This window comes from Molossus molossus, unplaced genomic scaffold, assembly GCF_014108415.1.
Source record: "Molossus molossus isolate mMolMol1 unplaced genomic scaffold, mMolMol1.p scaffold_m16_p_3, whole genome shotgun sequence".
Taxonomy (NCBI): domain Eukaryota; kingdom Metazoa; phylum Chordata; class Mammalia; order Chiroptera; family Molossidae; genus Molossus; species Molossus molossus.
In genome coordinates, this window is record NW_023425366.1 from 82,994,660 (window position 1) to 83,134,391 (window position 139,732).

The 139,732-nt window shown below is 38.4% G+C and overlaps 2 protein-coding genes across 8 annotated transcripts; both read right to left on the reverse strand.

The window, feature by feature from the left end:
* Nucleotides 1-4,231: 4,231 nt before the first annotated feature.
* On the reverse strand, nucleotides 4,232-63,482 carry PGGT1B (protein geranylgeranyltransferase type I subunit beta). Of its 7 annotated transcripts, none has more exons than XR_004961733.1 (11): nucleotides 63,343-63,482; nucleotides 51,855-51,973; nucleotides 37,639-37,706; nucleotides 36,352-36,503; nucleotides 35,451-35,583; nucleotides 28,978-29,023; nucleotides 21,098-21,282; nucleotides 16,760-16,868; nucleotides 11,999-12,543; nucleotides 9,676-9,762; nucleotides 4,287-4,328 (listed from the first exon to the last, which is right to left on the reverse strand). XR_004961733.1 is itself a non-coding variant. In XM_036280395.1 (10 exons), the coding sequence occupies exons 1-10, from the start codon at nucleotides 57,029-57,031 to the stop codon at nucleotides 4,317-4,319; spliced, it is 933 nt and encodes a 310-aa protein (XP_036136288.1). In that variant the 5' UTR covers nucleotides 57,032-57,042; the 3' UTR covers nucleotides 4,253-4,316. The 7 variants fall into 7 exon arrangements, 2 of the variants coding, with proteins under 2 accessions (XP_036136288.1, XP_036136287.1); XR_004961737.1 differs by lacking the exon at nucleotides 63,343-63,482 and adding an exon at nucleotides 57,006-57,067 and having other exon boundaries at nucleotides 4,288-4,328; XR_004961735.1 differs by lacking the exon at nucleotides 63,343-63,482 and adding an exon at nucleotides 57,006-57,042 and having other exon boundaries at nucleotides 4,296-4,328; nucleotides 12,461-12,543.
* A 3,553-nt stretch (nucleotides 63,483-67,035) lies between these two features.
* On the reverse strand, nucleotides 67,036-90,603 carry CCDC112 (coiled-coil domain containing 112). The gene is made up of 10 exons (XM_036280235.1): nucleotides 90,487-90,603; nucleotides 83,968-84,089; nucleotides 80,090-80,211; nucleotides 77,224-77,313; nucleotides 74,469-74,544; nucleotides 73,474-73,867; nucleotides 70,142-70,555; nucleotides 68,615-68,710; nucleotides 67,797-67,915; nucleotides 67,036-67,427 (listed from the first exon to the last, which is right to left on the reverse strand). The coding sequence occupies exons 1-10, from the start codon at nucleotides 90,601-90,603 to the stop codon at nucleotides 67,397-67,399; spliced, it is 1,581 nt and encodes a 526-aa protein (XP_036136128.1). The 3' UTR covers nucleotides 67,036-67,396.
* Nucleotides 90,604-139,732: the final 49,129 nt, after the last annotated feature.

A 139,732-nucleotide genomic window follows, 5' to 3' on the forward strand; every position in this document is an offset into this window, starting at 1 on the left:
GGCAGGAAGTTTGAAAAAACTTAAAATCTGTGCTTCCTGAAACTCATTTGTCTACTTACATATTAATAGGCCTTACATTTAGTAATTCATCTATGAATTTTAGGTTTCATCTATGAGGGATGTAGAAATACAATCGATATGTTCTCAATATACAAACTAACATGGAGCCAACCCTCACTTCTTAAATGTTTTCAATAACAAACACCTTTCTTCCCCAGTGTTGGACATAGCCTAGTCCAGCTGGGCCTGACATAGAAGATCAAGAGCTGCTGGAATGCGTGCCTCCCACCCCCCCTTCTTTTCTTTCTCAGATCCTCAGCCTTCCAACTACTGATGAACTTCCCAGGAAAAAAAAATATTTTTGCTAGAAATTTAACTGCCTCCTAAAGACACTGCTTTCAATTACTACTTAAGAGACATACATTAATCAGCCTGAAGTCACCTCAAGATCATGTACTCTCCCTGTAAAAAGGGACCTTTTGAGTTATTTAGTAAAGTGACCCCTAAATCTGGCTTCTTATCAGAAATTTCCATGGAGCTTAAAACAACAACAAAAAGATTCCTGTCCCTACAATAGCCTTCTGGATAAGAAGCTTCAGAGGTGAGTGCCCCTATAATCTTTTTAAAACAAAGCTCTGAATTTGTCAATCTAAATTCTGGATATATTGAGATACGAGAACCATTTTTATACAATACAAACCATTATCACAACAAAATTAAATATAACTATTTAATATCATTTACTATTCTCGTCCATAATCAAATTTCTCTAATCCTCTCAAAAATGTCTTTTTGTTCAAATTAGGACGTCAAAAAAACTCCATGTGTTATGTCTTACATTTCCTGAATCTAAGCAGTCTACCTTCTCCCTCTCCATCCATTTCTTTAAAAAGATTTTTTATTGACTTTTAGAGAGGGAAAGGGAAAGAGAGAAACATCGATGTGAGAGCGAAACATTGATCCTGCACACCCCTTACTGGGGATCGAGGCTGCAACCCTGGGCATGTGGATCAAACTGGCAAGCTTTCAGTGCATGGGACAAAGCCCAACCAACTGAGCCACACCAGCCAGGGCTCCCCCTCCATTCTTTATGCCGTTAACCAGCACTGTCTTGGGAAGGCCTACCCTCTGATATGGTCGATCGCTTCCTTGCAGAGCCATGTTACTTGTTCCCATTTCACCTGTTAGACCTAGAAGTTAGACCTAGCAGTTTGAGAGTACCTCACATGGTGTAGCATCTGGAGGTTTATGATGTCTGACTGTTCCACTTTTAGAGATTATAGGATCAATCAGGTTCATTCAGGTGAGCCTTCCATTGGAAGGTTTTCCATCAGCTTTTCTCCTAATTGTTTCATTATCTACTGATGACTGTTGCCTAAAATCAGGATTATTAGTTTTCTACCCCCATCATTTCTTCTACATTTATGAACTGAGAACTTTTCTGAAAAAGTTCCCCTCATCAACTAGGGTGATCTGTTTACTTTGATAATGCATTTTGTTCAGAAGAGGCAATATAAAATGCTTACATTTTGGAGACCTGGGTTAATGCTCTAAAATAACTGTTTGCCTGTTTAACTGAATGCCATCTGCAAGTGGGTCTGGCTGCACCCTGCAGCTGCGGTCCTCATGCTCCACCCTGCTTTCCCGCTGGGCCCGCCCCTCGGGCAGCAAGGGCTCTCCCGCTCCAGCTCCGCTTCCAAGGCTGCAGTTGTTTCTCACACGGCCATTCGGTTATTCGTTCCATTATTCAACAAATATTATTTGTTGAGACAAGTTTTGAGCAGTGAAGTTACTGGTGGAGCCAGAGTATGACTAAAGAGGGTTATAGGTTAAGATTAACCTGTAATCTCCACCTGCTCTCTAAATCAGTGCTGTCTCCAAAGCAAATGCACAATGAGGAGTACGGTGACACAAACCACCTGCAAGGCAAGTCCTCTAGGCCTCTCCTTCCCACAGATCGGCAATTCTAAGCCCTCCTACACAGAAATTCTGGGCTTGCCACTGAATACAAACCTTCTTCCTTCCACAGAACACATTTGTATATATTTCAACATAAATATGGACCATTTCTCCATGACCCCTTGGAAAGCCTTATCTTCCTACTTCTGACCTTAAACCCACTGTGGTGTGCGACAAAGTACAGAGCACTGTGGTGTCATCACCTCCTTCATTTTAGTTACTCTACTTCTATTAATGTGGCAAGGATACTAACTTTGAAAAATTTTGAAGCATATTTTGCTTTTGCATTTTCTCTTCCACCAGAAACACTTAATTACATTGAGCAGTTCAGCAAGGACAAAGAAAGAGACTATGCAGCTTTAAAGTCTACAGCAAAATAAGAATCATAAAGCCAGGCTTTGTCACTCAACAAAGGATTTCCTACATTTCTTAAACTCCGACTAACATGTCAAGGCAGTGGTAGGGAGAATTCAAGAAATGAAGACAGGAAAGTCCTGGTCACAAACAAGGCTGGAGATCTTATTACTCCCAGCCCTGGGAAAGTGTGGAAAGGATGGAGAGGGGCACAGGACAGGTGGATGGACTGCCTAGCAGCGAAGTCTGGGCAGACATGAAGAAACCTAGGAGCATAGGGGCTGGTGGCCTGCCAGGGCTGCCCTGGGCAAGAGGTTCCTTGTACTCTAGGGGAGCCCATTCTGGTGCTCCCCATAAGATAAGAAACTGGTGGGACCCCTTCTAGACCATGCCCCAGGTACCCAAGATCCTGGCATTCTCACCCGAGCTCGCTTTCAGGGCCTGCATGGGTTCTCCCCTGGCGTGATTTTGGACTGTACTGCCAGGGTGTGTACCCCTAGGTCCAAGGTGTGAAGAAGAAACAGCTGTTTGTGGGAGTGAGAGGTGGAGCTTGTCACAAGCATGAGGGAGTTCCTTAAGGTGTAGGAGGGTACCCAGGGCGGGAAGAAGAGGACTGGCCTTGGACTGGGAACCCTAAGGAGGCCCAGATTTCTAGATCTGAACCTGGCCTTTAAACACCAGGTGTTTTTGAGAAGCTTGAGAGTGGCATTGGTGAGATAGGAGGCTGGGCATGTGTTGTGAGCCAAGATCACCTGACTGAAACTCTGAAATAGAGAGAAACCTTATGAGATGGAGGGGGTGCAGGTGGGTGAAGAGACACCAAGTGGGGATGAAAGAACTACCCCCCCCTCTCCCCTCTCTCCAAGAGAAAGTAGATGTTTATTCTGTGGATATTCCCGATGACTGCAGGGAGCCAGGACTGGCACGCCAGCACACCAGGAAGAGATCTTCCCCCGTTGTCCACTTTGCTCCAGTTCAGCAGTAGTGACTGCCAATTCATGGCCTGGGGTGGAATTTCACAATTATCTGGTATGACCTGCTTTTTTTTTTTTAAGGTTTGAAGTCTTTTTTTTTTTTCCCTTCATTTTTTTTATTTCTCACCTGATATTTTTCCATTTATCATTAGAGTGGGAGGAAGGGGGAGAGAGAGAAAGAGAAACATCGATGTGAGAGAGACACATTGACTGGCTGCCTCCCGCATAACCTGACCAGGGCCTGGGGCGAACCGGTGACTCATTGGTCTGTGGGCCGACGCTCTAACCACAGAGCCAAACCAGCCAGGGCTGACCTGCTATTTTTCAAATCTGTCATTACATTTGTCAACCAATGATGATAGAACTTAGTTTTCTGGTTTGATTTGTAACTTTTTTTTTTTATCCTCGCTTAAGGACATTTTTGCATTTATATTCAGATAGAGTGGGAAGGAGAAAGGGAGGAAGAGAAAGAGAAACATTGCTGTAAGAGAGACACATCGAGTGTTGCCACCCACACAACCCCAGCCTGGCCTGGGGACAAACTGCAACCGAGGTACATGCCCTTAGTGAGAACCGAACCCGGGACTCTCTGGTCCGCGGGTCGACATTCTAACTACTGAGCCAAACCGGCCAGGGCATGATTTGTAACTCTTAAATATATAGACATGTGGCCTGCGAGGTGGCCCTCTGACCTGCTTCTCCAGGCATTGATTAGGTGGGGCTGCTGTCCTGGGAGAGTGTTAGCTGTGTCTACATCCAGGGAGGCTCAGTAGCATTGAAGGGGTACTGAGGGTACCTTGATGTATGAAATGGAGACAGTGCTTTATGCATTATTATCTAGGCGTTTCTGCATATCCAAAGGTGTGTGTGTGTGTAGGGGGCTGAAGGGTGTAGATATAAAGTTACCAGCTTGGTGGAGGCCTGGGATCCACCATAGTGTTGGGATTGTGCAAGCAGAGGCAACCCACCTTGAAAGGCCCCACTAGACCGGGGGCAGACACCTCCATAGGTACCAGTCCAGGAAACAAACTAAGCAGCAACCTGCAACAGAGGCCTCCATCAATACCCAGACAGAAAGGAGAACAAAACAAAATTTTCTAAATCTCTGATTGATCCTCAAATTTGAGTGTGCACCAGAGTCACTTGGAGGGCTTGTTAAAACACAGATAGCTGGTTCCACCTGCAGAGTTTCAGGTGATGCCACTACACCTGTCTGCAGACCACACTTTCTTTTTCTCTAATGATACTTTTATTTTTGTTATAGATGTTTCTCCTTTTCCCCCATTGACACCCTCTTCCCAATCCCACCCCCCCAAAGCATTGTTGTCTATGTCCATGGTTACGCATACATGCATGTAAGTTTTGTGGTTTATCTCTTCCTCCCCCATCCCCCCTTTCTGAGGTTTGTTAGTCTATGTACCCTACTTCTATGTCTCTGGGTCTAGTTTGTTCATCAGCTTGTTTTGTTCATTATATTTCACAAATAAGTGAGATCATGTGCTACTTGTCTTTCTCTGATTGGCTTGTTTAGCTTAGGATAATACTCTCCAGACCATGTTGTGCAGACCACACTTTGAAAACTATTGTTATAAGTCCTATGTTAATAAAAAGACATTATTTTGATTTCACTATCAGACACAGACCAACTAGCATTCATTTATACAACACATATAAAGAATAAACCATGTTCTCTACACGTGTTATCAACCAGGGGATACTTTCCTTTTCACGAAGAATGAAAAAATTTAAGATTGATAACATCCAGTGTTGCAGAGGATATGAGGAAACAGGTACTCTAATACCCTGTTGATGAGTTTATGAAAGGCTATACTGGTTTTGAATGGCAATTTAACAGTTATTGCCAATATTTGTAAAGTATACATTCTTAAATGCAGAAATTTCCTTCTAGGATTGCCACAGGAAAATCTATGGTTCACAGCAACATTTGTGCATTGTAAATAACCTTAAGATGAAAAAATATTAAAATAATTATCAGTCATAAAAGAAAAAAGAGGTATTGACTGAACAATTCTTATATGCATATTTTTATCATTTAACCACTGAATAATTTTCTACAGTACATCCTACAGCAGAAAAGACATTCTGTAGTACAGTATTCTAGCATGGTACTCAGTTGCTGAAATTCAAATGGCAAGGTAAAAATCCATCAACATTCTAGAGCAGGTGCTCAACCTTCCTAATGCCACAGCCCTTTAATACAGTTCCTCATGTTGTGGTGACCCCCAACCATAAAATTATTTTCGTTGCTACTTCATTACTGTAATTTTGCTACTGTTATGTCTTAGGTGACCCCTGTGAAAGGGTCGTTCAACCCCCAAAGGGGTCACGACCCAGGTTGAGAACCGCTGTTCTAGAGCAAGCTACTTATGTACACTTTGCCAAAGTGATATTTTTCTTCACTCCTTAGAGACTTCAAAAAGCTCTACCAAACTCTCCAACTTGCTCATTTTGGATTAAATGAGGGAAAATGGCTTTGAACCTAAGCTCATAGTTCCTCCAGTAAATTGTAAGACTACTTCCTGATTGCATTTAAGATCTCAGTGTCAATAGAGCATGCACCAGTAGAACCTTAGAAAGCAGTATGGTGAAAGCTACATTTTCAAAGATCTTACAGCAATATTTTTGTAATTGTGTAAAATAAGGCACTGATTGATACATTTATGCAATGCAGTACTATGCAACTATTTAAAGCAAAGTATGGATAATGAAAGGCATTCATAATATATTAATGGAAAAAAGTTCTAGTATAGAATATATCATATTGGTACGTATGTATTTGTTATGTGTATATGTAGTATTGGGAGGATTTAGAGTATGTTTTTATGTCTGGTAGGCCTAGTTCCTTCTCACTATTCTTCTTTTTCAGTTTTCACAGTTATTCTTTATGTTCTCGTAAATAGAAACAAATATAATTTTTATTGGGATAGCATTAAATTTATAAATTAAACTAAGGGGGGAAATGTTTTGATGTTGAGTCTCAGCTAAGAATATGATATACTCTTTCATTTGTTCAGGACTTTTCTATCTTTCAAGAGTTTTATTTTATTTTATTTTTAAGCTTCCTTATAGGTTTTGGACATAGCTTAAGTTTACACATAAGTTTCTTGTTTTGTTTCTTTTTTGAAATCATAAAAAGGAAATTCTCTTCAAGTATATTTTAACTAGTTTAGGTTTGTATACAGATAAAGTCTTTTATTCTTCTTAGTAAACATTTCTCTTGAACTGATTATACATACAGAAGTGTACAGATCTTAAGTTTACAGCTTCATATGCATAAAGTGAATGCACCCAGTAACCAGCAGCTAAAACAGAACATTACCAGCACCACAGAGGCATCCTGGTACTCTTCCATCCTTGTTGAGCTGAAGATGACAGTTGAAAATAAAAATGCATACGTTATGACTCCATTTATATAAAGTTCAAAACCAGACAAAACTAATGGATGGCAATTATGTCATGATAGTGCTTACCTTTGGGGAGGAAGGTGGTGACTGAAATGGGACGCTGATTTCTGATCCTATAGATAAGTTTTCCTACTTTGAACTTCATTTAAATGGAATCAGAGTATGCACTCTTTTGTGTCTGGTAAAGGCTACTGATATTTCTGTTAATTGCTATTTTACTAAATTTTCAGTTTTTCAACTAATTTCTTGGTCTAGATATAAAATCATATCTGCAAAATGTTACCTTTTCCTTTCCAACTTATGTCTTTGTTTCCTTTTGTCCAACTTCATGAGCTTAAACACCCAACACAATGTTCAAGTAGTACAGGAGATAGTGGGCCTTGTCCCTGACTTCAGTTGGAAAGCCTCTCTCGTTTCTACATTAAGATGCTGGCCTTTGGGCAGAGGTACAGTGTCAATGAATTACCATCAATTTCTACTTGAGCATATTTCACATGAAGGAGTGTTCAATTCTGTCAAATACCTTTCCTGCAAGGGTGGAGATCATCATGATTTTTCTCCTTAAATCTTTTAATATGATGAATATTAATGGATTGTCTAATATTAAATTTTCCTTGCATTCCTATGATAAACTCAACTTAGTCATGATTTATTACTTTTTGAAAGTGCTATTGGATTGTTTGCTAATATATTGTAAAAAATCTTTGCAATGATATTCATAAGTGGAGAGTGGTCTATAATTTTCTCTTTGGTACAATCTTTGTCAGGTTTTGGAGACTGTTACTATATTCATTTTATAAAATGAATTTGGAAGTCTTTCTCTCTTTTCATTTTATTTTATTTTTTGGCACTTTGAGGTTTAAGATTCTTTTTCTAGCCTCTGGAATTGTTTAAACATCAAAATTACTTAATCTTATAGATTTGGTAGAAACCTCCTTGAAACAACCTGGGCTTGATGCTTTTTTATAAGGAGTCCTTTAACTATTTGTTTCTTCTATTTGGTTTGTTTTAATTTTTATACCTACTAGGGTAAATTTTATTTGCATTTTTCTAATTTATTATATAAAATTATTATATGTAATTATTCCAAATTATATATAATTTTATTATATATAATTATTCGAAGTAGTCTTATAATTTTGAAAATTCTCCTGTTTCATGGTTACTTCTCCCATGTCATTTAAATTGTTTCCTCCCTTTTTTTTCTTGAGGTTGGCTGATGTTTTGTCCATCTTATTCTCTCTTCCCTGTTCCCCAGTTTTTACTAATTCCTTCTGCTTCCTTTTGGTTTGCTTTTTCTTCCAGTTTTTAAGACGTGGTAGTTTAATTTTCAGCCTTTCCCATTTTTACTGATATGGTTCTAAATACTATGGATTTCCTGTCATAACTGCTTTAAAAAAAAAAAGTAGGTTTGCCCTGGCTGGTGTGGCTCAGTTGGCTAAAGCATCTGTCCAGTATGCTGAACGGCAGCAGGTTTGATTCCTGGTCAGGGCACATGCCTAGGTTGTGGGGTTTGATACCCAGGTGAGTCACGTACAGGAGGCAAACAATTGATGTTTCTCTCTTACATTGATGTTTTCCATCTCTCTTAAAATAAATAAATAAATAAATAAATAAATAAATAAACAAATAAATAAATAAATGCATATCCTCGGGTAAGAAATAAAAAAAAAAAAAACAACTTAAAAATAAATAACATAAGAAATATTAGCTGTTCATTAGTCTTGTGGTCAAGTCTTTCTGGTGTGTTTTCATCGTCTATGGTGATGTTGGTCTGTTCATTCTTATTTCTTATAACTTTGAATGGGATTTGACTGTAATCCTTTTCAGTTGCTCATTTTTTAATTTTCCTGTACTTTTAGGAGGTAGGGTGATGACTTTTCTAACACTTCCTGTTCATGTTTACTAAGTGATTTAAGATTATATATGTCTATATTGGCCTTCCTTCCCAATATTTACCTGGACTTTCTCTTCCTTATGTCCTATTGTACTTGTCCTGTCCAATTTGAATTCTAATTTTAGCAGTTTTTCCTCAGTGCCAGGCTTTGTCTCATTACTTTTAAGAGGTGTACAGGACAGGGCCCAGACTACTCTAGCACAATCATCACACCTTATTGTACTGCTGTAACATTCACATGAAAATGGGAACCCGTAGAATCCCTCCGTTTTTCAGCTTCTGTTCTCAGATTGTTCATTGCACTTTCTATTGCGAAACTATGGGCAAGGTTATAGTTCTCCTATTCTCAAGGCTGTCAGAAAACAGCTGCCTTCCACTTACCCCCATACAGATGCTGAGACTATGTCAGGCAGTGATCTGTCTTCACTTACTTGGATATTCACATTCATGGGAAAACTCTGTCATTTAGTTTTATAGAATAGGGGCTGTGGTTACCATAGTTACTCTGTATTATTATGCGGAGATTCAAACACTATACTGATGCCATAATTTCCCCTGAGTTTAAATTCTGTGAAATCTAAACTGTAGAAAAGAGGTTTTAATAACAATAATTTTATGGTGGTTATGACAGAAATTAAAACTGGAAATTTATTGTATTTCAGGCACTATGCTAAGTGCTTTATATGTATTATCTCATTTAATTCTCAAACAACCACGTGAGTTAGTTCCTCCCACCTCATTTTATCACTGGGGAAGTTAGGGTCCAAGATCACACTGCTGCACTGGCAGATCTGGGATTTAAACCCATCATCTGACTCTAGAGGACCTCTTTACTAACCCAACTCTTAAGTATTATCAGATCAACAGTTTTCAAAGTATGTACCACTGTCAGCAAAACTTCTATTTGAATTTAAATATTTAAAAATAACTATTTAAACATGTAATAAAAATGTATGCATATCATAGGTCAGATCTAAAAACAATGTAGATGATAAATAGGTTGAATTGTGTTGTATGTTTTATGAAGATGCTCAAAACAAAGCTTCTACTATCTTCTACAACATACCATATTAGGAGTGAGGGTGCAGCATATGGAATAGAGTTATTTGAGATTTTTGGACTTCACATTTCCCTTCTCATTATATCACCACTGCTAAAAAATAAAGTATGTATGTAAAATATTACTTATAGTTTACCTTACTAATAAACAATTTTCTTATAAATAACTATTTAGAATAAGTTAGAAATAGTTTCTCCACAATTCACACTACCTGGTATTTTTTCAGTCAATATGCTGCTGTGGAATGTGACATTCACTGGTTCATAAAGTTTTACAAGAAGCCCTGGCCGATTTGGCTCAGCGGTTAGAGCATCGGGCTGTGGTCTATAGAGATCCGGGTTCGGTTCCCGCTAAGGAACCGATATGGTTCCTGCAACGTATCTTGGTCGCAGCTTGTCCCCGGCCCTGGTAGGGTTGTGCGGGTGGCAGCCACTCGCTGTGTCCCTTTCACATTGATGGTTCTCTCTCTCTCTCCCTCCCACTCTATCTGAACAAAAAATGAAAAAATGTCCTCGGGTGAGGATAAGAAATAAATAAATATGTTTTACAAGAAGACCTCACAAGTATATCAATTAGAATCATATTATAATTTATAATCTTATGCTATTAAATTATACAAGTTAGAAAATATTTCTTAATAGTTTTATGCAATACTTTTACCTTGGAATTCCCTTTCATTTATGAACACAGTTACTAACTTTCCTACCTTCCAATCACTATTAGTGACTCAGGAAAAACAGTTTGGGTTTTGCCATTACAGACGTAGTTTGAGATGTGGGTGTCTTAATTTGCCTGAATTCAAACAGAAGCAAATCATGGAAGGATGACATCTGTTGTTAAACTTATATTTTCCCCATCATCAGAATATTTATTTTATTTCTAATTTTTAAAAATTCACTATAGAAAACTGAAGTTTAAAACTATCCATGCCAATAATACATGATAATTTCTCCAAGTATATACTAACTCTCCCTTTGCTTGGGAAGGACTATCATTTAAGGTTATTTTTTTCTCCAATTACGGAAATAAATGAAAATAAAATGCTAAGCCCTGGCTGGTTTTGCTCAGTGGTTAGAGCATCGGCCCACGAACCAGAGAGTCTCGGGTTTGATTCCTGCTAAGGGCACGTACCTCGGTTGCAGTTTGTCCCCGGACCCGGTTGGAGTCGTGTGAGTGGCAACCAGTCGATGTGTCTCTCTCACATTGATGTTTCTCTCTTCCTCCCTCTCTCCCTCCTGCTCTATCTGAAGATAAATGCAAAAAAATGTACTCGGGTGAGGATTAAAAAAAAAAAAGCTAAATGTTACTATACGTAAACAATGATGCTAGTAATTTAGTTTTTATACTGATATTTGGAGAACAAATAATTCAACATTTATTATCATCAAGACTTTAACTTAAATCCAGCTCCTTTAGCAAAGCATTTCCCTTCTCCATTTCAGTAATAGTTTCATATCTGTTAATGTCATCAAGCAATAGTGATTGATGTGATTTACTGATGAACTGATTACTAACCAGATGAGTTTTTACACTACCTCCTTTACAATGAGCAAGTTCATAGAGTAAAGAAAACAAAAGCAAAAACCTCAGTCTTTAACCCCTAAATAGTACATTTCCCTCCGACTTACCTGAAAATATAAAAATATAAATGACCATGCATGGAATTAACCATTATATTTACTTGAGTGTTCTTACTTTTTAATAAAATTTTTACTTATTAAATTTGAAAAAAAATAGAAAATTATCAGATAGAAATTAGAAAAGCTAAAACATGGGGCAACAAACTAAGAAAATATCCAAGTGGCTAAAAATAACTCAGTTATAAAAGTATAAGTATAATTTATAATATCATAGTATCTCAGAAAAATAAAAGAAACCACTAAATGTCATTGCTTCCAGATAATACTGTTTTCTCCCCATAAAGAAAAAAAAGGGAACTTAATAATTTTAGATTAAAATAAAACATAACTGTTACTCACACGAGCAACATCTAAATAAATGATCTGCACAGCATAAAATTTTTCCATTCACTATTACATACAGTTAAATTACTTTTCCCACAGTTACATAAGTCTTCTTAAAACAATCTCCCTTTAAAAAATTATTGTATTAGTTAAGCCTATTCATTCTTGCTATGAGGTTAATTTCATTTATATAGGCCATACAAGTTTAATTGGCACACACTTATGTATGAGACAAAATAAGTCATCCTTCTTTTTAAAAATTATGGGATCAATTGTTTTCAAAGAATAATTCCAGATACTTAATTCATTAAAGCAATTTTCTACCATCAGCAATCAAGCTTTTAAAATGATCACAAAGTGCTTACCCAAGATTATCACTGCTATATGAATTGTAAACTTGATTTGAAGATTTCTATTTTATAATTTGTACTGAAGAGTTTTTAAAAAGATAACCTACATACATACAGTTAATTTTCCTCAAAGAACTTCTTAGAAATACAGTATAAACATTTAAGAACCACAATAGAGTCCACAGTGGTTCAAATTTCAAAGATTTTCTTGAAATCCACTACAAATACTGGCTCAAGATCACAGCCCAAAGTGACACCAGCACAAGATTTGATTGTAAGACTCTAACTCTTAAAAAAAGAGCACACTTGGTTATACATGGCTTTTAACCTTGAGCTACAGTTATGCTACAAATCCCCACCCTCCCACTCTAAAGTCAGTCATGTGGAGATCTGTACATTCTCTGAGCACTGTTTAGAGTCCCTGGTTTTCCAGCTCTGATGGAGATCTTGAAGGCGTTCAGAAGTCCGTGTGCTTACATTCAGGGCAGGATGAACTTTACAAATTCCACTTTCCTCCATTAGTGACAGGCCACAAATCCCAAAGTATGCATGCAAAGCATCTGAAAATGAGGCATTTTTGTCACAATAAGCATTCTGATTTGTACATGCTTCACAATACTTTAGCTACATATCTATCAGCCCATCACAACATTAAAAATAAACTTAGAAAAATCCTAAACATAGTTTTTGCAATATTTGCTTTCACAAAGTCTCAAACACCAATTTTTTAAAAAACCAGATGATCAAAATCAGATATTTTATTCAAGACAATAATATTAATAAAGGAAAACAGTATCTAGCTGAAGAAGTGACATTTCCTATATCCTTTGTGATTAAAGGAAAAACAAAAAGAGTACCAGTAATATAAAAGACTTCCCACTTTAGTGGGTTTCCCCCTTTGCTTACCATAGAATATGGAAACAAGGCATTTTAACTCAGATTATCATAACAGGAAAATTTTTTCTTAAAAATGAAAACAGCCCTGGCCGGTTTGGCTCAGCGGTTAGAGCGTTGGGCTGCGGTCCGGAGAGATACAGGTTCAGTTCCCGCTAAGGGCACGTACCTCAGTTGCAGTTTGTCCCCGGCCTTGGTCGGTCGTGCGGGTGGCAGCCACTCGATGTGTCCTTTCACATCGATGTTTCTCTCTCTCTCTCTCTTCCTCTCTCTCCCTCCCACTCTATCTGAACAAAAAATGGAAAAATGTCCTTGGGTGAGGATTAAAAAAAAAAAAGAAAATAAACAAACCTCTGAATCTAGTTAGCAGTACCCTTCCCCTCTGAGTTTTACTTCCAACAGAACCTAAACCATATGCTATCCTAACACTGTGTTAAATGAAAGGTGGCTAAGCAAAATAATCCATTCTGGAATGCTGTACCATATTTCATTTTCCAATTTAGGGTACTGTCAATCATTCTAAAAATATCTGACCTGACAATAAAAGTAAATTTACATTCTCTTTAGCTATAATAATGTGAGTGTTCATACCATAACAATTCTTCTACACTGTCCTCACCAGTTTCCCATCTTTCAGGGGTCAGCAACCCTCTTACATTAAAGTGGCCACTGAAATCACATGGCTGTTGCCTGCCTGAGTGCCTTATATGGACTTGTAAAGAGCCCAGAGCTCTGCAGTTATGGGAACACTACAAAAAACATTCTGTAGCAGTGAACATTTTTTTCTATTTTTGATTTGGGCATCACTTATGACCTCAAGAGCCATTCAAGTTTAAAACATCTTACCAAGTCAAACTTTGTCTAAAGAATTAAAGTAAAAGTTTTACTTAAACAAGTATTATTTACTTTTCAAAACAGAATGACAAATAGTTAATGCTTACTCAATGTTTTTTGTGAAAAAGTTATTTCATTAATGGAGGCCCAAGTTAATCCCCTTCTTTATCTTTTCAGAGAATGCTTAGGTTTCTTCTGGCTCATTTTCCTCTAATTTTCAAACCACAAAAAATAAATTTGATTTCCCCTGTACTATTATATATGTTCCTTGCAGTTATTCTAAAATTATAAAAGACACAAAGTAACATTAAATTTTACTATCTAGAAACGAGGAAACTTTTCCAGAAAAAAAAATGCAATAGAAAGACAAATAAAATACATCCATAATTAACATAAAATAAGGCCTTACACTTTCCAATTAATGTAAAAATAAACTTATTTTTTTCACAAAAGGATTTTTGTAAAATCCAGTGAACAAGCAATTAATTGTTTCAAACCTCAAATAGTTAAAAAAAAACAACACCAAAAAACTCTTTGTCTCTAAGTGGTAATGCATTCAAGCACTTTAGATGATGAATATATATAAAAACATTCTTTTCTTAAGTTTCCTCTATAAATGTATATAACATTTCTTTATGTCAAAATATGTTACTACATTTATTAGAACCAAGAATAAGCTAATTTTAAAGACTTGTTAAAATGATTTTTATAAAGGCTCTAGGAACAGGTCTATCCACAGAAGTTCAATTTAACACACAGACTTTTTATGCTCTGTACTGTACAGGCTTCTGAAGACACTGTAACGTATCTGTAAAAAGTATTACATCCAAGTATTCCCACAAATGTTAAAGTTAGAAACTGATATTGCAAGAAAAAAGGTTCAAAAATTTTCTTTTAAAAACATTACTGTAAAAACTCAAAATGTATTTCAAATATGTTTATACAAGAAATCCTTTCCATGAGATTATTTCCCTATGCCAATTATTTGTTAAAATAGTACCATGCACTGACTGAAAAAAAGGCACCAAGACCAAAATAATTGTTTTCTTGAGTCCCTTTTCTAATATATCTATGGCTATGTGTTACCAATACCAAAAATCTGAAATTTTATTTTGCTTTAGAAATTAAAAGCACTGTACATTTTTTTCTAAAGAAGAATATTTTGCATGAAAATACAAGTATGGATGTGAGGAAATATTCCTGCTCATTTCAGGTACAAAAATATGATTTCATGAGGCCCTGATATATATATATGTGTGTGTGTGTGTGTGTGTGTGTGTGTGTATGTGTATATATATATATATATTTTTTAATTATTTTTTCCTTTATTGATTTTAGAGAGAGAGGAAGTGAGAGGGAGAGAGAGATAGAAACATCAATGAGAGAGAACATCGACTGGCCGCCTCCTGCATGCCCCCCACTGGTGATCAGGCTCACAACCTGGGCATGTGCCCTGACTGGGAATCGAACCGGCAACCTTTTGGTGCATGGGTCAACACTCAACCACTGAGCCACACTGACCAGACCCCTTATGTATATTTTGATTCACGTACATACCCCAACCATAGCAGTTCAATAATAGGAGATGAACTGAAGAGGCTGTAGGCCAATAATAAAAGCATTATTCTATTGCAATGCTACGATAACAATCATTCCTTGAATTTAGTTTCATATATTCATAGCTAATAATTTGTCAACTTGCTTATCAAAAATGTCAGTGTTCTGAATTATTTTTAACAACTCTCAATGTGATTTTTGGGAAGCTATACATAGATTCATTTTGCTGGAGGTAAAAACATAAGAAGGAGGGACCAGCAGCCTGAAGAATGATGCTAGATGTGGAAGAGGAGTGCAATCTCAGGAGGGCCTTGGGTGCCATGCCAAAGAACTGACTATGAGTGCTGAGAAAGTCTTTGAATTTTTAAATTTAATAGAGGAGTTTAGATTAGAGGTTCTCAACCTTTTTGTTTGTTTGTTTGTTTTTTACATCAGAGATCCCTTTGAGAGACTGAAAAAAACTTTGGTTCCTCTCCTCTTTTTTAAGCACATGTACATACACACATACAAAGTGTCAATATGAGGGGGACTAGGCCAGAGGCAGGAAGACTAATGATAAGACTTCTGAAGAATCTAGGCATGAACTTGGGGTCTAGTGCCACTGAAGTTTTGGGGCCAGACAGAACGTGAAGATAATGAGTTCAGTTAGCAGGTGAGGTCTGAAGGGCCTGTAGATGGCATAGGCATAGTTACTGAGCAAGCAGTTTTATATCAGGGTGTGCAGCTTGTAATAAGGTTTGGACAATAGCAGAATTATTCACATGGTTTGAAGAAATATCATTTTTTAATACAGATTTTTCAATATTTCTTAAAAAAACATTTAAAAGTACTTATGAAATACAAGAATCCTTTGCTCTTCACATCTATACCGTTCCTGAGTTTGGAAAGCATGGAATATCATATTGGTTGAATCTGTTGGGTTTCTGAGTTTTTAACAGTGAATGGTGAGAGTTCACATAGCAAAGTATTCATCTAAAAAAAATAACCCTAATCTGCCAAGATTCAGAGAACAAAAGTCTGAAAAGTGAGAGACACCTGTACTCAGGATTTGAGATTTCTGATTTAATAATTTTTTAAAAAAGCAAAAATGGGTTCCCCCTTTTGAATTAAGAACAATTTATTCTATGTAGCTCAAGTGATAGCTAACAATCCTAAAGATTTTGGATGGGTCAAATGATTCTTTAATTTGGACAAGGCTTATTTAGACCATCTGCCTTAATGCCTCAAATGAAATAGAACATTGCTAAATAAAATATTTAGAAAATAATGCAAAGTATACCAATATATCTTGATAATCAAACCCTTCCTTTATACCCAACACCCTAAATCTACTCTAAACTTAAACAATTTGCCTTTAACATACTATTGAATGTAAGTTTACCACCATGCCTAAATTTTCTATAAGCCCTTTCTGACAAAGATGCTTGAAGGTTTTATTAAGAAATAAACAAAAAAAAAAGTTGTTCTGGATTCACACAAAAAATAAATTACCTGGATGACTATCTGGCCACTTGGCAAATCCCCCTACAAGGCGATCTTGAGTTGATAAGATGTAATTTCTATTTTTCTCAAAGTTAGTGTATTGGAAAATTTTCAGAAGCTGAAATGACATGACAAATATAAATTTGCTGACATAAAACTTTTATATCAACCATGGGCTTAAATTTCAGATATATATCATTTAAATATGCCTTTCTCTAGCTAAATCTCTCAGAGAAAAACCTCTGGGGACTTTAGCACTTTAAAAGATAGTCAACCACATTATGTTTTTTATTATCATATCAAGTCTACCCTCCTGATTTCTTGACTCACTGTTTCCTTTTTGAACTATGCCCATTTAACCTCTTTGCATCACATTTAGCTAAGTTCAAGTTCAAGTTCAACTTCTTTAGTCATTTAAAAAAGTGCAATTTTGCCCTGGCTGGTTTGGTTCAGTGGTTAGAGCGTCCACCCTCAGATCAGAGTCCTGGATTCGAGTTCAGCCAAGGGCACGTACCTCGGTTGTGGTTTGGCCCCCGCCCCAGCTGGGGTCGAGTGGGTGGTAACCAATCAATGTGTCTCTCTCACATCGATGTTTCTCTCTCTCTCTCTCTCTTCCTCCCACTCTGTCTGAAGATAAATGTAAAAATATCCTTGGGTGAGAATTAAAAAAAAATAATAATAAAGTACAATTTTGTTTTGTTGGTGTGGCTCAGTTTGTTGAGCATCGTCGCATGGACCAAGAGGTCACCAGTTCGGTTCCAGGTCGAGGCACATGCCCAGGTTGTGGGCTTGTGTGGGTTTTGTGGAGCACATGCCTGGGTAGAGGATGTGCAGGAGGCAACCGAATGATGTTTCTTTCTCATCGATGTTTCTCTCTCTCTCCCTCTCCTTTCCTCTCTCTAAAATCAATAAAAACATATATCTAAAAATAAAAATTAGAAAGTACAATTTTATCTACTCATATTTTAACTCTTATGATAAGCTTCTGAGCTATTAAGTTACAAACTGGTTGAAACTAGAACTAAACATATTTCAATAAAGAGCAACAAATATTATTAACCAGATGTTAGAGACAATTTTGTTTGAGCATAGTAAAAAATTATAGATCTTTAATTAGGAAAGATAAAAGATGAGACAAATATGAGTTTAGCAAAAACATTGTATAGCTTAAAGATTTAGGACATGTATTATTTGTTCTCTCATAAGATCCCATTAAATATAAAAAAATAAAGGATAAATCAAACTGCAAAGAGGAGGTGGTAAACAGTAGGCAGGAGAGTTCAAGAAATTTCTGTAGCCCCAGCAGATGCGGCTCAGTTAGATGAGCATCATCCCATGCACCAAAAGGTTGCCAGTTAAATTCCTGGTCAGGGCACATGCCGAGATTGCGGGCTAGATTCCCAATGGAGGGGCATGCAGTAGGCAGCCGATTGATATTCTCTCCCATCCGTGTTTCTCTCTCTCTCCCTCTTTCCCTTCCTTTCTCTCTAAAAAATCAATTAAACAAATATTTTTTAAAAATTTACCCCAAATGGATCTCAGACCTATACTCAAAAGCTAAAACTATAAAAGTGTTACAAGAAAACATTGGGGTAAATCTGCATGATGTTGGATTTGGCAATGATTTCATGGACATGACAACCAAAACACAGGCAACAAAAGAAAAAAATTGATAAATTAGACTTCATCAAATTAAAAAACTTTTGTGCATCAAAGGACATTATCAACAGAGTGAAAAGGCAACCAAGAAATGGAATAAAATATATGCAAATCATGTATCTTGATAAGGGATCAATATCCAGAATACACGAAGAACTTTTACAACCCAACAACAAGGAAACAAACAACCTGATTTAAAAATATGCAAAAGACTTGAATAGACATTTCTCCAGAGAAGATACACAGATGGCCAATAAGCACATCAAAACCACAAGATATGCCTGGGCCGGTTTGGCTCAGCAGTTAGAGCATTGGCCCATAGACCAGAGAGTCTTGGGTTCGGTTCCCGCTAAGAGCATGTACCTTGGTTTGTCCCTGGCCCCGGTTGGGGTCGTGTGGGTGGCAACCACTTGATGTGTCTCTCTCACATTGATGTTTCTCTTTCTCTCCTCCTCCCTCTCTATCTGAGGATAAATGCAAAAATGTCCTCGGGTGAGGATAAAAAAGTAAAAAACAAAAAACCCATAAGATACAACTTAACACCCATTAGGATGGCTATTATTAAAAACAAAACAAAAAACAGAAAAAACAAGTGTCCATAAAGTTGTAGAGAAAACGGAACCCTAATACACTGCTAGTGAGAATGTAAAATGGTGCAGCTGCTGTGGAAAAGTTTGGTGGTTCATCAAAAAGTTAAACATAACAGTTCCATATGATTCAGAAATTCCACTCCTAGGTAAATATCCAGAAGAAATGAAAGCAGGGACTTGAACAGACATTTGTATCTAAATGTACATAGCCCCCACCCCTTTTTTAAATTTTATTTTTTGATTACAGTTGACATACAATAGTATATTAGTTTCAGATGTATAACATAGTGATTAAACATTTATATCCTTACAAAATGATCATGCTTAAAAGTCTAGTACCCATCTAACACCATACATAGTTATGATACTGACTACATAGCCACCTTTTCACAATAGCTGTAAGGTAGAAAAGACCCAAATATCTATCAACAGATAAACAGATAAACAAAATGTGGTTATATATACACAATATATGTTACTCATCCATAAGAAGGAATGAAATTTTGATATATGATATAACACGGATGGACTCTGAGAACATTATGCTAAGTGAAATAAGCCAGAAAAACACATATCATACTATTCCACTTATATGACACACCTAGAAGAGGCAAATTCTTAGAGACAGAAAGTAGGACATAAGTTATTAGAGGCTGGAGGGAGGTAAAAATGGAGAGAGTTGTTGTTTAATGAGTACAGAGTTTATGTTGAGGATGATGAAAACTTCTGGGTATAGATAGTAGTAATGGTTACACATTGTGAATGTAATTAATGCCAATGAATTGTACACTTACAAATAGTTAAACTGATAATTATTACATCATGTAGATTTTACCACCATACAAAAAAGGAAAAAAGTTAATGGGGAACTTTATAATGGATAAACCAGGTCTGAAAACTCTGGAGCCCTTTGGTTAAAAGGAGAGACAACCAGAAATTATGTGCCTCTTTATGTGATGCAATAGGGAATATACATCATCAATAACTGGCTATTAATAATAATAAAGAATTTTGGCTGATTTTTTAGATGTGATTATACTACAGTTCTGTTTTTAAAAAATGTCATTTTTGTTTAGCAAGTATACTAAAAATTTTCCAGATAATGTAAAAACGGTATCTGGGATTTGCCTTAAAACAATACAGGAAGGGGGAGAGTAGTGGGTAGGAGTATGGATGAAGGCTGGCTGGCTTTTGGGATGAAAACTGCTGAGAATGGTTGATAGATATAGAGGGATTCATTACATACTATTCCCTCTACTTTTGAATATGTTGCCTTCATTTTAAATAATTCCCGTTTTCCAAATTTATTTCAATCATATGTATGAATTTTGTCTAAGAGAAAAAATTAGAAAATTATATAGATGAGCACAGACTTTTGTTAGATTTCAGAATATCAGAACTAGGTGATACTTTTAATTAATTAATTTTTGTTACAGATGTTTCTCCTTTTTCCCCCACTGATTCCCCCCTCCTCTTCCCTCCCTGCCCTGTCCCCAGCTTTGTTGTCCATGTCCACTGTTTATGCACACACGCATATAAGTTCTGTGGTGATACTTTTTAAAAGCAAAAGGCAATTTTAAGAAAGAGAAAGTCTGTAGGTATTTAATGGCTAATAACCTTATAGAATTAGGTATATCAAAATGTAGCAGAGATGGGGGGAAATGTATGAACATATCAATCAATACATTTCAGAACGTTTACACAAATAAATTAACAAAAAATAGAAAACCTTAAATGCTTTTTAAAGAAATGACCCATAGTTTATCTTTTAAGATTAATATGTTCCCATAAAATCTTTACTGCTCTAGATGGACTACTGATCAGTTTCAATAAGATTTTTATGATCTTATTATACCTACTTTCTTACCTATATTCTGGGCCACTTGAATTTTATAAGAATGGAAATTTTCAAGTAGTACAATAGATAACTGAACTCTTGAAAAACCATACAGACAGTAGCTTTGCCAGAGCAACAGGAAAAACTTAGTAGCCTAAATCTAACAATATTTAATGAATAGTACGAAGACCAAACCCTTTAAACACAGCTGATATTAACACAGCGTACAGGTTTCTCTCTCTCTTTTTTTTTTCCTCTTACCTTTAGAGTTGCTCCCACCCAAAAAGAATAACAGGTGTCTACAGGCTTATTCGGTCTTCCATGATAACCATTTTGTTGCCTCATTATACACCACCTCTTTATCCTGTTCAATTCTTTTTCTGAAAAAACTTCTTCTAGTTTACCCATGAGGCACAGCGATGCAATGCCACAAAAAGTTGAACCTCCTGTTAATCAAAAACACACAGTGCTTTATACTTCAAAACAGATGCCTAAGACAATAATATAAAATGGTTGGAGGAAAAAAAAAAGTGGTTAAACAATTCTAGAATATAGTGAAATAAAATTAATTTAAATGTAAAAGACAATTATAATTTTAAATAGCCACTAATCACTGAAGTCTTCAATATTACTTTGATGAAACAGAATTTAATTTAAAGCTATAAGACACATTTTACTTATGAAAACAGTAAGGCGTGGAGAGACTAAGGAACTTGTTCAAAATTATATGTTGATGGCAAAGCTCCCTGTCCAGGACTCTACCACGTGAGTCTGATTTTAATTCCCTTAAAGATAGTATATTACTTGTGAACTGAGGTTCCATCTGCCTAAAGCTACAGGCTAATTTTCACATTTAACAAACAAGCTAGAAGCTGGTATGCAGAAGTGATTCTCGTCAGCTTAAGAAATTTAAAGAAGAAATGTTTGAGTGAGGGGAGAGGGAGTGTGCGGGCAGGGGAGAAGAAAAGAGCAGCTGGAAGTAGATGCACAGGGAGTATCCATGCTATAATAGACTGAATAATGCCCCCGCCCCCCAACATCCAAGTCCTAATCCCTGGAACGTGTGCATGTCACCTTATATGGCAAAAAGGACTTTGAAAATGTGATTAAGTTCAGGATCTTGAGATGGGGCGATTATCCTGGATCACCTGGGTGGGCCCTAAATATAACCACAAGTGTCCTTATAAGGACTGGGAGCAGAGGGAGATTAAAATACAGAAAGAGGAGGCGATGTGACTATGGAAGCAAAGACTGGAGTGATGTGGCAATAAGTCAAGGAATGTTGGCAGCCACCAGAAGTTCGAAGAGGCAAAGGAACAGATTCTCCCCTGGAGTCACCAGAGTAACCGGCCCTGTTGACATCTTGATTTTAGCCCTGTACCATGCAGTTCAGACTTCTGTCCTTCAGAACTGTAAGAATCAATTTGTGTTGTTTTACACGCCCAAGTTTGTAGTAAAATGTTACAGCAGCAGTAGGAAACCAATATGCTCACAAAGGTGATTACTATCCTCAGGAAATGAAAAGTCAGTATTTTTTCATAAAAAAAACAACAACAACACTTTCCATTGGTACTATTTGTTGTCAACTCCAAACGATTTTGAAATACTTGTATTTCCAATTTATTACAACTTCACTTAGTAATTTTTATTTCATCTATTTAAATAGATGACAGTTCCTAATATTTCTCATCCTGTAACTTTCCTTTTGGTGTTACAAATCCTGGATGTTTTCTCTGGAAAAGGAAAAATGAGTAATCCTATAGAAAGCTTAAGGCAGCTATTACATCAAATGCATTAATGTAAGTGAAAACTATTTAATCTTCAGAATTTTTCCCAATTAGCGGGAGATATATGTTAGTCATGAATGAATTAAAACAAAAAGTAAAACAATTATCATAATCTTTTAGAATAATTTCTAGTAAACACCTATCAATATTATTTCCTCTTCAATAACCCACTAGTTTCAATTTTTCTTTCATGAAAACCTGGCCATGACTTCAGATATTATAACATCATTCAATATAAAGCCTCTAATAGTATGTTATCTTTAAAACTAACTACTGAAAAGTAAAATGAAACATTTAATTATTACTATCCAAATTACTTGTTAGGATGCTTTAGGCAGACTGGCACAATTCAAAGTAAAAATACTTTTTACTTTGCCCAAATCACCATATTTTGAAAATATTAACTTCTGGAGTTTGGGCTTTGAGTAGTCAAAAAATAGTAATTACAAATTCTGTACTTTAAGCTAAAATTCATTTACCAAAATTTACCCCTAAGAGGTTCTTGTTTTGCACAAAGTTCTAAAAAAAGAAAGTAGTTCCAAAAACCTGGATTGAAAGCAGTATGGTAGATATAAAAAGATCAAAAAACACAGTGACATCTTGACAATAATTAAGTTAAGAAACATAAAACAGCAGGCATAAGAACTCAAATAGAATATCCTTTGGGGGCTAAATAAGATTAGATCAACAATTCCAACAATCTTCAAAAAAATCCAAAAATATTAGATTATTATATTAAGGTACAATACAAGAATTGCTTCTCATAGTAATTGATCTGAGTTTATCAAGAAAAGGTTAAATTGTGTTCATTATGCCTTGATTGAAGAACGTATGAAAATAACCTTCCTTATTAGAGGCATATAAAGTAAAACTATTAAGGCACATACAAATAAGAGAAAGATTTCCATTTGAAACTGCTAAAAGTTTGCCACCTAAAGTGATATGCTTCAGTTATACAAATAATTAATCTTGCACAATATCTCAGTCATAAAACATCACAGGAAGGGACCACAGTGGTTCCCTTTTAACAACCTTCTTCAATTCTTCCAGGCTGAATGTGTTCCTGACTCCGGTTTTTTATGCTATGCTTTATGTATATTTTAAAAATGTAACACAGTTATAAATTAACTTATTGCTCCCATAATGTTTCACAGCTCAATCTTAAGTGTTCTTAGTATTTATTTGTATATACCAAATTATGTGAAAGAATCCATGTGCTCTGAAATGTATAATTTAAGATGGTCAACTAACATCCTAGAGCTAGAGAAAAAGTAGAAACTAAATAATTAGTTACATAAATACACCATTTTACACTTCAACATCATATGAAAAGGGTAAAGTGAGGTAAATTCAAAGAAGTTGAATGCTTAGATGAAATTAGGCCAGAGAGAGTTTACTACTTCTCTTCTGGATTAAGAGTAGAGATATTTTAAAAGAATCATGGAGTCAAATTTATTTATCTTAACTTTTACTTTTATATTATGCATCCTGAGAGAAAAAATAGTTTTAACCCAAGCAAAGCAGGTAAATACAATTCTTCCAAACCACATGAACTATACTATCATCAGAGAATCATTAGAATAAACAGAATAATCACATGGTCATAGTCTAGATGGGTATAACATGCCTGTTTAGCTTTCATGACAAATGGGCTCCAGGCTAAGCAGTAGTTGAAGAAGGAATAACAGCTGAATTTAAAAAACAAACAAACGAAACACAGTGTATTAAATAACATTCAGAAGTCTGCAGAATTAGAAAGAAAAGCACAAGAAGACATTTGATTATTACCAAGCTTTTTCACCTGTGAGGTGCAGGGTGGAATATAGGATAACCAATTCACTAAATACTTACTGAACAACTAAACATACAAGGGCATATGGAGTAAGGCGTAAATAAGACATGATCAACTTACAATTTAGCAGAGAAAATCAAGTAAACCGAGGTAAGTACCAAGAAATGGTATGAACCAAGTATACAAAAAGGAGAAATTGCTCAGGGCTAGGGGTGGAGGGAACAACAGATGATGAAAGGTTTTCAGAAAATGTGACACTGGAACCAGGCATAGAAAGATGGGTAAAACTCTGAAGGTTAAGAAAAGGAAAACAGGAAAAAGCAGGTGGACAGAGCATTTCAGGCAAAAATAAAATAGAAAAGTTAACAGAGTCCGGGAGTGAAGAGGCATGGAAGAACACTGGAGAATACATTCTCTCTACAACCTATAAGAACTTAAATCCTCTGAGTAAAATGGCAATAATATTGTGGTGGTTTTGTACTATAACTTGGCTATGCTAGAACTTCCTGTATGGCCTGAAGGTAGAGAAATCTGTGTAGGATTGGTAAGGTGAAAGCGAAGCAGCAGCCATTGCCCTGGTAGTTTTTAGGGGTGGTTAGAAACAAAGGCAGAGGTGCTGGTAGATTCCTGCTTGCCCTTATTCTCCCATATACTTGGGAGTTCAAGTTTCTTTACTTCTTGCCCTCATGACACCGGGCCCATGAACGGATGCAGGAGCAATAGGCCTCCAGACTCCTCTACCAGTCCCACTCTGGCAGCTGGATGTGCCTGGCTTTCCAGGTTCCCCTGCAAGGTCTCACTTGCCCACCTGTTCCAGTGCTTCAGGAGGGCTTGTCAGTGACTTTTCCTCAATCCACCAACTACTCACTTCAGACCTTTACTCCTCCTTAATCTTCTTCTACAACAGTGTAAAATCTTATTCCTGTAATAAATCCTTATTCTTTAACATTCACAGTGGTTTTGCTTCTCTGATTGAATCTAATACAAAGATGACTACTTTCAGAGGGCTGATGTGAGGATTAAATGAGACTAAATGAGAGATGGCACAGAGCAGCAGCGTAACAAAACAAAATTACTTTCCTTTTAGTCTGTAGATCAAACATTATAACTGGTGACTTATGGGGGACAACTGGTGTAACTAGCAGACTGCATAACAACAAAACAAAACAAAAAAACAGAACAAGAGATTAAACACCTCATATTCTGGATTTCTGGTTTCTCTCTGGTAGTAGTACTTCCACATTCCTGAATAACAGGTCAGACTTGGGAAGAAGAGGAGAGAAATGGTTTAAACATGTGCAGCTTAGGATGCTGAACAAATAGCAAGGTAGACAAGCCTGGCAGGCAGACAGAAAGGGGGCTATGCAACTTAGAAGCAATAGCACATGTTTGGAAACATAGTTTAGGTGCCATCAACACAAGGATGATTGATAGAGAACCATCTGCTGGTTCATTCAATGGTGTGTCACATGTATGGGGAACACGTGTGGGGAATACAACAGTGAATAAACAGAACAGGCCCAAATATCTATTCTCATGAGGCTTACATTATGTGAGAAGACAGTGAACAAGTAGCCATAATATAAGTAGTGATATGGAGAAAAATAAAGCCAGAAAGGGGGACAGGGAATAGGGTGTGCAAATGTGGTTGGTTTGCAATTTTAAATAGGGGGCTTATCCAAACATATCATATGAACCAAGACTTAAGGGGTGTGAAATAAAGCCAGGTGTATGCTAGGGTTGGGGGTGGAGGATTCTATACAAAAACAGCAAGGACCAGAGCCCTGAGATTTAGAAAGATGAACTACCCAAAGATAAGAAGGAAGTTGGGTTGAGGTAAAAGAGGTCAGAGCAAGAAACAAAAATGATGAAGGAGCCAGAAAAAACTTGTCAGGAAGCAGGATAAGAGGAATGTGCTATTTCAAGAAAGAAGGGAAGAGGTTAATAGCTTCAAATACTTCAATAAAGAGAAGATAAGGAATGAGAAAGAGACACTGGGTTTGAAATAAAGATCACTCCCAACTTTAAAAGAGAAACTTTCTGAGTTGCTGAAGGCTAAATAGTATATTTGGAACACTATTCTAAAAAGATTAACAACAGCAAGAGCCCTCTCAGGAGCACGCTGATGCCCTTCCTTTCCCCGTCCTCTTTCCCCTCGGCACTGTCTTTGCCTTTCCCTCTCCTCAACTCCAAGGGCCCTTCTTTTGCTTCTGTAACTTGTTTCCTGAGCCTACACAGTGCAACCGTCTCACTTCTACTACACCCCTGTACGTTTCTAAATAAATTTATTCTTATAATTAAAAAAAAAAGATTAACAATAGAAAGAAGAAAAAGAGAGTATACAATGCCTTCGCAGGGTGACCAAATTGCAGGATTACTTTTTAGGAAGAGGTTTTACCTACCAGTGTAGATAGTGATAAAATAAGACAGAGAAGAAAGGCTATACCAAGTCCTCTAGAAGAGTACTTCTCAGCCTATCTCACCTCAGAGCACAAAACGAACAATACCTGATATTTGTAGGACAGACTAAGGTGCCCTGAGGACAGTGCTTCTGGCCAGCGGCCACCTTACCAGGGACTCCACAGACACATAGGTCCTGCTTGGATGCCCCAAAGGGCTGGCAGAGCAATAGCTTGGCATACCCAGAACTCACTTGTGGTACATCAATGTACTGCAGCACTCTGATTAGGAAGCCCACCTCTAGGGCTTTAGGCCTCAAAACTACCAAGCCGAATTCAGAGATAAAAGAAGGATGCAAGCTTTTTGGCTGGAATCACTGTCCATCACTGATGATCTTGATGCGTACAATCCTAGGCAAGTCATACTGACTCAAAATCACTACTTGTGTGACTCAGCAAGATTTTTCCCCTGACAGGATCCCTCAGAGTATCACGTTTGAGCAGCCCTCTGTTTCACATCCCACAGAATGTAGTCCCAGTTTCTTGGGAACAAGAGTATCTGTCCCACAGGTCTGCTACACTGGTAAGGTGTTTCCTTAGCCAGAGTGCCCATTAACACCCTTTACAATAGTGAGCACCAGACCCTATCAGAAGTTCCTACAGATGCTAGATTTCCTCTTTGTGCAACTACAAGAACATCCTTCCTTACCAAGCAGTAATGACCAATGACATAACTGCTACTGCCAGCTTACCCCACCACCAATCTCATAGAGATAGACTCAGGCACACACAAGAAGCATGGCATCCTAATTACAGTATGGCCTCAGATGAAAACCCAGGACAGTCTTCTGTACAGCACTTAATGACACACATTACAAACACCTACATCGAAAGAGGGAGTAAAGATGTGAGAGAGTAAAAAGATACCTGATAGAACAAGGTTCCAGGGGAAGTACAAGGATATGGGATCGAGGAATATATGTTAAAAGTATCTTTTTATACAAGTTTTATAGTTTACAATCCACTTTACCCTGCATCTCTTATAATCCTAATAGCAATTTTAAAATACTCTGTTGATGAGGAACCTTCAGAGATACTAAGTGAGGAGCCAAGATCACACAGCTAGTGTCAGGAATGAGGCCTGAAAACAGACCTGTTCTTTCCACTATATCATGCTGGCAGAAGGATGGACACAACAGGTGAGCACAAAAAAAAAAAAAAAAAAATACTGCTGTGATGAAGAGGAAACAAGGAGTTCACTAAGAGAGTCTGCTTGATTTGGCCTCTTTGTTTTTTAAAAAAAGGAGCATGGAAGCTTATTTACTTCTATGTGGAAATATTCAATTTGGAAGAGTTCAGGCTATTGGTGTGCTGACAAACTAAGTGACTATTATCTCCCTATTCTAGTCCTGCCAAATGTGGTAAAAAAATGTGAAAGGAAAGACTGTATCAATGTATATACTGAACATATGTTATGCAGCAAAATGTTTTATGACTATGACAGGATAATTATATTAAGGAAGGTAAATTAAAAAATTTCATTTCTTCACAAATTCACTGATTCATGTTTAATATTCTGCATCTAGCCTTTTAGTGTTATGCCAAAGAAGAAAACTTGCTATTTTCTAACAATATCTTAAGAAATCATCCCAGCCCTGGCCACTCTGGCTGAGCGGTTAGAGCATCAGCCCAAGGACCAAAGAGCCATGGGTTCCATTTCAGTCAAGGGCAAATACCTTAATTGTGGTTCAATTCGGGGTCATGCAGGAGGCAACCAATCGATGTGTCTCTCTCACATCTATGTTTCTCTCTCCCCCTCCCCTCTTCCCTCCCTCCCTAACTGAAAATCAGTGGAGAAATATCCTCGGGTGAGGATTTAAAAAAAACAAAAGAAATCACCCCAAAATATTTTCATGAAGCTAAAACATTTAAGAAGATTACTAGAAAATATTGTATGAAAATTCTGATCTGAATAACTTATAACTGATTACTGACCTAGAAGAGGTTCAAACTAGCACAACAGTGTCAAAAGAGAAGGAGGAAAGAGGATGGTCAGACTGTATCAAGGGCTGACACAAACTTCTGATGTCCTCTATGTTGAAGATACCATGAAGTTAAGGAAACAAAAGAAACCACATGTTCATTTATTTTAAGATGCCTTACCATGAGATTCAAGTCCAGCTCCCTGTGCCAACCCACTGTCATAGGACTGAAAAAGAAAAACATTGTTTGGTTTAATAGGGAAATAATAATAAATAAGTCGTCATTATGCTGATTTTTTATATCTTGATCTAATTTTATTTCTCCTTTATATCTTCTAAAATATGCACTCTTTTCCACAAAGAAGTAGATGCAGACATTTTCAAGTACCTGCTCTTGTCTTATTCACCACACAAAATCACCAAATATATACATTAAGCACATTCTGAAAAGACTATTCAAAGAAGGCACCTACATATTCAATTCCGACCTGATAAAGAGACCCAACTCTTATTTCCCTCCCACTTTCAAGAATATATCAGTTTAAGAAAAATATGAGGATTTTATACTAAAAGAAAACATTATAAACACAAAACAAATCTATTTTGAGGCTTTTAAGTAGCTTAGGACATGGTACCTGCCTACAATATAATCTCCCCATATCCTACAAATCAAAATAATACAACTATATAAAAATTAAATCTCAGCAAAGCTGGAAGACATGCTCAAGCTTCAAATTACCTGTCTATAGAAAAAGAAACATCAAATCTCAGCAAGTCATCTCTCCTACTCCTGACACTTTTGCAGAGAGCAAGGCAATCTGAAAAATAGTGAGGAAGTGAAAGGAGGGGAGCTAGAGGCAGGTCTGAGATTGACCTAAACTCACTACATGAAAAAGATAATGCACCCTAAGTGTGAAATACAGGCAGTCCTTGCTTTGCACACTTCCAATATGCATAAACTCAAGGTGCCATGGCTTAAATAACACAATATGACTCCAATTTCAGTAACCACAGTACATTAATGATGAGCAATTGCATAAAATACAAACTTGCTGCTAGCTCCTCAGCCCACAAATCACTACATAAATAATAGATATGTATCACGACAAGTGAGCAATCACATCATCCTTCTCAAAATCTGTTAGTAATTTGTCATTGCACGTTATTCAATTCATGCAGAGACAGCAAGTGTGTGGCTATTTCTTTGTTTTAGTGATAAACCTGCATGACATCTATAAAAAGGCATAACCAAAAGAGGTTATGACAGTGGTCACCGAAGATGAAAGTGCAGTAAATAAATGAAAAGCATTAACAATGGAAGTGAGACTGAGATCAAACACAGTTATAGAAGAAATAGCTGGTCATGGGAATGCTGACAGTGCAACAGTCAGAAGAACTAAGTAAAGGCAAAATATTTACATGGGGAAAGCAGTGGTGTTGAAAAGAATGAAGACATTCTAGAAAAGCGATGCTGGCAAAAAATTTCACATAAAAGGAATTCTCAGAGATACGCAACACTGAAAATGCAAAGGATAAAGCGTTGGAAGCTGATACAAACTCATAAAGAAGTATGATCACTTAACAAGACAGAACTGATGCTTGCTCCACACTGTAAGCTATACGAGAAGCAGCAAAGTACTGTCCAAACTACACCCGACAAAACACTGTAATTCTAAATCTTGCTAATACTATAAATTACGGTGTACTACAGAAATATTGGTTTTACCATTAAAAAATTCTCTATACATTGCCCTGGCCAGTTTTGCTCAGCGGTTAGAGCGTCGGCTCGCAGACCAAAGAGTCACGGGTTCCATTCCAGTCAAGGGCACGTAAGTTGGTTGTGGTTCATCCCCAGCTCTGGTCGGGATTATGCAGGAGGCAACCAGTCGATGTGTCTCTCTCGCATTGATATTTCTCTCTCTCTTTCTCTTCCTCACACTCTATCGAAAATAAATGGAAAAATATATTCTCGGGGTAAGGATTTAAAAACAAAAAAATTCTCTATACATTTATAACTGAGAGTAAAAGCGTTTTTAAAGTTTTGAAAAAATTGTAAAGGTCAAAGAACAATTGTACTGTTTCCCATTGATGATTAATATCACTTTGTATCATTTCAGTTTGCATGATCATCACAGTCTGGCACTACCATGTAAAGTGAGAACTGCCTGAACTAAAAGAGTTCTGGTAAAACTGAGCACTGACTTTAGGGAAGAGAGTTAAGAGTGTGCACGTCAAAGGGGCAATATGCAAAAGAAAATTCAAAAAAGCAAAATTTAGAGACTGGGAAACAACCAGAAAACATAGACTTCACAACCCGTTCCCTATCACTAAAAAAAAAACAAAAACAAAAGCAAAAAATACCCAACATTCATCTTTTAAAAAATCAAACTTTGTTTCTTTGCATTGAAAAAATGGCAAACTAGGAATTCTTGTAAGAAAAACTAATCCACAAAATTACTAAACAAGAAAAGACAAATCTATGCAAAGTAACTAAGTTGAAAACACAGCAATAGAAATGAAAACATCTTAGTATATGAAAATCTGCCTCTACCTCCCCCAAACAGTGATAAAGTGGGTAAAAAACTCATATAGCATCCCAAATTCAATTACTGTCCTTAAACAAGCATTTGGAAACATGAGAAGAAAATCCTAAATGAAAAACAGAAAAGGACAATCAGTAAAAAGAAATAAAGAGAAAGTTAAATGATTTCAGGAAAGAAAAGTAAAAAGACAAAATAAACTGAGAAATGAAGACTAAATTACCGAATGCCTAAAGAATAATGTCCAGTGTGGCTCAGTGATTGAGCATCAACTCATAGGCCGAGAGGTCGCCTGCCTATTTGATTCCTGGCCAGGGGACCGGCCCAGGTTGTGGGGCCAATCCCCAGTGGGAGGCATGCAGAAGGCAGCCAATTTATGTTCACTCTCATCAGTGCTTCTATCTCTCTCCCTTTCCCAACCTCTCTCTAACATCAATAAAGAAAAATAAATAAATGAATAAATAGTCTCAAGTAAAAAGACAATAAGGGACATTAAAGACAGACTTAAAACAGTCAAGAGAATAAAAATGAGATAAAGAAGTAAAAAAGGTCAAAGACAAAGTGGTTGAAATGAAAGATAAGCAAAGAAAAAAAGAACATACACAAATTTGGAATACCTAATGTAAAAAGCAAAATAATGGACTAGAAGTAGGGGGTCACCAAACCAGTATTGCAGACTAAATCTGGTCTGTGGTCATTTTATATACTTTCAGAGTTAAGAAAATGATCAGTCTTACTCATAATAAAATAAATGCAAATTAAAAATACAATAAGATAGCATTTCTCACTCAGACTGGTAAAAATCAAAGACAACATATTTCACTGGCAAGGCTATATGGAAGTAGTCACTGTCATACACCGATGGCCATACTTTTGGAGAGAAAATTGGCAATATCTAATAATATTACATACGCTTTTATCTTTTAACCAAACAATTCTACTACTAGGGATTTACTCTGAAGAGATATCTTGAACAATATATAAGCACATATGCAGAAGGTTATTAATTTCAACATTGTTGTATTTGGAAAATATGTATATTATACATACAATAACTGAAGAAAACTATGACACATGTATACAATGGAATACCATTATTGTGGGGGAAAAAAAGAATAAAGACAAGCTCTATTACCTGATATGGAATGATTTTTAAGCTATGTATGTTAAGTGAAAAAAAAGGCATACTGCAAAAAAGTATATATGGTATGGTACCTTTGAGTAAGAAATTGAAGGAGAAATAAAAATATATGTATCTGCTCATCAAAAAAAAAACAAAAAAACTATAGGAAAGACAAACCAAAAATTAATAAGAATAGTTACCTACAGAGTGAATGAGAATAAGGTGGTAAATATGGTGGTTAAAAATGGGAGTGGAAGATAGAGAGGACAAGAAGCCCCCATGAGTTATAGTCTCTGAATATAGCTTTTTGTATACTTCTGACTTTCAGAACCAGGTTAATATTTCATTTTTTCATTTATTGTTAATCCTCATCCAAGGATATGTTTTTATTGAATTTTTTTTTTTTTTTTTTTGAGAGAGAGGTCGGGGGTGGGGAGGGGGTAGGGGGGGGCAGAGAGAGAGAGAGACAGAGAGACAGACAGAGAGAGAGAGAGAAATAGCAATCAGTTTAGCCTTCCGTACTTGCCCTAACCAGGGATCAAACCTGCAACCTTTTGGTATATGGGACGATGGTCCAACCAACTGAGAGCCAAGAGATTAACCTGGTCAGGGCAGGTTAATCTTTCACACATTAGGTATATAAAATCAGTGTGTGTGTGTGCGTGCGCACGTGTGTGTGTGTGTGTGTGTGTGTGTGTTCCTAAAAAGGAAGCAAACAGAAACAAACTTAATTGTTTTTCCAATAAATAAAACATTAACAAAAAAATTAAACTAAGTATTTCTTAAATATTTTTAATACATGTCCTCAGGCTCTAAACAAAGAGAACCATTCTGCTCTGGCCGGTTTGGCTCAGCAGTTAGAGCTTTGGCTCATGGGTCCCATTTCCTGTCAAGGTCATGTACCTTGGTTGCCAGTTTGATCCCCGACCCTGGTGGGGGTCCTGTGGGAGGCAACGAATCGATGTGTCTCTCACATTGATGTTTCTCCCTCTCCCCCCCCCCCCTTTCTCCCTCACACTCTATCTAAAAATCAATAAAAATATATCCTCAGGTGAGGATTAACAGCAATAAAAAAAGAATCATTCTGAATAATGAAGTTCTGTTTGTCAGTGTCAGAGAAGGGAGTTACAAATGAAAAGAGGAAAGATTAAAATGAACCTTGTGATGCTGGATTGAAATTTGACGTATCAGTACAGACTCCTGGTTTTTAATATATAGATAAATGATACAGAAATAGATATAGATGTGTGTAAGGGGGTATCTGTGTTTACATGCATACATATATACATTTCCTTGCTCTGCCTCCTGAGAAAGGGGTTAGAAGCAATAATATCCCAATAATAAGGAGCACATCCAGTGCCCAAACCCTGGTTTCTAAACATCACCCTCCAATAAGAAGAACCAGGGCTCTTTGAAGAAATGATTGAGTCCAGAGCTGAGGCTAAGAAAGTAAAAAAAAAAAAAAAAAAAAAAAGATGAACCTAGAAATATCTTGTGCCAGAAAGCAAAGATGCTTAAAGAATGAAGGGGATATGTCAAAAGGGCACGAAGCCTGCTGAAGGGGTTCTCATTGGCCAAATCTGGAACAATCTGAGCATCGAAATACACCATGATAACATAATAACCTTGAATAAAACAAGAATCTAGAGTTCACAGGGATAGAGAGATCAGATAGATAGATAGATAGATAGATAGATAGATAGATAGATAGATAGATAGATGATGGATGGAAGGAAGGAAGGAAGGAGATATTGACAGATCTCAGAGGCAAAGGAAAAGCTTTTGCTAACATTATTTCAATTGATAACTGCAGAGGGAATGATAGAGCTGGAAAATCATCAGTGCACACTAACTAACACTAGTGGATAAAAGTTTGATTAGGGACAGGGTAGTCTTCAAATATCCCATAATGAGATACTGACTGATTACAAAGGGAAAAATGCTAACTTTACAGAAAAAAAATCTGGCATATACCAACTTAACCAAGTGATCAAAGTTAACATCACCAGTAAATGTTGATGTGTACCTCCAAATACAATGCTCCAAGAAGAACACAGTATTTTTTCTGTAGTATTCATGCCAAAATGCACATCACGCAACCTTGTATATAACATAAATCTATTTTCCTTTTAAAACTCCTTTATAGGTTTGTTCTTCCTGCTTCCATAGGCTTTTTAAAATGTGTACTATTGTACCTTCTACAAACTCGGATTCACATGCACACATTCAGTTAAAAATAACTTTGTTTCTCTAAGAACTTACATTTTCATTTTGAAATACTGACTAATAAAAGTTGAATTAACAGCCTAACATATTCTAATTTATAAAATTAAACATTTCATATTTGGAAAGTAATGAACCTGGGAAGCAACACTTCCATTTCTCCAGTTTTATATAAGAGACTAAAAAGTAAAGCAAAAGATAATTCTACCTGAGACTAAGATTTCCTTATCGCTGTTGACAAAAAGATTAAATTGTATTATGTGAAAGCATAACAAATCTACTTGGTGTTCTCCTTAAATAAACCTTGGATTTAAAAAGTCTATTGTAAGCCCAGTCAGTTCTGTTACACTTGGGTCTTGAGAGTCAAAATGGCTTATGGAACTCACACTTCACATGCAACACAGGAATAATTTCACAAAGGTTGTGATACTTTTCCAGTATTTTTGGCCAAGGCTCCCCACTGGTCCTTGCTATCAATTTTTGCCTTTGATATTTTACTCTTTTTTCTGCTGCTAAGGCAGACCAATCTCTTTCTGAAAAAGACATGGTTTCTTTAGGTACAATCAGATCACATTTAATTTTTAATGGTCAAGGAGTCAATCTGTCCTTGAAGATTATTCCTGTTCTGATACATGATATACCCAAAAAGCAATCTTACTTCCCTTATTTCCAAATTCTTGCTGAAGAAATGAGGTATGCTTTAAACTGCAGGCCCAATATACTAACAATAACAACATTTTAAAAAGCCAAGTTAGCAACATAACTCACCATACTTCTCCTAATATAGTTGATGGCTTTTTTCATATCCATGCCGGACCAGTTGTTGAGCATATAGCAAATACAGGAAGCACAGTATATAAATCGCATGTCATTTTCACTGCCTTCAGGTACTGCACAAAAACTGAAAATAGTAACAATATGATTTACTATTAACATACTATAATTTATTTATTTATTTGTAGGGGGATTAAAAACACCTATTTCTGTCTTTACTCACAGAAAAATATATCACAAATATGGATGTAAAAACCCTAAAAACGGATTTAAAGACCATATATTATCTGCATTATTTAATAAAGAACAGGACTGTTAACTTGAAAAATATAAAATATAAAATATTGGGTAGTAAGAAATTCCCAAACTATATATACAGATAATCATCAATTAGTTAATTGATCATGGTGTTTTAACTTAACTTTTACCAATTTAATGTTTTAGAGAGGTAATCATCTGTGTCACTTATCTGTTCCTTTACTTATAAACAAGGAAAGGGTAACAATAAACAAAGACTGTGCTGAAGTATTTAGAAATTAGTCACATGTACCTGCTGAGGTAAATATTTACTATTCTAGTATTTACAATTAATGTCAATTTATCTTATATGTCAACATTAAGTTTCCCCTCATCAAGAACAGCATTTTATAAATACTGACAGGAAAATAGAGATAATAGTAAATGGGACACAGAAATAACATAGCAGAATTTGTTTGTAAAGTCTATTCTTTAGACAGTATTCCTACTGCTTTTGTACTTCCTGGACTTTAAAAAGTTTCACCTTAAAACTCTAAGAATTTATTATAAACTCTAAAGTTCTAGTATAGTATTATATTCATTTTCTTTAGTTTCAAAAGACATTTCTTAAACAAGAAAAAGAAACAATGACCCATACCTTCCATCTTCCAGCTGAAGGGCTCTCAAGCCTGCTAAGCAAGCTTCTTTATTTACTCGACTTAGATCATCTCCAAGTATAACTAAGCATGAAAGACCCGTGTAGGTCATTGCTATGTGGCCACTGTCATAAGGATGAGCTGTTCCAGGATTCTGAATTCAAAATTAATATGTTAATAAAATGAAATAAAAACTTATTGCATTAAAGAATTTCAGTAAATAGGTAAAATTGTCTATACTAATTTGTATAGACATTCGATTGAGAAAAACAAACCTCAATTTTATATATATTCATATTTTATGAATCACTGGTCTTTAGATTCCCTGTTAAAAGCAATGGACACGCACGACTGGAGGCACCTTGGCAAATTCATGACTGTGACAGAGGCAAGCTGGTCTACAGCTTAGGGCAGAGGAAAAAAGTTGAAGAAGTGACTCTATCAAATCATGTCACCTTCTCCAAAATCACTGCTATTTATTCCAAAATTTTGAAGCAGACTACAGAAAAACTGGCAGCACACCATTCACCTTCAGATAGCAACTGGATACAAACTTTGATGTACTCAATGTAGCCGGACACTAGCTTGTAACCATATTACATAAGCAAACTGACCTCATCAAGGAAATAGTTCCTATTTTGTGAAACCTTTCTACTGTAGAAAAATATTGGTGTTTTGTGCACAGATGAAACATCTACAAAGCTTGTTCTGAGTCTGCTTCTTTGAAGAAAAAGTTCCTCACTTTGTTAGGACTCAGTGCTCTCTACACCTGCACGTGCTGGTACCAACGCCTCTGGCTATAATGCTGAAGATATTCTGCCTATTGCCATGAAGGTCAACAAATCCATCACTATTTAGGTTTTTAATTACTGCCCTAGCAAGAGTTTTTCTTTTATTACTAAGAAATGAGAACCAAATGTAAAGTCCTTCTCTAACACATACAAGCTCATGGGCTTCTTAGAGAGCAAGTATCAAGCACTTGAGTGCTTTATTTTCATTTTCTCCGGGAAATCACTAATAATTCACACACACACACACACACAGCAGTAAGAGACATAGTTTTTGTGACAACAGGAATTTCTGTGTATATGTACTGTACATTCTTCCAGGAAGTAAGGTGGGTATAGCTTTCCCTTAAAGAGTCCAGTTCATAACACACATTATTAGACAGTATTTAGCTATATTGAAACTTGGAAGCTTAGTGCTTTCTGTATCCTTTCTTAGTATTCTTTCTCACTATAATCTCTCTATCTCCCCTTCTCCTTCTTCCTGACCCAAACAGAACTGACCTTTGATGGATTGAATGGAATACCCAGGTATGAAGAACCTCGGAAACCACAGCGATTTAGATTTGACCCTAGAAAATGAAAACATAGACTTATTTAAAATATGTAGTTTAATCACACAATCCTTCAGAAAAAAGGTATTTTACTGCCAAAGTTTTATCACTATCTCCATTTTCATACTAGCGAATGCTGAATGTTTACTATGTGCCAGGTGTCTCCTAGGTGCATTATGGAACTCTCATTTAACTTCCAAATCAGTCAGGACAAAATAATGATTTTCTACCATGTACCTTCAGTTTATAACCCACCTCACTATATACAGAATGCTTTCATATTTTTCTTACCTGACTATTTTTCACGCAATCAATACATTCAACCCCTCATTCTACAGAACTGAAAGCAGCAGTCCAGAAGTAACAAGTTCAAGGTAATTGTTGGTTAGCAATACAAAAGGATCTAGAATCCTAACTTCTCATCCAGTGTCTTTTCACTTTAACTCACTGCTTCTTTACAGAGGAGCAAGCTAAAGGTATAAACTAATCTATAGTCACAGAAAATGTATGTACTTTGTGTTTTAGTATTAGACAGACCTCATTCTGAGTCCAAATAACCCACTTTGCTTTGACGTATATAGAACACTACAAGTTAGCACTTAGTCTCTACTCATTCAAAATGTTTACTCATACAACTTTTTTTCTATCTAAAATTTTTCATTTTTCAAGATATCAATGGAATATAACTGGGCACTTAAAGAATACAGTTATAGTCATGAAAAGGGAACTCTTGTGCACTGTTGGTGAGAGTGTACAGTGGTATAACCACTATAGAAAACAGTATGAAGTTTCCTAAAAAAAATTAATAACTATAATTCAGCAATTTTATTTCCAAAAAAAATGACATCACTATCTCAAAAAGATATCTGTACTCCCATGTGTATTGCAGCATTATTCACAATAACCAGGACAGGGAAACAACCTAAATGCCCATCAACAGATGAATGGATAAAGAAAATCAACCTCTCGCCCTGGCCGGTTTGGCTCAGCGGTTAGAGCGTCGGCCTGCGGTCCTGAGAGACCCGGGTTTGGTTCCCGCTAAGGGCACGTACCTCGGTTGCAGTTTGTCCCCAGCCCTGGTCGGTTGTGCGGGTGGCAGCCACTCGCTGTGTTCCTTTCACATCGATGTTTCTCTCTCTCTCTCTGTTCCTCTCTCTCCCTCCCACTCTACCTGAACAAAAAATGGAAAAATGTCCTCGGGTGAGGATAAAAAAAAAAAAAGAAAATCAACCTCTCTCTCTCTCTCTCTCACGAATATTATTCAGCCATCAAAAAGAGGGAAATTCTGCCTTTTACAACAATATGAATGGGTCTTGAGGGCATTATGCTAAGTGAAATAAGTCAGACAAAGGTATTTGTGAAATTTTAAAAAGCTGAAATCATAGAAATAGTAAATAGTAGTTTTCAGGGACTAGGGGGGTGTGAGAAGTGAAGAGATGTTGGCCAAGGCACACAAATTTACAAGACAAGTTTCTGGGGATCTAATGTACCACATGGTGACCTAAGTTAACGATACTGTACGGTATACTTGAAAGTTGTTAAGAGTAGGTCCTCTTTTTTTTTTTTATCCTCACCCGAGGACATTTTTCTATATTTTGTTCAAATATAGTGGAAGGGAGAGAGAGAGAGAGAGAGAGAGAGAGAGAGAGAGAGAGAGAGAGAAACATCGATGTGAAAGGGACACACTGAGTGGTTCCCACACCACCCAATCAGGGTCGGGGACAAGCTGCAACCGAGGTACATGCCCTTAGCGAGAACCGAACCTGGGTCTCTCCAGATGACAGGCCGACGCTCTAACTACTAAGCCAAACTGGCCAGGGCAAGAGTAGATCCTCTTTTAAAATATGTTTTTATTCATTTTTTTTTTAGAAAGAGAGAGAGAAAGATAGAAACATGGAAGTTAACTAACCTTACGTGGTAATAACTTTGTAATATATACATGTATCAAATCATCAGTTGTACCCATATCTCAATAAATGTTGTAAAGTAAAATTTTAAAAATATTTTAAAAATGGTCACATCCACAATAAGAAAATAATTATGGTTTTAATAGCTATTAGAAAATTATCATGCTATATGTATCCGGTAGAAATGTAGGCTGGGCATGTGTAACTAATAAAAATTTAAATTGATTTAAAAATAGGCTCTGATCTGAGGAACTAGCTTCATATGTCTTATGATCAGTATATGACTAACTCATAATTAACTTGTTTTTACTCTTCTATTCTTTAAATTGGGTGCTGTTCTCTATTCAGCTTTATGTCCCCTGAAATACACAGAATAGTGGCTTATACATTAATTCTCTGAACAATTTAGGAAAACTTATCCACAAATTTAAAACTCTCTACCAAGCACCTTCCCCCATTAACATAAAAATTTTAAAAATACTATCTAATGGTGACAGTAATTTTGATGAACATGATGGTTCTCTTATCCTTGCTAAAGACTTTTAAAATGGTAAGCACTTACCAATACATAAGAACCCATAAAAATGCTCATACCCCGTTCAACCTAGATATCATGTGCACAGAAACACTCGCTGCAGTATTATAATGGTGAAAATTTAGAAAAAAATAAATCTTTTCAAACTCTCAGTCTTACATTTTACTGGTTTATAACTTTTTGATTTTTAAAGACTCTAAATGTATTGTCTTTACAATGACATAGAGTTGGCATTTATTATGAGCTTAATAGTAAAACTTTAAGTTTTTAAATGAGATATAACCCAATCATCAGGCAGTTTAGCTTTGTAACTTAATAATTGTCTTCCATGTGCAGGCACACAAAAAAAGGATTGTTTTTCCTTATAGTTGATAACTAAACACATTATATTCTCTAATAACACATCCCTCTCACACATAACACTCATATATAAACATATTACATCCACATACATATTCCCATTTTTGCTGCTGCCTTTCCCCATCTACCCAATTTCATTTTCTGAAGCAATTTGGATTTTTATGATATATTACTATTAAACTACTTCCATGTAACAAAATAAACTAGATCGGCTTTATGGTTCTACCATGGTGGAGGATGCGATCGCCAAATCAGTGATTCTCAATTTTTATGTGTATCACACAGAATGGATTGTTGGACAAGTTAAACATAACATACTGTGTCTACTCAAGAACATTATACTGCTATTAAAGTAATAATTAGGGGAAACCATGTAGCAACATGGAGAAATGTATACAGTCAAGAGAAAAATGATACAATAGTACGTGAATTATGTTTATAATTAAGGAAAGGGTATTTATCATCAAAGCTTGGGAGAGAATAAACAAAATAGACAATGGATAGCAAGTTAGAATTCTAGATCCTTTTTTGCTATTAACCAACTGTTAAGTATAAATTCCCCATTCAGTCCAAATTTACCACTGGATGCATATGCAGAGTATAGTTTAAACTACTTTGGAGGTTATTAGATGGCACCACCTAGCGTTCCTCTTTAGTAGTAGCAAAACAAACTGAAACAGGTCTGGCTGCCTGACAGACTCAACTGTATAGTTTGAAAAAAATACAGATGCTTCATGGGTTCTAACACAGGCTCACATCAAATCCCTGACAGCTGGGCCAGGACAATTATATATAAAAAGAGGAAACAATCCCTGTGTGATACACAGTAACAATCGAGAACCACTGATTTGGTGATCCCATCCTCCACCATCGTAGAACCATAAAGCTGATCTAGTTTATTTTGTTACATGTAAGTAGTTTAGATAGTAATATATCATATATATCCAGATTACTACAGAAAATGAAATTAGGTAGATGGGAAGAAGCAGCAGCAAAAATGGGAATATGTACATGGGGTGTAATATGTATATGAGTGTTCATGTGTGAGTATGTAGAGGAATGCGTTATTAAAGAATACGTTTAGGTATCAACGATAAGGAAAAACAATCCCTTTATTTGTGTGCCTACACATGGAAGACAATTATTAAGCTACAGAGCTAACTCCTGCCTGATGACTGGGTCATATTTCACTTTAAAATGTAAAGATTTAGCCCTGGCTGGGTGGTTCAGTTGGTTGGAGCATTGTCTGTATACCAAAAGGTTGTGGGTTCAATCCCCCGCTGGGGCATGTACAGGAAGCATCAGAAGGATGTTTCTCTCTCACATAGTTGTTTTTTTCTCTTACTCTCCCCATACTCCCTTTCCTCTATCTCTAAAATCAGTAATATCTTCAGGGTGAGGATAAAAAAAAAAACTTAAAGGTTTACTATTAAGCTCATAATAAACACCAACTATATGTCCAGCATTGTAAAGACAGTCCATTTGAGTCTTCAAAAAACAAAAAAAGTTATAAACCTATAGAAATAATTTTAATGAGAGTTTTAAAAGATTCATTTTAATCAGTGGAGTTGCTTTTCATAACAAGAAAGTGTATTTCCCCTTTTTAAAGAGAAAATGTTATTGTGAAAGATAAAATAAAAATACATTAAAAGTTATATTAAGGGGCTTCTAATAAAAAACAGCTCAGGCTAAAATATCAACACAATTAATGATGGTCACACCACCTAAATATAATTCAAAACCGGATTTGGTCATGGTTCTTAACTTTCTAATGTCCATTTTAAAAGTTAGGTTTTTGCACTAAGCAAAAATAATTCAAGTGAAGAATATGGCCACTTTTATGTAAAATTTGACACATATTTTATGACTACAGAAATAATTCTTCATAGGTCTCAAGAAACATGCAGTTTCCTAGTAAAAGGATATACCTTACACAACCTTTTCAGGATGTCAAGAGACACATAGACAAGGCAAATGCAGAATTCTACAGCTTGAAAAAAAATTTTTTTTTAATATCTATTTTCTAAATTTCACAGATTAGTTTTAGAATTGGGCCTAAACCAATTAAAGAAAAGGCAGGTAAAAGGCTTTCTTTCATAGAGATTTAAGTGTTCCATCCAACAGAATAGTAAACAGAGAATTTAGAATTACAGTTGGACTGTGAAAAGATCTGTGATGTGGCCCATCAGACATATGACTAGGGACAGTTGGGAACATAAACTAAGCATTGTGGGATCTTTGCAAAAAATTCTTGATCACAATGCTTCCAAAAAAGGTGCTCTACAATTTTTTAAAACTGGCAACATGCTCGATTTAGTCACAGGAAACCATACTTATATTTTAAGCATATTATTTTTAAAAGGCAGCAATCTGACAAAAACCTACTAAAAAATAAAACCATTAAGCAATTCACCTTTTAATATTAAACCACCTTATTTACATTCCCAAACACTTAATCCTAATATTTCATGAGATCTCTTAAGAAACAAATACCAGTAATGAAAATAACAAAGGACTAGAAAACAGAACACTGTATTCTAATTTTGCCTCTAGCCTTAACTAGTTATATTACTGTGGATAAATGATTAATCTCTCTGTTAATATCCTCATTTTTAAAATGATGGACTATAATATTCCTTGTTCTATTTTAGCTCTAAAATCCTCTAGTTGTGTCCCTGATCAGAGAAAGGAGCATACAATTTTAAGCCTGATCCCTTGTGTTTCCCAAATACTTGTGGATGTTGATGAGAAGGGTCCCACTCCTCCAACAGTCTGGCCACACACTGATTACTAGGATACCACCAGGGTCTTGCAATTATGGAGTTAAGTGGAAGGTCAGGGTTAATTTTGATTAATTATTCACTATGTATGTAAGTGCATACATTAACAGTCTCCACTAGGGACCTATATACTTCAATAGTCAAGCAGCACTGGTACTTTGAGTTAGAAACTTCAGTCTGCCTCTACCACTTAACTTGTGTGTGTGGCCTTGGGGCAGGTCTCTTAATCACTCTGCCTCTCATTTTTCTCTTTGGGAAGGGCATATAAGGGGAAGAAAAAAATTCAATAAAGTATTTGACAATGCTTTTGAAAATGATGAAATATTAAATAATGTACGGCATTATTTCTGCCATGAGCAAAATATCAGTTTTCATGTATAACCACATAACTTTAAGTTTAGTTTTTAAATGTTTATTTTTGCTGTGTTTTGAAGAGAAATTAAGCTAAGACTCTTTTTAAATTGAATTTTTAAATATAGAAACATTTATTGTAAACATTCAAACAATGTAGATATATACAATAAAATTAAAGTATCTTATCCTGGATCCCCTACCTCTGTTCCTATCTACTTCCTCCTCCACAAAGATTTTCTATGTATCCTTAAAGTTTTTCCTATATATTTATATTCACAAATTATTAAGACAGCTGTCTCTCTGTACATGTTGGTATTTATCATTCAACCATGTATAATGAACAATTTCATGGCAGTACGTATAGAGATCTATCTCAGTCATTTTACTACTGCACAGTATTCTTTAGTAGACCATAGTTTAACTATTTCTTTTATTGAACAGTTATTTTGCTTCTAATTTGTTACTGTAATTAACAACGCCAAAACATTTTTCTACATGTTTTTGTACACATGTATTAGTTTCCTAAGGCTAGGAACAAATTACCATGAATCTGACGACTCGTAAACAACAGAAATCATTTCATAGTTCAGGAGCCCAGAAGTCTAAAATCAAGGAGTGGGCATAGTTCGTTCTTTCTGGAGCTCTACGGGAGAATCCACTTCAAGCTTCTCTCTTAGCTTCTGGTGTCTGTGGGCAAACTAGGCATCCTCTAGCATGTTAACCCACCACTTTACTCTCTGCCTCTCTATTCACATGGCCTTCCCTCTGTGTCTCAACTGTTCCCTCTCCTTTTGCTTATATGAACACCAGTTATTGATCTTGAGATCATTACCTTGACTTCATCTACAAAGACCTTTATTCCAAATAAAGTCGTATTCTGAGGTTCTGGGTAAACATGTGTTTTGGGGCCATTATTCAACTCACATGAGAATATGTCAGATAGAGTAAAAAATTATACACTGCTAAAATGCCCTTCAAAAGGTTATAATTTTCACTTCCACCAAACACATATTAAAGTGCTCTTTCCCCCAAATTATTATTGTTTATCCTTACCCAAGGATATATTTTTATTGATTTGAGAGAGAGAGAAACATCGATTGGTTGCCTTCTGTATGTGTCCTGACTGGAGATCAAACCTGCAACCTAGGTATATGCCCTGACCAGGAATTGAACCCCCAACCTTTTGGTGTATAGGACAACACTCCAACTAACTGAGCCACCCAGCCAGGATTCCTGCACATTCTTCTCAACTTTTAAAAACGTTTTGCTAAGTTGATATGTTAGGCAAAAAATAATGTAACATCACTGTTTCTATTACATCTCCCTGCTTTCTGGTAAGGTTAAACCTCTTTTCATGTATTTTTTGACTATCTGTACTCTTTTGTGAATTACTATTCATACATTCTGTCATTTTCTGAACAGTGATGAGTCATTTTCTTCTCAATCTTTAAAAAGTCTTTAGTCCAGAGAGACTTGTGGCACTATATGGAATATATTATTATTCAGTCTATTATATATTGCCACAATTTCCTCCAAGCCTGTCACTTATCTAACTTTATCTTTCCCTACATAACATTCAAAATAATTATTTAGTCAAATCTATCAGATTTTTCCTTTATGGTCTCTGGATTTTGTTTATATTTTTAGATTTTTTTTAATTCCCTAAGGTTTTATATGCTACCACAAAGTAGGACAAATATAGACCTATGAGTCACAGAAAGCATATTTTACTCAGTTTGCAAATGCCTTATGAATGGGAAAATATTGGAGGTGCCAGAGGATGCTCTAGGCTAAATGTGAAAATACAGAAAAGGAGGAACAGTGAAGTTGGAGAAAGTACAAGTGATTTAACAGTCTAACAGCTGCTGAGACACAACAATGCTTTAGGCACTGACAGGGAAAAGAAATGTAAGACTGACACATTCTCTGTCCTCTAGAAGTTTACAATTAAGATGCAAGCAAAAACATTTTAAGCAATAGTTAAGCAGCAATACTTTTTTTTTTTTTTTTTTTAATTAGCAATGGGTTTCAAACTAGTGGAATCCATGGAGATGACAGTACAATGAAAGTGAATTCTGATGGGTCTCAAAAGGGATGGTGAATACCAACTCTAATTTTTAAAAATTTAAAATTTTTCAGTATAATAAACATTGGAAAAGCACACCTATGATAATTAAACAGTTCAATAAACTTCTGCAAAGTAAACTCACTCATAAAACCAGCACTCAGCTAAAGAAAAAGTATATGATAGCAACAAGAAGCCCCCTAGTATGTCCTTCTGGCCACTCCTCAAACACTGAGATTGGTTTTGCCTATTTTTGTATTTTATGTAAATGGAGTAATAGACTATGTACTTCTTTCTCTCAAAATATGTTTGTGACATTCAAATTTTTGCATGCGGTATAAATTTCTTAACCATTACTGTATTGTATTGCATTATGTAAATATTTTAATACATCATTTATCAAATATACCAATGATGAATAGTTTGTATAGTTCCTACTTCTGTGCTCTTATGAAAAATACTGCTATGAACATTTTAGTACCTTGTAGTATCTTTTGGCTATGTACTAGGGAGAATTGTACATTTGTTCAGCTTTAGTAAATACTGCCAAATAGTAGTTACAAACAGTAGTTATAAAACACCTTCAGCAATCTATGAGAATTCCAGTTGCGCTATATTCTCATCAACACTTGTTTTTTTCCTCCTTTTTCATTTTATCCATTCTAGTAAATATGTAGCAAATACAATTATTATGGATAATATAAAAGTTCAAATAGTTAGCAAACCCCTCACAACAAAAGAGCAAATAATGAAAAAAGGAAGTATCCATTAAAAAGAATATGGAGCCCAGTCAGTGTGGCTCAGTAGTTGAGCATCGACCCATGCACCAAGAGGTCGCTGGTTAGATTCCCGGTCAGGGCACATGCCTGGGTTATGGGCCCGGTCTCCAATAGGGGGCATGCAGGAGGCGGCCAATCGATGTTTCTCTCTCTCTCTCTAAAAATCAATAAAGAAAAAAAAAATTATATATATATATATATATATATATATATATAAAGATAAAGAATACGGTATTAAAGTATTATAAAAACTCATTTCACTAATAAAATGGTAGGAAAAAGTAAACACATACTAAAGAGCAGACAAAAACACAGCTCAATCACAGAGGCAGCAAACCATTCTTAAAAGTGGGGGAAAATACAAGAAAAGACAAAAGTAGGACGCATGGCAAATAATGGGTCAATGTTCTGGTAACTGTAACCTATAGTATGAGTTCTCTCATTAAAATATTATAGTCCAAATTTTCTATAGAAACGATGGTTATTTTATTTCAAGGAAATGAATATCAATAAAATTTTTCTAAATAAACTTACAGAATGGCTTTTCTATATAACACAGTGTATAATTCCCTATCTATACTATGTGAGATATATTTCTTTAAGAAACCAGAGTGTATAAGTTAATCAGGAAATACATTTTTAAAAAAACAAACAAGAGCCAGAATCTGTTAATACATCTGTCTAATAACCAACTTAAAAAAAAACTTAGACTTTCACTTAAGCTACTAAAAAAGATATCCTGATAAAAAGGAAAAATACAAATTGTTTCCATTTGCAGGTGACTAGAACCGTGACCTCATGTCAGCACAAGTTCATAGAGCAGTGACTTTCAACCTTTTTCATCTCGTGGCACACAAACTACTAAAATTCTGTGGCAAACCAAAAAATACATTTTTTGCCTATCTGACCAAAAAAAAGTATAATTCTGATTCATTCACACTGGATAGCTATTGTGTTGGCCGTTGTCATTTTTTTATTTGATACCCTAAGGCAGTGGTTCTCAACCTTTCTAATGCCACGACCCTTTAATAGAGTTCCTCATGTTGTATGTGGGAGTATCTGCATGTGGGCAGAACCGCCTGGAGACGCACAGAGGAGCCGTGTCTTGGTTCCTAAGACCATCAGAAATATGTTTTCCGTTGATCTTAGGCGACTCCTATTAAAGGGTCGTTCGACCCCCAAAGGGGTCGTGACCCACAGGTTGAGAACCGCTGCCTTAAGGGAAAAGAGGTCCAGTGCCCCTTAATAAATAGTCAGGTATTGCAGGTTTTGAAAATCCTTGCAGCACATCTGTTGAAAATGAGGACCATATCTTGTAATTTATCAAAGTCCTTCTCCACAGGTTTAGCAGAACATTCAATAAATCCTACTCACCAACATGTTAGAATTTATAACTATTGACCAGCATATCACATATGCTGTTTCATGTAGCTGGTGAAAAGTGGTTAGATATTTATGTATTATGTTTTGATAGACTTAGTTCAAACTGCGCAATCACTTTTAACAAGAATTCATCAACAGGCACATATTTTTTAAAATTTATTTTAGAGAGAGAGAAAGAGAGAAATATCGATCTGCTGCCTTCTGCATGCCCCTCACTGGGGATTGAGCCTGCAACCTGGGCATGTACCCTGATCTGGAATTGAACCGGCAACCTCTCAGTACATGGGATGATGTTCCAAACAATTGAGCACACTGGCCAGGACAATAGGCACAGATTTTTTTTTTTGCATGTAAGTTCTTTGGTTTATTTCTCCCCCCCCCCAAACCCCTTTCCCTTTGAGGTTTGTCAGTCTAGCAATGAACTTGTGCTTCTTAATCCCTTCACCTTTTTCAACCATTCCCCCAACCCCCTCCCAACTGGCAACCAACAAAATGTTCTCTGTATCTATGAGAATGTTTCTGTTCTCCTGTTCATTTTGTTTGTAGATTCCATTGTTGATAGATATGTATTCATTGCCATTTTGTTTGTTCATACATTTTATCTTTTTCTTCAAAAAGACCCTTCATCATTTCATATAATAACGGTTTTGTAGTGATGAACTCCTTTAACTTTTTCATGTCTGGGAAAGTTTTTATATGTCCATCGATTCTAAATGACAGCTTTGCAGGATAGAGTAATTTTGGTTGTAGGTTCTTGGTTTTCATCACTCTAAATATTTCTTGCCACTCCCTTCTGGCCTGCAAAGTTTCTTTTGAGAAATCAGCTGACAGCCTAATGGGAATTCCCTTGTAGGTAACTAGCTGCCTTTCTCTTGCTGCTTTTAAGATTCTCTCTTTGTCTTGAACCTTTTGCATTTTGATGATGTGTCTTGGTGTGGGCCTCTTGGGGTTCATCTTGTTTGGGACTCTCTGTGCTTCCTGGACTTGTATGTCTGTTTCCTTCACCAAATTAGGAAAGTTTTCTGCCATTATTGTTTCAAACAGGTTTTCGATTTCTTGTTCTCTCTCTTCTCCTTCTGGCACCCCCAAGATGTGAATGTTGGCATGCTTGAAGTTGTCCCAGAGGCTCCTTACACTATCCTTATTTTTTTGGATTCTTTTTTCTTTTTGCTGTTCTGATTGGGCATTTTTTGCTTCCTTATATTCCAAATCGATGGTTTGCTCCTTGGATTTACATGCTCTATTATTGAAGCTGTGTAAATTATTCTTTATTTCAGTTAATGCCTCCTTCAATTCTAACTGTGCATCCATGATTTCAGACTGGTCCTTTTTTATGCTCTTGAGGCCCTCCCTAAGTTCACTGAGGTTCTCACTAAGTTCATTGAGCATCCTTATAAGCAGTATTTTGAACTCAGTATCTGTTAGGTTGCTTATCTCCCTTTCGCTTAGTTCTTTTATTGGGGTTTTATTCTGTTCTTTCATTTGGGACCTGTTTCTTTGTATCCTCATTTTGGCTGCCTCCCTGTGTTTGTTTCAGTGTATTACTTAATGAGAGGTATGGGGCTCGCTGAGATCCGATGCTGCTCGTTTGAAAGAATTTAGGATAAACCTGAAGCAGGATCCAAGACCGGCCAATCCTATGGTTAAGCAAGTGGCAACAGCTTGGGTGGGCTTGAAAGTTGTGTGGGGTGGGGCGGGGCCTCAGGAAGTCACCAGGGCGGGGCTACCAGTGTGAGCCAGGTTGCTGGAGTCCCAGATATGGCGGCTGTCTGCCGCCCCAGGGAAGGGCTCACCAAAGGAACAAAGGCCTCTTACAGCACATTTGTCCCAGAGAAAGCCCCCTCTCCAGCCCTTGCTCCAGTGCCAAACAGCTCAGTTCTTCCCTGTATGTCTCTGGCACCCCTCGAGCTGCCTCCCCTCCAAGCTTAGAGGGAGAGAGTCCGATAAGTCCGTGTGCGGGCCCTTTAGGGAGCTGCCTGGGGCTCCAGCCACGTCAGCTTCCCTGAGCCTCAGTTCCTGCTGGTTTTTCCAGCCAGAAGTGATGGGGACTTCTCTTCCTGGCACTAGAACCCTGAGCGGGGCACCTGGTGAGGGATGGGGACCCCTCAGTCCTCAGGAAGGACCTTCCCAGCCACGGGAGCCTCCTGATTTTTATCCGCCACACTTGGGTGTGGGACCAGCTCGTCTCGCCGCCGTGGCCCCTCACGCTGCCGCCCCTCCTACCAGTCTGGATGTGACTGCTGCTTTAATTCCGTAGTTGTAGGACTTCCATTCAGCTTGATTTCAGGCGGTTTTGAATGATGGTTGTTCTGTACTTTAGTTGTAACTTTGATGTGGTTGTGGGAGGACACAATACTGCGATTACCTACGCCACCATCTTGACCAGAAGTCTCTAATTTGTCCAATAGGCACAGATTTTTAAAGTTATATAAAAACAAACAATGGGAACTTCAAGAACAATAAAGTAGAAGCCACAAACTATGTCTAACAGCATCAGCTAATAAATCAAACCTTTCTTTCTTTCTAAATAAAGCTTGGCTTATTTCCCCAAAGTTCATCTAGGTGAGATTTATACATAATTACTTCAACCAATGAACAACACTGTTAGTTTATAAATGCTGACCCTGCCAGTGTAGTTCAGTTGGTTGGGCGTCATCCTGTGCACGCATAGAAAGTTCCCTGGTATGATTTCCAGTCAGGGCACATGCCTTGGAGGTTGGGTTGCATGAGGGAGGCAACCGATTGATGTTTCTCTCTCTCTCTCTCCCTGCCCCCCCCCTCTCTTCCCCCTCCCCTTCCTCTCTTTCTAAACTCAATTTAAAAAACATATTAAAAAAAAAAAGACAGAGCCCTGGCCGGTTTGGCTCAGCAGTTGGAGCGTCGGCCTGCGGTACAGAGATACCCGGGTTCGGTTCCCGCTAGGGGCACGTACCTCGGTTGCAGTTTGTCCCCGGCCCTGGTTGGTCGTGCGGGTGGCAGCCACTCGATGTGTCCCTTCATGTCGATGTTTCTCTCTCTCTCTCTCTCTCTCTCTCCCTCCCGCTCTATCTGAACAAAAAATGGAAAAATGTCCTCGGGTGAGGATAAAAAAAAAAAAAAAAAGACAGAGACACAGTGACCACTGATAAATATTGAGTGATTTTCTGGGAGCTTATTTGATTGATCTTTTCCAGGTTAGAATTTCTAACATTTATAAGTTAAATTGTTGTTTGGTATTTTTCACTTAACAAAGTAAATAACTGAATTCATAAAATGTGTGTGCCTTTAGTTGATCAGGCAATTTCTGTATTTTGAGAATTTATTTAACTGATCAAAATGTGTAAAGTTTTAAGAAGTACAAAAATGACTGAAGTGTAAATAAGAACTCTAAGAAACCATCAAGGAAGTGTTAATGAGCCCTGGCTGGTTTGGTTCAGCAGTTAGAGTCGGCCTATGGACCGAAGGGTTGCAGGTTCAATTCCCAGCCCTGGTTGGGGTCCTGTGGGATGCAACCAATGGATATGTCTCTCTTACATCGATGTCTGTCTCTCCCTCTCTCTCTTTCTCTCTCCCTCTTCCTTTCTCAAAAAAAAAAGAGAAGAAATGCTAATGAAACATTAGAGGGAAGATGACCATGAGATTGAAATAAAACCTTCTGATGGCAAAGAATTTTTCACTGAAGAGACCAAAAAAAAAAAAAAGAGTAAATGCTACAAAACTAATCAAACAAATAGCAAATACAAATAATCAATAAACAGTCAATATGGAAGTGCATAACACAGGATGGTGCTATAATTGTGAATCTTTTAATTCCAGACAACTCTAAATTGTTCTCCTAAATGGTTAAAGATTAGACGTATTAAGTGTTATATTTGAATAGAATGGGAGTGTTGTATTATAAGAAAAACATAGATGAATAAAATATATTAATAGTTTGTGAATAAAAATGAAGATATGCTAATCCAACACGTTACACCAGGTACAACTAGTCACACTAAAAATAAAATGCTAAAAACTCACTCACTGTCTTCTGTGGGAAGGACCTGCAGGGAGTAAATCCACTCTATTATATCATCTTTGTTGACCACATCTAAGGAATCCAACATATCCAGCCCGGAAAGCGCAAAAAATGCAATTGTCAACCTAAAAGAAAAAAATGTAAGATTCCATCTTTACTACCAAAACACTGAAGTCTTTCTGATTCAGAAAAATAATAAACTCATTCTAATTTTCAAGTAATTTAAATAAAACTCCTATCTTGCAAAAGCCAAACAAACCAAAAAAACCTCCAAAAATTAAAAACAAAAACAAAAACAACCAACCAACAATATATTCTCATCACTTAGTAATATCAATCAAACCTTTGTTTCAATTTTTTTTAAAGGGATATTTTGGGGTTAAGAAACCAATGCTACTCATCTGAATTTACTGAAGTCAGTTTATCAGTACCCTGAAGACTAAAAGTAGACTTAAAATAGAAAATTTCTGCCTGGATGTGTGGCTCAGTGGTCAACCCATACACCAAGAGGTCACAGTTCGATTCCCGGTCAGGGCACATGCCCAAGTTGTGGGCCAAATTCCCAGTGCAAGGCATGGAGGAGGCACCCAATAGATGTTCTCTCTCATTAATGTTTCTATCTCTCTCTCCCTCTCTCTATAATCAATAAAAAATAAAAAAAAAGAGAGAGAGAGAATTTCCTGTACTTGTTCAGTACAAATAAAGTCAAAAGCCTGGAAAACATAAAAAAATCTCGATTTTCACTAATTTGCCAAAAGCAATTATGCTGATAGCTGCTGCTTCATTCTTCTTCTTCTTTTTTTTTAATTCTCACCTGAGGACACTTTTCCATCTTTTGTTCAGAGTGGGAGGGAGAGAGAGACAGAGAGAGAGAGAGAGAGAGAGAGAGAGAGAGAGAGAGAGAGAGAGAAACATAGATGCGAAAGGGACACATCGAGTGGCTGCCACCCGCATGACCAACCAGGGCCAGGGACAAACTGCAACCAAGGTACACACCCTTAGTGGTAACCAAACCCGGGTCTCTCTGGACCTCAGGCCAATGCTCTAACCACTGAGCAAAACTGGCCAGGGCTGCTGCTTCATTCTTAAGAAATGCTAGAATAAATCAATTTTTATTTAAATATATTTACAAATAATGTGACCACTTAGAGAAAATTTATAATACATTTTGGAAAGTAAGAACACTTTAAAAAATACAAATGCATTTCAACTCCATTCTCCCAAAGAGGACCATTCTTCGGAATAAACAACTGTAAGACAATACTCATTTTCCCTCCAAGATTAGGCTCTAAATCAGAAACCTAAACCTAATGCTTTCATATAAAAACTAGTACCTTACTGACTTTTTTTTTCACATAAAGAAGCTTGTTACATAGAATTCCTTTCATGTGGAAATGCATTCTACAATGTTGTTTGATTGAGCATGGTCACCCTACTTCCATATTCTAGCAATTCCTATGACTAATATAGATAAATTAATACTTCAAATTATCTGGTCGAAAATTGTATAGCAGAGCTACCTGAAGCATTCTGTAACCATTTAAAAAAATTTGTTGTTGTTAATCCTCACCCAAAGATATCTTTCCATTGATTTTTAGATAGAGTGGAAGGGAGGGAGGGGGAGAAAGAGAGAAATATTGATGTGAGAGAGACATATCGATTGGTTGCCCCCTGCATGACCCCCGAACAGGTCACGGATCAAACCTGCAATCCAGGCACATGCCCCTGACCTTGAATGGAACCCAAGACCCCTTAGTCTGCAGGCCGATGCTCTAAATGCTGAGCCTAACCAGCCAGGGCCATTCTGTAACCCTTTTAATGAAGATTCCAAAAGAGAATTAAGCCTTAATGCCCTAAGGTATCTATTGTGTGTATTAACTTCTTCCCTATGCATCTAGAATGGTATTACCAACTTGAAGAGAAATGGAAAATAGTCATTTATTTTTTTTTACGTTGCAATTCTCTCTCTGATCCCTGGATGATAAAGGCTGGCATCCATTAGCTAACAGAAGAAGAAATCAAAGAGTAACTTAATCCCAACCAAAGCTTAAGGGCAAAAAACTAACACTAATAAGATATTGGTACACTTAAAAACAATAAATTTTGGGAAACATATTACTGATATTACTATTATTTCATATTAGACATTGGGCTAGAAATTTCTCATATATTATCTTAATTTAATTCCAGCAACCACTGTGAATCCACCTCAATTAGAGAGATGATTTATCTGGATAAGATCAGGTTTGAATTAAGGGCAATGGAACCCCATTATGTGGGAAGCTGTAATTTAAAGCTCAGATTCTGCAGTCAAATGAGTTAGGTTCAAATCCTAGGTTGCCCAATTTATAATCATATGTAACCTGGGCAGGTTACCTAATATTTTCTAAATCTTTTCTAAATTCTCATCTATAAATTATTGTTACACCTCACATAGTTATTTTGTTTACCTACCCATAAGTAAGCACTGAATAAAAGATACTGTTATTGGAATTTTCTGTTTGAAAGGGACAAGGGTATCAATGACTTTATAATCTAATCACAGTCTCATGCCACAGATGCTACAGGCCTTTTCTCCTGGTCCTGGGTTGGCACCCCCCACCCCCACCCCCAGGTTAATAGCTCTTCTCCAAAATAAATGATACTGTAAACTTGAGAAAAACTTATACCTAACAGTAGCCAAGTTTGAAAATGACTGCTCTTGGTAATAAGTATATTTCACAAGATAAGGTCTGCCTTATTCCTGGTATGAACTCAAATATCTATTGAATTAACTAACAAATAAAAGACCAGCAATACTATATCTAATCCTCCTGGAGAGCTCTTACAGGTCTTTCAGATTTTTACAATCCAGAAAGTGAATGATCACCATCAGATAAAATCAAGCCTCTGATAATTTAGCTCTTTAAAGCATTATTATAGAAAAAAAACAAAAGAAGGCAGAGATAAAAGTGGAGAACAACACGAGGTTGTTGATAAACTGTTGAGGTTGGATAAAACAAAAGATCTTCCAATTAGTAAAAAATACATACTAAAATAACATATCCAAATGGCTATTAAAATGCTGGTATTCTTTACTCAATTAAGAACTTGAGAAATGATCTAATCCATCTTTTAAATTTTCTAGTGCAAGATAATGAAGTTCAAAGAATTCAAGTAACTTGCTTGACATTTCAACACTATATAACCAATTAAAACTAGTCAATAATTCTGAGGGGCAGTATGGTGTTCTTCACAAGGGTGTTTCTCAAATTTAACTGTACATTACAATCAGTTTAAAAACAAGCAAATAAAACACTGCAAACAAACCTAGAGAGGACTAGGCCCTACTCCATGACAATGAAATCAGAAATGCTGGGCAGAAGTTGGGGTCTGGGAACCTGGTATTTAAAAAAACACCTTGCCAGGTGAGTCTGATGTGCAGCCAGGCTTTAGAAGCACTACTCTATAGCTGAGGTTCTCCACTGGCAGCAATATTACTGCCCAGGGAGCATTCTGAAGACAGTTTGGTTCTCACAACTAGGGAAAGGTACTACTGGCATCCAGTTGGTAAAGGCCAGGGATGCTGCTAAATGTCCTATGGTGCACAGGTCAACCCCAATAATAAAGAAGTATCTGGTGGAGCCCTGGCTGCTGTGGCTCATTGGTAGGAGTGTCGTCCTGTATATCAGAAAGTCTCAGGTTTGATTCCCAGTCAGGGCACATACTTAGATTTCAGGTTTGATTTCTGATCCCCCATCGGGCGTGTGCAGGAGGCAACTGATGGATGTTTCTCTCTCATATCCATGTTCTCTCCCTTCCCCTCTCTCTAATAATCAATGAACATGTCCTTGGGTGAGGATTAAAAGAATAAAAATAAATTAAAAAAGACGTATCTGGTGGAAAATGTCAACACTGCTGAGGTTTAGAAACCCTGATTTAAAGTCATACTGTTGTCTGTTTATGAGTGTTATATGAATGATCTGTTTTTCATTTTACTGGCTCCTGGATATGGAGGCAAATACCAGAACTCAATCGACTGGTGGTACACAATTTTAAAATCTTGCATACTTAATTATTAAAGGCTTCTAAAAGTCCAGCATTTTCAATCCATAGCAGTTGGAACTAAGGTTTATAGGATTAACACAGCTACAGAGCAAACCTTATGTTTATAAAGTGAAGCACTCAGGCCCTGGCCAGTTTGGCTCAGCGGTTAGAGCATCGGCCTGCGGTCCAGAGAGACCTGGGTTCGGTTTCTGCTAAGGGCATGTACCTCGGTTGCAGTTTGTCCCCGGCCCTTGTTGGGTTGTGTGAGTGGCAGCCACTTGATGTGTCCCTTTCACATCAATGTTTCTCTCTCTCTCTCTCTTCCTCTCTCCCTCCCACTCTATCTGAACAAAAAATGAAAAAATGTCCTCGGGTGAGGATAAATAAATAAATAAATAAATACAAAGTGAAGTACTCAGTAGTGGAAGCAAACAGGATTAAGAAGTCATTTGCTCCCCACCCCACCCTCCAAGATAGGTTAGGAAAGTATTCCTTTTCTGACCACACCAGAGTTCTCAAGTAGTCCTAAAACTCGGAGAGGAAGAAAATTAAACAGGCCACAGAAAATACAAAGAAGAAATATGGAGAAATATAGTAACATTTTTCATCACTACATCGAGTTGCTTCACCAGTGGATCATAACTGATGTCTCTAAAAGATCTCAAAATTTTCAGGCTTAAGAAAAAATTGTTTGGGGGAATTAAAGCACAAAAAGAAACAAAGATTAACTAGAACTAAAAAAAAATTTCTTTTAAAGAAAAAACATTCTGGGCAGTGAAAAAATAATTTAGCCACACTAATAAGATTTGCCTATGCCACTAAATTAGTAGTATACTGTCAGGTTAAAGCAGGAGTGTGACTATTTGGGAGTATGTTGGAAACACCGATTTATGGGAGTTGACTAGATTCTCAAACTTTGGATCACTTTCTGTCCCTTTCTAGTACAATCTCTTTAATGGCATCTCCAAGTATCTTTAACAGTGAACTGCATTCCTACCTAGAGCTCAAGTGGGGCTATAGCTAAAACTTATTGCAAAGAGTTCTAAAATTATAAACAAGCAGCTACATTAAAAAACAGGAACAGCCCTGCTGGTGTGGCTCAGTTGATTGGGTGTTATCCTATGCACCTACAGGTTGCCAGTTTGATTCCGGGTCATGGTACATGCCAGGGTTTCAGGCTTAATCCTCCATAGGGGCTGCACAGGAGGGGGCTGATGGAGTTCTGCTCTTGAATTGATGCTTCTCTCTCTTTCCTTTTCTTTAAAAAAAAATAAAAAATCTTAAAGAAAAAAAAGGAACAAAGATACTCAATCAAATTGGTAATAGTAGTAATAAAGACCCTTAATGGACACAAGAATTAATCATGAAATTAAAATACATAGCACAGAGACAGAGAGGTCCCAAGAAATACTTCAGAATGATAGATGAATGACTGAATAAATTCTAGAATTTTAGGCCTTATATTTTTTTAATCCTCACCCAAGAACATGTTTATTGATTTTTAGAGAGAGAGAGAGGGAGGCAGGGAAGGAGGAAGGGACAGAGAGAGAGAGATGAGAGAGGAACATCAATTGGTTGCATCCTGCATGTGCCCTGATCCAGAACAGAACCTGTAACCTAGGAGTGTACCTTGACAGGGAATTGAACCTGCAGTCTTTCGGTGCATGGTATGATGCTCCAACCAACTGGACCACACTGGCCAGTGGTTCATCTGTAGTATTTTTAAACAGATGACTTATCTGGTAAATATTTTTAAGTACAGTCTTTTTTATTTATTATTTAACATGCAAAATAATTTTTCAATAAAAAACATTTACTGAACATCTAATATGGACTAGATGTTGTGACAAAAATGAATAAAACATGCCTCCTAACCTTAAGCAGGTTAAATTACGGGGGGGGGGGGGGGAATAACTAGTAGCTATATAATACATGCTATTATAGACATCATCATCTTCCTTTCTAAATCTGTTACTTTTGCCTCTTTTTTAAAATGTTTATTTTTTTAAACATGTTTTTATTGACTTTTAAAGAGAGAAGAAGGGAGAGGAGAGAGAAACATCAATCTCAAACATGCAACCTGGGTATGTATCCTAACTGGGAATCAAACCAGTGACCTTTTGGTGCATGGGTCGACATTCAACCAACTGAGCCACACAGACAAGGGCTCGTTTTGGCTCTTATTCTCTAGACCAGATGGCAGTTCTAATCCTTGAATCCTGAGACTCCTCATTCTTCCTTCATCCCTCCTTTATTCCCTACTTCCACTGACCCAGAACCTGGCTTCTGGACTACTGCAACAACTTCCTAATTGGTCTTCTGGAAGTTGACCAGTCTTGCCCCACTTAATACAACAACCAATCTTAAATCCAGTATTACTTTGAAATGCATATCTAGCCCCGGCCAGTGTAGCTCAGTTCTTAGAGAGTGTTGGCCCGAGTACTGAAGGGTTGAAGGTCCGATTCCCAGTCAAAGGCACAAACCTGGGTTGCAGATTCAATCCGTGGTCCTGACAGAGTGCATGCTCTGTCAATGTTTCTCTCTTTCCCTCCCTCCCCCTCTCTGTAAAAATCAATGAAAAAAATATCTTGGGATGAGGAGAAGAAAGAGAGGGGGGGAGGGAGGGAGAAAGCAAGGAAGGGAGGGAGGAAAGGAGGGAGGGAGGGAGCCCGGCCAGCATGGCTCTGTGGTTGAGCATCAACCCATGCACCCAGAGGTCACTAGTTAGATTCCTAATCAGGGACCATGCCCAGGATGTGGGCCCAATCCCCAGTGGGGGTGTGCGGGAGGCAGCCAGTTTACATTCTCTCTCACAGGTGTTTCTATCTCTCTCTCCCTCTCTTTTTCTTCCTCTCTCTCTAAAATCAATAAAGAAAAATATATTTTTAAAAAAAGAAAGAGCCCTGGCCGATTTTGCTCAGTGGTTAGAGCGTCGGCCCTCAGACCAAAGAGTCCCGGGTTCAATTCCCGCTAAGGGCACATACCTCGGTTGCAGTTTGTCCCCAGGCCCAGTTGGGGTCGTGTGGGTGGCAACCAATCTATGTGTCTCTCACATCAATGTTTCTCTCTTTCTCTTCCTCCCTCCCTCCCACTCTATCTGAAGATAAATGCAAAAAGATCCTTGGTGAAGATAAAAAAGAAAAGAAAGAAATGCATACCTAACCAGGAAGATCCACTGACTGGCAACTTCCCATCACTTATATGACAATAAATTCAAGTTTCTTGAGATGGTACACAAAGCCTTCTGTGATCTGGCCCATATCTTACCTCTCTAGACTAAATTCCTACCACACTTACATTTTGAACCACTATTTGAGAAATGATCAAAGTTCCTCTGCTCAAAACTTACTTATCTGCTTTTATTATCTTTATTTATTGTCCATATGCCTAAAATCCATCCACATACACACACACAAAACCGAACACATTCTTCAATATTTAGCTCCAGGGTTACATCTTCTAAGAAGACTTCTCTAAGCCCTGTCTCTCTTCAGGATGAGCTACTTAGGGGCTTCCAGAATGCCCTATGAATACAATTATTGTGCAAACTCAGTGTGGTCAGGGGATCGGCAGCATCAGTATCACTAGGGAGTCTGTTAGAACTGCACTATCTCAGACCCCTATCAGACCTATGCAGTCAGAACCTGAATTTCAAGAGACTCCAGGTGATTCATATGCACATTAGAGTTGGGAAGCAGTGTTGTAATCTGTTTGTATATTTGTTTCTCCTATCAGGCAAACAATCTCAGTCTTCAGTGTGCATCAGAACCACCTGGGATGCTTTCTATAATGCAGACTCCACACAAAGTCCAATGTAGATCTGAGGATAAGCCCAGGTATGTGCATTTTTTTTTTTTAATCCTCACCTGAGGACATTTTTCCATTTTTTGTTCAGATAGAGTGGGAGGGAGAGAAAGTGAGAGAAACATCGACGTGAAAGGGACACATCGAGTGGGTGCCACCCACACAACCCAAACCAGGGCCGGGGACAAACTGCAACCAAGGTATGTGCCCTTAGTGGGAACCGAACCTGGGTCTCTCTGGACCACAGGCTGATACTTTAACCGCTGAGCCAAACCGGCCAGGGCGGTATGTGCATTTTTAAAAAAATCCTCACCTGAGGATATGTTTCCATTGTTTTTTTTCACATAAAGTGGGAAGGAGGGAGGGAGGGAGGGAGGGAGGGAGGGAGAGAGAGAGAGAGAGAGAGAGAGAGAGAAACATTGATGTGAGAGAGACATATCAATTGGTTGCCTCCCGTATGATTCTGAGGATCAAACCCGCAACTGAGGCACATGCCCTTGACCGGGAATCGAACCTGAGACTCGTCAGTCTGAGGGCCGATGCTCTAACTGCTGAGCCAAACCAGCCAGGGCAAGTATGTGCATTTTTGTTAAGCAACTGATGTCACTGATTAAGAGCCTCCCATCATCACCATCATACTTTGACGGGTACATTGTTAGACTGTGATATACTTCAGATAAAGGAGGGAATGAAAGGACAGAGTAGTTTCGGAATGACTGGCTGCCACAGCTGCAACACAGGATACACAGGGGAATACAGAACAACTGGATAGATTGTGAACGTCTTGTAAAATAAAAACTATCTAAACACTTCTTCTAGAACGCCTGCATCTGTAAAAACAACATAATAGAAAATGGTCAATATTTTGCTCCTCAATAAAAAGAATTTAAAAGCCTACTCTAATTCCCCTTACTAAATACAAATGGCAACAATAGCACACACACACACACACACACACACACAACTCTCAAAACCACTCATAAAAAATCTGTTAATTGACAAAGCTCACAATCCAAGGTTTAATAATCACTTGAGCTGACTAGTAACTACTACTTTTCAGAAGCTAATATTAAAGGAAAACCTCAGGTGAAACAACAAATAATATACATGTGAATTTTCATAAAGCCATTGTTATTAGAAAAGTAAAATGTATCTATTCTCATTTGTCAGACTAAAGAAAACAGGGAAACAAAATAACTTTGCCAAAATGGTGGGTCAGAAAATAAGTATCTAAACATGTAGGTCAACTGTTTCATATCTATCAGTAAAAAGGAATGAACACAGGAACACCTGAATTATTAGTTTAATACCATATCCCCATACCAGGCACATGGAAGGCACTCCATAAATGCCTGTGAAATTTAACTGCAATACTGGATAAGAATTACATCTTTGTCAACACACTATTTTATCTTAAAACTCTAGTATTAGTAAAAGTTTTGTGACCAATCACCTTTGCTTTAAGAGGTTGGAGCTTCTTCACAAGTATCTTAACGTCAATATGAATCACATAAACCACAAAAGGACTTAATACTAAACTAAGGAAAGTAAAGACTAAATCAGGAAATAGAAAAACTTTTAAAAATCACTATAAAAACTGATATGTACAGATTATCTTAAATGTGTTAATTGACCCATAAGAAACCAAAAATGTTTAAAAATTCTACTCAAGTGACAAACACAAAGCATAAAAAAGATATAATTAATTTCTCTTAATTAAAGTAATGCACTACATAATATTATATATCTATTATCTAGTATGTAATGCCTGATGTAGATCCTAAGATATACTGTTATTAAATCAATTATTAAAGTAGTTGTTTAATCAAACAATTTTTACTGTTTTACTTATGCTGTGACCAGGAATACACAGTTTACTGCCAACCACAGACCTATAGTTAAAGCTACATGCAAAGATCAACAATCAAAATAGGATGGAAGGTATTTTTAATCCAAATGCTATGAATTCACATAAAATATAAATGTGATTTATCAAAATATTTCTTAACATTCTATATAATACAATTTTGGAACTCTTTTTAAAAATTAAATTTATTGAGAGAAAGGCATATAAATAATGCTTTACTCTTTTTTAACAAGAATGTGTTCATCTTCCAGGGCTCAGTTCACATTATACAACACATATTTACTTAATGCTTCTCATATGCCAAAAACTGTTCAATGTCCCAGTACAATACTGTCCAATAAGACTTTCTGAGATGACAGAAATATTAAAATAGAAAAAAAAAGCCACTAGCCAATGTGGTCTGAGCATCTGAACTGTGGTGGCTACTGCAAACAGAACTGAATTTTTAATTTTATTTTATTTTAACTAATTCAAATGTAAATAATCAAATGTGGCTAATGTTTACCATATTGTACAGGGCAGCCCTAGTGTTAGAGAGATAAACAAGATAGACCAAAACCCTGCCTTCATGAAGTTTATAATAAAGCATGAAAAAAAAGACATTAAACAAACAAACCAATAAAATAGAATTTCAGGTGGTGATTGGAAGTGGTGTCTTTTGGAAAGGGTGATTAGGAAAGGCATTGCTAAAGAAATCTGGATTAGGTAACTGCCCTTCCTGTATGTTCCCATGAACCCTACACTAACATAACATAGAACTCTATTGAAACTGCTTGCTTGTCTTTGTCAGCTGTACTCCCAACACCTAACATAAGTATTTCTTGACTAAGAATGCAGAACTAATCTATAAATCTTCCAAAAGTGACCCAGCCCGGCAGTGTTCAAAATACACCAGAGACGCAGAGTTCAGAAAATGTGCAGAGATATCACAGCAAAAACAGTCCGCTCTCTCTTCCCATCCAGTCTCATGCAGCTTTGGAGCCGCACGTCAAAACACAGCAATGCAGAGCAAAGACTGCCTCCTCCTTTCATTCTTCTCATCCCCAGACTTACTCTGAATGACTAATTCATAGCTTCGTAGCCCCTGCCAGATCACAGTCCTCAGCCAACTCCAACTTACAAAGCTTTGCAAATACACTTTACCAGGCTGCTTCAAGCAACACTGCACCCCCTTCGCCAATCTTCCCCTTTCATTAGATTTACAGTTCCTGTAAAGTTAATTTCTATTCAAACCTTAGAGGATCTCCGCTGCTCCTATACACCAAACACAATGCAGTCATTCCGTGAAGAGCTAATGAGCCCATATATGGAAACCGAAGGAAACAGACTTTTAGTGCTGAGCACGCAATAGCGCATACAGAGAGCGAATTATAATGTACACCTAACACTTGTATAGCGTTGTTAATCAATGTTACCTCAATTCTAAAAAGTCAATGAATTAGGAAAGGGAAACAGAAAAGGCTGTTTATCTAAAACACGATGACAAACTCTTTGTCTTTTTCCTTTTATACTCTAAAGTCCTGTAATGAGGACGGAGTAAAAGGAAGCTCAGAGTTGACAGGAAAAATGGTTGGGAAATGAAAAAGGCGGAAACTGCAAAGCCCTAGACTTACAGCTCCCCCAAACCCTCTCGCCGTAGCTCGGAGGAGAGTGACCACAGGCCCACGGGAGCGGAGGCACCGGGCGGTGCCCGGTGGGCGGCGGGGCAGCCCCTGCGGGCGCCCGGTCAGCGGTCAGGCTCCACGGCGCGTTTCCGCTGCGGCCCGGACCCCCCGCCGGCCTGTGGCCACCAGTTACCTGCTGGTCTCCAGCGAGGAGTAGCGTTCCGGCAAAGCCTGGAGGCACCGCTGGAAGAACCGCACGTGCCGGTCCCGCAGGAAATCCAGCCGCTCTCCTTCGCAGTCCCCCACCTGCCGCTCGTCCTCCGTGGCCGCCATGCTGCTACGGAAGTGCCGTCTGCCGTGACCCGGAAGCGATTGGTGGCAGCGCGCGGGAATCCCGAGGGGCCTGCTAGGTGGAATGGCTGTCCACGGGGTCCACGGGAAGTCCTACCAGCGCTTCATCGCCCGATTTCTTTTTAGGCGGCGCACGACTCAACCTTTTCTACTGTAAGCCCCAAGCTTTGGAAACACCTCGCAAGCCTGGTAAAATCCGGCCCACAAATCCCTCCAGTACTTTTATCCTCCTTCGATATTTGGGAGGAAGCGCAATGTCAATAGTTTCAAGTTTGCTTCGAAAAAATCAAGGCCCGAAGGAGGCGAAGATGATATATGTGATCAGGAATGGCTCAGACTCACTTTTTTTTTAACACTAGACTTACTTTGTGGGAGGCCAGTTTTAAGCTGAATGGATACAGAAACTAACCCTACAAATCAAGCTACGGAGATAATTTTTTACTAAATAATTATTGACATTACAAAAGTTGGGTCTTCCCCAGCCCTCTAGAATATCATGTCACTTTAAAATGTATCTAAATACAATGTATGAAATGTATTCGCACGTGTGACTGCTTTCATCATTTTTCAACAAGTCTTAAGATTTTACTCTTTGCTTCAGTGTTTTGACTCCAGCATGACTGTTTTATCAATTTGAAACAGCAAGTAAGCTCCATAAGTTCTTAAACTGCCCATATACTAAAAATATGAAATAATATCATTTTAGCTATTTTTTTCAAAAAGAGGGATTTAAGGTGCTTCAATCACATTCCCTTTAAAACTTCACAAGGAACTCTTGGGGGCGGGGGGACAACCCACCCAAGGATCAGGCCTGAACTAGGTTTTTTTTTTTTTACCCGCACCCAAGGACTTTTTTTTTTTTTTTGCATTTATCTTCAGATAGAACAGGAGGGAGAAAGGGAGGAAGAAAGAGAGAGAGAAACATCAATGAGAGACACATCCAGTGGCTGCCAATGGGCCAGGGACAAACTGCAACCGAGGTTCGTGCTTTTAGCAGGAACTAAACCCAGAACTCTATGGTCTGTAGGCCAAGGCGTAACCGCTGAGCCAAATTGGCCAGGGCTGTTTTGTTTTTAATAATCAATTGAGCTAATAGAAGTTTGGGTATAATTTTAATTAATAGATTTCTTAGAAAATATTTCTTAAAAAAATGTACCATGTGGGCTAGAGTTATCTTAAACTTATTTGACAATCCAAAAAGTGCCTGGCATACTTTTAGGTACTACTTATTAACAGGTTTTCCAGCATGTCTTTAACAAATACTACATTAAAAAATGGCCAGGTATAAGTAGAGGGCTGTCCTTGGGACTTCCCTACAAATATGGAGGTCATAATCCTTGCCCTTCAGGTATGCCCAATCTAGAGAAGTTTTCACTGCACTATTACAATTAAGCTCTCTCACCTACACGCTTAGACACACACACATACACACACACACACATACACACACACGGTCAAATGTCTGAAGATGTTCAAAGTGGAGTCATATCACATATATTTAACTTAGTAGAATCAACTCTGCACACGCTATATATGCTTGGGAAGACAATCCTATTCAACCTGACCCTTAAAAGGAAGCCAAATATTTCATCTGATTCTCAGCTCAAGTACCAGCAATCTGATCAAAATCTGGAGGAAATATTTCTATGATGGACTCATTGAGAAATAATAAATATACTCCTAGGTAAATAAAAGGCTTTCCATAGGTGCTCTTGATCATACAAGGTTTTTGACATTTGCATGACAGAATTTAACCCTTACAGAGAATGCCACTCTATATTATAGCTCAAGTCTTCAAAGTATGGGAATGTTAGAGCATCCATATAATTGACTCGTATTTAGTCATTAAGTGATAACGTTTGAATTATATAGAAAGATAGGAAAATAAGTGTAATGTAAAGTACTTACAGTATAGTAACTAAACTGTACCTTATGACTGTAGTTATTTAAAAATATGTAGGTATACTTTTGGAAAAAGCTAGTCTGGGATGATGGAATTGTGGGTGCTTTATAACATTTTTCTTTTAGTGTTTATTCTAAATTTCTTATTAATATACTTTAAAAACCAACATAAGAAATGTTTATTTGACATTTCTTCTATGTGCTTGCAACTGAAGACTTTTATATTATGTTTATTCTACACAGTCTATATAAAGGATCCAGACAACAAATTCCTCATTCATTTTAGATTCAGTTAGAAGGACTGGTTTCTTCAAAGAAACTTCCATGCCTTCTTTTATTGAAAAACAAAATAAAAATAAAGCCAAAAAACCCCATAAGATTTGCCCTGGTCGGTTTGGTTCAGTGGTTAGAGTGTCAGCCCGCGGTCCAGAGAGACCCGGGTTCGGTTCCCACTAAGGGCACGTACCTCGGTTGCAGTTTGTCCCCAGCCCCGGTTGGGATTGTGAGGGTAGCAACCAGTCGATGTGTGTCTCTCTCAGGTTGATGTTTCTCTCTCTCTCTCTCTTCCTCCCTCTCTCCCTCCCCCTCTATCTGAAGATAAATGCAAAAAAATGTCTCCAGGTGAGGATAAAAAAAAATCCCATAAGAATCACATTGCCTCGGATGCTTACCTCGGATGCAGGAAATTGAAAGCTGCATTTGTGTGCAAAAGCAACATGTTAGTAAACAGTGCATAAATACCTTTACTTTTCTCTATCTTCGAGTTGTTCAATTCTGTTTTTAAATTCCCTTGTCCTATTATATATTTTATTTTTAAAAAGCCTCAAATAATTTTAAAAAATCATGGAAAATGAGTACTACAAATATGGGCATTCCTGATTGAGGATGTTTTATGTTAATTCTATTTTGCTCCAATAACTATATAATTAGAATTCAGTTTCCTTTGGAAGTTATATCTACTTTAAATAGTGTGAAATAAGAAAAGGTTTTGACCACTACTCACAGTAAATTTCTGAGTCATTTGACCTAAATGTATCAAGCCATAATTAAAGATACTCTAAGACAAAAGTCATAAAAAAATAAGTTTCCTACATTTATTATATTTTTGGTAATGTTCCTATAAAATGAGAACTAATTAGAATTAGGAACTAAGATGTTATAATATAAAAGTTGAGTCGAATTATTACAATGTATTTTCATGTACAAAAATTTGGAGATTTTAAAATGAACTCTTTTGACCAAATATGTTGAGGCAAACAAAAGCAGACAACTGAATCAGACAAGAAGAGGTGAAAAACAAGTTTTATAAATGTGCGAAGTCCAGAAAGGCTGACGGGAAATTTGGAAAAGCTAAAGAAAACCAAATAGATTCTATAAATAATACAAATAATAAAGTATATATGAGGTGTGAGGTGTATTTTTTAAATAAATATTCTTTTTATAAAACAGAGCATGCTTTAAACAAATATAAAATATTACACAAAATTTAATAACTGATAAAGTACTAATTTGTCAAACTTAGAAAATTGTACTAACTTATTTCATAACTCAAACAACAAGAAAAAAACTTTACATTTTTGTTACTCAAGCTAACTTACTTCTCAAATATAAATGTTACAAAATTTTGGTTTGAAAATGTCACTCGGTGATTGTCCTAATTTATTTTGCTGTGCCATGGCAAAAACAAAATATCTTTGAAATGTTCTGAGTATTTAAATGAAATACTGTTTGTAACATAAACTTATTCAAAAGACTTTCATATCAATAAAAGGCCAACATACACATTAAATACCCTCTTAGTATAAACAGGAAATACTAATAACAATACCACTTGGAACTTAATACCTATCAATTCACATACCACACAATAAATCAGTCTGTCTAGGCTAGTGATATTTAACACACATGGTTAGTCCCTCTGTCCTGCTGCAGCTGAATATGCTAACATACATTCTTTTCAACTGAATACCAATTTCATTATCTCGTATTCTTTTCTAAACTCCTTGTCTCCAGGTTGGAATAGCCCTAAGGAGAAGAAGAGAAGAGCAATTATAAATTCATGGGAAATTTTTTAAAAATCTTAACTAATTAAATGTTAACTTTTTTTTTTAGTTTAACTGTTTTAATAAAACAAAGTTTTATACAGGTAGAGAAAAAGGAGGCCAGGGTGTGGGTGCCACTGTGAAAGAAGTGAAAAGTACACACATCCAAGTGAATGTGGGTCAACGCAAGAGTGAGTTGCACCGATTAAATGTTAACTTTAAAAAATATATATGTTTGGTTTTCATCAACTTTTTACTGTAAACTATAATATACAGACAGAAGTTGCATCAAATATAAACATGCAGTTATTAAATTATTATAAAGTGAACACCCATTCAAACTCCTTTTTACCTATGTGGGATACGTAGAAGCGGCCCAGAGCCTGTTGGTCCTATCTTTTTGGTGCGTTCTTCCCAACCTTTGGTAGGTTTGTAAAGCCTAGAGGAATCTCTGCTAACATTGTTTTCAACCTATAATCAGAAGTAAAACAAGCGCCAGTTAATATATATGAAATATTAAGTTTGTACTTGTAAGATCCTTAGTAAGGATCTTAACTAAGATGGCAGTTTTAAGAAAAATACTTGATATTAACTGAATAATAAAACTGTTAATAACCTCTTCAGTCAACTTCTCATTGTGCTCACAGAGTTAAAATAAAATTTGGACTATATCAATCTATTAATAAACTGTTACTTTAGTTTATTTTTTCTAGTTCAATTATTTTATTCTATTTCTATTACAAGAGAAATATGATGCAGCGAAGTGTGATAGTGACATAGCTAGACAATAAATTTAGGATAAATCACCACCAGTTAGTTCTCTGTTTTACCCATGAGCATCACCTATATTTTTAGCTATGAGAATCACCACTGAGATTAAGCAATGCTCCTAGCTGCCACAGATCTAAAATAGAGGCTTATATAGAAACAAGGAAGAAAAGAACAGAGTAGGAAGAGAGAACTTAGGATAAAAGAAAATGAGGCATTTATAATGTGAATGGCAGAATTCAAATAATAGTTGCTTAAATTGTACTAAGCTATGCTAAATAAGTATAAAGTTCAAAAAAGATGATACAGAAAAAAAGCTGGATATAATGAAAATGGATGTTTGTATCCTTACAAATCAAGGAATTAGGAAAATAAAAATAAATTAATCTCAGTACAGAGTACCTTTTCTTTTAATTTTGCCAGTCTTCTTTGTTTATCTGCCTTTTCATCTTCCTTTGACTGTCTATCAAGAATTTTCAATTCCAGTTTACGTAAATCCTAAAAAATATATATCAACAAAAAATTGATAACATTAATAAACTAAAATTAAGTAGAATTTGTTTCAAAGCATAGTTGATTGGAAGTAAACTTAAATCACCTTAAATATCAATATTCCCTCAATACTGACCTTTTCCAATAAGAGTAAAAGCTTTATTTTCTTTTAAATACAAATGTAATACATGCACATCTTTTTGGAATCACTTTCTTTTTGGTATCTCTTATTTATGGCTCAGTCTAAAACTCATTCTCTTTTAATAGGTGAGTTAAGCCCACTTTCACTTATCAATTCAGATATGACTGGTTTTAGATCTCTCATATTTGGGGTATTTTATTATTTAGGGAGATTACTGTTATTAATAGAGACTAAAAGAAATTCCACTAATAATGTGTTGTCTATTTTTTGGACTTGTTATTTTTGCTCTATGAATATCATTACTATGTATTCTGATGCATATAACATTTAATAATGGTTATAGTCATAACAGTTATATCTCATTTGTACACTTTTTCATTTTAAAGTACATACATTTGCTTGTCTTTTTTTTTTTTTTTTTGGTACGTGCCCCTAGCAGAAACCGAACCCGGGACTCTCTGATCCGCAGGCTGATGTTCCAACCGCTGAGCCAAACCGGCCAGGGCTTTGCTTGTCTTTTTAATACTCTTTGAACTGAGTTCCACTTTGTCTGATAAGATTATAATCTGTCTTTGATTAGCATTTTTTGTATATATTTGTTTAAAATCACTTATAATCCTACCTCTCAGCAATAACCTTGATTCCTTTAAGTATACATTGAGTACCTACAATGTATAGGCTATAGGAATGGACAAAAGGACAAAACCTCTGCCCTTGTGGAACTTCTATTATGGTGGGAGATGAACAGTGAACAAGTAAGGAAATCACCTGTGGGGAAAAACGAGTCAGTTTGGCAAAGAAAAGGTACCCTGGCAGGGGCTACCTTTCTAGCCCTGTCTCCTGCTGCTTCCCATCTTCCACTGGAGGCCCTTAGAATGCTGAAGTATTTATGGCTTCCTCCACAAACCACTGTTCCACTCCTCCAAGCTACCATTCATGTTATTCTCTCTGCTGGGAAAGACCTCCCCTTTCGTCTCCTTCCAGACTCGAGTATCATTTCTCTTTGAAACTAGTAGCTGTGGCAAGTAAGCGTCCCTCCCTGCATATCTACCTCCTAAAATTCTCTGTCCACACCTCAATCACCACACTATTTACCACATCATACAGAAATCTACTTGCACATCTATCTTTCCCACTAGACTGTAATTTATGAGAAAGGAGGGAGCGTGGCTTACTCGTTTGGGAAGGTAAGAAGCCTAGTATATCAGAAGCACTCAGTTTTTCCTGAACTGAATCTGGAATTAATACATCTATATATAGCACTGAAAAACTATTTAGGAAACATATTTACTCACTCTTTCTTGAAATCTGGAAATTTCATCAGCAGCAGTTTTCCTTTTTTCTGCCCTTTCTGTCTTTTCCCTTATCTCCTTTTCAAGTCTTAAAAATTCTTCCTGTTCTTTCTTCTGCTGGGTGTAGTTTTCTAGTAGTAATTTTAGTTTAAACTGGCGTTGGCGCTCTTTCTGCTGCCTTTTCTCTTTCTCTTTCTCTTCTTTCAACTGGGAAGCATATTTCATTGACATTTCTATACTTTTCTGTTTTTTCCAAGCTTCCACTGCCAATTTCTGCTTCTTTCTTCGTTCCTCTTTTTGCTTTTGATTATCTTCTTGTTTATTATGAAAAAGCATAGCTATGTTCTCTGCCTTTTCCTTTAACTTGAAAATTTCCTCCTTTTTTTGTTGCTTTTTAGTTTTCCAATTCTGAATAGACTAATTGATTAAGAAAACATAGCAAGAGAAATATATTATTAACAACCAAAAGCATTTTGAAATACAACCTCAAGTCCACCTTTCTAGAAAAAAATATTGATTGCAGGATGCTGGTTGCTTAGGTTTCCAAGTGTTTGTTTGTTTGTTTTTTAACCAGTGCAATATTTTCTACTTCTGTTTTAAAAGATTAATTTGTCTGTTAAAACACAGAATAAAGACTTATTCTTTTGGCCTTCCTCATTTTCTCTTAACCCCCAGATTCACAGGGACTTCACCTCATTTGTTTGTGTTCATGGGAAACATCCTTTTCCTCTGATCATCTCACTTATGCTTTCACATCCCCTTTCTAGGCTTAGAATCTTTTCTGGGTGTCTCTTCTTTGTTCAAACATCAGAAGAGGAATTAAGAGTGGTGTGGTTGAGAGCATGGGCTCTGAAGCAAGGCTATTTAGGGCCAAATCACAGCTTTGCCATTTATTAGGTGTAACCGTGGATGAATAACTAAAGTACTCTGTCTTCATTTTGCTCATCTATAAAAGTGGTAGGTAATACCTCTGAAGCAGGGACACTGTAAAGATAAAATGAGGCAGTGCCTGGGACATAGTGCTTCATAAGTGTTAAAAAAAATAAAATAAAATAAAAGCAAATTAGCTTCATTGCTCTACATAGGATTTGTAAAGATTATTTAAAATACTAGCAACCTTCTCTATGCCATAAGGATATATCCACTGAATTCCTTTACCCTCAAGTCAGAAAACTACTCCCTTATCTTTCCTCAGGGTGTATCATTTACTCTATAAATCCTTATGTGTACTCTATACAAGACAATGTGACAGGGATAATAGATGATTAAAGTAATACCAAATGCCATCTAGTACAGTGCTACTCAACATGCCAGTCCACAACAATATCAGGGATTCATGCCAGAATGTAAATCAATGTACTGTTTTGTTCAATGAGAAAGTTTTCTGTAAAAAAAGTAAACTGAACTAAATAGTGTGCCAACTGGATAATTGATTCTAGTTCAATCACTTTATCTCACCGAATACTAGAAACAGTTTGCAAACTAACATCCCGTCCATGGACCAAGTTTGAATAGCATTGTTCTAGGTGAAATAAGATATATGCATAAATACCAGAATATATTATAGTGTATATATCTAGTGCTATAGCACATCATGAAAGAGGTATAAAGTGTTAGTAGGAAATTCTGGAAGGGACTACTTATGTTTGACTGGGCAAAAAGGAAGCAGCATCTTATCTGGGCAGATCTGATAGCTGGGAGTTGAGGGGGAAAGAAAGCACGGACTTTCCAGTAAGTGAGAATAAGATAAGCAACAGTACTCTGGTCAGAAAGTCCTGAGCATGTCTGAAAACAAGTATCTCCATTTAGGCAAATGGAGGTAAAAAATGGTAACTCTCCTACTCAGGATCTTATACTGAATAGATTTAAAACTACATTTTGATGCTTTCCCCAATTTCCTTCTTCTCCTCCAACATGTCCTACTTCAGTAAATGCACCTCCATTTTCATTGCCCTACCTCACCCTTATATTCAATCAGTCTTCAGGTATCATGAACAGTGGATGGGAATAAGAAGAGTAAGCTAGAATCAAGGTGCTTTCCCTTTATTAAATGAGGCACTATGTCTGTTCTTTCTCCCTAGAGAGGTGGTTCTTAACTTTAGCTTATAACAAAACAACCTAGAGGATGTGTTAAAACACAGATTCCTGGGCCCCACCCCCAGAGTTTGGATTAGGTCTATGGCTGGGGACTGGTAAGTTCCAACAAGTTCCCAGTTGATAAAAGGCATCTTACCAGCAAAGGCCACTTTGTCGGTCCAGGGACTCCATGTTTTCAGTATCCAGAAAAAAAGGCCAAAAAATTCCTAATGGCTTGTTTTTTTGAATTCTTAAAATGACTTATGTTTCAAAATATTTCTTGAAGTCCCAAATTTAAATCTTCCTATATTTAACTTATTTAGGAGAGATGAAACAATAAACCCAAGCTATTTCCTCTAAAAATTTAGACTAAACATGGAATCAATTATTTCTTTAATGCTCCTTAGGTATGTCATCTGTTCAATAGTCATACTTTTGCTGTTATATCAAGTGAGTTGAAGTTTATAATAGCTGAACTCTACAAAAAATGTGACTCTGACTCTGAGTATCTAAACCCATGGTTCTCAAGTAAGTGTAATTTTTGTCCTCTAGAGGACATTTGGCAATGTCTGGAGACATTTTTTTTGTAACTAGCATCTAGTGGGTGGAAGCCAGGAATGTTACCAATCACCCTACAATGCACACAACAGTAGTCACAGCAAAGAATTACCTAGCCCAAATAGTCAACTGTGCCAAGGTTAAGTCCTAACTAAACCAGGGCCAGAAGAATATTTTTGTGAAAACTGTACTTTTTAGATATTTGCTACACTTAAGTGTTCCTCTTTTCTCTGGGGTAGTCAAAATGTCAAGTCTTTTCAAATAAGCAATAGGGCTAAAGTTCCAAATCTCAACGAAACTTTGAAGAGCCAAATAATTTTTTTCTATTGCCTCTTCATTTTTTGTTGAAAACCATGTGGCCTTTGCTGGTAAGATGCCTTTTATCAAACACCTGAGTAGATCTTGATTTCCCACATTTCTGGTGGACACAGAGGGTTCTGCCCACAATCAGAAGTTTTCTGGCCCACTCTATTATTTCTTAGAGTAGAAATGTTGGCCTTGAGAAAGTACAACTGTAGTTCCTTTAGTTAAGTTACTTAACTTCTCAGTGCCTGTTTCACATTGTATAAGATGGGATGAAAAACTGCAATATGCCTCGTGAAGTTGTTTAGTTAATAATGTGAAGAGTTTAGCACAGTACCTGGAACACAGAAATACACAAAAACAATCTCTATGACAACCGCTATTATAATTATCATTACCTCTTTTTTCCTTTCTTCCAGGGCAAGAAATTTCTGATACCATTTCTCATGCTGTTGAACTTCATGCTGTGTTCTTCCAGGAAGGTGTTCTAGAACTTCTCCCAGAAAGGTCGCCTTCCCTTTATGTTTGTTTCTCACCTTTACAAAGTTCTGGTGATCATAATCATCCCAGCCCCCTTGTCGCCCTCCTGTTTCCTGAAGAAACTTTTCAAAATCTACCACTTCTTCTGGAAGAGTGCTCGGTGCAGTTACTGTGTCCACAGGAACTCTGCCTGACCCTGCTCTGAAAGCCTGCTCTGTTCCCGAACTCGCCAACGCCCACGCGTCCATTCTCCTTGCTATGGCGCTCAACTCATTATTAGTTGTTTTCTCTTCTTTAATAAGCTCTTCATAGCTAAAATTTCACAAACAAAGTTTGAATAATTAGATATAAATCAATCCACATTAACCCTTTACTTTTTTCCTCTTATTTAATTTATTGCTCTTTTCATGTCATCTTCTCCACTTAACGTTATTAACATTTATAAATCTAAGTCTTGAGTTTCCTCAGAGAATAAAAAAATCTTTCAAATTCTTATGAGATTTTACAGTGTCCAGATATAAATGAAAATTCACTTTAAACATGAAAAGCCCCAGCCAGTGTGGCTCAGTGGTTGACCACCAAGAGGTTGCCAGTTCGATTCCAGGTCAGGGCACGCCCAGGTTGTGGGTCGATCCCCAGGAGACGGCCAATGGATGTTCTCGCTCATCTCTCTCTCTCCCTCTCCTTTCCTCTCTCTCTAAAAATCAATAAAGAAAAATAATAAACATGGAAAGCAATCTAAAACCTAAAACAAAAGAATAAAGGTGTTATGTTGCTTTTGTGTAAGACTAATATTAAATATATTACAATAAAATGGGTTATGTATAACAACCTAGTGGAGAATTATTGGAAATATATATATATATATATATATAGGTCAATAATCTTATATTAAAATGCATTTAAAACATACATCAATCTCTGCTCTTCCTTAAAAGTGTTAATTGCATTTTCGATTTCTTCCATCATTTCTCTGAGCTTTTCAACAACTATAAAAAAGAAAAAAAGAAAACTTATGTTATATCATTTCAGTATGACTAAGAATTAAATATGAGGGGAAAAAACAACTGTTCCCATAATTTAAAATATTTCTTAGCTTAAAGGAAAAGAAAAATGTGCTTATAAAAAGCTAATCTTTATGATTATAATTTTTTATTAAAAATTTTTCCTATGTACACATATCATTAAATATTTTTATTGTTTACAAAAAAATGTTTCATACTACATACACTATTTTGTCATTTGAAATTTTTATTAAAACAATGTTGTGGTTAACTGGTACATGTTATTTTATTATCTAAATCAACCCCCAATTCATTAAGTAATTCTCCAACTGATTACCTTTAAATAAATGCAATACTTCCCGGTTGGTGTGGCTCAGGGGATTGAGTGTCGTCCAATGGACTGAGAGGTCCCAGTTCGATTCCTAGTCAGGGCACATGCCCAGATTGTGGGCTCAATCCCCAGTGGGGAGTTTGCAGGAGGCAGCCGGTTGATGTTTCTCTCTCACATCAATGTTTCTCTCTCCCTTCCTCTCTAAAAAAAATCAATAAAAATATATTTTAAAAAAAGATGCAATACTGTAATAAATATCTTTGCACATATTTTTTGCATGCTCAAATAAATATTTTAGAAGAGAATTGATAAAACTTGAAATGCTAAATAAAAAACTATGCATATTTTCCAGTATGCTAAATACCATCACATTGTCCTTCAAAGAAGTTCTACCAGCTTACAGTTTCTGAGTGCTCTTCCCCAGGTACTTTTAATCATTTCCAAAATGAAAGGTAAACATTTACAGTCATTGATTTAGGACATTATTTTGTGATCATTAATAAGACTACGCACTTTTTTTTATGTGTTATATAGTTCTTTCACTATAAAATGGACTTTATATTTGCCCATATTTCTAGTAGGTTATTTACCTTTGTGGCTCTAATCTGTAGGCACTCTTTATATATTAAGTATATTAGCTTTTCAAGTTACATATATATCACTAATATTTTCCTAACTTGCCTTTTAACTTTGCTTATGGGTTTGTGTGTGTGTGTGTTTTAATTTACTTTTTTTTTTTTTTTTTAGAGAGAGAGGAAGAGAGAGGAAGAGATAGATAGAAACATCAATGAGAGAGGACATTTATTGGCCACCTCCTGCATGCCCCCCACTGGGGATCAGGCCCACAACTTGCGCCTGTGCCCTGACCAGGAATCGAACTGGCGGCCTCTTGGTGCATGGGTCAATGCTCAACCACTGAGCTATACCAGCTACATATGTGTTTTTTAAGTAGTCGCTTTTTTCTTTATGGTTTCTGATCTTTGTTATTCTTATAAACTATAACACAATCATAAAAATATTGACCCATGTTCTCTTCTAGTATTTTTATGGTTTCATGTATTAATTGAACAAACTCTAATATTCATATTTGCCATTTTTTAGTGCTTACTATGCTATGCACAAGTGTTTTATGTGCACTGTCTTACTGTATGCCCCCAACAAACCTATGAGTTAGGTTATTTCCATTTTAGAGCTGATAAAGTAAAAAGCTCAGAAAAATAAAGTAACATGCTTAAAATCACATAACTGATAGATCAAGAATTTCACTCAACGTCTGTCTGATTCTTAAATTCATTCATCTTGAGCACTTGACAGCTTCGATCCTTCAGGAATGAATGTTGATGTAAGAGAGGTAAGGATATAATTTTGTTTTTCACAAATGCCTAGTATTTGCCTCAATAATATTTAACCATTTCTTTGTATTCGAAATGCCTCTAAAAGGCAATAATTTAAAAAAGCAAACAATGGGAAAACCATGAAGTTAAGAATCAGGAAATCGCCCTGGCCGGTTTGGTTCAGTGGTTAGAGCGTTGGCCTGCGGCCCTGAGGGACCCGGGTTCGGTTCCCGCTAAGGGCATGTACCTCGGTTGCAGTTTGTCCCCGGCCCTGGTCGGTTGTGCGGGTGGCAGCCACTCGATGTGTTCCTTTTGCATTGATGTTTCTCTCTCTCTCTCTCTGTTCCTCTCTCTCCCTCCCACTCTACCTGAACAAAAAATGGAAAAATGTCCTCGGGTGAGGAAAAAAAAAAAAAAAAAAAAAGATTCAGGAAATCAGTCTTTCTTCCTCTTCATTGGCTGAATCTGAATTGTTCCATAACACAGATTCTCGATCCTATAAATGACCCTAATATCTGTTCTGCCCACTTTATAATTTGTAAGGATTTATAGTATTTAAAAAAATTCTCACCCAAGGATATGTTTCTATTGATTTTTAGAGAGGAAGGAAGGGAGAAAGAGAGAGAGACATTGATGTGAGAGAGAAACATCGATCAATTGCTTCCCATACGTGCCCCAACTGGGGATTGAACCCGCAACCCAGGTGTGTGCCCTGACCAGGAATCAAACCTACAGTCTTTTGGTATATAGAAGCATGTTCCAACTAACTGAGCCACCTGGCCAGGAAAGGATTTATAGCATTTTAAATATAAAAAATTATGTAAATGTCAGATGGTACAATTTTCCAATGTATCCTTATTAGTCTCTAACCAATAAAGTAGGGCTTAGTTTCGTCAATGCCAAATAGAAAAATATGTATTAGAAAAATAAAACATTTTTCTAATGAATAATAGAAAATACTAATACATAAGAAAGAATAGAAAATCTAAATGTACTTACAATCAGGTGTAGGCTTCACATCTTTTAACTGATGCTGAAGTTTCTTTACATTGTTATGTATTTTGGCCAATTGTTGCTGGATTTTTGCTCCTATAAGGAAGAAGTATGTGCTTTAAAATAATTCTATGATAAACATGGTTACAATTCAGGATTCCACACCTCAGACAGATCATCTTCACTTAGTAAAAGATAGCCAAGAGCAATTAAATAATGAAAAGATGGTTACTTAAGTGTCAAAACAGCCTGCATATTTTAATAAGTACCCTTCCTCTAAATAAAACAACTGTCAATTTCCTCCATTACTTAAAAGCGCAATGGGTTAAATCTTACTATAACCTGTGCCAAGGAAATGTCTTTTATTTTCCTCTGTGGAGACTGAGTTATTGGACACTGTTTTGTTTTGTTTTTTTCTTTATTGATTTTAGAGAGAGAGATAGAAACATCGATGACAGAGAACATCAATTGGCTGCCTCCTGCACACCCCCTACTGGGGAACTGGCCCACAACCTGGCCACATGCCCTGACTGGGAATCAAACTAGCAACCTCTTGGTGCTTGGGTCAATGCTCAATCACTGAGTCTCACCAGCCAAGCGTGGACACTGTTTTAAATATATGGATCAGTAGCTTAGGCTTAGTCATGTTTCACTCAATAGATTTTTCTTTTGTTTTTACTTTGTTATAATTTATAGAAATAGAATTTGAAATAGATATCAATGCTTTTTTTGGAATATTAAACTGTCTAAACAATATTAATTCTATAAATACTGACAAACTTCCTAATGAGAATGAATTCAATCTAACCACATTCTCTGAGCAGGAACTGGTGATACCCACTAGTGTTACTGTCACAGCCTTGATGAAGTGCCATTCAGTGGTATCTACGCTATAGGTTGCCAAGCTCATCCAAAGAACCAGCCTGAAATGTTGGGCCCACAATAAAAGCCTGAAAAAGAGAAGAGGGTCTCTTCAGATGTTCTATGTCAGCAGCAGAAAGACTGGATTCCTTTTTCATATTCCCTTTCTGAAGTAATAATCTTACTTTAATACTTATTTAAATATTGACATTCATACATCTATATTTGTATAATATAGTATATAATAGTAATATTATTTTATCATCGTTGGGTACTTTATTTATGTCCCTCCATTTAAAAATATATATATTTTCATGAGTGAAGCACTGTCTAAAAGTCCTTATAAGCGATTTTTTTTTTAAGTTTACCTATAAGCCTGGAGCCAGTGCTAATATCCAAAACAAACCTCAAATATGTATATGTAACTTTGGCTTGTTTTTGTTTTGTTTTTTTAAATCAAAATTTAAGTGTTTCAGAAAAGCAGAAACATTATCCAGTGTATTTTTATAGGGTCTTATTCACTGTTGGAACTTTAAGTCAAGAAACTTCTCTAGTAAAGTTAATTAGGAAAGTGTTTTTGTTTCATTTTTGCCACAGTTTGATCAGCTACAGCAACACCACTATAGGGCAAGTGATCTTTTATTGATTCATTTGGAACTGCCACTCTATATAGGCAAATCATTTAAGTACAATGTTACATAAACGCAGGCTAAAATTATGGCATGATATCTGAGGTAAGGAAAAGGTATTTACTACCTCTGGGCTGTAATATGGAATATATATTAGATATATATTACATGTATATATACATATGTATATATACATGTAATATATATCCTTATACTAAATGCATTCCTTCCTCTCCTTGATAAGATAAACACAAAGTGTGAATAAAGAGAGGCAAAAGTGTAGCAGAAAAAGAAATAAAAAGATAAAAATAAAGTTGCCTTAAAAAGAGAAAATGAAGTGATTTAAAATACAGAGAATGGAGACATTCTAGTTAGTGGCATAACTGAGAGAAAGCAGCCTCTCAGAACTGAGGGAATTTAAGAAATAGTAAACAAAGGATGTTTAGATTTCTCTACCAATCAAAGAGGACGAGCAAAACTTGGTTTTTATATTAGGTCCTATTGTCATTCAAATAGAAGAAGGAGAATGATTCTTGCCACTACCTGACAAAAGATGACTTTTTAAACTAGTGCAGTCTTATATTCTGAAAGAAAAAAACTTACAAAGAATTTCTTTTAATTGGCTATAAGGAATTACCATAAGCAATATAATTTCTATATGAGTCAGTATTTTATAAAGCTTAGTTGATAAGCATTATTTTTCCTTTAAGCAATGCTAAGCAGTTTTTTTTTATTATAACCTAAGAATTTTTCAATATCTAAAATCTACTCTACAATGAAACAAGGTATTCTTGTAGAATTCTTTTTTAAGACAAACATTTAGTATTCCATTAACAATGACTGATATTCATAGCAAACAAGACATTTTCTGTACAATCTGAGGGATTTTTTATATATCATCTCATGGAATGCACAGGACAGCTCCTCTGACATAGAAATGGTAGGTGTTACATCACAGAAAATAAACTCAGGTTTTCGGGATTATGTGACCTGATCACTTCACACTGTTATTAAGTATGGGTTCTGACTTTGTGGCTTTTTTCTTAGTCCATTAATCCCAGTCAACAGGGTAATGAGCTAGGACCACACAGCCCAGGAATTAATTTCTATTTAAGAAATTTTAATAACATTAAGTAGTTTGCAACCAAAAACCAAAATCCTCTTTTTCCTATTAAATTGTAAGAAATACATAGAAAACAATCCAGCCAGAATTACTAAATAGTAACTTGACAAAATAAATGCATATCCCTAAGAGACCATCTCATTACTAACTAGAAAGTATCTTGATATAAAATATAAGTCAATGTACAAATACAAAGCACAAGACAGTACTACAACTTTATAGCATTCAACAGTTTTTGTTCATCATGAACTCAACTTACTTTCTGTTTTCCTGCTGTTAATCAATTTATTTTCCAATTCTTCCAGCATACTATGCTCAATTCTGAAGTCACCCTTTTGGTTGTAGAAATGACTGTGTTTATCTTTTTCTATGTTAATAACTCTTTAGGAAAAGAAACAAATGGTATAAATAAGACTTAAATATATTTTTAATTATTTAAAATATGAAGATACTTATAATAATCAGAACATTATATTTGGACTCATTCATCTAAAAAGCCAAAATATAATGACTATAAGTAGTTAGAAAGAATTACGTTCAATGAAAATCACAAGTAATTTAAATTATAAAGTGTTAATTTAAGAAAATGCAGTCACAAATTCGCTTTGATCTTCCTGTGGCCTGAGAGTGGCCGCAACTGCTGATGGCTGCTTTCAATAGAAGATACTGTTAACTTTATAACCTGAACCAAGACACTTACCTTCCTGGGATGAACCTCCTCGTCACTAAAATGTAAGTGATAACAGCTCTTCACTACCTAGCAGGGCTGTGGTTAGCATTATATCAGATAGTATGTAAAAGGGGTCTTTACACAGTAAAAATGTACTATGGAAATGCAAATTACTAATACAACTAAAACTTCAAGAGACAAACCATCTATGAAAACAGAAATTTTAGTATATTTAAGGGATATTGCCTACATTTACTTCAAAGTTTCTTTAATTTAGTCTATCTACCAGTAAGAAAGTCTAATGTTAGTTTGAATCCTGGGGTAAAACAAAACAAACACTGTACTATTGTACTATCAAGAAATTATTTTTGTTGGACAAAGAAATTTATTTTCTCAACACCTGTCCTCTTTCTCCCAGAAGATGGAAATTAATATTAACACCTCTCCACTAATCCTGGATTTAAGAAGTGGCAGAGTATCTCTGGCCATTGACTTAATTTCATACAACTTGATGGAGCGATTATCTAAGGTAGAGGTCCCAAACTTTTTCACTTTGGCACACAGGAGAAAATTTTGATATTTATAAGGCATACTTGGGAAAATAGATGAGACTGCTCCAGGCCCTACCTGGCTGCCTCAAAGACTTAAGGGATCATAACTTAGCACTTGTCTTTCCAAGAAGAAGCAATGGGTAGAACAGAGATATCAAATAGATTTCAGCCTGCAGGTCAATTCTAATGGATTAAGGGTGGCTACTGGAGTCTTGTGCTGAAAACTGGGAAGCCCATAGAGGCTCCAGTTGGGGGTGGGGAAATTATTATGATCAAATGGAAATTTCTAGCATTAACACAGGATATATTAAAACAGTAAGTAATTTATGTTTTCTGGAGTCAAAATAGTAACCTATAAAGACATTCAAAAGATAATAATGGAGGCAAATTGGCAAACATATGAAAAAATGCTCAACCTCACAACAGAAGAAATGAAAATTAAAACTATACCATGGTAACACTGTACACCTATCAGACTGGCAAAAAAATCACAAGTTTAAATAATGTATTCTGCCCTGGCCGGTTTGGCTCAGCGTTTAGAGCAACAGCCCTCGGACCAGAGGGACCCAGGTTCAGTTCCAGCTAAGGGCACGTACCTTGGTTGCAGTTTGTCCCCGGCCCCAGTTGGGGTTGTGGGGGTGGCAACCAGTCAATGTGTCTCTCTCACATCGATGTTTCTCTCTCTGTCTTCCTCCCTCTCTCCCTCCTGCTCTATCTGAAGCTAAATGCAAAAATGTCCTCGGGTGAGGATAAAAAAAAAAAAATTAAATAATGGATTCTAATGACAAAACTGAGGGAAAATAGGTCTTCTCATACATTGTTGGTGAAATTGTAAATTGTCGGTAAAGGACAATTTGGCAATATAGCACACAAATATTCACATAACTTTGACTCAACATTTCTACTTCTAGGAATATTTCCTAAAGATACACTCACACATATGCAAAATGTGGACCTACATGAATACTGCAATTAATTACATCATTGTTTGTTATAACAAAAGACTGAATATAAACTAAACATCCATCACTAAGTGATAGGTTAAATAAATTATGTCACAATCATACAGTGGACTACAATGTGGTGGTACTGTGTTCCATGATAAGGAAAGATCTCCAAGACAAACTCTTTTTATAACAAAGCGTTCATATGAAAATGTTAGTCATACCCAAAAGTAGAAAATGGTATATTTACTCCCCTGGTATACCCTCAAATGATACTATATTCCTCATATCATTCTGATTTAATAATTTTACCTTTTTTCCTTTCTTGGTTAATCTATCTTTCTTTTCTTTTCTTTCTTTCTTTTTCTTCTTCTTCTTTTTTTTTTTTTTGCTTGCTTAAGTATTCTAAATTAAATCCACTACATTATGTAATTTCACCCCAACATACTTTGGTGTGCATCTCTAGAAATTATAGATATTTGACTTACATCACTAAAATGCCATCATCACACCTGGCAAGATCATTAATTCCTCTTAAGTTAAAAAAAAAAAAAGCAAGATCCAGGACAGATGTTACCATTTACATAAAAATACAAAATATGAATATGTATTTTTATTTCCTTATAAGCACAGATTATAAAATATGTGTGGAATGATACACAAGAAACTAAAACTAGTGGTTGTGTGAGATGAGGGGAAGTGGGTGTCTGGGGTCACGGGTTAAACAGACCTTTCACTCTGTACCCTTTGATATGTGTGGATTTTTGAACCATGTGAATAATACTACCTGTTCTGAAAATAAAACAGAATTATATTATAAACTGTGTTTTTTTTTCTTTGTATGCAATGAGAATTGCTGGGTAGAAATATTCTGCCAGTGGATTTTTCTAATACTCTTGCAATGAGTTTTTCTAAAACCTTATAACAGATGAAGAAAGCCTAATCAAAGCGGTACATACTGGTAGACAAGTTATCAATACTGGCATAATCTACTGTTCTGCTATATCTATGGACATTAACAGTTTGGTAGATTACTATCTAGAGAGAAACATAACTGGAACCCCTAACCTAGAGTCCAGTTTTATCTAAGGTAATACATTTTGGAAATCAAAGAAAAGAAAACTGTATATTCCCAAATTTTGAGTATCAAAGGTACTATATAAGTATTATGTAAATGCAACTGAGAAGTCAATCTCCCAAAACTATAATATAGTATAATTTTTCAAATTTCAAACAGTATACTTTTCTATTGGTAGAATTTCTAAACAGACAACTGCCTCTAATTCTTGTCCAGAGATCATTTCTTACAAGTTTCCTTTACCCTGGGTTCTTTAGCAAATTGATACTGTATAACTTCAAAGCAGTGTGTTGATAAAGTTCTCAATTACAGAGTAGGGCCCAGTGCTCTGAGTTCTAATTCTTTTATCATTCCTCATGATATGTATCATGTCATGTGGAGCTGGCAACACTGAACATTCAATACATACCACTAGTTATTTAAAGAAAAAATACACACTACAAATTAAAAGTTCTCAATTAGCCTAATCATAAGGTGCTGACGAATCTGAAAGGGGCAGAGAACAAGGGAGGGAGACCAAATAAAAGGACAGTTCAAAAAATAATTCGAGAGCACAGGCTTTTCGTTAAAATTATTCACTCACTCAAGAATATTTACCAAGTGCTTACCTTGTTAAGTGAAAATGTGTTCAATCTGTTGTTTTGTTTCCCTTAAAATACACTGGTTCAAAATGGTAAAAATAAATACAATTTAAATAACTGTACTTAAAATTAACTGTGTATTAAATACTATCTCACACTTCCCACCTTTCTCTTGTTTTATTTTCGAAAGGCTAGTGACCAGAATTTTGTAACTAAATGTGAGATTGGACAGGGTGGAGTAGAATTAACTTTATACTGTATTCATAATAAAATGGTTAGTAATGTTATTTGAAGATAATGGTCTTGTACTTACAGATTCTTAAATTTTTCTGCTGTGCGTATGAATTCTGCTTTCTTAGGCCGACTAGCTTTCTGTTTCCAGTTTTGAAGCTGACAAGGATGAATTCCACCTGACGTACCAAAACAGCCATCATTCTGCATTAAAAAATAACAACAAATTTATCCTCAATATTAAAAATGGTGAGATAACCCTGGCTGGTGTGGTTCAGTGGCTAGTGTCGGCCCACATACCAAAGGGTCATGGTTTCGATTTCTGGTCAAGGGTATGGACCTGGGTTGCAGGTTCGATCCCCAGTCCCAGTCGGGGTATGCACCAGAGGCAACCAATTGATGTGTCTCTCTCACATCGATGTTTCCTTCTCTCTCTCCCCTCCCCTCCTTCCCTTCCACTCTCTCTAAAAAAAAAAAAAAAAATCAATGAAAAGAATATCCTATGGTGAGGATTAACAACAACAAAAAAAGGTAAAAGATGAAGGTAGAATTTTTTTTTTTTCAGAGATGAAATGTCAATAATGGAATTTCTCAGGGGATAGTTTTATCCATTCATTCATTGATGGGTATTGTAAATAATATTACAATAAACATGGGGTACATATATCTTTTCCAGTTAATGTTTTAGATTCTTTTGGACAAATACCTAGAAGTGGAATTACTGGATCATATGGTAGTTTTAGTTTTAATTTTTGAGGAACTTCTATATTATTTTTCATAGTGGCTGCACCAACTTACATTCCCACCAACAGTGCACAAGGGTTCCTTTTCCTCCACATCTTCGCCAACACTTGTTACTTCGTGTCTCTTTGATAACAGCCATTCTAGCAAGTATGAGGTAATATCTCACTGTAGTTTCAATTTGCATTTCCTTGATGTAATTAATGATGTTGAGTACCTTTTCATGTACCTGTTAGCCATTCGTAGGTTTTCTTTGGAAAAATATTAATTTGTTCCCTCTGCCCATTTAATTATATTGTTTTTCTGCTATTGAGTTGTATGAGTTCTTTATATATTTTGGATATTAACCCCTTATGAGATACATGATTTGCCAATATTTCCTCCCATTCAGTAGGTTGCCTTTTCATTTTGTTGGTTTCCTTTGCTATATAGAAGCTTTGTAGTTTAATGTAGTGACTTTTATTTTAGAGAATAATTGTGCTGGACATAGAATTCTTGCTTGGCAGTTCTTTCTTTTAGCATTTTGACTGTCATCCTGCTGCCTTCTGGAGTCCAAGGTTTCTGATGAGAAACCAGCCACTAATCTACTGAGAATCCCTTGTATGTGAAAATTTTCTTTTTGGTTTTGCCTTTTTACAGTTTCATTATATGGATCTCTCAGAGTTTATTCTATTTGGAGTTTGCTGAGTTCCAACAACATATAGATTATAATTTTTTTTTTATCAAATTTGAGAAATTTTCATCTATTATTTATTCCAATATTACCCCTTCCTCTTTCTTCTCCTTCTGGGACTCTCATTATACATGATGCTTGATGGTGTCTCATAGATCTCTGAGGCTCTGTTCATTTTCTTCATTATTTTTTTCTTTCTGTTCTTCAGTCTGGATAATCTGAATTGACCCATCTACTAGTTTACTGATTCTTCTGCCAGCTTAAATCTAGTGTTGAGTCCCTCTAGTGAATTTTTCATTTGGTTATTTTACTTTTTAACTCCAGAATTTCTATTTAATTCCTTTGTTATAATTTTTATCTCTTTATAGAGATTTTCTATTTGCTGAGACATCGTTATCACACTTTTAGTTCTTTAGAAATGATTTCCTTTGTTTTGTTTTTTTAACATATTTAAAGTAGATTATTTAAAATCTTTGTCTATTACGTCCAACATGTAGTCTTCCTTAGGGAAGTCTACCTTACTGACTTTTAAAAAAAATTATGTGGACCATTTTGGTTGTTGTTGCTGTTGTTAAAAACTGGACATGTTAAATAACATAATGTGGCAACTCTGAAAATGAGATTCTTTCCCCCAAAGGTTTGTTGTTGTTGCTGTTTGTTTAGTCACTTTCCTGAACAAATTCAGTAAAGTCTGTTTTCTGTTTGTATGGCACTGAACTCTGCTTGGTTAGCTTAGTTGTCAGCTAATGATTTGTTGGGTCAGAGATTTTCTTAGATGTCTTAAACCAATCAGCTTTAGGAAGGGAACTGTGGGCATGCCACACATGCCTTCAACACTTGGGACAGCAGTTTACATCTCTACCCTTCACTTCCTTTCTGCAAAGAGTTTCAAGGTCAGCCAAAGATAAAATCCCAGGCCTACTCAGGTCTTCTCTGGTGTATTAATTTCCTGTTGCTACTATGACAGTTCTGGAGGTCAAGAGTAAAATTAAGATGTTGGTAGGACTGCATTCTGTTAGGAGGCTCAGGGAAGAACACACATTCTTATCCTTTTTTCAACTTTTCCAGGCCAAATTCATTCCTTGGCTCCTAGTCCCTTCCTCAAATCACTTCATCCTCTTGCTTCCATTATCACATCTCCTATCACTGGCTCTTTCTTCCTGCCTCCCTCTCAAAAGGACCTTGAAGATAATCCAGGATAATCTACTCATCTCAAGATCCTTTATTTAATCACATCTGCAAAGTCCCCTTTATCATGTCAGGTCAAATATTCACAGGTGCTAGGGATTAGGATGTGACTATCTTTGGCAGGGGGTGGTGTGCATTCTTCAGTCTACTATACCCGGACTTACACTTAGTCCTATGGTTGTGTGTGATCTAGAGAAAAACTGTTTTGAGTTATCATTTCAAATCAGTGAAGGAATGTAGTTATTACTGAAAGGCTACTCCAGGCACTGTAAAGTGTCATAAAATATAGACCATCACAAGGAGGTCACTAGAAACAAACAAACAAACAAACAAACAAAAACCAACAGAAGATGTAGCCCTATCCTAGTACAAAACCATACACTAGTGTGATACTATTAGAGCTATTTCCCAAAAAGTCAGAATTCAGCAGCTAAGGTGATCAAGTGGGAAATGGCATTTGAGACGAGGATAAAGATATTTGTAGTCTTCAGTCTTGGAAGGCAATGGATGAGGGGAAATATAAACAAACAATATACAAATATTAAAAACTATAGAGTACATTATTATTTTTCATAATAAATGAGAATGTTATAGGATTCCACAACCTACGAAGGTTATAGGATAAAATACAATATAAAGTATTGCTAAATCCTCAAAGATAATCACTCCAAAGTAATTTAAGAGAACTGTTACACACTGAATTATGTGCCCCCACCCCCAATTCATATGATGAAGCCCTAACCTCCCTTGTGACTATAATTGGAGATAGGGCCTTTATGGAGGTAATTAAGGTTAAATGAGGTCATAAGGATAGGGTCCTAATCCAATAGGGCTAGTACCCTAATAAGAAGAGGAGGAGACAACACCAGCTCGCTCGCTCTCTCTCTCTCTCTCTCTCTCTCTCTCTCTGCATGTGCACAGGCATATAGCAAGAAGGTGGCTGTCCACAAGCCAGAAAGAGAGGTCTTGCAACTCTGATAGCACCTTGATGTTAAATTTCTCAGCTTCCAAAACTAGAAAAAAAAATTCTGTTATTTAAGCTACCCAGTCTGTGGTATCTTGTCATGGAAGCCCTAGAAGACTAAAATGGGAACTTTAGATATTTTGGTGGACATCTCAAATATCATGAGGTTGTCATCAGAAAAATTATCTTAAGAAAACATTAGTTGGTTTCGGTGTTAGAGTCTGTAGGAACATTCATTCATGTAATCATATAACAAATATTCAAGTTTGGTGTTAGACTATAGAATTTGAGTGTACTGTTGTGTGTGGGAGAGTACAAAGGTGGATCACACATAGTTAAACTCCTCTAAAAGCACAATATGGTACAGCAGAGATTCTAATTTCTTTTTTTTTTTTTTTTTTTTTATCCTCACCCGAGGACATTTTTCCATTTTTTGTTCAGATAGAGCGGGAGGGAGAGAGAGGAAGAGAGAGAGAGAGAAACATCGACGTGAAAGGACACATCGAGTGGCTGCCACCCGCACGACCAACCAGGGCTGGGGACAAACTGCAACTGAGGTACGTGCCCTTAGCGGGAACCGAACCCGGGTCTCTCTGTACCGCAGGCCGACACTCCAACCGCTGCACCAAACTGGCCAGGGCTCTAATTTCTTTTTTTAAAACCCAAACACCCTTCAGGAGTTCTACTCCATTACCGCTGCAACTGTCAACTATGAGGCTCTGCCTCCTCTAAGTGGTGAGGGGGTATAAAGCAGGGTGTCTTAACCTTAGCACTGTTAATATTTTGGACCAGATAATTTTTTATTGTGGGGGGCTGTTCTTTGACACACACAACTTCTCCATAGCACCCCCAAAACTGGAACAACCAAAAATATCTCGAGACACTGCAAAATGTCAGGGGCTGATACAACATTTGAAAAAGCTCCACAGTGATTCTGATCCAACCCCTGGGAAGGCAAACCTCTGAGAATCACCATAGTGGAGTGATAAAAGTGTACATCAGTAATAATATTAAGCAACTTTGAGAACTGCAGACCATGAGGTGAAACATGGTTATAAGAATTTAGGAGAAAAAAAAATCACTTTGAACTAAAGTAAAGCAGAAAGGTTTCATGGAGAAAGCCAGCAAGAGGGCTAAACCCCCTAAACACTAGGGTCAAACATTAAAAAAAAAATTTTTTTTGTTTGTTATCCTCACCCAAGGACGTTTTTTACATTTATCTTCAGGTAGAGCGGGAGGGAGAGATGGAGGAAGAGAGAGAGAGAGACATTGATGTGAGAGAGACACATCGACTGGTTGCCACCCACACAACCCCAACAGGGACCGTGGAGGAATGGCAACCGAGGTACGTGCGCTTAACAGGAACCGAACCTAGGACTCTCTGGTCCGCTGGCCGACACTCTAACTGCTAAGCCAAACCAGCCAGGGCTTAAAAAATATTTTTAAAGTATTTATAAAATACTTTACATATTATGTATTTTTATGTATTTTATATTTTTCCTGAGTCATTTGGGCCAGAGTTAGAATAATAAAGAGAATTATAGAGGATGTGTGAGAAAATTTGCCTGAGATGGAATTTCTTGAATTTACAGAAGTAAAGACACTGTATTTCCTTAGAGGAAGAAAAAGATGAAACATGTCCTCAGTTCATAACAGCCTTCCTTCAGGTTTAGACTAATCCACAAATATTTAGTGAGCACCTACTATGTTCCAGGACTAAACAGGCACAGTTCTTGGTGCTGGGAATACAATAGTGAATAAAAGTTTCTGCCCCTATAGAGTTTACATTCCCAAGGGTGGGTGGTGGATGAAGAAAGACATTAAAAAATAGATATAAAATATGTAATATCATGGTAATAAGTGCTATGAAGAAAAAGAAAACCAGAAAATAGGACAGGCTGTGCTGGGTAAGGGGATTCAGTTTGGGGAGGTCATAGAAAGAATCACTGAGCTGATGGCATCTGAACAAAGATATTTGAAGGCAGTGACAGTGCTAACCATAGGGAAGAGCTTCTAAGCAGAGGGAATAGCAATCACACAGCTCCTGAGGTAGGAGAGTGCTTGGTGTGTCTGGTGGACCACCAGGAAGCCAGAATGGCTGCAACAGACTCAGAGCAGGGCACTGGAGATGAGGTGACAGGAAGGGGGAAGGGGACAGCTCATAGGCCCAGTGAGATCAAGATCCTCTTGGAGTCTTCTGAGCAGAAGAGTGACATTACTGGACTGAATCACCCTGGCTATTGAGAATACTTTAGAAAGGCAAAGGTGGAAGAATAGAAACCAATTAGGAAAGTATTTCAGCCAGGGAGAAATGATGGTGTGGACAAGGGTAGTGCTGAGAAGAGTGGGATTCTGCATTTATTCTGAAGGTGGAAGAGACAGGAATTGCCCATGCTTTAGGTATGAGAGAATAAGAGTCCACAAGATCTTTGGCCTGAGCAACTGGATCCAACAATTCTCCTGGATCCTCCGGTCCTCACTGTGGAGAAAGGGGTCTCAAAAGGATCTTTGGAAACACATCTGCCTAGTACCATCCTACAGTTGATTCCACCTTGTGTTCACAGCACAGGTACAATAATAGAGCAGCCACCAATTACTCTGCATGAAATCTCTCCCCAACCAAGCATTGTACCAGGGGATTCCCAGACACAATGTCCACAGCTCGGGGAGGTGCATATTACCAGCTCCAATTCTTTAGGGAAGAAAGAATTCCTTCCTGAGTCGCCTGGAGGATAAGTATGTTCCTATCATGGACTAGGTAACAACAGAGCCAGGGTTTCCACCCAGGTCATCTTCGATTCCAAAACTACTCGGAGGTGGCTCTCAGGAAAAGCAGTTAAACGCCCTGGCGAACAAAGAGCAACGCCCAGGGTGCGCCAGGCCTCGAGCAAAGGGAGGCTAACACTGCGCCTCCCGGGCCGCGCTGCAGAGGACACCTGTTCAGCAAGGATCGGGGGCCCATCCCGCCTCCCGGGCCTGCAGGCCCCTCGGGCCTACGCCCGCCGCCAGAGAGGTTCCGATCCTCCTCGATTTACCTGTTGCGGCCCCGGCGCTGCTCCCACGCCGTTCCCGGTGGCCGCGCCTGCCCCCGCCACAGCCCCGGCTACCGCGGTGGCCGCCGCCGCCACCACGACCGTAGTCAGGGCGGCCATCTTTCCTGGACGAGCCGCTCCGGCCGCTGCAACCACCCTGCCCTGGGGTTCAGGCGCAGGGAGCTCCCAGCACTGCAGGCGGTTCTGTGCGCTGCCGGGCTCGGTCGGGATGCCCGGCTGGGCGTGGTTGTGGGGGCGGGGCCGGGCCACAGGGCGGGGCGGGTGGAACAGGGCGGGGCGGGGGCGGGGCCGGGGCACGAGGCGGGGCGCGGGTTAGTTGGCGGTGGGTTTGGCTCTGCTGAGGGTGTGTATAACTTTCCCATGAACTTATCTACTCTTATTCAGCAAAATCTTTCGACACCTCATCTCGCCCGTTCCCTGACCGCTAAGAAAATTCATTTTCTTGCATTCTCATACTTAAATTTATTGTCATATATAGGATATTTTGCATAAACTTCTTTCTGGGTTTCTACTAAGTGCTGGTGAAACTGAATTTAAATGAAAAAGTATTATTGATGGGCTTGAACAATAAACTATATTTCACTTTTCAAAGAAACAAAATAGAGCATGCCCCACACTATCAGATACCAGAGACAGGAATGCCACAGGACTTGAGGTTTTTGTCTTTCCTTAACATCTTATATATTTGCATTTCTTTTCTCTTACACTGAAAATCTGGGTTCTAACTTAGAATATCAACATATTTACTTACTTGCTTTTTCTTGCAACAATTACGTTGTTTCAAATTATAATTCTAACATTACCACTAACAGTAAACCTACTAAAAGAAGTTTCAGATCATTTTTCAGTTCTTTTTCTCCTTAGAATATCTCTGGACAGTATATCCAGCCAGAATATTGTGTTCAAAGGTTTTCTGAAATCTGTCTTTTCTCTGTGTGGTTATAAAATCAATTTGTATATAGTTAGGTTCTTTTTATCGTATTTGTGTTCAATTTCAGTGTTTTCTCTTTTTATTTTCTTTTTGGTTTATTCTTTTAAAAATATGTAAAATGTGTAATATAGCTCAAGTGGCAGGGTTGGTTTCTTTCATGGGGCTCAGAGGGATTATCTGTTCCATGCTCTCTCCTATCTTCTTGCAGTTGCAGGCAATTAGTCGTGTTCCTTGTCTTGTGAAACATTACTCCAGTCTCTGCCTTCATTTCTGCATGGTCTACTCCCCTGTGTGTTTGTGTCTCTGTGTTCAAATTTTCCTCTTCTTATAAGGACAGCTCTCATTGGATTAAGGTCCACCCTAATTCCAAATGACCCTATCTTAACTTGATTACATCTGCAAAGACCCTATTTCCAAGTAAGATCGCATTCACAGGTACTGGGTACTAGGACTTCAGCAAATCTTTTTGGAGGACACAATTCAACTCCTAATACATTAATATATAATACTTTTTATTGTTGAAAGTATTACAGATGTCCTCCTTTTTTTCCCCATTGACCCCTTCCTTCCCACTCCCACCCGGCTCCTGCCTTCCCCACCCTAGTGTACATGTTGATTGTTTGTACATATATGCATATAAGTTCTTTGGTTTATCTCTTTCCTCCCCTCCCACCTCCCCTTCCTCCAAGATTTGTCAGTCTGTTCCCTACTTCCATGATTCTGGATCTCTTTTGATCAACAGCTTATTTTGTTCATGATGTTACACAAATAAGTGAGATCATGTGGTACTTGTCTTTCTCTGACTGGCTTGTTTCACTTAGGATAATACTTTCCAGGTCCCTCCATGTCGTCTCAAAGGGTAAGAGATCTCTCTTTCTTACAGCTGCATAGTGTTCCATTGTGTAAGTGTACCACAGCTTTTTTATTCACTTATCTACTGATGGACACTTGGGCTGTTTCCAGATCTTAGCTATTGTAAATAGCACTGCTATGAACATAGGTAGGGGTGCATATATTCTTTCTGATTGGTGTTTCAGGCTTCTTAGGATATATTCCAAGAAGAGGGATCACTCGGTGAAATGGCAGTTCCATTTTTAATTTTTTGAGGATACACTATATTGTTTTCCATAGTGGCTGCATTAGTCTGCTTTCCCACCAGCACTGTGCTAGGGTACCTTTTTCTCCACATCCTCGCCAGTAATTGTTGTTTGAGGATTTGCTGATGGCAGCCATTCTGGCAGGTGTGAGGTGATATCTCATAATTTGCATCTCTCTGATGATTGGAGATGATGAGCATTTTAAAAATCCTCACCAGAGGATACTTTTTTCCCATTTATCCTAAGATAGAGTGGGAGGGGTGGACAGAGAGAGAGAGAAACATCGATGTGAGAGGGACACAACAACTGGTTGCCTCCCACACAATGCCAACTAGGGCGGGGGACCGAACCACAACCAGTTACATGCCCTTGATCAGAATCAAACCCGAAACTCTTTGCTCCACGGGCCGACGCTCTAACCACTGAGCAAATGGGCCAGGACAATGAGCAATTTTTCATATGCCTCCTGGCCTTTTGTATGTTCTGTTTGGAGAAGTGTCTATTCAGGTTCTCCACCCATTTTTTAATTGGATTGTTTGTCTTCCTTTTGTTGAGTTGTATGAGTACTCTATATATTTTGGATATTAACCCCTTATTCAATGTATCATTGGCAAATATGTTTTCCCAGAGAGTGGGTTCCCTCTTCATTTTGATGCTGGTTTCTTTTGCTGTGCAGAAGTTTTAAGTTTGATGTAGTCCCATTTACTAATTTTTTCCTTTGTTTCTCTTGCCCTAGGTGATGTACCAGTGAAAATTCCACTATATATGATGGCTGAGACTTTTTTTGCCTATATTTTCTTCTAGGATTTTTATGGGTTCGCTGGTTACATTTAAGTCTTTTATCCATTTTGAAATTATTCTTGTGTATGGTGTAAGTTGGTGGTCTAGTTTCATTTTTTTTTTTTTTTTTTTTGCATTTGGCTGTCCAGTTTTCCCAACACCATTTATTGAAGAGACTGTCTTTTCTCCATTGCATGCTCTTGCCTCCTTTGTCAAATATTAATTGAGTATACTGTCTTGGGTTGGTATCTGGGTTCTCAGTTCTGTCCCATTGATCTATATGTCTGTTCTTATGCCAGTACCAGGCTGTTTTGTTTATGATGGTTTTGTAATATAACTTGATATCTGGTATTGTGATCCCTCCCACGTTGTTATTTTTTTTTTTTTTCAAGATTGCTGTGGCTATTTTGGGTCTTTTATGGTTCCATATAAACTTTTGGGGTATTTGTTCTAGATCTGTGAAATATGCGGTTGGTGCTTTAATAGGGATTGCATTAAATCCGTAGATTGCTTTGGGTAGTATGGACATTTTAATGATGTTGATTTTTGTGATCCATGAATAGGTATATGTTTCCACTTTTTTTATATCTTCCTCAAATTCTTTTTTCAATGTCCTGTAGTTTTCTGAGAATAGGTCGTTTACCTCCTTGGTTAAGTTTATTCCTAGGTATTTAATTTATTATTTTGTTGCAATGGTAAATGGGATTTTTTTTGTTTCCTTTTCTGAGTGTTCATTATTGGTGAATATAAATGCCATCAATTTCTAGATGTTAATTTTGTATCCTGCTACTTTGCCAAATTCATTTATTAAATCTAGTAGATTTTTTATGGAGTCTTTAGGGTTTTCTATGTACAATATGTCATTGGCAAATCATGACAATTTCACTTCCTCCTTTATGATTTGGATCCCTTTTATTGCTTCTTTTCTAATTGCTGTGGCTAAGACAACCAGTGCTCTGTTAAATAAGAGTGGTGAAAGTGGGCATCACTGTCTTGTCCTGTTCTTAAGGGAAATGCTTTTAGATTTTGACCATTGAATATGATGTTGGCTGTAGGTTTTTCATATATAGCCTTTATTGTGTTGAGATATGATCCCTCTATTCCCACATTGCTGAGAGTTTTTATCAGAAATAGGTGCTGGATTTTTTTTCAAATACTTTTTCAGTATCTATTGATATGATCATATGGTTTTATATTTCATTTTGTTTATGTGGTGTATCACATTTATTGATTTTCGGATATTGTACCAGCCTTGCATCCCTAGATGAATCCCACTTGGTCATGGTGAATAATTTTTTTAATGTGTTGCTGGATCCGATTTGCTAAAATTTTGTTAAGGATTTTGCCATCTATGTTCATCAGGGATATTGGCCTGTAGTTTTCTTTCTTTGTAGTGTCTTTACCTAGTTTTAGAATTAGGATTATGCTGACCTCATAAAACGAGTTTGGAAGTGTTCCTTCTTCTTAAATTTTTTGGAATAGTTTGAGGAGAATGGGTGTTAGTTCTTTGAATGTTTGGTAAAACTCCCCCGTGAAGCCATCTGGGCCTGGGCTTCTGTTTTCTGGAAGTATATTGATTACATCTTCAATTTCCTTAGTTGTTATTGGTCTATTCAAGTTTTCTGTCTCTTCCCAGTTCAGTTTTGGAAGACTGTGTGATGTTAGAAATTTTCCATTTTGCCTAGATTGTCCAATTTTGCCGCAGTCCAGCTGTAGCAGGATCCAGGGGGTCCCGAAGGTGGGTAAGGCGTCGGCACCAGGAGACAGATGACTACATGACTCAGAGGCAGTGTGACACTGTTCCGATTTGTTGTAATTTTCTTTGTGATTATGTATTTTCTTTTTTGGCATAGGTTAAGCATTTGTGGTTACAGAAGCAGAAAGTTAAGTATCATAGTTCCAGGAGGTTAGTTTCAATTAGACAAAGGAAAGGAACAGAATGATAGATAGACTTATTTTTGTAACAGTAAAATATTGGCACCCAGATATGATTTTTTGATTCTTTGTCTAGGGTTATTGATTAACTATATTCTAACCCCTATTTATTTTCTCTTTCTCTAGATCAGCTATGTTTTGTTTAAGATTTCCAAGGAGATAAGGGCAACATTTCTTATAATATCTATTCAATTGAAATAGAATAGAACATTCTTGTTTTTTGGACCGTAGGCACCAGGGAGGGCCTTGGCATGCTAACTGTTTCATGAAAGGCAAGCTAGTGTAAGGAACATGTAGTCCGTCTTTTTAACTATTCTTAATCTATTTTCATTGTATACTCCTGTAAAGGGCAAAGGAGGGTCGGGAATCCTTTGTGAAATACTCCTTCTATCTGGGGAGGAGGCACAGGAGTATAGGGTGCTTCCATTAGTTCTAACTGTTGCAATTCATCTATGACTTGTTTATTAGAGACTTTCGGGGGAAATATTTTACCTAATTGAATTAGTAAATTGTTAAGACATTCCGGACATGCAATGGTGACTGTTTCAGAGGAAGCTGGTGTTTCTTCAGAATATAATTGAAACAGCAAGATTTCAAACATTTTATTTGCTATTCCCAGGTTAGTCATCAGGTAAATCAGAATAACAATTCTTAGTATAATTCCCGTAATACCAATTAGTCCCACTCCCATGCCACATCCTCTCCCTAGAAGATGCATTCCTTGAAGCTTTCCGCTCCATGTCCGGACCTTGTCAGACAACATGGTTAGAAGAGGACGCGGCACAATTTGTTGGTGTAAAATTGTTCGTAGTATTTTTTTTTTTAACAGTCCTTTGTATGTCTGTGGTGTCAGTTGTTATTTCTCCTCTTTCACTTCTGATTTTGTTTATTTTGGTCCTTTTGGTTTCTTGGTGAGTCTGGCTAAGGGCTCATCAATCTTGTTTATCTTTTCAAAGAACCAGCTCTTTGTTTCATTAATCTTTTGAATTGTTTTTTTAGTGTCTATGTTGCTTATTTCTGTTTTGACTTTTACTATTTATTTCTTTCTACTTGCTTTGGGTTTTTCTGTTGTTGTTTGCTTTCTAGTACTTTAAGTTGTAGGGTTAGATAGTCAATTAGAAAATTTTCTTGTTTCTAGAGGTAGGCCTGTAGTGCTATGAACTTACCTCTCAAGGCTGTTCTTGCTGCGTCCCATGGATTTTGTGTTGTTGTGTGTTCATTTTCATTGATATCTAGAAAGTTTTTAATTTCTCCCTTGATCTCCTTGGTAACCCATTCATTGTTTAATAACATGCTATTTAGCCTCCATATGTTTGAATGTTTTTGAGTGTTTTTATTGTAATTAATTTTTAATTTTGTGCCATTGTGATCTGAGAAGATGCTTGATATGATTTCAGTCTCCTTGAATTTGTAGATACTTAGTTTGTGTCCTAGCTTGTGATCTATCTTTGAGAATGTCCTGTGTGCACTTGAGAAGAATGTGAATTCTAGCCCTGGCCGGTTTGGCTCAGCGGTTAGAGCATCGGCCTGCGGTCCGGAGAGACCCGGGTTCGGTTCCCGCTAAGGGCATGTACCTCAGTTGCAGTTTGTCCCCGGCCCAGGTTGGTCGTGCGGGTGGCAGCCACTCGATGTGCCTCTTTCACGTCGATGTTTCTCTCTCTCTCTCTCTCTCTTCCTCTCTCTCCCTCCCACTCTATCTGTGCAAAAAATGGAAAAATGTCCTCCAGTGAGGATAAAAAAAAATAAAATAAAATAAAATAAAATAAAAAAAGAATGTGAATTCTGCAGTTTTGGGGTGGCATTCTCTGTAAATATTTATTAAATCAATTTGATCTAGTGCATCATTTAGAGTCTCTGTTTCCTTGTTATTTTTTTGTCTAGAGAATCTATCCAGTGATGTCAGTGGGATGTTGAAGTCCCCTGCTATGATTGTGTATTGCTATCGATTTCTCCTTTGAAGTCTTCCAGAAGTTTGGTTTTTTTTCATCCTCACCCGAGGACATTTTTTTCCATTTTTTGTTCAGATAGAGTGGGAAGGAGAGAGTGAGGGAAACATTGATGTGAAAGGGACACATCGAGTGGTTACCACCCACACAACCCAACAAGGGCTGGGGACAAACTGCAAATGAGGTACGCGCCCTTAGTGGGAACCGAACCAGGACTCTCTGGACTGCAGGCCCACGCTCTAATCGCTGAGCCAAACCGGCCAGGGCCAGAAGTTTTTAAATATATTTTTGTGCTCCTATATTAGGTTCATATATATTTACCAAGTTTATATGCTCCTGTTGGATAGATCCTTTCAATATTATGTAGTGGCCTTCTTTGTCTCTAGTTATGGAAATAGGCTCTAATGTTTTTTAAATTGTTCTAGAACAGAGACAAGAAGAAGAAACTTCCAAATTCTAATAATAGTAGCATATGCTTGTTACTCAAAACTGACAGTAATAGCGCACGCACACAAATAAAAACCTGACAAAAATCAATTATGAATATCAATGCAAAATATTTACCAAATTTTAGCAAACAAAATCTAGCAGCATCTCTGAGGAATGAAAAGAAAAGAATTTTTCCCCCCATAGGATCATAAGAATGATTCAGTATTATTCTCTATGTTAGCAAGTAGTTGGGTGCAATTTGTTGGCTCACTCAGCATTTATCCCAATCTCTTTTTAGTGTGCCATCCTATTCCACAGAAACTTCAAAGCTCAGAATCCTCGTTTCCCAAGCTCCCTTGCAGCTGGGGTCCTCCATGTAAATTATGTTTTGCCAATCAGATGCACTCATATGAAACTTGATTTAAGAACTCAGTTAAACAGGGAAAAAGAGGTGGTGCCTGAGGCATACATTTTGCTGGTGTAGGTTGTTTCAGACATGAAGAAATTCTGGAGCTGACAGTTCTAGCATCAGTTTCTTGATCCAGAGGTGACAGATAAGGTATGTTTTCCTGGTACCAACTTCTGGTACCAACTTCTCATTCTGGTACCAACTTCTCATTCCCAGATCACATTAAGATGGTGTGTTCCATGAGCTAATAGATAGGGGTGTGAGTGTGACTTCTTGACTGTGGCAGAGAGGGGAGCCTGTCTCTTGGTGGGCAGCGCAGCAGTGTGGTCCTGGGAGTTATCCTTAGAGAGTTCTCCAGCTCTTCATTGATTTTCATTCCCTGTATTAAATCCCTTTCTGTTTTTAGCATCTGAACTCTGGCTGATAAAATAGATGACAAGAAACACAAATTGTATAATTGTATCCAAATATGGAGGAAAGGCATTTGATAAATTTCAACATTCATACTTGACTTTTAAAAATCTTCATAAAATAGTAACAATAGATAATTCTTAAAAGCCAGCATTATGTTTAATGAGGAAACTCTAGACACATTCTCATTAAAATCTACAGCAAGACGACAGTCACTACTATTCCTTAGCATAGTTCTGGAGGTTACAGAAAATTGTATACATAGAAAACCCAAGAAACTCAATTATAAATCTATAGCAAAAAACATGAGAACTTATGAGATGGATAGATACAAAATTAGTGTGCAAAAATCAATTGCCTTAATGAACAACAACCAGTTAGAAAACATAATGAATATATGTCAATTAAAAATTCCAACTACAATAACAAAAAAAGTACCTAAAAATAAACTGAAACCCAGTATTTGATAAAGATGACATTTTAAATTAGCAATCCAGAGGACTTCTGAAGGTTAATGTTTATGCATGTCAAAAAATGTGAGCTTCTATTTTGCTCATACCAAGAGAGTTTGACTCATTAGAGAACTCAAGATAGAAAATGTCCCTCAGAATGCTGACGATTTTGTTCTATTATATCCTTTATTTAGTATTGTCACTGAGAAGTCCAATATCAAGTGATTCTTGTCTGTGTGTGGTTAATCAAATCATTTAGCTCTTTACTGTCAGAGTTTTGAGCAGAACTCAAAGCCAGCAAAATCCAGTAGAGCACCAGAGTTTTCTCTCTATCACAATGTCCTACTTACTGTGGACAATATAATGTCAAAACTATAAGCAAAATTAATCTTCAACCTATTCAGTTCATATTCTTTAATCATTTTCTACCAGTGGAATTTGAGAACTTCACCTTTCTTCAACTATATAAAACTGCATTTCAATTTTTATCCACCAGATGTCATCTGAGAAACAATAAACAACTGTATAGTCTAGTTGATTCTTTGCAAAAAAATATTTTCATCTTTTATGCATGGAAATTAGAATGTTCTTATTATGATATATCAGCAGTAGGGGCAGGAAGGCACAAACCCTGGAAAATAAATAAAAACATTTAGTCTCATAGTCTGACTCTCAAACATAGTCAACTGACACTTAGTCTCTTAAATAGATTCAGGTTCACAAATTTGATACTAATCTAAAAGATCGTTTTAGTTCAAGTTGTTAGAATATTTTTAATGCTATCAATTTCTCTATAATATAAACAGAAAAACAAACCTCTGCTACTTACACCAGAATGTAAACCCAAAGAATAGAGACGAGTAACTTCGAAGTTCATAAACTAATTTTACCAACACTCTCATTCAGTCTTCTATAATCTATTATTCTCTAATGCGTGTGACCAGACTCCTCAAATGACCTACAAACCCTGCATGATCTGGCCCTGACCACCTCTCTTGCCTCCCTGTCTTTCTCTCCTAGTTCTACGGCTACCCTGGGCTTCTTTCACATACTTCAATATACCAGTACCCCTTTGCATATGTTAGCAGTCCAATCTGGAGTGGGTCGCTAACCCTCCCTTTATCTTACTGGTCATGATCCTTCTGGATACGGTTTGAATGTCACTTTTTTGGCCACCTCCAGCCTCATCCAGATTAGGATCCCTTCTAATCTGTTTTTTTCTTCACAAGTTATTTGTTATCATCTATTTGTGTGATGATTCGATCTAAAGAGTAACCGCCATGCCCAGCCAGTGTAGCTCAGTGGTTGGGCGTCGACCCATGCACCAAGAGGTCGTAGGTTTGATTCCCAGTCAGGGCACATGCCCAGGTTGTGGGCTGGATCCCCAGTGGGGGGCATGCAGGAGGCCACCAATCGATGTTCTCTCTCATTGATGTTTCTATGTCTCCCTCTCCCTCTAAAATCGATAAAGATGAGTAATTGCTATGGGGCACCCTATATCTTTGCCATCAAGTCATTAGTAGTGCTCAATAAATATAAATAAATAAATGCATATTTATACATATAAATAAATAAATATAAATATAAATAAATAAATAAATGCATATTTATTTATATTTATTTATTTATAATATAAATAAAGTTTTAATACATATAAATTTATATTTACTTGTTATTTATTTATAAAGTGCTTAATAAGTATAAATGAATAAATATCACTTTAAAAATGTTTGCTTAAAAGAAGAATTATTTTTTATTTATTTATTTTTTTTTAATCCTCACCCGAGGACATTTTTCCATTTTTTGTTCAGGTAGAGTGGGAGGGAGAGAGAGGAACAGAGAGAGAGAGAGAAACATCGATGCGAAAGGAACACATCAAGTGGCTGCCACCCGCACAACCGACCAGGGCCGGGGACAAACTGCAACCGAGGTACCGCCCTTAGCGGGAACCGAACCCGGGTCTCTCTGGACCGCAGGCCGACGCTCTAACCGCTGAGCCAAACCGGCCAGGGCTAAAAGAAGAATTATTGACTTACAATCTCAGTAGACTCCCCTGTTGGAATGCAAGCTCCAGGGGGCTGGTCTTCGTTTTGTCCACTGTTGCAGCTGCAACCTGATGCAGGCCCATGCAGGCACCGATAAATATTTGTTAAATGAGTCCATGAATAAATGAATGAGTATGTATTTTCTAAACCAAAAATTAGAATATATTTGGACAAGTATATGAAATCAGGACTAGCTTTAGACATATGAGACAAAAAGTTGCTAAATATGGGAGAAATTAAATGTCCTTTTTAAACAACTATTTTTGTCTTCTGGTGAAGTGGTATGTGGATGACATACATACTGGGCACCTGTGAGGCAAGTCCTAGGTGAAACTACACTTTATATATATATTTTTTAACAGACATTTTGTTTCTTATCACCCTCACTCGCTCACTTAGGACCCAACCAGAAATGTGACAATGAACCCTTCCACAGGGTTTCTCTCCCTCCCAGGGAAATTACAGGAATTTTTCAACTAGGATGGTGCAATGCCATTACTGATTATCTCACAGATGGGCGGAAGGGTGGAGCAGCTTTTCCACCCAAGAAATGGTTTGGATAGGAGATTTTCCAGGCACTGCCACAGCATGGCACAGGGACCCTAGCTGGAATTGTCAGTTATTCCACAACTATCATTCATTCATTCATTCATTCATTCATTCATTCATTCAACAGCTTTCTATTGAATAATTATTAGGTACCAGTTACATTGCTTAAAGCTAGGGCTTGATCCTTGCCTTCAGGAGGCTTACCATTTTTTTAGGGAAGAGAGGCCAGTGGACTAATAGCTGAAGTCCAGTGTGGTGCATATAAAAACGGTGCACAGGGTATTACAGGAATACACAGCTCGAAATAAGTTAGAGTTGTGGCTAAGCATCCTCAGGAGAGCTTCAGGAGGAGACACCTGAGCTTAGTTTTCAAGAACAAGAAGCATTTAATTGTAGTAATAAGGGAAGCTCAGACAGCTTCTTAGAAGAGAAAATAACCTGAGGGAGGACACAGAGAAATGGACAGCAAGGCTCGCTTGGGGAACCAGAAGAAAGTCAGCATGCTACAACAGAGCACAACTAGAGGCTAGGACATTCTTAGTGGTTCTGAGATTTGACAAGTTAATTCCTCCTCCTCCACTCTCACAGCCCCATCCCCCAAGAAATAATTTTATTTATTTTTTTGAACATAAGGCAAAAAATAAGTTAGAGACAGTAGAAATGTTGTTTTCAGTGTAAGTCACAGTTATGGCAAGGGCAGGTTTACAAATCTGCATGAGCTCCTACTACTAGTTTTCCAGGGAAAATAATTGAAGCTGGTCACACAGACCAGGCAAAAATCTAGTGAGAATATGTTGCATCTGTAATAAGATGCTCTTGTAGCTTGGCTTCTGTCAGAAATCGGAGCCTGAGGGAGAGGTTTCTGAGCTGCCCCTTTGTAGGAAGTCCAATCCTAGAGAAGCAAGACTGAGGGAAGGGTGAGGCAGGGGCAGACCTGAGAGAGGCTTGAGTCAGTCTGTTATTGGCAGCAAGTATGGTTAATACTCCATCCCATGGGGTACTACTCTCAGTCAGACCACAAAAAGTACTGCTTCTGAAGGCCACCCTTCAGGGGCGAGGAGGGAAAGGAATTATCTGCTAGCTCTTTCCCACTGCGGGTCTCCCACTGGTCAAGAGCTGCCCCATGGGGCATTAACTCCTCTGTGACGAAGTCTTTCCAGGCCCCTAGAGGAAGCTGAGGTTATACTACTTCAATAAAGTGGTGCTTGTCAGGTTTTTTTTGACCACCCTTTACTTTTGGCTTCATTTTATATTTGGACAATGTCCTATTTTAGAGAGTCTGATCTCCAAATAAGTCAGAAACTCTCCTGACATCTTAGATGTGAGGCGACAGAGTCCAAGTTCTGCCCATCCGACGCACCTGACTGATGTCTATGCAGAAGTGAGTGAGGTACATCAAAGAATCTGCAGCACCTTCCAGAGACCACTGCCCAAGGGTCCATCTCTGGTGGTGAGATCGGGGCTGTCTTTGCCTGGGGACAGTGGGGTGTGCCCTGGAGCCATCCTGCTATGTGACTTACTTGTGGCTCCTGGTCTCAGAAAACATCCATGGTTGATTCTCTGGCCCTCACTGACATTCTTAGAGCTACTTAAAAACTTTAATAAAATTCTTTTTTCCCCCTTAAACTAGTGAGAGTAGGTTTTGTTTCTGAAATCAAGAACCTTGAAAGATTCATGTACCCTAAAAATAAATTTTGGATTGTCTTCAAGTTATGACATACTCCTAATCCCAGATCTGCTCATTTAAGTGGAACACATCTCATTAATTTCTATTCTGTATCCTATAGTCACAGAATTCTGGAGTCTTAGACATAGAAGGATCCTTTTAGAGACTATTTTACTTTATCACTCACCTTTGGCTTTGAGCCAATTTTCCTACCAAACCCATTTGGGGGAACCGACTTTCTCCTGAAACAAACTAACAGAATTGTATACTGGCTGAAATGTCGTTGTGCCAGTCACTCAATGAGTAGGGCTGAAAGGGCACTCTTGGGAAATTTTATTTACGTGAGAGACAGGTGAAGAACCTGCAGGCTGTAACCCAGTTTAGTCAGACACTTCTGGTAGGAAAAAAATCAGTGACCTAGAAATCGGTAATTTTCCTGCAATATCTAGTGAAACCAGGTCACCATTTCCAGCCCTAATTTTGCTCTCTGGTCTCTTAGCATTTAGATATGTCACGAATTTCCTTTAGATAAATGTGATTAGTAAATGTGTAGGAAAAACAAAAATGTAAGGCAAAGCCCACGAGAATTTTTGGAAAGTGTCACTCCAAGAGGCATCCATCTCTGTGCCAGGTACGCCACAGCTGTATTAGACTAGAATCACAAATTATAAGAACTGTTATGGCAATTTGTTCCTTTTAGCACATCATGTAAAATCTGATGAAACTTTCTATTTAGTTTCATTTCGCTCTTGAGTGGAAGGTTATAACGGCCAATGGGGCACTGATTTTGGTCTTTATTGAGAACTATTTCCCAAGGACAGCTGAGTGAGTGTGGGTGACGGGGGGTGTGTGTCTCAGAATCCCCACCCTGCAGCCCTGTGGTTCGCACATGCTGCCCTGTGGTTAGGACGGCAACGCAGCAGAGCTCGGTATCACTAGCAAGATAGCCCTGTGCAGTCCAGAGAACTCTGCCCCAGACAGAACACCCAGAAATATTTTAATATTTTATTTATTTATTAACCCTCACCTGAAGACATGTTTTTATTGATTTTTTTTTTTTTGAGTGAGCAAGAGAAGGGGAGGGGGAGAGAGAGAGAAACATCAATGTGAGAGAAACATGGATCACTTGCCTCTCGCACATGTGTGAGAATCGAACCCACAACATTTTGGTGTATGGAACAGTGCTCCAGCCAGGGCCACGTAGAAATATTTTAAAAATTAAGCTACTCTGTGGAAACAGCCCAAATGTCCATCAGTAGACGAATGGATAAAAAAGCTGTGGTATATATACACAATGGAGTACTATGCAGCTGTAAGAAAGAAAGATCTCTTATCCTTTGAGACGACATGGAGGGACCTGGAAAGTATTATCCTAAGCGAAACAAGCCAAACAGAGAAAGACAAGTATCATGTGATCTTACTTATCTGTGGAATATAATGAACATAACAGTCTGAGGAATGGGGTAGTCCCAGAGACATGGAAGTGGGGCACAGACTGACAATCCCCAGAAGAGGGGGTGGGGGGAGAGATAAAACAGAACTTATATGCATGTGTGCATGAACAATGGACATGGACAACAAAGCTGAGGACAGGGTGGGGAGGGAGGGGGAGGAGGGTGTCAATGGGAGAAAAAGGAGAAACATCTGTAACAAAAATAAATAAATAAATAAATAAATAAATAAATAAATAAATAAAATAAAATAAATAAGATTAAACTATTCTTCTTTGGCCGAGTGGTTCAGTTGGTTGGAGTGTCATCCTATACACCAAAATGTTGTGGGTTTGATTGCTGGTCAGGGCACACACGTAGGTTTTGGGTTCGAACCCTGGGCATGTACAGAAGGCAACTGGTCCATGCTTCTTTCACATCAAAGTCTCTCTCTCAAAAATAAAATAAAATAAAAAAAATCAATCAAAACATATCCTTGGGTGAGGGTTAAAAAACAAACAAACAAACTACCCTGGTCACAAAAGAGGATATACGATAATCATAGGTGCAAACACATGTCTAATAGTTTTAAGGAGGCACTTCTCTAAATTCCGCCATTCCGCGATCCCACTTCTGGGAATATTCTGTTCCTCCAGTCCTAACTGCCCGCGGCCCCTCCAACAAGTTCAAAGCTTCTTTTCCGATTCTTACAGGGTATGTGGCCCCGACCTGAGAATCAATTGTAGGAGGAGTGACTGTTCTTTAACAGGGTGGACCATATCCTGTGTTGAGCCAAAACCAAATTGAGAAGTATTCATTTAAGAAAAAAAAAATAGAGGATAAATCTTGTAATATCTGGCTTCTCCTTTCCCTTCGATTCAAATGACAGTCACTAAGTTTACTCAATATTAGTCCTTAATTTGAAATGCCATTCTTAGTAGGCAGTGGGACTGACTACTATACTTTTTTCTTTCTCACACTGAAACACAAACACACACAGACAATTCAGACAAAAATAAGTATATGGTGACAAGTTGGTCTACCACCCGTAACACCCACCCCCTGGCCCCTCATTCCCACTTTGTTGAAGCAGCTATTATTCCTGTTTTCTGTTTATAATCCCTAGATATATTCTTTTCTATACGAACAAATATCTGAATGTGCATTTATATTTTTTCTCCTATTGTTACACAAATGTGTATATCAGCACAAACGATGATTCTTTTTGATGGCTGCAGAATGTTTGAATATATCAGAGAACCTGGTAATCTCTCAACTAAACTCTAGTTACTCTATTCCCCCCCAACCCCCCGTCTCATATCACTGTCAACGCTAAAGTAATTAGAGAATGTAGCAGGATTTTATATTAACCAAATAGTTTTACTTTTCTTTCTTTTTTTTTCTATAGGGAATGTCATTTTAGTATTGAAGGTTATTTTGCTGAAAGTGACATATTTTTTTGTTATTTTTTCTTCTGTATTTTTAAAACCTGTTTTTAAAAGAAAGACTATAAACTTTGCTTTTCCCAAATACTTTCTGTCCTCTTGACACCAATCCTTCACTTATTAATCCTAAATACATGCAGGATTGGTTCTGCGTTATTCCCAAGTGCCTTTGATAGAATTCTATTTCCTATTTTCAGTGAGGGTTAGTCGACCAGAGGACACAAGGTCTGAAAGTAGCCTGGAATTTTTGAAGGATGGGTGGCAGCCAAGCTCATCTCTGTCCCGTCCCAAGGGTTATTTACCTTTCCTCACCCCAGAAAACCTGCTCTTGGGAATTTAGGTTGGCCTAACATATGGTACAATCTGATCTTCTAGTACGTTCCTTTAAAGTTGATAAAATTTTTTTTTCCCTGATGGAATTACTGAGCATTACTGTGATCAAGGGATCTCTCAAAGTTTAGGAAAGTGACCATGAATGAAATCTGCTGTGTTGCCCTCCCCTGAGACCCCCTACCAATAATTTACAACAAACAGTGGTTCTCTTTCATCATGCTACCAAATACAATGGCAAGAGAGAGAAGCTAAGAGTAATTCTATGCATTTCTGCTGCTACCAAGACTCACGAGCCTGTAACACCATCCTTAGAACAACAAAACGTCTAGAGAATAAAAGCTTAGAGTGACTAACTCTTTTTTGAGAAGAGAGATGCAGAGGGAAAGATGTCAATAAAAAAAACTACTTCGTGCAATTGTAGATGATTTTTAATAACCCTGACCAAATGAGAAGGTTATTTTCTGCTGAGAAATCAAAAGTTCTGGCAAACAGCAAATTTACCTCCTTTACTTCTGCCCTTTCTTTTCATGTTACTATTGCTTCGGATTCTCTCATTTCTTATTCTCTTCTTGTTCTATACAACATCATCACACCATGTGTTCTGAATATTATCTTGGTGTTTATTATCTCCATATCTACATATTAGATTTAACCTTCCTCACCCCTACCTCGTACATCTACTTAGACTTTACATAAGGAAGAAATAAACTTTCATTATGTTAAGCCGTTGAGGTTTCAGGGTTTATCTGAACTTGGGTTACAACAGCTAGCATTTCTTAACTCATACAGTTATATTTACCACAGGAAAACTCTTGCACAAAGAAACATATACACGAATATCAATTGTTGCATTGCTCATTCTGTAGAAAAAAAAATGGAAAAAGCAACTTTAGTTTATTCATGTAGTGAAATACTACACAGCGGTATAAATGAACCATTCTCTCTGTATATCATATGAAAAATCTCAAAAACAATATTTGATGGAAAAGGCAAATTACAAAAGAATGTGCAAAGGATGATACCATTTTATTAAATTTTAAAACACATAATATAATATTGCTTATAGACATACATCTATATAGTAAAAATACCAAAGCATGTATTGGAAAGGATGCAGTCAGGTTAGTGGTTAACACTAGGGAAGGAAGAAGAAAATGTGGTGGTGGGGGGGGGGGGCTTTAGCGATAATTGTAACTTTTATTCATCCTAAGAAGGAGGACTCTTAGCATGATTAAATTTTAATGTTGGGGGTTTGAGAAGTTCCTCAAAATAGCACCCCTCTTCCCACCTAAGATCTGAACCAAATAAAAGAAAGACAAATAGACAGATTGACAGAAATGATCATATTTGTTACTAGGTAAGTAAATGATAAAAATGTGGCTCAGATCGCAAATTCTAAATATTGGACCCAAGAAAGAGCCAGGAATGCTGAACCAGTCACCAACAGGGCTGGGTCCCCATGGATCTCCCATATGAGAGTCTTTGAAATTTAGTTTCTGCCCTGGCCAGTTTGGCTCAGCAGTTGGAGCGTTGGTCTGCGGTCTAGAGAGACCCAGGTTCGGTTCCCGCTAAGGGCGCGTACCTAGGTTGCAGTTTGTCCCCAGCCCTTGTTGGGTTGTGTGGGTGGCAACCACTCGATGTGTCCCTTTCACGTCAATGTTTCTCTCTCTCTCTTTCCCCCACTCTATCTGAACAAAAAATGGGAAAATGTCCTCGGGTGAGGATTGAAAAAAAAAAAAGAAAGAAACTTAGTTCCTTACATGGCAGAAAGCAACTGAGAGCTTAAGGTCTCTGAGGGCAAGCACGTTCTCAAGATGAAGAGAGTGAGGAACAGCCCTAAGAATGAGTAGCTCCTTCCCTAAACTTACTAGTGAGGCAAGACCCTCCAACTCCCGTGAGTGGGAGTAACTGACATCAGCAAGACACCAGGAGTATACAAATAGCTGAGCTCCCTTCATGAAGGAGGAGGAAACCTTGGGAGTGAATAAAAATGTCCCACCACCCCCACCCCAACAGTCAGCATCACTTTTATCCTGGAGGTGGTTACAAAGGCAGCTGTTACACTATTTTCTATACTATTCTGTTTATTTAAACTATTACACAATTAAAATTTTAAGTTAGACAAATCCGCCCAGAAGTTCTCCTCTGATATAGAAATTATTCTCCAATGGTAATACTTAATTTGTATTAAGATCCATAGTGAAAAACAAAAGCACTAGGACCAACTATTTGCTGGGCATTGCCCAAGCAAGCCCTTCAGATGCCCTGGAGTTTGTCCAGAGGACCTGAGCACTTTGCTTTAGGGAAACAGCCAAATGGACCATAACACTCTTGATTCAGATTCAAGTTGAAATGATATTTCTCTGCTGAGAGAGCAGCCCCGGTGAAGTGCTTGAGTGTTTATGAACTCTAGAGTTGGACCTAAATCCAACTCGAGGTTCACCCATTGACCTACTAGCTGAGTCAACCTTGTGCAAATTACTCAACTCTCAGTTTCTGTCCGTTTCCTACCTGCCTGGTCAGGTTCTTTATAAGGTTTAAATGAGGCCATGGGTCAAGAGCCCTTAGTAAGGTCCCTGTGCCTGGCAGAGACCCAGCAGTTAGCAAACAGGGTCCAGAGATCCTCAGGGCATGATCTCTGTGGAGAATGACAAAATGTGTCACTCTGTGAAAGACTAATCTTTTCAATCCACCAAATAGATACAAAGTTGTTTAATTTTATAAACTTCATTTAGAAAATGCCTTTTTATGTGATTGGAACAACTGTCCAATATTCAATTTGCTTCAGTAAAATCTGGGCCAATCCTCTTTCAGTTCAATAAAAATATTATCCACCTGGAAAGCTATGTTGTGTGTGTGTATTAATCCTTACTTGAGGATATTTTATTTTCCATTGAATTTTGAGAGAGAGAGAGAGAAAAGGAGGAAGTGGGGGGAGAGAGAGAGAGAGAAACATTGATGTGAGAGAGACACATCAATTGATTGCCTCCCTTATGCGCCCTGACTGGGGTGGGGATCAAACTTGCACCCCAGGCATGTGCTTTTGACCAGGAACCGAATGCTCAACCCTTCGGTGTGTGAGCTGATGCTCCAACCACTGAGACATGTTTCTTGTCTGTCCAACATGGAAATTCTTATTCAAATCCGTGTTAGTGTGAAATTCTGAATTTTTGCTAGAATTAATTTTCCCTAGGTCTGTCCACATTCATGTTAAATAATTTATATGAAGAATATTAAAGCTTGGTCATATTTTACTTGACATTTAGAACTTCCAGATTTAAATATGAAATTAAATTTATTTTCTTGTTTGATATGTATCTATCTCCTTTCCCTAGTACGTAAGCTCTGTGAGAACCTAAAATTTCACCTGCTATATAATAGGAACTTAATAAATCACTGTTGAATGAATGAATGAATGAATTAATTAATTAATGAATGAACAAATGAACGAACCAGCAAGGTTTTTAACCACACAACTATAAAAAAGTAATGTCTGAGTTAGAAAATAAGATTTTTACTTAGGCTAAGCTTCTTTCATGTAAATATACTGAGTATTACATGCATTTTTTTTCCTCTAAATTCAATGAATGATTTTTAGTTCTCCCCTTTTTTAATATATAAAGTTAATCTAGACTCTTTCTCATATATGAACTGAATGCATTTTATGCTGTATGCAAATTTAAATACATTTTCAATGATAATATTTCTGACAATTTCTGATAATGTTACTGACAAGTGACCTGGACATGTTTGGTCCTAGGAGAGACGCCTGAAGAAGTGGATCCCTGCGTTCATGGCAGCCTTAGCTCACCAGTATAGGGAATTTAGGGGTCATTTAGATCTCTCATTCTGTGTGGAGTGTCTGTGTAATTTTAGTTCTAGTACAAAAGAACTTCTGTTAGCGGTCTTTCCAAGGGTAAGTGACATCTGATTAGTCTGTTTTTACTTTTTGTGAAAATAGTAAAGAACTACTCTCAGGTGCATCATACTTTTCCTTAAAGGGTTTTTATATGTTAACTTTTCATATATATATATATAAAAAAAAAACCTGGATATGGAACCATAAACAAAACATTCAATGAGTGTTTAGAAGTGATTTTTGTTCTCTTCTGAAAGAGGAGTTTGACCTTTGACCATGATCCCAGAGACACTGAAGGGAAAAATTATCTGCAGGCATTAGGTGAACTTGAGGGAATTTCATTTGTCTGTTGGCCTTAAAGTCAGTTTGATAAAGATTAACGGAGGAATGTAATTGCTAATTTAAAGACACTTCCATAGACTTTCCAAGTAGGAAATAGAACACAAGTATCAGAAGAATGCATTTCGAAAGCACATTCTGAATAGTTGTTTGACAGTTTTTCTGTGTCACCTTATTGCACTCCGATGACATGCTGCTCCCTGACCTAAAATAGCTCTTTCCCTAAAGAGTCCTTATTTTCTACCCCAGACTTTGTCTTTAAGTTGTGGTGTAAAAACCTTGCCAGTTCACTCACTGAACAACTATTCATTAACTACCAATATGTACAGAGGAAATTCCGGGCTCTCACAAAGCTCATGTGCTAGGGGAGGAACACAGACATTGTCAACTAAGCAAAGTAATAAACAAGACAATTTTAGTCAGTGATGAGGACTATGAATAAAATAAAACAGGAAGATGTGATGGAGAATGTGAGTGGGTGATCTTGAGAAAAAAGCTGGTTGGGGATGTGCCATTTGAGCAAGAACCAGCCCTGTGAAGATGTGGGGACACTTCCAGGCAGAGAGCAGGTGCAAACACCGAAGGCACCTGCTTGGAACGAAAGAAGGCTTCTGTGGTGGCGCAGTGAGCCGGGGAAGAACCGTGGCAGACGAGGGCAAAGAAGCAGGCAGGGTGAGATCATGGAACTGGGATTTTGTGCCCAAATGAGAAATTGGCAGAAGATTTTAGTCAAGGGAGAACCTGTGCTTTCAAAGCTCACTCTGCATGCCATGTGAAGAACGGATCTGTTTTAGTTTTGTAATTTGGGGTAATAACAATTAATTGGGGACTTCTATCTAGGTCAGTAAAAGAATGTTTTAACTTTATTTTATTTATTTTGCAAATCCAGATTACTTTATGATCACTCCTCTTATTCTTCCTCATCTTTATTTTTTATTTATTTTCTTAATCCTCACCTAAGGATGTTTTTTTTTAATTGATTTTTAGAGAGAGAGGAAGGGGCAGAAAGAGAGAGAGTGAAATATTTATGTGAGAGAGAAACGTCAGTGGGTTGCCTGCCATGTGTGCTCCAAGCAGGGATCAAACCCACAACCTAGGTATGTGCCCTACCTGGGAATCAAACCTACAACCTTTGGTGTACGGGACACCACCCAACCAACTGACCACACTGGTCAGGGCTCTTCCTCATCGTTAGATGTGACCTCCAGAAATAGCAGAGCCTTTAGGCAATAACCTGTCCTATCCCCAGAGAACATGACCATAATGACTGCTGATATAAGAAACATCCAAACCTGTAGTTAATTTCTATAAGAGTTTACTTGAACCAAACTGACGACATATGCCAGAAAGCAAGATCTCAAATGCTTTGAAGAATAACAGTTTTGTAGATTGTTTTATGCACTTAAAGTTAAGGAGAGGTCCTGGCCTGTTTGGGTCAGTGGTTAGAGTGTCAACCTGCTGACCAAAGGGTCGAAGGTTGGATTCCTAGTCAAGGTCATGTACCTGGTCCAGTTTATGCAGGAAGCAACCAATCGATGTGTCTCTCACATGGATGATTCTCTCTCTTTCTCCTCCTCCTCTTCCTCCCTCCTTCCTTTCCACTCCACCTAAAAATCTATGGAAAAATATCTTCAGGTGAGGATTTACAAAACAAACAAACAAAAAACAAGGAAGGAATGGACATAAGGAAGATTGGAGGAAGCAAGGCAGGGAGAGGATTATAGGATAGTTAAGATTATGTGCTCTCCGGAGGGTTCAAGGAGTATTACTTTTGGCATTTTGAAGGCATATTAGTCTATGAGTCTGTCTCTGTTTTGCTTGTTAGTTCATTTTGTTTGTTAGATGAACTCATAGATAGAGAGCAGGCTAACAGCTATCAGGGATGGGAGGTAGGGAGGTGAGGAGATTGAGAAAAAAATAAGAGAAAGACAACAACGTGGTGATTGCCAAGAGGAGGGGGCAGTTGGAGAAGGGTATAGGGGAAATAAATGGTGATGGACAGAGACTTGACTTGGGGTGATGAACATACAATACAGTGTACAGATGCTGTGTTGTAGCATAAACCTGAAACCTATATAATTTGTTAACCAGTGTCACCCAATAAATTCAAGAAAAAGAAAAAGTATATATAATGTAACTTTTTTTTTTTTTTTTGAAGAAAAGGTAACCTAGATGCACAAGAACAATGGACAGGGCTGACTTAAAGACTTTCACTAAAGAAGTTACATGCCTGGGACATGACTACCCACCATGACCTGTTCACTTAGGAATTTATGATCAGATCACCCTGTGAGGTTACTTTCATAAAACCCCTGTTTTTTCCCCCCAGCCACATGACCTAGCATAGGGATAAAAATTAGTCTATTGCCTCATGTTTTCCTAGCAAATACATTTGTTTGTCTGACCTGGAAAAGCCAAGCTGCAACTGTGCCAAAACCCAAGATTCTTTGGCAGGTCAGCTCTACTGGATTCATTAAAGTGACTCTGTAGTTTTCTTTAAGAGAAGGAAACCTGTTTTCATCTGGTTACTGCTCTCATAACGCAGGCCTAAAAAATTAATAGAGTTTCTTCTAAGCAAGAGACTTCAGAATTATGACTGAAGGTTAAGCTATTTGAAGTATGATTTGTACCAGGACCTCAAATGGATGAGGCAAGCCTGTTCCCCAAGATCTCAGTGTGAACTTGAGCAATAACAGTAACAACAACAGTCAATGCTAACTGAGCACTTTGTTTTTGCCAAACATTCACCTAAACTAGGTTTTGGCAAATCTCTCCTGCAAAGGACCAGAAAATAAATGTTTTAGGCTTGCGGGCTGTCTGGTCTTGTAGCAAGTATTTCATTTTTCTGTTGTAGTGAGAAAGCAGCCACAGGTAACAGGTAAAGAATGAGTGCGGCTGTGTTCCAGTGAAACTTGATTTTCAAAACAGGCAGCAGGCTGGATGTAGCCCACAGGACATCATACCTTGATGACCCCTCACCTAAATGACTTACATGTATTAACTTATTTGATCCTCAAAATACCCTGATCGTTATTATTCCCCTTGAGTCACTGATGAGAAGCTGTGGCATGAGAGGCCCTGTAACGGCCCATAGGGCGCAGCTCAAACCTTGTAGAGCCGGGGTTCACACCCACTCATCCTGGCACCGGAAGCTGAAGGGAGAGCCCCTACGAGTGTGGCGGGGCCAGGACTAGCCCTATGCTTAGTCATCTATAAACTTCCTTGACAAATTTATGAGTTACCTAGTTTCTTTATAAAATGCCTACCTCATAGGACTGTTAGAGAATAAAATGTTGGGGAAAGGCATGTACAATGCTTGCATCAGCACAGAGCTTAACGGGGAGTTGTCCAGTCCCTCCACGTTTTTGTCTGTTTGGTATAATATTTTAGGGATACCTGGGGTCTCTGGGTTACTGGGGACACCTGTGTCAGTATGTGCACCCGTCTTGGCAGTTCATAGAAGAATGGTAGTGGTAGCAGCCTAGGATTTTTCTGCTTCTGTTTTTCCTTTTATATACTTCATGTGATGATTATAAGGATCAAATACAGAGAATTATGGAGGGAAAGAAATACAGAGAATCATGGAGAATAAAGAATTTCTGGGATTGCCCTGCCTGGTATGGCACAGTTGGTTGAGCACTGTTCAGTGTACCAAAAAGTCGCTGGTTCAGTTCTCAGTCAGGGCAGTGCTGAGGCTGTGGGTTGCATCCTATGTCAGGGCACATGTGGGAAGCAACCAATCAATGTTTCTCTTTCAGATCAATGGTTCTCTTGCTCTCCCTCTCTCATCCACTGTCTCTCCAAAACCAACACACACACACAAATTAAAATAAAAAGAATTTCTGGGATAACAGAAATTTTATAGCATACAGTATGCATACAGTGAGAATCTTTGTTTCATTTTATCTCTGAAAATATGGATAGGGATGTGTGCTCATGCTGGGGAATTATCTTGGATTTCAAAGAGATTCATAAAAATATTTGGAGTTAAAGTTCAATTATTAATTTGGAGAGCAAGGTTATTATGATAAAATATACTCTATCTGTGTTAACAAGCTAAGTCAGAAAGAAAGTCTCTTGGGTTACTGTTTTGAATCCCAAAGCTCACTCTCTGTAATGTTATAGGGCTCCCTTTTTACACATGTCTATTGAAAAAAACTAATGTTCACAATGGAAATTTATTTTGTGTAGAACTTCTATGTATTAATTATTTTTATATTTTTAAGTTTTTATTTTGAAATAATTATAGATTCACAAGTTGTAAAATACATATATATTCATTGTATAAAGATTTCAATTACCCTTCACCTAGTTTATTTCAGTTGTATTGCAATTATTTCAAATGATACAACTGAAATAAATTGATACAATTGAAATAAATAATTCTGTGTCAAAACCAGGAAATTGACAATAGTAGACTACACAGGCTTATTCAGATTTTACCAGTTTCACAAGCCTTTGTTGGTGTGTGTGTGTGTGGGGGGGGGGGGGGGTGTGCATGCACATGTATGCATGATTCTATGCAATTTAGCCACGTGTAGCTGAATGTAACCACCACTACAATAAAGATACAGAACTGTTTCATCAATACAAGGCTCCCTCATGCTACCCCTTAACCCATGGTAACCACTGGTCTGTTCTCCATTTGTCTAATTTTGGTATTTCAAGAATGTTACATAAATGGAGTCAGAGAGATGTAACCTTTTGAACCACACCGGCTGGGCGAGATGTAACCTTTTGAGATTGGCTCTTTTACTGGTCATGATTCCCATGGTTATGTGTATCAATTGTTTTGTCATTTTTATTGCTGAGTATGAACATACCACAGTTTGTTTAACCATTCACCATCCACTGAAGAACATTTGGGTTGTCTACATTTTTTGTATATTATGAATAAAACTGACATAGATATTCATGTACATGTTTTTATATAAACATAAGTTTTCATTTTCTGGAATAAATGCTGAAAAATTGCTGGATCATACTTTAGTTTTAAAGAAACTACCAAAGTGCATTTTTAAGTGACTGCACTATTTTGTTCCTATTTATGTTTAAAGCATATATTAAATAAAAGAAACTCCTTTGTTATTCAATATGCATAATAACTTGTAATATTAACTAATTTAGTTGTCATTTATTTTGCCATTACGAAGTTAATCTTATATCAGATCTATTTTTACTTTAAGTCCATAGAGTGATGGAAGAGAATGTTATCCTTTTCATGTCCCTACTGTTGAATAGACTTGATGTTTTTTGATGTTTACCTCTCTAATCTTGTATAAAAATAAGATAGTCTCCATTGTACTCAAGAATGTGCTTTTCTTCTCCTCTTTATTTTATTTTTTTATAACTAGAGAATAAAAAGCAAAGTAAAACCAAAAGATTCTTCCAATACCTATAGTTTGAGAGTAGAAAATATAAACTCTTATTGGGTTAACTAAAAAATAATTTCAAAAAAACACAAAAGGATTTGACTTTTATCCTTTATATTTTCATATAGGTAGACCAAAAGATCAAATCTCAGAAACTTCTTTTTCTAAAATAAATAAATAAATGAAAAATGCTTAGAAGTAAAGGTAACATTCTATATATAAAAAGCAAACAAAAATGAGGACAACTAGGGTGACACAATTTCACCAACTGTAGAGGAAAAAAGAGTCCATGATCTTCACTGCAATATGTATGACTCCATTGATAAGATTTTGTTGAGAAGTCGTTATGTACCAGACACTGCACGAGGTATCACGGGGAGATGGGAGTTTAACAATATAGGACAAAAGTAAAATCCATCCAAACATTCTCTATCCAGTTGGGAGACACGTGGATCCCACAAAAAGGGACTGGAGAGTGATAAAGAACAGCACATAGCCCTGGCCGGTTTGGCTCAGGGGTCAAAGCGTCGGCCCACAGTCCAGAGAGACCCGGGTTCGGTTCCTGCTAAGGGCACGTACCTAGGTTGCAGTTTGTTTCTGGCCTTGGTTGGGCGTGTGGGTGGCAGCCACTCGAAGTGTCCTTCTCACGTCGATGTTTCTCTCTCTCTCTCTCTCTCTTCCTCTCGCTCTATCTGAACAAAAAATGAAAAAATGTCCTCAGGTAAGGATAAAAAAAAAAAAAAAGAACAGCACATAGTTTATGGGAATAGCTGGCTGTGAGCCAAACACTGGGCAGAGCGCTTCACATGTTACTCACTGGAGTTTCACAGCAACCCTGTGTAGTCATTGTCACCACCCCCATTTTACAGATAAGGACACTGAGGCTTGCAGAGTTATTTAAACTATAACATGTCATTTGTGATAGTCCAGTTTTCCATGCTTGCTGAAAATGTCTCTCTCATGTACATATCTTCCCTGCCCCAAGGATGGAGTGAAAAGGTCCCCTCTCTGCAAATGCGCAGCCCGCGCTGGGAGGCCTTGTAAGGTATAATCTTCTTTGGCCAGATGTGGCCCTGAGACTTAGTAGCCCTGTATATTGAAGTCACCTGAGCTCCAGGAAGCAGGCATTAGAGCACAGAGCTTTTCCAGCACAGAGAGCTTTATCTGCTTCATTATTGTTTTCCATCTTTATTTTGGTCATAGAACACTTTTCTCATACATTTCACACTGGGGAAAAAAAGGAAAATCAAAAATTGCTTTGGTTGAAGAAGAAGGTGGGGGAGGAGCCAGAGTCCCACCTGCCCCCACCACTTCCCTCCCTAAGGGGTCCCTAAGAGCACAAAGCTCTGCTGACTCTTGCTTCTCTGAACCAAGAGGACATGAAAGTATTATCCTGTTGGCCGCAGCAGGTTGAGAGTCCTGGAGAGCAGATACAAGTGGCACCCTGGCAAGCAAATGAAGGAGGATACTCCTCACCTACTTGGGTGCTTGGAAGGCGCACAGAATCCTGCGTCACCTGCTCCTTGCCTGCTCTCCGACCCGGGATTCCACAATTACAGCATGATGTTCAAATGCAAGTATTTAAAAAGGGGTCTGAAAGTTTTTAATAGCTAGGAGACAGAAGAAAACACAGAGGAAGAAGAGAAAGACCATCCAAAGTGGGAAGCGAGGGGCTTAAATAAAAATCCCTGCTTTACAATGTTGCTGAGATCCAGCCTTGAGTGTGAAGTCTATAGCAAGAAACCTTCCTGCCGATTCGAGCAGGTGAAATCCTGTCAGAGCAGAGGCAGCTCAAGGCACAAACCACCTGGACAAAACATTTGTTTGGGCGCTCATACAGGGCTTTCTAGGGAACAAAATGCACGTCTAGATTTGAGAATTTGACACGGAACACGAGGCCATTTCAATGCTCTTTAAAACCAGCAAATGTTTCAAAGCAGGTTTTGTCGCTTTCAAAATTATTTTGTATTCTTTGGAGGCTTTCTTTCTTACTTTGGTACCATGTGACTTTCTGTTTGGTTTCTTGGATTAGAAGAATATGATAAATATATTCAACATTAAAAAAAAAATAACAAGCCCAAAGTTATACATTGTCTAGAGAGCGAGTTTTCACCCTGGCGTTTCTGCTGTGAGTCTTTGATATTCTGCCAGGATTTGATTTTAGCCATTAATCCATTAGGATGATATAAAAATCTTTCTCCTCTGTGACCCACGGCTTGAGGTATTCAACAGAAAAACTAACATTACAGATGATGGCTCACAGAGCCACTGGCAGATTTCAGGGTCAGAGATTTCCAAAAGAGGAACATTTCCTAGAGAGTTTCTATGTAAAGATTTTAAGCAAGCCTCTGTCTTTTGACTATTGGGAACCATTCATCTTTCCTTCGAACACAACTAAAAAATTAGAACAAGATGTTAGGCTGAGTACACGTGCCTACCTCTCCAAATCCTTTCAATTAACAAGACACTTTTTTTTCATTTAAAATTTTATTTTTCAATTACAGTTTGCATTCACTATTATTCTTTATAGTTTCAGGTGTACAGCATAGTGGTTAGACAATCAAATTCTTTGCAAGGTGTTCCCCCTGATATTTCCAGTACCCACCTGGCACCATACATAGTTATCACAATATTATTAACCATATTCCCTATGCTGTACTTTATACCCTGGAACTATTTTGTAACTACCAATCTGTACTTCTTTTTTTATTTTAATCTTCAGCAGGGGACATTTTTCCATTTATCTTCAAATAGAGTGGGAGGGAGGGAGAAAGGAAGAGAGAGAGAGTGAGAAACATCAATGTAAGAGAGACACATTGACTGATTGCCTTCCGCACAGCCCCAGTGGGGTTGGGGACCAACCGCAACTGAGGTACATGTCCTTGACCAGAATCGAACCCAGGACTCTCTTATCCACGGGCAATGCTCTAACTACTGAGAAAAACCAGCAGGGCCCAATCTGTGCTTCTTAATCCCTTCACCTTTTTCACTCAGTCCCTAACCCCTGCCCCTCTGGCAACCATCAGTCTGTTTTCTGTATCTATGAGTCTGTTTACACTCTATTTATTTATTTTGTTCTTAGATTCCACATGTAAGTGAAATCCTATATTTGTCTTTCTCTCTCTGACTTATTTCACGTACCATAATATCCTCTAGGTCCACAGGTTTGACAAAAAAATGAAAAGATTTTTTTTCATTCATGAATTTATTTGGGATGTCCTAAAGAGGTTTAAGAAATCATATGTATTTACATGTTAATGAATCAGTTTATTACAAAAATAAAATTTTATGAAATCAGAAAAGAGACCTTCACTCCCAACTCCTTCAACACGTGTGCCGTCCGCTCCTCTGCGGCACTCGCGGGACCTGGGTCCGGGCGAGGCCTTCGCAGGCTACCCCTCGGGTGCTGAGAGGGGCTGGGGGACAGACGGTGAACAAGAACACCACTTGGTTTCAGAAGATGCTAGGAGCCATGAAGGAAACACGTAGGTGATGTGACCCTGTTGGTTTCCTGTTGCTGCCCTAACAAATGGCCTCAAGCGGAGTGGCCAGCACCACAGTGTGTGGCCGCAGGTGCTGTGGGTCGGGAACCTGAGGCAGGCTCTTCGGGCTGCGCTCCTCCCCCGAGGCTCCGGGAGGCCCACCCCTGTCATGAGGGGCTGGCAGAATCCTTACGGGACAGTGTCCTTTCGTGTCCCTGCCAAAGCCACTCCCAGCTTCCAGGGCCGCCGGGAAACCTTGGCCCACAGTCCCTTCCTCCAGCCTCAAAGCCAGCAACGTGGTTGAGCCCCTCCCACAGCACCTCTGACCCACCCTCCTGCCCCCTCCCACTTTCAGGAACACCTGGTTACTTTGGCCCACAGGGCTGACCTCAGACGGTCCCTGTCATAACTCCATGACCTGTCTTACCTCTGTGACCTGTTGCCACGTTATTATACTCCAAAGGTCTGGGTTGGGGCCTCTGGAGCGTGACTCCCCACCAGGCTCAGGGATGGGTTCCCCAAGGTCTTGTCATATGTGAACTCAGACTTAGCTGTTGAGACAGAGCTGGCCATGTGGAGAACTGGGGAAGCCACCCCAAAGGGACAGCAAGTGTCCGCAAGGCAGGGAGAGCCAGGCTGGGGTGCAGGGGAAGCGGGCAGGCAGATAAAGGGCCCTCAGTAGGGCTGAAATTGTATCAGAACATTAAGGCTTTTAGGCATAGGAATGGAATGATCTGATTTATATTTTTTAAAGCTCATTCTGTGATTTGACATTTGAAATGACATTTGAGATGGGTCTTGAGAGCACAGGTAGGATTTAGACAGATGGAGAGCCTGAGCCCTGTGCCTCAGGACAGAGAGTGGACACGCAGTCTGGGGGCAGGAGAGATGAAGACCGGAGACTGGGGCACACGCCCCTCGGGGGCCTGTGAGTGAGGGGACAGGGCAGGGAAACAGAAGACCCTCCGTGGAGGGGACAGGGCAGGGTCACAGAAGACCCTCCGTGGAGGGGACAGGGCAGGGAAACAGAAGACCCTCCATGGAGGGCACAGGGCAGGGACACAGAAGACCCTCCGTGGAGGGCACAGGGAAACAGAAGACCCTCCGTGGAGGGGACAGGGCAGGGAAACAGAAGACCCTCCATGGAGGGGGCAGGGCAGGGAAACAGAAGACCCTCCATGGAGGGGGCAGGGCAGGGAAACAGAAGACCCTCCATGGAGGGCACAGGGCAGGGAAACAGAAGACCCTCCGTGGAGGGGACAGGGCAGGGAAACAGAAGACCCTCCATGGAGGGCACAGGGCAGGGAAACAGAAGACCCTCCATGGAGGGGGCAGGGCAGGGAAACAGAAGACCCTCCATGGAAGGGACAGGGCAGGGAAACAGAAGACCCTCCGTGGAGGGGACAGGGCAGGGAAACAGAAGACCCTCGTGGAGGGGACAGGGCAGGGAAACAGAAGACCCTCGTGGAGGGGACAGGGCAGGGAAACAGAAGACCCTCGTGGAGGGGACAGGGCAGGGAAACAGAAGACCCTCCATGGAGGGCACAGGGCAGGGAAACAGAAGACCCTCCATGGAGGGGGCAGGGCAGGGAAACAGAAGACCCTCCATGGAGGGGGCAGGGCAGGGAAACAGAAGACCCTCCATGGAGGGCACAGGGCAGGGAAACAGAAGACCCTCGTGGAGGGGACAGGGAAGGGAAACAGAAGACCCTCGTGGAGGGGACAGGGCAGGGAAACAGAAGACCCTCCATGGAGGGGACAGGGCAGGGAAACAGAAGACCCTCCATGGAGGGGACAGGGCAGGGAAACAGAAGACCCTCGTGGAGGGGACAGGGCAGGGAAACAGAAGACCCTCCATGGAGGGGACAGGGCAGGGAAACAGAAGACCCTCCATGGAGGGGACAGGGCAGGGACACAGAAGACCCTCGTGGAGGGGACAGGGCAGGGAAACAGAAGACCCTCCGTGGAGGGGGCAGGGCAGGGAAACAGAAGACCCTCGTGGAGGGGACAGGGCAGGGAAACAGAAGACCCTCCATGGAGGGGGCAGGGCAGGGAAACAGAAGACCCTCGTGGAGGGGACAGGGCAGGGAAACAGAAGACCCTCGTGGAGGGGACAGGGCAGGGAAACAGAAGACCCTCCGTGGAGGGGACAGGGCAGGGAAACAGAAGACCCTCCATGGAGGGCACAGGGCAGATGGGACAGGGGAACCTGGGAGACGGCAGGGTGAGCAAAATAGGGGATCTTCTATGGAGAAGGCAGGGTAGGGGGGACAGGGAAGCCTGGGAGGACAAGGAAGGGGGACAAGAGACCTTCCATGGAGGAAACAGAGCAGGAAGACAGGGGACCCTCCATGGAGGGGACAGGGTTGATGAAGCAAATATTTCACACTATTACCACCAGAATAGAAGGTAAACTTTATCTTTCACTGGGGTAGGGCTATGTGAAATAGGTCAGTTTAATCTTAATTAAAAATAAATTAGAATTAAATAAATATTTTAATCATGAAATGTGTGAATAGTGTTTATTAATAAAATCCATGCCTAAATTTAATCCTTAGGTCAGCCCTTAGAAATGAACATAAAGTGAATCCACCCTTCATCAGAATACTGTTTCTAAACCTATTTGCAGTTTACAAAAATAAACAGGAGGCGAAGTCCGAGGGCAGCTTCCACATGGAAGGGCTGTGGCGAAACCAGCTGACTCACTGTTGGATGTAGCAGTTGTGACACGCAGCCTTGCAGGTTTGTTTTGTTCCCACTGCATTCCCAACGTCCCATCTTCTCTCTGATGAAAAATCAGCTTTGAAAAATGGCTTAACAAACTGCCTTCAGTGAGTCAAACTTTCATAATGTAGCCGTGATTGATGAAGTCCTTCGAGTGCTGGAGTTTGCTGTTACCTCTGGGAAGCAGTCAGAGGAGACAGGAGGGAAAAGTACACACAGATATTCACTGACATGATCAACCGTTTCCTCTCCGTGTGTTATAAAATCAGAGTGAGGCTGTAACAAACAAGCTCTGACTCCTCAGAAATTCTCTCCCGGGACGGGTTTGAGGTACCTAGATGAAAAGCATTATGTAAACTCAAGGTGTCCAATTTATCTCTGGTCTGTGCTTAGAGGAAAGGAAAGTTTATTCTGTGGGCTGCTTGGAAGAGAGAGGAGGGTCCTTCCAACCCTACCTACCCCACGTGTACATCTGACTGTGAGGTTATGGCTGCTCTTTTACATAATCTCTGGGCTCTTTGCTGCTCGCGGCCATGGTCAAGGGCACAGAGCATCATCGTCTCTGTCCGGTAGCGCTGACACCTGCTGGAACTTGGTCAGAAGACTCATGGTTCTGTGTGTTTCTCCAGAGCTCTCCTGCCAGGCACTGAAGATAGAGACACAGAAGGAACCTTTTCAGTTACTTCATGGCCGAAGGGCAGGACAGTACGTGACAAAGCCATGACTAGTATTTAGCCTGGTGCAGAACGGAAGGAGCCTCTTCACAGCTAGAAGGGCTGCCGTCTTGTGCAGGGAGGAGGGGCAGGGGAGGTGCCTCTCCATGAGATTCACCGGCTCTCCTCCCTGACTGGAGAACCCACCACAGCCCCCAAGGCACAGGATACCCACACGCTGTCAAGGGCAGAAACACTGCGCTCTAGTGCAGACCTGAAGAGTTCAAGGCGGGGCAGGACCCAGTGCTGAAGCTGACTACACTGCCTTTCCTGCTCCCACAGGGCTGCTGGGCTGCTCGCCCTTTCTGCCCTCTCAGGGGAGCCATGGAGACTGAGGGAGGCTTTTCTCTCCGTGACACTCCTGAGGCCACAGTGCTTCTTTCTTCCTGAAGTTTAAGAATAATTTTTTGCGTGTGTGTACACATACATACATATTCACAAATACATATTGAAATATATATTATATAGAACATGGAACATATATATTATATATACCAAATAGAACACAGTGTGTTGTACACCTACGTGTCTTATATACACATATACATATGTATGTGCATGTGTGAGTACGCATTTGGCAGATTCTGATTTGCATTCCTGTCCATGGCCAGAAAAATAATTAACCTTCTCATTTTCAACAGATAAAAGGGTGCTCAAATCAAACAAAATTATGATGCACCAAGACCTAACTCAGCCTTTCTCTACTGGAGTTCTGTGAAAAGAGTATTCCCTACTTCCCTGAGACATACGTTATATATAATGGATCAGCTCTGCTCAATGCATAGACAGTGGTTCTAGTTACGAATTATCTTGTCTTTGTGTATCCACAATGGTATTAGTTTTATGTCATTCTTGGTCCCACTCTCAGGAGAATCTAGAAATAGCCACTCACATAGTTTTCTGTGCCCTGTCCTCTAACAAAAGTCTTGGCCCTGGGGAGCGAAGAGCGGCTTTTCCCCATTTAGGGAGCAGAAAAGTTAAGCAGTAGGAATGGAAAGAGGCAAACGGAAGAAGACATTTCCTCTGCAGCGCGGAGCTGACCTGGCAGTTTCTTCCCCTCTCCCCTCTGCCCTCGCCCACCAGGGGGCGGGGAGACTTTCAGCTTAGACAGCGAGGCACCACCATGGAGGTGCATTTGCACTGCCTGAGAGTGCATTTTGGAAGCATTCCAGTTCAGCTGAAAGTGACTTCGTTGGATTTGCTCGCCTAGGGAGAGACGTAAAACCATCCATTTGTATAGCAATGTAAAATGCTGCCCATATAATCAAAACAAGCTAATAATAAAGATCTGCAGAACTGCTTTAAAATCTGATGTATTATTAATGCTTCAGTGTTTTCTTTGTTTTGTGTGCCTTACTCTTGCTTGGCAGCCCTGTCTGACTGGCAGTTTAGAGGACTGAACCAATGTTTACCATTAGTAGAAAGCTCATTCCTTCAACATGTGTTATGCAGCTAATATGTGCCAAGCACTTGTGGATTAAATGAAATCATAAATAATGGTCATTTAAAAATAATTAGGATGGTAATGATAACACTAATAGTTGTCTGTTGCTTCCGCTGAACTCATTTTCCCTTCTCCAGTGACTCCTGACCCTCACTGCACACTCACCACTTGCTGGTGTGGTTCCTTCCCTGATTCTAAGGACAGAACATGGGACTCAAGTGTAAGCCATTCAACATACTGTGTCTTCTTTTGTCCACAATGATTGATTCAAAGATGGGCACATGACCCAAACTGGTCCAATCATAATAAATCTTGGGCCTTGTTCAGAAGCTCTCTTTGGAGCTGCACTTGCACCTGAGAAAATCTAAGGCTAGAGCTGCCCTAGCAATCCTGTCACTATCAAGGAGCAACCTGGAGCTAAACAGAGACCGAGAACGAAGTCAAAACCAAGGCAGCAAAGTAGAGGCAGAAGGAAATTGAGTCCTAACGGCATGGTGTAAGCACTAAATCCAGCTGTGTCCGACGCCGGCCCAGCCCTGGGCTTTTAGCTCCCAGAGCCAAAGTGGGCACTTTTGTCTTAAGCCAATTTGAGTTTGGTTCTTGTCACCTGAAACTACTAAAGAACTCACAGAAATGATAGTAATGATAACGTAAAGACAGTGGGGGGAAGCCAATGAAAATGTTATGTGAAGAGGAAAGTAACATTAGATATTAAGACTAGATTTTATAGAAACCTTACCTTGACAGAAGCAAAGCAGAAAAAATGAACTAAGATCCAGGGAAACATCACTGAGTATTTTTGGCTCACATATTAGCCAAACGGAGTTCACCTTTGCCCCAACAGGACACATGAAACAAAAACCATACACAAGATACTGAACCCCTCAGCCTCCAAAACAGCAAGCCACTTTACTGGTCAAGCTTGGAGGAAACCCCAGCATAAAGAGATGTTTTTAAAAACCATATCCAGAAGTTTTGTGCAACCAACAGAGGTATTTCCCTCAGGTACTTGCTATCAAGGCTGCATCTAGCCCTAAGCAATAACATCAAAATGATAAATAAAAAAACTTACCTTTAAGAATCAGAGGTACTGAAGAACAGAGCCAGAGTGCACTTTCTTACATCCCTGCGGTACGGGCATGAGAAAGGATTGCTTGGTGTGAAGGTAAATTGACTATTATTTGGGCAGCCACTATGTTAAATCAAATTGTGTTCAGACTGTTCCCAGTTTTTAACCACTAAAATGAGATTCAGAAGTGCTGTCCCTCTTCCTTTATGGCACTCTCATGAATCATGTAGCCCCAGGAAGGGCCCAGAGCTCAGCAGTTTATGAACTGTCTTCTCTATTTACTTAAATAACAGCACTCAGTTTCAGAGCTTTGCTGGCTAAGAGAATGCTTATCAATTTTTTCACTTGGTAGATTTTCCCGAGTAATGAAAAAAGGCAAAAACTGGGAGAGAACTTTTCTAAAACTCCTACAGGATCCCCAAATTGCACTGTATTATTTGCCAGAGTAGAGATGAGGACCCTGTGTGAAGGGGGTGAGGGTGGGGGAGTCTCTGCACCGTGAAGTTAACACCTGTCTTTAAAAACCATACTGCTGTATAGTTTGTGTATTATTCCGTGGACAGCCAATCGTAACACTTAAGGAAGGGCACTTTGCCTTTTAAACATCATATTGCCGAATGTTTCCTATACTATTCTCTGGACAGTACCTAGCCCCGTGAGGATGGTGTGGCAGACTGTATTTTCTAAAGATGGCCACAAAAATATCTCCGGCGCTGGCAGAGTAACCCTGCCACTCACTTTGAGGACCAGAATTCACTTTTCCTTTCCTCCACCCTCCTTATACCGAGGCAGGCTCCGTGACTGCTTTGACCAATAGAATATGAAAGTAACACTGTGTCCATTCTAGGTGTAGCCCTTAAGTGTTCATTTAATGCCCCTTGATCTCCAGCTGCCCTGTGACTACTCTGAGATCAGCATGCTGCGAACAACCCCAAGCCACGTGGAGAGGCCCAGGAGGATGAGACACCACACGGAAAGAGAGGGAGGACAAGGAGCCAGGTGTCTAAGTGAAGGAACCACCTTGGGCAACCAGCCCAGACTAGCCCTCAGAGGATTCCAGTGCCAGCCATTATCTAATAGCAACTGCATAAGAGACTCCAAGAAGAAACCACCCAGCTGAGCCCAGTCAACTCCCAGAACAATGGAAGATAATAATACATTATTGTTTTAGCTACTGAGATTTGGGGGTGGTTTGTTAGATGCAACCAACAATAGATATCTGGTACAGAGGGGTAATTTGCCAGTCTGGGTACCCTTAAACTTTGCAGTGGAGGGTATATCTGGCTCTTGGGCCATATAAGGCCCGTGAAATCAATACCAGCTAATATCACACGCCTCACCAAATTAGCCTGACCAAATATAGCAGGCTAATTTTAAGTAGATAATTTTGTATGACCCTAGAATGATGTTATAAATATCCAAATATCCCTTGGCAGAAAAAAGGTTCCCCACCCCTGCAACATATAGAGGATGTGGTAGATGCTAAACACAATACTGAATTTATTATAACAACCACCACATCAGCTTGAGTTCTTCATAGCAAACAACAGAAGCCAGTTCTAGCTGAGTTAAGCAGACAAGTTTTTGAAAGGATAGTGGGTAACTCATGAATCATAAAAAGGTCTGAAGATTTAGCTTCAGGCTAAGCAGGAAATAAGAATACTAAAGCTATGACCCCAAACCATACTGCAGAGGAAAACAATGACACCCTCACCACAGAGACGACAGAGCTTCTGGTCCTTCAGTTTTAGCATCACTAGTTCCCACATCAGAGTCTTGCTGTAGGTGGCTCTACGTGACAGAGCCTGAGGCATAGGACTCTGCCTTTGCTGTGAGGGGGGCTGGGAAAATGAGTGTCCAGCATTTCCAGACTCCATATTGAGAGGTCATCTTTGTTCCATCAAAGTCATGAGGATAAGGGTAACTTCTCCAAGCACAGAAGTTTAGAAGTTGGGAAGTCAAAATGAATCACAAGAGTCTACCACTGCTACCAGAAATCAAGATGTGTGTGTGTGTGTGTGCACGTGCGTGTGTGTGTGTGTGTGTGTGTGTGTGTGTGTGTGTAGTTTTTGGACTATTCAATTCCTGCTTTATCACAGTATTTGTCTTCCTGATAAAATTAGCATTCCATAAAAGTAATACTAAAATTAGCATTCATATTAAAACTAACAGGGCTTATGAAAAAATAATATTAGAAGCATACTTCTTAAAATCTATACAAATTTGTAACCAGGGCATTAACAAAAATAACAATCCTGATAAAAATATTAGAACAATTTTTTTAAAAAGTTGAATTCCTAATAAAGAAATACTATAGGAAATCTAAAATTTTTACTTAAAAACTTAAAAAGTCAATATACCTTGGTATAAGGGTATGTGAGGTTACTGAGTTATGGTGGTTAGGGCATCATGCCCAAAGATTGGGGAAAGTCCTACAATAAATACTTCCTGAATAGAGCAGTGGCTCAAACTGAGTCAAAAAACAAGGGGTGATAGACGTGCAGACAGTACTATAAGCCTCACATCTGTCATATGCAGCTGTGCACATCTACCCTGGGATCAGCTGCTGATACTCCCGGAGGCAGACATTGGCACGTGGATGAAGTTCATCAGGACTCCCATGTCATATGCCATTATTCTCCTACTTACCAATCACATAGGAGATAATCCATGTTAACAAAAGCATGACTTTAGCAGAACAGAGTGTTGTGTGTGCGTACATATAAATTCACACCACCTTTTCAAGTTAGGTGTTATTCTCATTTCATAAATGAGGAAATGGAGGTCAGAGAACAACAAATGTGACCTAGTTCAAAAAGATAGTGTTCAGCTCAGATCTGAAGCTTGTCCTGTCCCATTGTAAGATCAATACTCTTTCTACCCTGTCTTGTCAGTTATTAGGGAACCAGTTTCCACTTTTAGAAATTTAGACTCACAGCTCCAAGTTGGTAAACAGTCATGACCCTGGTACCCTAGTGAGACTGGACTTGCATAGTCAGCATTGTCTTTCAAAGTAACGGTGGGTTCAAGCAGATTTTTCTTCAAGGTGGAGAACTGGTTCCTTGGACCCTCCAACGACTCCATCTTAGTCTGTTCAGAGCTGGCTTCAGGAATCCATGAAAGTCCAAACCCGGTGGTGACTTTCCATTTTCCTGCGTTTACTCGGGAGCTGCAATTCAGATGCCTGTTGTAGAAGTACAACTATGTTTTCCAAGGGCAGTTTCTAATCCCTTTGAACCATATATTTTTCCTACAAAACAAAAATTTCTCATTTCTCACAGACATCAAGGGAGAGAAAGTATTTCTGATGTAATAATAGGCACAGATTTCAGCTAATTTTTTTTTGCCTCTGTTTTTAACTTTTGCATAAATCAACTAGTTAAATAAATGAAAATGCCTCAGTAGGAATCTGCCAACAAGGGGGTGAAGCTCAGTATCCTGCAACTGAAGGAGCCGGAAAATATTTCACAGCTGATAACACTTCAAGGATGAAGTTCATCAAATCAGGGGCTGAGATGTGCTCAAGGAATGCGATGCTACATGGACACAAGCTGGCAACCAGATTCAAAATTCTTTGAAAACAGCAACCTCCAGGCCAGGCCTGGATTTAAAGAGAATTATTAACCCATATTTCCTAACAGCAGCTATACAGCTGATTTATGTTCACAGGAGGGGATGTGGGATATTACCACCAGATAAACCCCCACCATTTAGCCAGTAAGGATGATGAGTCATTTAGTGCATTACTTCTGCATTGCACTAAACAGTCCTCTCGAGGGTTCCCAGAATTGATGAACTTGCTGTTCTTAGAGCAGTGGTTCTTTTCTTTTTAAATTTTTTTCTTTATTGATTTTTTAGAAAGAGAGAGGAAGGGAGAGGGAGAGAGAAATAGAAACATCGATGACAGAGAACATTGATTGGCAGACTCCTGCATGCCCCCCACTGGGGCCCACAACCTGGTATGTATCCTGACCCGGAATCAAACCAGCAACCTCTTGGTGCATGGTCGACACTCAACCACTGAACTACACCGGCCGGGCTGAGCAGTGGTTCTTATCATTAGTGTGTACAGCATCACCAGGAGGGCTTGTTAAAATAAGATTGATGACTCCTCCCCCAAAACTTTCCAATTCTATAGGTCTGGGACAAACCTGAAGAATTTGTACTTCTAAACGTTCCCAGGTGAAGCTTTGAAGACTATTGTCCTAGAGAAAGCCTGGGCACCAGGAGGAATCCACCCCCATTTGGGTCCAAGTGGCAAATCTGAGGTTAGCATTCCTTTAGGTTCATAGAAATCAGGGGATTTTCAAAGAAATAATATTTTTCTAAAGTCATTCATATTTCTTTGTATGTAAACTGTCTGTCTCTGTCCTTAAAAAGTCCTTTTGGTTTTGATTATTTTGAAAGATGGAGAAAGAATAGATCTCTTTCCAGTGACTCAGAAAAACACACTTTTTCTGCTTGTCTTACCTGAGTGCTGAAAGGCCTAACATATTTCAATTGCATGTGTTTCAAAGAGCAAATCTGCTTCACTGGTGCACATTATATATTCATGTAAATAAAATAATTAATAAAAGCATCTCATAAGAATTCTAAACACTGGCCAGCTTTGCTCAGCGGTTAGAGCGTCGGCCCATGGACCAGAGAGTCCTGGGTTCGGTTCCCACTAAGGGCACATACTTCAGTTGCAGTTTGTCCCAGGCCCCGGTTGGGGTCGTGTGGGTAGCAACCACTCGATGTGTCTCTCTCTCTCTTCCTCCTTCTCCCTCCTGCTCTATCTGAAGATGAATGCAAAAATGTCCTTGGGTGAGGATTAAAAAAAATAAGAATTCTAAACAGTATTCTTGCTTTATCTATCATTTCATTTCCTGAAGTATTTCCAAGAAAATATCAGGCATCTTATCACTTCACACCTACAAACTTCAGCATACATCTTTAAAAATGATGAACATTCTAACATAACTACAATGTCAATATCACAATTGTCAAAATGAATAATTCCTTGGTATCACACAACAACAGTCCATCTACAAGTTTCCCTGACTGCCTCAATCCCGTCCCCCACCGCCCCCACACACGTTTTGTTGTAATCAGGATCCAAATAAGGTCCATTTATAGCATTTGGCTATTCTAACCCTTAAGTATCTTTCAATATAGAGCATATTTTTCTCCTTCTCCTCCTTCTTTTTCTTACTTTTTAATCCCAATGATGTGTTAAAAATAACAAGGCCAACATGCCATGATCTGCCTTTGACTGCTTGCTTTCTGGTAGGATCCTTTAACTTTGTTTCTCTCCCATGTTATTTCCCATCAACTGAAAGTTAGACTTACAGGATTGACTCAAGTTAAACTTTTTCGGTGAGAATACATGATAAGAGATGCTGTGTTTTTCCCAGTACACCATACCAGGAGACACCTGTCTGGTTGTCCTACTCTTAGAGATGCTGAATTTCATCAGGGAAGGCCTGCTGGGTGCAAGTAGGGCCATCTTGATCCCTCCTTGGTGAAATCAACCTTTTGTCTAATGGTTTCATCACAGGCGATCACGAGACAAGCCTTCTGCCTCCCCACACAGACGCCAAAGGGCTGAAATCAGTTCCTTTCATTGCTGCTGTCGCCCCCTTTCCTCTCCCTCTCTCGGCGGAGTGCAGTGTAGGGGAGTTGATGTCAATCAGCTCAGGGCAGTGGGAGTGCTCTGGGGCTGGAGGGCTCCCATTTTGGAAGGTGACTTTCCAGCTCATTCCAAACTTCCCACGAGCACTGCTTTAAATGTTCCCAGATGGTAGGCAGCGTCACTAAAGAAAGAATGTTTAAGTTCAGAATGTTATGCCGTAGTATTTACTAGAACACTGGAAATCGGGAGGTGTCCGTGGCTGTTCACCTCAGCACTTTGCATGCCCAGGAGGTACTTCTGCCGCGTCCCGTCCACTCGGGTGCAGTCGGTCACGTTTCTCAGCAGGGACTTGAGACTCCTCACTTCCTGCTTACTGCACGGTGGCCTTCCACTTCCTCAACAACAGAGGGACCAATGTTTCTGTTATTATTTTTTCATCTCATCGAATTCCAGACTGCTTTATGTCAATTTATCAATTTTATGTCATAGTGTCAATTCTTATATTTAAAAATGAAAAGTACGTGGCTTCTCTAGAGACTGCTCAGAGAAGGTAACTTAACTCAAAGGGTTAAAGAGGCATCCCTGCGTTTGCGGTCATTTCCCTTGCGGGTCATACTGCAGCGATTCCGGGAGGACAGCACTTGGTGCAGAGAAAGATACTTGGCCCAGACCAGATACTGAAGAGAGGAACATAACCTGGCCATGACCTTTGGCCCTCTACCCTTCCTCCCTCACTGCTTCCCTCAGCCCCTAACGCGTATTAGCTCCATACATCCTTGCCATTGACTCTCCACTCTCATCATCAAGCCACAGGACTGGTTTCTAAACCAGTTTTTTGTTTTCATATGCACAGACCTTGAAGCACAGTAGTTTTCAGCAAGCAAAATCAGGCACAAAAATAGTCTTCTCCAGAGGAGTGGGTGATGGTTGCCTGGATGGCAGTGCTTTGCAAGAGGCTTGTCAGAAGAAGGAAAACGCTGTCACACAAGGTAGAAGTCAGTCTTCAAGCAGAGAGAATGAAGAAGGAAAGCTCTTGTCACTTTAGCTGACCTGAGAGAGAATGCCTCTAGGGTCCCCGCCTCTAGGGTCCCGGCCTTATCTTCTCAATTCCTTTTCTTTTTTTTTTTTTTTAGCATAATTGCCAATGATATATCAGATAAGGGGTTAATTTCCAATATATATAGAGTGCTCATACAACTCAACAAAAGGAAGACAAAGAGCCCAATTAAAAAATGGGCAAAGGAACTAAATAGACACCTCTCCAAACAGGACATACAAATAGCTAAGAGACATAGAAAGAAATGCTCAACATCACTAATCATAAAAGAGATGCAAATTAAAACAACAATGAGATATCACCTCACACCTGTTAGAATGGCCGCCATCAACAAATCATCGAACAACAAGTGTTGGCGAGGGTGTGGAGAAAAGGGGACTCTAGTACACTGCTGGTGGGAATGCAGACTGGTGCAGCCACTATGGAAAACACTATGGTGTTACCTCAAAAAATTAAAAATTGAGCTTCCATTTGACCCAGTGATCCCACTTCTAGGAATATACCCTAAGAAGCCTGAAACACCAATCAGGAAGAATATATGTACCCCCATGTTTGTAGCAGCACTATTTACAATAGCTAAGATCTGGAAACAGCCCAAGTGTCCATTAATAGACGAATGGATAAGAAAGCTGTGGTACATATACACAATGAAATACTATGCAGCTGTAAGAAAGAAAGATCTCTTATCCTTTGAGACTACATGGGGGAACCTGGAAAGTATCATCCTAAGTGAAACAAGCCAAACAGAGAAAGGCAAGTATCATATGATCTCATTTATTTGTGTAATGTAATGAACATAACAGTCTGAGGAATGGGGTAGTCCCAGAGACATGGAAGTGGGGTACAGACTGACAATCCCCAGAAGAGGAGATGGTGGGGGAGAGATAAACCACAGAACTTATATGCATGTATGCATGAACAATGGACATGGACAACAAAGCTGGGGACAGGGCGGGGAGGGAGAGGGAGGGGGAGTAGGTGTGGGGAAAAGGAGAAACATCTGTAACAAAAATAAATTAATTACTTAATAAAAAAATAAAAAATCAATTCCTTTGGGACTTTCGGACTCACCCAGACACTGCCTCCGCCCAGGACAACTGTGGGAAAGAGGTTGGGGGGGTCTGGTGGAAAAGAAACCTTACAGGTAGGACCTTGGCCTTTCTCCATAACCTCCAGCCTGGGGCTGGCTATAGGGCCTTCCACTTGAACTGGGCTGTTGTTCGCCAGGCCTTGGAAGGATCAGATGGGACCCAAAGAATGCTGAAGGCCTACCCCTTCCTCCTCACACCTAGGCTAACAGCCACACCCCTCTTCTCCCAAAAATCTTTGGAGATTTTTGGTTGCTCTTTTTCCTCAGTAACAGCAGCCAGTCCTTTATTCAAGGCCTGAGGGGCCACCTTACCTTTGCGGGAATCGGCCAGGAGCAAGCAGTGAGAGTTGTCTCCTTCCCTCAGCCTATTCTGCAGGGTAGTGGGTACAGGTTGGGGCGAGGGGCAGCAGAGGTGGGCTCCCACGCAAGGCCCTAGGCTGTCTGACCCTGTGTCCTTCTACTCACTCTGGATCTCCAGACACCTCTCTTTCCTGCCTAGTTTGATTATTTTGGCCCTTTCCTGTTCCAAGAAAAGACAAATCTGCTGCAAGGAGTGCTGATGAATCCAGGATGGTGCAGCCTCCCAGACATCCCTAAAACTAAGCATCACCCTTGACGGACACAGGGAGACTCACCCCTGTTCAGTGACTTCCTTGGGATAGAATTGGGCTGTGGGCCCATATGGTCATCGTAAATCCAAATGACACTGAGGTTGGGCCTGAATCCGGAGTAGCATGTGGCACCTCACACACAGCCTGCAGCCTGGAGGCCAAGCGCATGCTGAGCTGTGAGGGCAGCTAATAACCTGGCCTCGCTGGGAGAAATGGAGTTGTTGCTAGAGCAAAGCTGAACTGCCTTTTTGCTTATGAATTGTTACATGAGTCTATCAAGAAATGCCAAGCTGTTTCTAGCTGACCAAGTTTTCCTTTGTCTGCCCTGAAACCTCCAGAAGAGAAAATAAAAGCCGTCAGCATTCTCCACAGCTCGTTGGTCACACACACAGCCTGCTCCCAGGCAGCCGCGTGGTCCCCTGCAGGCACAGGGCCAGGGTACATGCTGCGAATGGAAAGGGAGGGGCTCCGGGCAGGTGCACGGATGTTGTCCCATGTCTGAAATGGGTGGAGAGCTTTACTGTTAGGATGTTTAAGTTTAATTTTCTAAAAAAGAAAAAAAAAATTCCAGGGCCATCCTAAATTGTAATGTCCAATTTGTAAGAAGTGATACTTCTACTCAACTCCACACTGCTCTGGTCATGGTTGGGAAGACGGGGAAAGAGAGGGTCAGTGTGTGTATAGGCTGAACACTAGTGGGAAGGATATTATATGGAAGAGAGAAAGGTGCATTTTGTGTTGCTCTAAAAGCCAAAACCGAGGAGGGGAAGTTACAAAGGGGAACATTTTATCTTAGTACATAAACAAATGGGTTTTATATTATGACAAAATATAGATTAAAGTTTAAGCTTTTTTAAGTGCACAATCAGTGGTATTAAGTATATTCACATGGTTGTACAACCACCGTCACCAGCCCTCTCCAGGACTTTTGCATGTTCTCAGACCAAAACTCAGTCCTCATTAAATAGTGACCCCTGTTCCCACTCCCTCCAGCCCTGGCAACCACCTCTGCTTCCTGTCTCTGTGTGCTTGGCTGTTTAAGGCATGTTATATAAGTGGAATAGTACAGTATATAACCTGTGCCTGGCTTCCTTCACTTATGAACATCAAATATTGTGATGTTTTCTATCCATGCTGTAGCATGTGTCAGAATTCCCTTCCTTTTTAAGGCTGAATAATATTCCATTGCATGAATGTAGCACATTTTGTTTACCCATTCATCCTCTGATGGACATGTGGACTGTTCGTTTCCACCTTTGGGCAACTGTGAAGATGCTGCCACAAACATGAGTGTACAAGTATCTAGTTGAGTCCATGCTTTTAATTCTTAATTCTTTTCTTTTGGGTATTTCCAATATTTTTTAATGAACTAAACTACATGAAGGATCTATCTTCTCTTGAAAACTTCAAGCTCCCTCATAAAGAGCTAATAAAATTCTTGCAAATGCTCAGCTTGCAAAGACCTCTGAGAAGAGATTCCATCTCTGAGCAGCATATTGACTAATCATTGAATCCTAAACCTGGTTTTACGTCAGAATCACATGCACAGTTTGTAATCATTATGGGTGCCTAGAAACTGTCATTACTACACAAACCAGGTGATTGAACGTAACAGCACCAATGACGAGACAAACTGACGCCATGTGTCCTAACAGGATGCACATTATCTAGGTAGCATCCCTGCCAAACATGCTCAACCTAAATCTAATCCTGGGGAAACACACATCTAAACTGAAGTACATTCTGCAAAACAACAAAACTGTTGAGGTTATTAAAGACAGAAAAAGAAACTGCTCTAGGTTAGGGACATGAAAACGAAATATACTGAGGATTCCTAACTGGACTCAGGGTTTTAAAAACAACCATACAGGATATTATTGAAACACCTGGGGAAGTCTGAATATGGACTGTTAGATAATAGTTCTGTAACAATGGTAAATCTGAATAGGATCCTTACATTGCGGCTAGATGGGTGAATATCTCTGTCTTTGGATAAAAATGTGGAAATAGATAAAACTGAAGAGAAATTATGTTTGCAAATAATTCTCAAGGGTTCAAAGAATAAATGCAAGTGTGTGTATAACTATATAAACATCTATAGACATGAATGTGGGGAAATATTAATAACGTGAACCTAGGTGAAGCTGATACAAAGATAGTTATCTATTAAACTATTCATGAAATGTTTATATTGAAAATTTAAAAATAAACAGGAAAGGAAGAATAGTACCTGAACTCCCCCCAAGACCTGCAGCACCTGCAGCTCGTGAGGCAGTGACTTGTGTGTCTGGTGAGTCCCTCATGAGGTCCCAAAGTGGCTGGTAGAGCAGCAATCTGCAAACCAACATGCACGAACCACTAAGCTAGATCCCTCATTAGGTGCCTTTCCTCTGGAAATTCTGTGATTTTCTTGAGAGTAGTATTTCTAAGCAGTGAGGAAAAGACAGATCATTTGATGTTCCATAAGCTAATAATTAGAATAAAAAGTAAACTGAATTCCTACCTTACTCTGAAGTAAATAGCAGATGAATCAAATATTTAAATATAAAAATGAAAATATGAAAGTGCCTAAAAATATGAAATAATTTCTTAATTCAATATTAGAATAAAGGAGATCTTTCTAAGGAAGACACAAAACCTAGAAATACAAACTATTAAACATTTTGTCTGTATAAAAGTAAAAAATATTTCTTCATGGCCAAAAATACTTCAAAGAAAGATAAACTACAAATGGGAACTAATATTAACAAAACAGATGGCTAAAGATAATTTACTTAACATAGAAATAAGTTTTCAAATCAAAAAGAAATAGCAGTTCCCCCAAACCCAACAGAACAATGGGCAAAGGATGTAAAAAGAGAGTTAATAGAAAAAGACATACAAAAAGACATACTAAAAAGTTTGTCAGTTGTTACTCATAATAAGACAAGTGGACATTAAAATTAAACAAATATTGCTTTTCACTTTCTTAGATTAGCAATATTCCAAAGTTCAATGCCACACTATTTTGCAAGGGCTATGGGTAAACAGGTGATTTCATGCATTGCTGTTGGGGCTGCAACTGGTACATCTTCCGAGGCCTTTTCAGCAACATCAATCCAAGCTAAATGCCCATACCTTTCCACCCAGAAATTTCACTTCTAGAAATCTAATCCACAGACATATTCATGTGTGTATTCACAGATGTAGATCTAAGATACTAACTATAGCCGTATTTGAAGTAAAAGTCTGGAACAAACTAAAAGACCATTAATAGAACATTAAATAAACATTGGAACATTTATATAATGGTCATATATTGGGACACATATATATTGTACAGCTCTTGAAATTAGATGGGTAGGTGCTGATGTGGATTTTCTGTGATGGGGAGAAAAGCAAATAGAGAACAGTTTGTACAGATGGTTCTTTTATGTTAAAAAAGACTGTGTGTGTGTGTGTGTGTGTGTGTGTGTGTGTGTGTACATTTTATGCTTGTATATCAGCAAAATGTTGTAGAAAATACACAGTAAGTGACTAATAGTCATTATCTCTAACTTGAGATCTGGAGCAGGTTACTCTCCACAATCCTTCAAATAAGGAAAATTTTTAAAAAGTAATATTCAGGGTGGATGGGGGCATAAGAATAAAGAAACTTTCTGAGACTGTTGTTGATTATGAAAATTGGTCCAGCCTTTTTAAAGGCCAATTTGACAATACCTGTGAGACTTTAAATGCTTGTACCCTGTTACCCAACAATTCCAATTTCTGTAGGAATCCATCTCACAGAAATACTTGAATGGAATCACAAAATTATAAGTATCCAGTGATAATCTGGGAGATAATTAAGAAGTTAATCAAGATGAATAATGGAGAAGCCATGGCATTAGGTCTGGTGGTCTATTTAGGTGTGGAATTAAGACTAAGCAACTGTGGGTATTACAATCCCTAATAGAATGTAAATATACATCTTGACCATGTGAAAACAATAACACGATGATCAAAGGCAGTAGAGGGAAGAGATGTGGGAGGATAGGTGGGAACTCACACCTCTCACAGCAGAGAGAGTTCATTCAATCTGTCAAATCTGAAGCATACAGTTAAAAAATAAATTTGCCAACCGCTTAATGGTTTACAAAATCTCTTCCTCCTCCTTTGCTTTTCTTTTTCTATCGTCAACTTGCCTAAGTTTTACAGGGATCATTTAGGGAATAACAGCACTCATAGTAAAGAAACATTTACCGAAGGTCCGTCAATCCTTTGGGTTCTCGGGGTCGCAGCACCTGCCTGTGTGTGCTGTGCACACGTAGCACTGAGAGGGGCCCTTCACGGGGTGGTCCCATGGACAGGCCCCTAGGGTTGAGCGGCGCTCACCTGCACAGAGGTACATGGCGGCCCAGGTTTGCTCCAGTTTTCTTTTCTTCTGATACTCAAGTATGAAATTAAAACTTTCCCATGAAACATAGCATATATAAAATGATCCCACTGAACACAAGTGTTTTCCCTTAGAGCAGCAGTACCCTGTGATGTTGAGAACACAGATTCAAGGACCATGCTGCCTGGGTTCTACCATTGACTAGCTGTGTGAAAAATGACTTAGCCTCTCTGGGTCCCAGTTTCTTCACCCACAGAACAGCATAATTATAGCCCAACAGGCTGTTGTGAGGATTCAGTGACGTGATCCTTGTGTTGTTCAGCTGTGACACGAGGAAGGAGCTGGCAGTCAAACACGCTCAAACTGACTGTGAGAAGAGACACAGGATGTTCTCTGGTCTCAGTGCTGCTTTGTGATCCCAGGCGGGGCAGCCCCTTTGATTCGAGTTCAGTAAAGAATTCTGTCCATCTCAAGAATTTGACTTTGTTCCAGTTTCCCATGGTTTAGGGTTGCAATATGAACATTTTGGTATGAACCTTTTAAATGTCCAGCAAACATAACTAATATAACATACCTGTGCATGTTTTGCTTTTCTTTAAAAAAAAAAAAACCCTTACAATTTAAAGATTGTGCATAGATGCCATTATAGTCCCTCATTCAGTATGCTTATTAAGTAAATTCTAATCTTGAACACTTGTGAACTGCTCGGAAGTTTCAGTGCTGGTGGCCTGTGGTGATCGATTTGCAAATTTGATAAGCACCTGGGTATCTGGTGAGTTGTGACTTCCCCTATGCGGGCTGCGCAGGACTCTGTTGTGACTTCTCCATTTTATTAAGCTCATTTGTCACCAAGATAAAGTGATGGGAGGGTGAACAGCAGATTGTAGAAACAGCCTTACCCAATACTGTAAAGCACTTTCTGTGTACATTACTTATTGTTTACACCAGGGGACACAAATTTATTCTACTTAGAGGAGGACAGAGGTTCGTTAAGGAAGATACTTGGACAGGGCATCATCAAAACCCAAAATCTTCCTGTCTAAGATTCAAATGAGCCTCACAAAATTAAACATTTTGTGAGTCTTCAAATCCCTAATTGGTGGTGGGCCTGCACAACCCACATAAGCTCTTAAACAGCATTTCATACAGCTGGTGACCTCTGCTCCCCAAACCGGCAGATTCACCAGCGCTCCGCAGATGCCCCCCCCGCCCCCCCCCCCCCGGCATCTTACTCTGGCCGTCATGGGCCTGCCCGCCTGCTGCCCAGCCCTGGCCCAGGGGCCAGCACCTGCACCTTCATGAGGACTATCTTCACATACTGTTCAGAAAAAAATGAAAAACCTGCACATAATTCTGTAAGGCTGAGTTCTGCTTCTTTCTATGATTTCCTAGGGAGTCACTTTCTACTTTTACACTTGTGTACCCCTCTCGCTAGTCTGCTCAAGATTCCAGGGTACAGCAAGGGGCCGCCACGCTCGCGTTCCAGCACTCTTCCACCTTCTTTCCGGGACTTAACATTTAAAAATGGATTTTATTTGTTTTTTTTAAAAATAGCTATAACAGTCAAATGGCTTAAAATTTACAAGTCACAGCAGAATAATCTGAAAACATTCTCTTTTTCCCCTGACTCCCACCCACCCAG

Coding starts and splice junctions, on each gene's coding strand:
- PGGT1B (XM_036280394.1), bottom strand. CDS start 63,482: ATGGCGGCCACGGAGGACGAGCGGCAGGTGGGGGACTGCGAAGGAGAG. Junction 37,707..51,854: donor GGTCCTTCCCACAGAAGACA/GTGAGTGAGTTT, acceptor TTCATTTTCTAG/GGTCAAATCTAAATCGCTGT. Junction 21,283..28,977: donor AGCTGGACTTGAATCTCATG/GTAAGGCATCTT, acceptor TTTGATTAACAG/GAGGTTCAACTTTTTGTGGC.
- CCDC112 (XM_036280235.1), bottom strand. CDS start 90,603: ATGGCCGCCCTGACTACGGTCGTGGTGGCGGCGGCGGCCACCGCGGTA. Junction 74,545..77,223: donor TGTGAAGCCTACACCTGATT/GTAAGTACATTT, acceptor TCTTTTTTATAG/TTGTTGAAAAGCTCAGAGAA. Junction 70,556..73,473: donor TGGAAGAAAGGAAAAAAGAG/GTAATGATAATT, acceptor TTAATCAATTAG/TCTATTCAGAATTGGAAAAC.